The sequence below is a fragment of the Perna viridis genome, chromosome 2 (genome assembly GCF_037379345.1).
Source record: "Perna viridis isolate PV_CMFRI_1.1 ecotype Kerala chromosome 2, ASM3737934v1, whole genome shotgun sequence".
Lineage (NCBI taxonomy): Eukaryota > Metazoa > Mollusca > Bivalvia > Mytilida > Mytilidae > Perna > Perna viridis.
Genome location: NC_142446.1, coordinates 26303222 through 26425117, shown reverse-complemented (window position 1 = coordinate 26425117; position 121896 = coordinate 26303222). Strand labels below are relative to the sequence as shown.

General features: G+C 33.1%; 6 protein-coding genes and 1 pseudogene across 15 annotated transcripts; 3 read left to right on the top strand and 4 right to left on the bottom strand.

Annotated features, from left to right (window-relative positions):
• The first annotated feature begins 3443 nt into the window (after positions 1–3443).
• Positions 3444–43536, top strand: LOC148624260 (protein PALS1-like). 2 transcript variants are annotated; one of them, XM_088566881.1, is made up of 14 exons: positions 3444–3506; positions 16519–16582; positions 24154–25068; positions 26489–26775; positions 27166–27312; positions 28101–28176; positions 28736–28821; positions 29276–29353; positions 30824–31020; positions 34460–34587; positions 35338–35499; positions 36573–36775; positions 39302–39418; positions 39767–43536. In XM_088566881.1, exons 3-14 carry the CDS (start codon positions 24255–24257, stop codon positions 39959–39961), a joined length of 2490 nt encoding a protein of 829 aa, XP_088423007.1. In that variant the 5' UTR covers positions 3444–3506; positions 16519–16582; positions 24154–24254; the 3' UTR covers positions 39962–43536. The 2 variants fall into 2 exon arrangements, with proteins under 2 accessions (XP_088423007.1, XP_088423006.1); XM_088566880.1 differs by lacking the exon at positions 3444–3506 and adding an exon at positions 12577–12645.
• A 1584-nt stretch (positions 43537–45120) lies between these two features.
• LOC148624259 (uncharacterized) lies at positions 45121–60014 on the bottom strand. 4 transcript variants are annotated; one of them, XM_088566877.1, is made up of 5 exons: positions 59897–60014; positions 56625–56734; positions 55595–55690; positions 51900–51995; positions 45121–48785 (listed from the first exon to the last, which is right to left on the bottom strand). In XM_088566877.1, exons 2-5 carry the CDS (start codon positions 56644–56646, stop codon positions 45181–45183), a joined length of 3819 nt encoding a protein of 1272 aa, XP_088423003.1. In that variant the 5' UTR covers positions 56647–56734; positions 59897–60014; the 3' UTR covers positions 45121–45180. The 4 variants fall into 4 exon arrangements, with proteins under 4 accessions (XP_088423003.1, XP_088423001.1, XP_088423002.1 ...); XM_088566875.1 differs by lacking the exon at positions 59897–60014 and adding an exon at positions 59699–59883; XM_088566876.1 differs by lacking the exon at positions 59897–60014 and adding an exon at positions 59479–59692.
• A 6032-nt stretch (positions 60015–66046) lies between these two features.
• LOC148624258 (rho-related GTP-binding protein RhoJ-like) lies at positions 66047–69030 on the top strand. The gene is made up of 4 exons (XM_088566873.1): positions 66047–66255; positions 66684–66742; positions 67731–67928; positions 68121–69030. Exons 1-4 carry the CDS (start codon positions 66105–66107, stop codon positions 68319–68321), a joined length of 609 nt encoding a protein of 202 aa, XP_088422999.1. The 5' UTR covers positions 66047–66104; the 3' UTR covers positions 68322–69030.
• On the bottom strand, positions 69027–71363 carry LOC148624257 (uncharacterized). Its single transcript, XM_088566874.1, has 3 exons — positions 71229–71363; positions 70504–70653; positions 69027–69171 (listed from the first exon to the last, which is right to left on the bottom strand). The coding sequence occupies exons 1-3, from the start codon at positions 71269–71271 to the stop codon at positions 69047–69049; spliced, it is 318 nt and encodes a 105-aa protein (XP_088423000.1). The 5' UTR covers positions 71272–71363; the 3' UTR covers positions 69027–69046.
• Positions 71364–71391: 28 nt separating this feature from the next.
• LOC148624255 (DNA repair protein RAD51 homolog 1) lies at positions 71392–106901 on the top strand. 3 transcript variants are annotated; one of them, XM_088566868.1, is made up of 10 exons: positions 71392–71525; positions 92699–92814; positions 96864–97001; positions 97849–97966; positions 98514–98605; positions 99137–99231; positions 100027–100140; positions 102364–102493; positions 102949–103073; positions 105051–106901. In XM_088566868.1, the coding sequence occupies exons 2-10, from the start codon at positions 92722–92724 to the stop codon at positions 105172–105174; spliced, it is 1029 nt and encodes a 342-aa protein (XP_088422994.1). In that variant the 5' UTR covers positions 71392–71525; positions 92699–92721; the 3' UTR covers positions 105175–106901. The 3 variants fall into 3 exon arrangements, with proteins under 3 accessions (XP_088422994.1, XP_088422992.1, XP_088422993.1); XM_088566866.1 differs by lacking the exon at positions 71392–71525 and adding an exon at positions 80484–80662; XM_088566867.1 differs by lacking the exon at positions 71392–71525 and adding an exon at positions 83255–83407.
• LOC148624256 (uncharacterized) lies at positions 94720–95567 on the bottom strand (annotated as a pseudogene).
• LOC148624254 (uncharacterized) lies at positions 106866–112668 on the bottom strand. 4 transcript variants are annotated; one of them, XM_088566869.1, is made up of 6 exons: positions 112525–112668; positions 112035–112225; positions 111322–111386; positions 109186–109779; positions 108859–108926; positions 106866–106981 (listed from the first exon to the last, which is right to left on the bottom strand). In XM_088566869.1, exons 2-6 carry the CDS (start codon positions 112222–112224, stop codon positions 106912–106914), a joined length of 987 nt encoding a protein of 328 aa, XP_088422995.1. In that variant the 5' UTR covers position 112225; positions 112525–112668; the 3' UTR covers positions 106866–106911. The 4 variants fall into 4 exon arrangements, with proteins under 4 accessions (XP_088422995.1, XP_088422996.1, XP_088422998.1 ...); XM_088566870.1 differs by having other exon boundaries at positions 112035–112261; positions 112525–112657; XM_088566872.1 differs by having other exon boundaries at positions 112035–112240; positions 112525–112657.
• Positions 112669–121896: the final 9228 nt, after the last annotated feature.

Below are 121896 nucleotides of genomic sequence, written 5' to 3'. Positions count from 1 at the left end.
ATTTTGTGTACATCTTCAGTTTGATTGGTTGTACCATGCTGTTAAGCTTGGTTGTGCATCAACTTCCATATTGCCTCAGTACTTGCTGAAAATTCAAATTTTAAATCTGGAGTTGAGAAATGATTTAAACCACTCAATATTGAAGGATTATAAGTGGCTTAAGAAAATCAAAGTATATCATTGTTTTACCACATGCTGGCCATGTGGTCAATGTGAGCTATTGTCATCATTTGGATTTTAGTTTCCATCAACATAACTTTTTCAAAAACCTTTTCCTCAGAAACTACCTTGCAGATTAAATTCAAATTTGACCAGCATCTTCTTTAATATATTTGCTTAAATCAATGCAGGCAACAAACATGGCCACCAATCATGTCTATTTATAGTATAAAGGTGTCAAACCACTTAATTCAAGTTACATAAAAAAGTATGAGAGGAAAATAAGGGTGACCCACTCTTTTTGTTAAAAAATTTCTTCAAGTCTCTAGTGGGTAAAAATTGTAAATTAGAGTTATTCCCCCTGAAAGGCAAAGAAATATGTTTGTTGCAATTTTAATTAAGCTAATATCTTGGAAAACCATAATATATACAAAGAAACTTTCAAATGATAAAATGATCCATATGATAAAGGCTGCACAAAACTTTCCTGAGGTTGAAGTTGTAGGACATCATCTTACTAGAGCTCTAATGTTTTTAACTAATATCTTGAAAGCCATAAAAGATAGAAAGAAATTTAAAATGATTCTAATGTAAGGTCAAGAAAAATCACAATAGGTTGAAGTTGTTGAATAACTTCTTATTAAAGTTATTACTCATGAAATGCCAAAAATGATAATTTGTTGCAATTTTTATACAACCACAAAAATTGTGGTCGTATTGTTATGATGTTAATTTGTTCGTCTGTAAAATAACTTTATTTGTAGTGAACTGAATGTCATGAAATTTTGATATACTGTTACTTGCTACTAGAGGAACTTTGCTATTCTAAATGGGTTCATTGGCCCGTACTTTTCTGCAAAATTGGGGTCATAAGGACTAAAATTGGTGTTTTATTTAAAAATGATGTTGCAGAATCATTTCTCATTCAGTTTTGACAATGCTTTTAATTTGAAACTTATAATATTCTGTTTTATGAATATTTATCACATTTGAAATATCATTTAGCATTTTCATTCTATAGTGGGCCAAAGTGGGCCACACCCTAAAGATCAACTTTTTATTTATGATCAGATTTTGAAAACTTTTTTTTTTCATTTGATTCCTTGTAGAAATCGCTAATTGTTCTTTGGTCAGTATTGAAATATATCTCACCGTTTTTTAGTAAAAAGGAGTCAAAGGGGCCAAATACATGAAAACATAAATTTTTGCAAGACTGTATTAAAAAGAAATTTCATGCGATTATAATGATATTCCTTGTTTTTGGTGTTTTTTTGTTTTTTTTTAATTAATCCTCTAGTTTTTATCCACATTAGTTGTTTTGTCCATAATGAACTGAAATCCCTGGATGTTTGAGTGTATTGTATCATGCTATGCTCAGCAAAGCTTTTTATTTGCAGTTATTGAAAACAATAACAGATAGGAAGAAACTGCCAACAATGAAACGTTCCTCATGATAAGGCCTAAAAAAATACCCAGTGGTATTAGGATGGGCCTCCATTAATGATAAATGATGTAATAATTTTTGGTCTGCTTGGTCAAATTATATGACTTCTAGTTTTCTTTTTTTCAGGTGAGAATTTAAGACTCTTTAGAATCTCTTGTGTTATTTTACACCTTTTTTTGCACAGGGTGAAATAGTCAACATAATTGACCAGACTATTAAAACTATATCAGATAATACATGTATATTCATAACCATTTCCAAAGAAATCAAAGGAATGAAATACTAGGTCAATTTATATCAAATATGAATCTTAACTTAATGATATGCACGAATAATAGGTAAGATGTATACAGCTTTTTATCATCCTCACACTTATGTATATTATTCTCACAAATTCTAAAACTTTTGTCTCACTAGATGGACATATTTTCCTGAATTAATCAGTTCACATCTATAAAATATAACGCAATCTAATTAAAATTAGACCTATTGATTGTTCCATACAGTAACTGCAATGAATATAATAAATATAATGTGGACCAAGTTCTGCTTATCACTTTTTGTATGATAATTACTATTTAAAAAATCATGTACACTTTAGTGCGTATAATAATGGGTTATAACAATTATTAGTGATCATTTTTCCTGATTATTTGTCGATTTTAATATCTTAAGATTAGTTTCGCCTGAAGCTATAACTTTTGCAGAATTCATGTTTCAATTAATAGGTAAGTCTGATAAATTATGAAATGTTATTCCAGAAATTATTATTACAAACGATGAAGAATAACATTTTTACTTTATTCGCAGTAGTCGTTTTCACATAAGATGTTGTATACAGCTGTTCTGTATTTGTGTACTTGTACAATTTCGTTTGTATTTAGGCCAGGCCCATAACTGTGAAGCTAGGAATTACCCATGCATTCAGCTAGTACGACAGTATGGAATCTATTTTGCAGGGCACAATTGGGATGGATTATAAATAAGCAAATCTACCTATATTAAAAAAACACAATTTTGTTGCTTTTCCATTTCAGGATAAAAACAGTTTGGGTATTGTTGGTAAAAAAAAACCTGTATGTGTATGAGTCTTAGGGATGGGGCAAAATATGAGGCTTTGCCAAGATGAGTACCGGTACATATACAGGCTAAATTTTTACAAGGTTTTAGGGGCTTAGTTGAGCATGATCCATGTTCTTTGTGGATAACACATACAGACTGTATTTTTCTAAAATACCTTAATATTGTATATACATAGCATACAAGAAGCATTGATGTAGATTATCTACTTTAAGCATGTTATCCATCTGAAAACAGTTTTGATTTTGAAATGTTTTGTATGGAAATATATGATCGTCTACTTAATTTCTGTGTTGTTGCTTTCTGTCCATTGTTGTAGTTTTGTCTGTCCTCTTGGAAACAATTTTATTTTTCAAAATCCTGACCCTTATTTTTGAAAGGTCATAATTTTCCTATAATGCTGACTAATGAAATAGAAAAACAATCATTTACATACTGTTGTAGTTTGAAAGATAAACCCACATTTTAAGCACATGAATTTAATGCATTGACTTAATAACTTTTTTCCTAGAATTTTTTAGTATGATGAATATTTAATAACATTGAAATTAATTATGCATGCTTTGTACCTCTAGGTATATTGATTAAAGGTAGATTTTGGAACAGCTATATTACATTAATATTAATCTGTTGATTCAGTGTCAGAAATAGCAAATTACATGTCATTTAAAATAGATTACATGAATGTGTATTGGGTTTGCATTTTTCTCCAGGGTCTCCAGCTGATAGCTCAGAGTTGGAGATAGGGGATGAGATCAGCACCATTAATGGAAAGAACTTGGCTAATTGTTCACACCTAGAAATCATTAATCATATACACAAGGTAATGTAAAGACGAGTAAATCAAAAAATAATCTCATGAATTAATTCATCAGTTTTAAAATGCATTATAAAAAACTGAATTAGAATGATTTCTGTTTACCTGACAGACCTGAAGATGAGTATAAACCTATTAATTTCAATTTTTTCATTCTGTTTACTTAAGATATTTGCTATTCAAGCCAGGTATGTCATTGGCCAGGCATTGGAGATACTTATCTTGCGGTTGTTGCCAAAGGTGTATTATCAATATTATGTGTTTTCATCCAGCTGTTTATTTTTATACAACTGCACACAAATTGCAGTTGTATAATGGTATGGTGCCACTTCTGTGTAATCATCAACTATGTTGCCTTGAATATTAGTTGGTTGATCTTTATAAAATTTTATATCAAGATTCCAAAACCACAAAAGAAAGGTTGATATTGATATTTAGGGTTATGGCCCCAATCGTATTAGAATTAGGGCCCAAAAAGGGGACTAAAAAAAGCATTTCTTGGAATTTAACTATATAACGCCAGTAAAATGTTTATGATATTGTTCCACAATGGTCAAACTTGGATTTGATTTTTGGGGTAAAGACTTGAACTTTTAAGAACTTTTCAGAAATTAGGGGCAAGAAACATGCATTTTCCTGATGTTCAGAAAATACCTTGACTATTAGTGAATTAATCCTTTTGAAATTGTATTACAGGGTGCCATACCACAAAAGTAAGACTGGGATTGATTTTGGGGGTTCTGACTTGAGCCAAGTAAGAATAAGGGACCACAAAAGGGCCAAAAACAAGTTTTTTTTTTTCAGATTTCTTGACTATAGCTTGTTAATTTGTGGTCTGATATTGAAATTTGTTTTTATTAAATTCCTCTTGAAAGTCCTTGCCTGTGTTTTTCAATCCAACTTCAGAATCTTTTACAGTTTTCAAGTTATAAGGGGCCAAAGGGGACCATCCCCAAAAATCATCTTTTTTTATTTTTGATGTGATTTTGAAGATTTATTAAATAGAGTCCTCATGAAATTTCCTGCCTTAATTTTTCAATCAGATTTCAGAGATCTCTTATGGTTTTAGGGTTATAAGGGGCCAAAGGAGTCCATGGCCCAAAAATTGGACTTTTTTATTTTTGTTGCAGTTTTGAAATATTTTTTTATTGGATTCCATATGAAAATCCCAGCCTCAATACAAGAGCTGTTAGAAGTATGCTTACCAAATTAACCCTATCATTTACTATTTTTGAGATAATAAAGTACACAGTGATCCATGAATGCACCCTGAAGCAGACTTATACTTAAATTGAATTTCAAAATACTAATATTGTGTCCAAATGTATTGTTGTGCCCATGATGAACTTTAAGTGCCCATGTTGAGTGTGTCAAAAACTAATATTGTGTCCACACTTGCCTCAAGTGAACAGAGTTTTGTGATCATATCATGCCGTGTGTGGTGAAGCTTTTTATTACGTCATCACTTGGCGTTCAGAATTCTCTGTCAATGGCTGCCAGGGGCTATATAAGTTTCTGATTGGCCAACATTTAAAGAACAATTTCTCTGAAACTGCTGCTGCTGCTTATACTTTGAATTTTTTCATGGTTGTTGATCTGAACACCCTTTTTAAGCTACTGACTTTTTGTAAGCAACTGTGGCCTTTCAATGTTTATATGGTGACACAATTGGGAAACTCATTTTGGCCTATATCACTGCTATAACAAATGTACTGAGCAAATGGTATGGAACTTTGAAATATAAGGAATATTTTTACACATCCACTTTTCATTTGAAATGATCATTATGGTAAGACCCTCAATGGTCAACTTTATTTTAGATTAATTGACTTAACACATGGAAAATGACTTTTTTTTAGCAAATATCTTGAAAATCATAATAGAAAGAAAGAAGCACCAATAGATGACGTCTTATGATAAGGTAAACTAGGTCTCTATTGGTTCGATGTTGTAGGATTACTTCTCCGTTCATACCACGAACATTCATAACAAGTTTGGTTCCAATTGGTCAAGTAGAGTCAGAGGAGATTTTTTAATGAAATAACATTAAAAATAGCAAAAAAACGTCGAAAAAGGGCAATAACTCCAACGTGGCTGAACAGATTCAAATGAAAATTTGACCACAGATAGATCTCATCGCGCTGAACACTTTTACTCCTATCAGACTCTGGCTAAACCTAACCGTTTTGGAGATATATGCAAAAGACTACTGTCTGACCCCTATGTTCTATTTTTAGTAATGGCAGCCATGTTTTTCAAAGGATAAAAAATTTCCACATCAGTTCTATGTAGAACACTTTTAGGAACATTCACACAAATATTGGTTCTAATTGATCAAGTAGTGTCAGAGGAGAAGAGTTTGAAAAAAAATGTTAAAGACAAAGGACGATGACAGATGATGATGATATTGGTTGCCAAGTAATGGCAATAGCCTATGTCACCCTATAAGCCAGGTGAGCTTAAAAGTGGGTTTTTTTTCCCATTTTCACACTAACTGACAAACCCTTTCAGCAAATGCCACAAAATTCTGAGATATTCTTTGTATCCATTGTCACAGGCTCCATTTGGTTTTCTATAAAGTTTAGATTTCAGGTTTTCCATTTTTAGCACTTTTTCATAAAAAAGCAGGGTGGTTTTTTTTCATTTTCGTGCTCTAACTGAATAATGCTTTCAGCCAAGGCCACTAAACTTTGAGATATTCTTTGTATCCATGGTTACAGGCTCCCTTTTGTTTTCTGTAAAACTTTGATTTCATGTTTTCAATTTTTGACTGTTTACTTTATTTTTTCTTAAAAATAATACATTAATGAAAACTAAAGGTTATTAATACCATTGATACACATACAAGTAACATATTAAAACATGAAAATTGGCCAGTGTGAGATATATGCCATTACTATGTATCAATCATCTATAAATTATGAAAGTATTGAAAAGGTTTTGAAGCTCCAAGTATTAATGACTTTGTAGGTCTAGCAAATAGCGTCCCAAACTGAACAATATAGGGACTTAGAAACCCTTTATGTTTGGTATATCAGCTGACCAGGGTAATATGTGCTAATGGCACAGCTCTTTATTAACCAATATCATGAAACATAATAGATAGGAAGAAACTATCAGTTGATGAAATGTTCCAATATGATAAGGCCTGCAAATGGATCCATTGGGTTATAGTTGCAAGAGTAATCAAGGGAACCAAGGTTATAGCGATAATCAAAAGAATGTATTCCAGGGACAAAGACCAGACATGGAAAACAGACATATACAACAAAGAACATAAAGTAACTAAAATCATACATACAACGTAACAAAAGTAAATGAGCAACTCGGACTCCACTAAAAACTAGGAGCATGGACCAGGTGCACCGGTAGGGTAAGCATCCTCTGCTTTTCTAGAAACACCCGCCAAGTTGCTCATAAAAAGTCAAGTCCGGGGTAGACAAACGAGGAAGTCAGTTCTTTATTAGATTTATTGCTTTTGAAAAGTGAAAGATAATGTTGTGATTTTTTGTGCAGTTTTTAGCCAATATCTTGAAATAATTAGAGATTTGAAGAAACTTTTGATTGATGAAATGATCGTTATGGATTCTACTGAGTTGTTGTAAGAAAGAACTCCGGTTAGGGGTTGTAGCCATATGAAAGTAAGAAATAACGAGTTTTGCAATTTTTATACATCTATCAAAGATGGGGTGTAGTTTGGTATACAGGTTCATCTTGTCTGTCCTTCCATCCATCCACATGTGACTTGAGAACCCCTTATTAAATAACTTCAAACTTTAAACAATTGTTTGATATTAGGGTTTAACAGTCTGTATATTTTTTTCAGAAAATTCCTAGATTTAGTTTCTTAGTTTTGAGACTTTATTTGAAAAAAGATGATAGTCAAGATTTTACATGTCATCCCATACTTTGGAAATGACTTGTTGGATTTACCTCAAACTATACACAGCTTCAAATGAAATGTAACATAATATTAATTGTAAAACATTGCTTAATATTGCTTCTACTGGTTCCGTGGGGGGTATATTGCAATCAGGTTGTGTCCATTAATCCATGTTTTTCATAAAGATCCTCAACTCTATATGAAAATTAATTATTTCATAACCTACAACCAACACAAGTTTTGTACAAAACTATGAGATGCAGAATAAATCAAAATTATCATTGTTTAAGGAGGTACTCCAGATAAGAATATTCAAAATATGATTCATTGTCAGAAACCCTACATATTTTAATTTTTAATATTTTGTTTAAAATGTTAACATGTGGCTTTTCATATAACCCTTGTTCTAAGGAGATATAAATTATATAGAATGTATTGTAAATTTCAAAATTAAAGGAGATAACTCTGTAAATGACACTAAAATACAATGGATACAGTTGGATTTTCAATGTGGATTTTCTCGTAAGAGCAGATATATTAGAATGAACAATTACAAATTTCATCATATAGACCTATAAAGCAACTCGTGACAAAAATAATGAGAGGTTCCCAGGAGCCTGAATCGCTCGCCTAGCTGAATTTTGCCTTTCAAGGGAAATAAATTAAACAAGAAGTTGTCCAGCAATTTTGACTGAAGAAGACTATGGTAGGACTTATCATAAGGATCATTTCAGCAATTGAAAGTTTCTATCTATCACAGTTTTCAAGATATTGGCTAAAAAAAAAAAAAGTCATTTTCCCCTTTCACGGGCAATAACTCTTACAAGGAGTCCTCTGACAACTTTTATCCATAAAGCTTTTTTGTCCTAATAATCAGAATCATCTCAGGTATTGAAAGAATTTGGCTAAACCTAACGGTCTAAGAGATATATGCGAAAAACTACTGTCTGACCCCTATGTTCTATTTGTATTAACAGTGGCCATGTTTTTCGGCCGATCAAAAACCCCACTTCAATTCTATGCAGATACCCCAAGGAACACTTATACTGAGTTTTGTTTCAATTGGTAAAGTAGTGTCAGAGGAGAAGATTTTTGAAAGAAATAACATTAAAAATAGCAAAAAAACTTTGAAAAAGGGCAATAACTCCAACATGGCTTAATAGATTAAAATGAAAATTTGACCGCAGATAGATCTCATCATGCTGAACACTTTTAGCCAGTCAAGATGGGGCTTATCCTAACCGTTTTGGAGATATATGCGAAAAACTATTGTCTGACCCCTATTTTCTACTTTTAGTAACGGTGGCCATGTTTTTCGACATATTCAAAAATCCCAACATTAGTTCTATGCTGGATACCCCTAGGAACATTCATATTAAGTTTGGTTTCAATTGGTCAAGTAGTGTCAGAAGATTTTTGAAAGAAATAACATTAAAAATGGCAAAAACTCCAACATGGCTTAATGGATTAAAACGAATATTTGATCACAGATAGATCTCATCATACTCAACAGTTTCACCTTGTGTCAGAATTAGGCTAAACCTAACAGTTTTGGGGACATATGTGAAAAACTACTGTCTGACCTCTATGTTCTATTTTTAGTAACGGTGGCCATATTTTTCAATGGATCAAAAATCCCCACATTGGTTCTATGCAGGATACCTCAAGGAACATTCATACCAAGTTTGGTTCAAATTGGTCAAGTAGTGTCAAAGGAGAAGAGTTTTGAAAAATTGTTAATGACAACCACCACGGATGCCAAGTGATGGCAATAGCTGACCTGGCCTTCGGCCAGGCGAGCTAAAAATATGTAACATTTTTGGGGTGTTTCACAATACAAATACAAATATTTATTCATTCAAACACATTTACAATAAATGGTTATGACACAATACACAAATCCAAACATACAAGAAATGACAGTTCTAATAATAACCTTTTTGAAAAACTGATAAATATATTACAGAATTTGCACGATTCTTAAAAAAACTACAACTTAATTATATATGGACTTCCATAAATATTTCAGGAGCTCCTCAAATATTTGTGGACCTCCATAAATAATTGTTTTATTTCAGGACCTCCAGAAATATTAGAGGAGCTTCTGAAAATCAAATTGTTAACTGATCCTGAAATTGAATTGATGAGCTCCTTAAATATTTCTGGACCGCCAAAATTTGATTCAAGGATCTCCTGAATTATTTCTGGGCCTCTATAACACTCCTTAAAATGTTCATGTTTCCCATTTTTAGCATTCATGCATCGTTTATCGTACGTTTACACATGGTTTTGCTTCCGTTTAAACGCATGATAAAACCGTTCGTTTATTTTTGTACTTTGATTATTTCCTTGATTTAACTGTAATTTTTTATATTTTTGCTATTACATTGTATTAATATATACAATTTCATTAATTTTATTTTCTATTTTTTCTTCCTTCATTATTTGTCAATATTATTCGTCTATCATACGTTTAAAAACACACAATATGAGCTTTCATCTATCGGGTGTTTAAAAGCACACTAGGAACGTTCGTTTATCATGCATTTAAAAGCATGATAGGAGCATTTGTTTAAACGCACGATAGTCGCGTTCTTTTATAATGCATTTTGGTGAGCGTTTAGGCTAAAAACCACTAATTCCACTTTCCATAGGCTTCTATGCTAATTTTACAATATTCAATGGCTTCTCTGGACTTTACCTTAACTTTAACCTGCAGAGGACTATATATCAGCATGATTCTACATATGTCAGCTCACAATCCTCAGAATGGCATGTGGGGTTAGCAGACTTGCAGTGCAGTACTGGTCACCGGAAGTGAAGGGTCTATAAATAGCATGGGAAATCCCAGTGTTCTCACGTGACAGGGGTATATTTAAAAATCATTATGGAGATTAGGCTTCACATCACAAGAAGCAAAATGCACCTATAAAATGTACAGAAATGTTTTTCCTTTCAGAAACTGTTTAAATTTTTTAAATAAGATGAGAACTTTTTTCACAGCACTATGAGGAACAGGGGTAATTTCTGCGTAGGACTATTTTTGCGTACGTTCCAAATGCTCATTGGTTGAATTGGTGGTCTGTAACCTAAAGAGTCACTTTTTGTCTTAGAAAAAATAAATAACTATACAGGTATCTTCCTACACACATACTGAATGTATTTGCAAAGTTTCAGTGAAATGTGACAAGCACTTTTTTAAATATTTGATTTTTAAATATAGGGTAACCAAGTTGTGCGAGCAAAAAAGTGACAATATTCTACCACACTTAAATGCATTAAATATTTGCAAAGAACTTTTTCTGACTTTTCAAATAAAAAATATCAATCACAACTTCTTTTTTAACAATATTAATGAAGAAATAGTTTTAAAAGTAATCATTTTCTGAGAAATTGGTCTATTTTTAAAAATTTATTTCTGACATGCCTCCCCTTTTTCTTGATCACATGTCAAAAATCCTAAATCTTTAAATTTTCACAAAAGGTGATATATTTGGCTTTAAATTTGTAAATACAGTGTTTTCACATTAAAACATGACCAGTAAAGGGCACCTAAAGCAAAAAAAGTACTCAATAATGGATTTTCCATGTTGCCATAGGGGAATGCTGATATGGCCTTAACCGCAGTAATGAAAGTGAGTTTTTCCTCATTTCTAACCTAATTTTTGCTCAAATCTACACAAAACTTGATTTCAAGTGCTTATTACCACCATATTTAGGTAAATATAGCCCTCAAAGTTTAATATTTGATATTTTTACTAAATTTTCTACACTTTTTACAAGATAGGACATAAAAATCAGCCAAAAAGACCAATTTTCCATAATTTGGACCAATAACTTAAAAAAATGCATATTTTGAAGGATTTGTGTAGTGTATTCCTCTCATGGCAAAGTTAACAAGATCTTCAAGTAGTTTAAAGCTATTTCAAGAAACTTTTCATTTTGCCATGGCTTCAGCTTAAGGCTAAAAACCACTAATTCCACTTTCCATAGGCTTCTATGCTAATTTTACAATATTCAATGGCTTCTCTGGACTTTACCTTAACTTTAACCTGCAGAGGACTATATATCAGCATGATTCTACATATGTCAGCTCACAATCCTCAGAATGGCATGTGGGGTTAGCAGACTTGCAGTGCAGTACTGGTCACCGGAAGTGAAGGGTCTATAAATAGCATGGGAAATCCCAGTGTTCTCACGCGACAGGGGTATATTTAAAAATCATTATGGAGATTAGGCTTCACATCACAAGAAGCAAAATGCACCTATAAAATGTACAGAAATGTTTTTCCTTTCAGAAACTGTTTAAATTTTTTAAATAAGATGAGAACTTTTTTCACAGCACTATGAGGAACAGGGGTAATTTCTGCGTAGGACTATTTTTGCGTACGTTCCAAATGCTCATTGGTTGAATTGGTGGTCTGTAACCTTAAGCGTGCGTATGGGTATCGTGCGTGCGGGAAACCTAAACGTCGTAAGGAAATCCAGATATTTCAGGACCTCCACAATTGGATTTCAGGACCTCCAGAAATATCTGAGGAGTTTCTGAAATTGAATTGTGGAGGTCCAGAAATCATTGAGGATGTCTTAAATACAAAATTTGGAGGTCCAGAAATGAAAGTGGTTGGTAAGTGGTGGTCAGGAGGGTGAAAGGCAGTGGTCTAGGGTGGGCAAGTGAGGATGATATAACTCCTGTCAACTCCTTCAGAGTTAAATATCCATGATTTTTCAGCATGGATTAATAAATTTTGGTTATTCTTGATAAACAATTGATAATCCTATTTTTAAATATAGATTTTCTCAATAATTTTATTGCTATTTTCAAATAAATTTTAAACTGTGTGAATTGGTGATTCCAAAGAATCAGTGATGTTAGATTCAGTTAATCATGTCACAAGAGAAAATTAAGTGTTGTGACATTTTTACAGAAGAGATGCAGACAGTGAATTATTAAACTTATTTCACATGTGAATTCTTTGAATTTATTAAATAGGTGTTTGTGTTCAACACCCACCAACCTACAGTGTTCAAAGGGGGGTAATCGAAATAAAATATAGATGCCACATGCATGTGTTGAAAAGCAATTAATTTATAGCGTGTGACATATTTTAGTGAAAAAAAATGTGGGTATCATGCAATAAAGTTATGTTTAATTCTTACAATTTCAATTTACATTTTTTCGTTGATATAAGCGATCTGAATAATGACCCAGATGTGAGCGGCCATCTTAAATAATTGGCATAACTTTGGAAGGTTTATTAGGTATTTTCTGCTCTTGTCGCTTCGATTTTGTCCTGTAATTTTATTAGACTGTTTAATTTTACCCTCGTCCATTTTATTGGGTTTAGTATTTTCTCAGAAATTAATTGGTATTTGAACTTTCGAGTTGGAATTTCTCACCTGGTTCCACTTCCGTAACTTGTTGATGTTATTGTGAAACATTTCAGCTTACCTATTGTTATTTCATTCACTCTGATTTTAGTTAGGAAATTTCAGTATCAAGTAATAAAATCACTGTCATTGAATATTAGAACAATAATTCTTCTGTATATATAATCGAAGACCGAAGTCTTCAAAGTCGTTAATTGTCTAATATTCTCTGCCACTGTAACTAGCTTACTTTCAACATCCGAAATGGCATGACTGCAATATGCTTTAAAATCGGCTGACTTCTGCCAGAATCTTGGTTCCATATGATTACTCGTTCGTTACTGTGATGACGAGTGTTTTCAATTGTAACAATTGGTTACCAGGAACCAGATAAAAAAACTGGCAATGGCTGTATATAGATATCGGGGCCTTGATAATTTATATGACCTATATAGTCAATTGTAACAAGCTCCTGTGTTTGAAGCAGGAACTGATTAATCTTCCATTAATTCAATGCTAGTCGATCATTTCATTTTTAAATGTAAACTTCCTGTTCTTATACAAACAAAAAACACACAGACTTGTGTATGATATTTTTTAAAAGAGGTATATTTCAGTGATCTTAAGCATATGATATTGACCAGGGAACCAGATTAAACTACTGGCAATAAATATTTATAGCAATTGGGGTCCTGCTAATGTATATGACCTATATAACTTTGCAACGAGCCCCTGTGCCTTAATCGGTAACTGGGACATGTTCAAAGCTAATTGATCATTTCGTGTAAACTTCCATTTCTCATGCAAGCAAGAAACACGTGTATGATATTTGAAAGGTACATTTTTATCTTGTATTAAGCTAGAACTATGATGCTATGTCGGTAAACACTGTACAGATCTGCAGCATAATGTAGTTACATCTTCACTACTTTCTTGCTGGTTTTAGTAGAGTAACTTTTATATGATCTCTGCACTTTAGAGGTTAAAATCTTACTTTTTGTAAGACTCTTTCCTCAAGAGAAAGTTTCTTAATTTCCACAAAAAGGCACATTAGAGGTACATAACTCGACGGGGTGTCCTTGCAGTTAACTTTCCCGCTAAATACAATAGTGTTACAGTGAAAGGTTTTTATATTTGATACGTCGAAGGAATGTTAATATATGGTACTTTCATATGCTTAGTTCAATAAATCTATGAAACTGTTGATAGTTTGCTTTTTACACCCCACAAACTGTTTTGTATGGCGCTGTCATCGTCATCGTCCATAGGCACTTGGTTTTCATGCAGTAACTTAGGTTGGTATTAAGTTTGGGGATTATAGCCTTCACTGTTTTAGAATTAAGGGCCAAAAGGAACCTGAAACAATCATTTCAAAGAATTCAACTATAGAACTCCAGTAGAAGCATAGGAATGTTTATGATATTGTTTCACAATATTCTATACCACAATTTTCAGACTTTGATTGATTTTGGGGATAAAAACTTTAACTTTTAAGAAATTAGTACCAAAAAGGGTGCCATAAACATGCATTTTCCTGATGTCCAGACAATGACTTGTTTATTTTTGGTCTGATTTAAAAAAAATATATATATATGAATTGATTACTTCGAAAATTATGCCGATACCTTCAATAAGATTTCAGGTATCTCATCCAGTTTCTGAGTTTTTAGAGGTCAAAGGGGCCACACCCCAAAATATCTACTTTTTAATTTTTGGTCTGATTTGGATTTTCCTTTTATTGAACAGACCCCATTTCTGTTAAATACTCTATATATATTCAACTTAATTCTTCCAAAAAGTTCAGTAGTCCAGCTCAAAATCAGGTAGCCATGGGATACTGGGCAATTGCTTATTTTTACCCCTGCAATCTTACGGGTTTCACACTACAACTCTGTAGAGGTTACACCAATTTTCATGAAACTTTAGGAATTAGTTAATTACTATTGATGTAAGCTCCTTAAAAAATTCTTATTTTTTGTGTTTGAGTAATTATTAAGATATGCTTTTTAATTTTTGTATATATATATTTTGTGTCAAATAGATTATCATAGTCAAATAAGAGCTTTTTGAAGTTTGAATTTTTGTCCATATTTGCCCTATCTGTTCAGGGTTTGATCCATGTGGGTGCATCTAATTGCTTCAATTGCAACAAAAAATTATAGGATAATTAATTTGAGAGGGTGAATAACCAAAATATGAACATGAGTGCTGAAAAACGCCTAGTTTAAATGAGTGTGCGGAAGTTGTTCCGCATAAGAGTTAAATCCTCAAGCATTCTTGGCATGAGTGATCATATTTTGGTTATTCATGATAACCAATTGATTATCCTATTTATTATATAGATTTTGTTCATAATTTATTGATATTTTCAACACAAATTTTGAATTCTATGATTGGCGGATTGATATCAAAGTTGGGACGTTTTGGCGGGAGAAAGCATGAGAGTGAAATTACCAAATTAATTTCACAGTGTGAATTATCAAAATTTTTTACCCTGGGAACCTTTGATAAAACACTGCTATCTAAATAATAAAATAGATTATCTGCAGTGACTATACCATTGGTGATTAAAAAAGCAGTTGCATGCTATTGTCATAATCAGTAAACCAGAGATCAATGGGGATATGACCTGAATCGTTACAGAATTTAATAGGGGATGTAATGGGCCTTAAATAAGTGTTTTTGAATGCATGTATTATGTTTCACACCTCAAAAGGAAGTTTTCAATTGATACTGAGGGTAATACTGTTAAAGAAAAGGGTCTAAAAATGGCCAGAAATCATTTTTATAAAACTAAACTGTTATGAAAAGAAGAATGTCCCAGCAGTATGCTCTCAAAGGTAAACATATATATTAAAGGAATCCCTGAGAAAACTATGATTTAACTAACCGATAATAATTAATCACAATTGTATGAAAATGTAACAATACTTGAATAATGTAATTTACCGCTAAAGTCCATTAATGGTGCTGTCAAAAAAAGAGAATGGTGAATGTTTCAAGGCTAGGGTCTTTGGTACATATAAAGTCAGAATAATTACAAGCACAGACTGATGCTATGAATCACTGTAGCTCTACATTCCACAAAAAACTTCAGTACAGCTCAATATAATGCTCCATACTTCAAGGCCTACTGTGACTTTCAAAATTGGTTACTAATGTCAACCCTTAAAAACATCAGATTCTCAAGATGCCGGAAACCTTGTAACACAATTTGGAATCAAAGTTCACAACATAAACTACTTAGGTTAAGTATATGTGTAAGGATCTTTGATATTGTGTCACCAGGTTTCATTCCCAAGTCAGATTTGGATTTATTTTTAGTGTAATTACTATATCCATAAAGGAATGAATGGTCGAAAGGGACTAAAAACTTTTTTCTTGTTTTTGATCAGTAATTTGATTAAAAGTGGATAGATCTCAAAGCAGTAGTTGCACTAGATCCCATACCTTTACCACAAAAGGGAGGTTTGACAAATGCAAGGATTTTGTCATAAAGCCTTTACCTTTTAAAATTGTAATGGCTGTAAAGACTGCTAAAATTCTATGTATATTTCCATTCTGACCAAAACTTTTATCTCAATCTAAATTAAGAGCTGTATCAAAGTTGGAATAATAAAATCCATAGTTGTCCCAACAGATCAGAGTCTCTGCAGTCATATCAAGCTACACTCTGTAAAAGCATTGTATTTACATGTACAATCAGGATGTTCATTGTATGATGCTTTTCTTTACATGTATACATATTTGTACTTTATTTTTCAGTGCATAAGATCGAGATCAATTTCGCTAAGAGTAAAGAGAAGAAAAGATTACAATTCTGTTAATGGTAAGAACATCTGCGTACTTGATAAAAGTATAATAGTTCACAGAGCTCCTCCTGGAATTTTCAAAGGGGCCTTTAGGCCAGTGGTTTAGGGGCCACCCAGGCCTCTTGTTGAGGTCCAGGGGTGAATTTCTTGTAGAGAGTCTGTTTGACAGTGAAGAAGCATTTTCCTCAAATGACTTGTAGGGTTGTGACTTGAGAGGTTAAGAAATTACTGGTAACATTTTCCTGGTTTCTTGGCAAAAAAAAAAACACTTGAGTAAGAGTATGTAGATCACTATTAAAAGTTTTATACCACAAAGGAAGGTTTTTTTTATTGATTTAATAAAAGGTTTGGTCCTAATGTTTTAAGAATTAGAGACCAAAAAGGAGTATACTTGGTATAAATTTCTAATTTCTAGTCTACTAACCAAATGTGTCAAAAATATAACTACAATGCTAATTCAGAGCTGTAACAGGTTTGAATGTTTTGTCTGTACTTGTCCCAACTGTACTTGGATTGACCTCAGTGGTTGTATCTTGCTAGCCCATGCTTAGCCTATTATTTCATCATAGGAACAAATATACTTGGTCTTTTTACATGTAAATATTTTCTTAAAGGCTTCATGTGTAGTAGGCATATGACCTTTATAAATACATGCTATTGCCTAGCCTTCCTTGTATGCATAAGGGACATACATGTATAAGTTAGTTTTCCATCCTTCTGTCAAGTAATATTTTTTTACCTCATAACTTAAATTTGCCATAAATGAAAACAAGTTATAGGCAACACCAAGTTTTATCATTGTATAACTATGTTTTGATTAAAAAAAATAAAAATAGTTTATCTACATTGAAAAAAACTTGCCTTTCGTTGATGTTTAAAATGGGAATGGGTCTATTTAACGTATGGTTATAGCCCATCTGATTGTAAAAAGCTACAGGAATAATCCCACGTGGGATTTTTTTGACATCGTGAATCTTACTGTGTACAATGTACATGTATATCATTCTGGAATTTTGATTTTGATTTGTCATATTCAAGGTCTACCTTAAACTTTGATTATGTAAATAAGTTGAATTTCTGGGGGTTTTTGGTATACTGATTTTATTTAACAGTATATTTAGATTTTCAGTTCTGACTATGTTTTGATTGGTCCACAAAAATTTCTACAGGGTCACTGGAGTAAAGCTGGTGACAGTAATCACAAAGCTTTGTTTCTGTAAGTCACATAAATGTCTTGTGGCATGTTAGATCATCTAATGGATATTCTTATTGATCATACATTTTACACCTATGCTTTATGCTTTTAATACTATAGAAGAATCACCAACATTTCTCAAATTTCTTTTGTTCATACCTAGAAGTTGCAGTCATTGGCTTTACCCAAGTGAAGGATGCAAAATTAAACTTTACTTGATTTCAATTATAATTGAATTCTTTAAGCTCTTTGATATGCTGAATCTTGAGTCACCGAACATTGAACCATGAGATGATGATTCCAAATTTAAGGTCAATATTATAGAAGATTTGCCAACAGATTACTTTTGTCTGATGTGATATTACACATTTACTTTGTAACTTCTAAAGATAACATTATGAATAACAAGTTAGTCCACTAAAATGTTTAGAGTAAATCCACTGTTATAACTTTTAGGCATTTTACTTTTCATAAATCATGTTAGGTAAATGATAAACATAACCAGACCATATTTGTACCTTCCTTTCCTTCCTGCTGACAAAGCTTAGTGGGTTTATAGGAATTCCACTTCCATGCAAAACAAATTGTTGTAGAATATTTTTTTCCTAACAAGGGCTATTATAATTGATTATGCAAAGCTTTACAGTATAATCCATTAGAAAGAACATTAAGGGGATTTTTTTTTAACTTGTGATCTTGCTGAACCACTTCCAGATTAAATGGCCGCCCCTTTATGTAGTACTAAGATCTTTATATTGTAAGTGCATAATCTATGTGTATATTGATCAAAAGTGGTAATAATAAACCTGAGAATGTGTACCTTAAAATCACATATGTAATTTACTACGAAAGAGTATAAATATTGTTTACATGTGTGAGTACTTTGCCTCCATGCTGTCAGTTAGCTGAAAAGGTAAACATTTTTGGTATCATTTAGTGAAGTATATTTTTTGAAAAAAACTGCTACAACCATCATTCTGTCAGTATAATGATTTTGAAAGGCTTATTTTCCTAGCTTATGCAACTTTTTTACCTGTGTTTGTCATTATATAACAGTTTTTTCCAGAACAGATTTGTCAGCTTCTATTGGAGGGAATACTTACATGTAGATATTTGTAATATAGCCTTTGCATGATAATGGTACCATGTCTCCTGGATTATTTACTTCCTGCTTTCCAATTGACATAGTAGTTTTTTGGTGGTGCATAATGGAAATTTCTGTAACAGATTTTTCAGATTCTATTGGAAGGATTGCTTAGATATTTAATATATTGCTTTTGCGTAATGACTAGCACTGTTATTTCACTATCGGGTTTTTGCCTAGTTCCTTCCTGTTTACCAATCAACTTTGTAATTTTTTATATGATTGCAAAAAAAACTTGTGATCAGAATGGTACAGCCCTGTCTTCTGTGTAGTCTGTCATCCGTAGACACTTGGTTTTCATATGAAAATCTGAATATTAGTTGGTTGATCTTTGTAAAAATTTATATCAAGGTTCCAAACCATTATAAGAAATTTGGTATTGATTTTAGGGGTTATGGCCCAACCATATAAGAATTAGGGGCCAAAAACATTCATTTCAGAGAATTCAACTATACAACTCTGGTAAAAGGATATTGTTTGTTTATATTGTATACCAGAAAGATCAGAATGGTTTTGATTTGAGGGGTGACGAACATTTTAGAAATTCAGGGCCAAAGGGGGTGATGGCCAGAATAGACAAAAACTTGAATAGTAATGAATTGATCTCTGAGGTTGTATTACAAGGTGCCATTCCACCAAAGGAAAGCTAGGATTGATTTCAGGGGTTATGAATTTTTTAATCTTTTTGGAATTAGGGACAAAAAGGGGCCTGCAACAAGCATTTTCGTATGTCCAGACAATAACTTGAGTAAATGTGAATGGATCTCTTTGAAATTATATTACAAGGTGCTATATCACAAAAGGAACACTAGGATTGATTTTAGGGGATGTGACTTGACCCTAGTAAGGATAAGGGACTTCAAAGGAACCAGAAACAAGTATTTTTTCTGATTTCTGAATAATAACTTCAGCTAAAGAAAATGGATCACATTGAAAATGTACCACAAGGTGCCATACACCCAAAGGAAGATTGGAATTGATTTTGGGAGGTATTGACTTGAACCATTGAGAAATAAGGGACCAAGAAATGACCACTTGGATTCTGGTCAAATTCTTTTCCTGTGTATAATATCAAATCATAATCAAAATCCAAAGCTATATCAAGTTTGAATGGTGTGTACATACTTGCCCCAACTGTTCAGGGCTTTTACCTCAGCTGTTGTATCAAGCCCTACCCTGCAAAGCATTTTATTTTTACTAGATTTTCCAAAGGAACAAATTTGTTATTAGTTGGGGATATACGGTGGAGGGGCGGGAAGGCAGGCGGCTCCTAATTCAATAACTTGAAAAGTACTAAACCAATTGCTCTCAAACTTACATATGATGTTTGGGATGGTAAACAAGGGTCAAGTTTGATTTTCACAATTATCTTTTTATACCCCCGTAAAGGAATATAATTACTGTCGAAGGACTCCTAAGGGATATAATCCAAATTAAGGATTTTACAAATGTACATGTTAAAACCTCATAAGCACAGTTCCTCCTAATCCATTCAAGGGGTTTTGATAAAATTTTACAGGAAGGTAAGGTGTCATATGTAGATATGCATGAAGGAATATAATTACTGTCAGAGAACTCTTAAGGGTTTCCAAGTGATGGCCTTTTTTGTTTGGGAAGTGGAGACTTTGAACTTTAAAACAAACTTAAATTTACTTACAGGTTTTAGAAGAAATTGCATCTCAATAGAAAATACTTTATAATGTTACAAATAGTTTATCTACATGTAAGACAGTTTCTGTATCAAAAATCACCATTCGAGGCATGTTACACAGATGTTATCATTTAGTCAACATTTGTTTAGCCAAAATACAGGGGCAAACATTAGTGCAGGGAAATCCAGTTTGCTGTCTCTTTTAAAGATATTTTAAATATGAAGAGGCCATTTGTTAACAAACCATATAAATTTCTTTTATGTGAAGGGGCCATTTTCTGTTAGAAGGGGCAAATTGCCCATGGCCCCTTGCCTTCCCAACCCCTGCTCACTTAATTCTTTTATAACTGGTATCTGATGTTTAAAATGTTCCATGCTATCATTGTTAGAAATCATTCTGGTGAATTAAGATAGTAAATAAAAGTATCACAAAGAAATTTTCTCCTTTCTATGAATGTAGCTGTTAACTTGATACTGCTCTTTCATAACATAAATTTGTTCTGGGAAAATGAATTAACTGGGAGTTGTTTTTGTTCACTTATCATTAAAAAGTAGATAAAAATACCATTACTGTGTTGTAAGTCAAGTGATATTTGTCATTGTACAGTAAAAAAAAAAAAACTAGAAAGGTGAAAGTGTACACTTTACACATGTCTTACCTACACAGTGCATTATCTTAATTGGCATAAGATAATATTAATTATGTTTATAAGGGGAGGAAAACTTGTGTGGATGATAAGTTACAGGGCTTTTGAGATTTTTTAAATATACAAGATTGTATATACCAGTATTGGATTTGCTATGTATTTCACACTTGCCGGAAAGCTTGGTGAGTCATTCATTCTGTGTTTTATATCATGAATGTCTCTTTAAATTTTATGTTTCTTCTCCCAGGGTTCTTGTTTCACAGCACATTATGTGAATATGTTGATTTTATTGACTTCACTATGACTGTCTAGAGTTTGAACAGGGTATATGTTTAACTGATTGTATTTGAAAATGCTCATCCTTTATCTCATAGTGCCATATCAGTATGTAAAAAAATTTGGGTTGGTTTTCTTTTGGCATTAACTATCAGATTAAGAATTAGTCAAGTGAGCAGCTGTGTGCTTGATATTATCTTTATTGATAAACTATAATTTTAGCCCTGATATAAATACATAGAAAATGTTATGACATCACTTGTGAATTATGAAGGATTACAAGGCTTGAGACATGTTTTATGACAGGTAGTAGGTCACGAGAACAATGCTGTTTGTGTTTTATAAAAGGGATGAATAATATGATAGGGATGATGGCATACAATTGTATTGTATGTTGAGATAGGGGATGCATGGTTTACTGAGTTTTTAAGCTTCCATGTACATTTGTATTGGTAAAATCTTTGTGTCTGCTAGACAGTATTAAGAGATATATGTACATATATTTCCAATAAAACTGTGCTAATATTACACATTTAACTAGAACCAATGTATTTGCCGTATATGTTAATGCCAGGTCTCGGATCTATTCATATTATTTATTGTATCACCCCTTTGGTATCATCCAACATCCTGCATTGTGCAGGACTTAAAATCACTGCACAAAAATAATGTTATGGAAAACTAAGTCAAACCTTATCTCATATTGATATCCAGTTGTAAATGGCATGAAAAGAAAAGTGGTCCATGAAAGGAAAAGGTGGTCATCATTTGATTTTGGTCAGTGTATAAGATGTGGCCTCAGGCAAGGTAGATACATTTGCTGGATTAATTAGGTACATGTTTATTGTTGTTTTAAATTCTGGTTGGTTATGATTTTAGTACATAGGTTGACTGATTTACACCATTATGGTTTTACAATAATTGATCAATTCTTCCTGGTGTCAAAGTAGTAACAATACATCTGTTTTATTAGCTGGTTATTGAACTTAGGCAATAAAGATAACCCTCAGGACATATAAGATTGAACAGTGAGTAGACCCAGGCCTTTCTGTAGGAATGCTTCATATTCTTGCACAGGTTATTTCGTATAACCTGTTAAAAAAAATTATAATCTAATTTCTAGTGAATTCTAGGCTAAAGAATGAATTGGTTTTCAAAGTCTAAATGATATGCTGTCATCCTCATCATCTGTAGACACTTCATGAGTATAAGTGTACAGATCTATGAAATTATACCTGAAGGTGCCATACCACAAAAGGAAGCCTTGGATTGATTTTAGGGGTATTATTGAGGAATAAGGGGTCACTGTGATTCTGATGTCAAATTCTGTTCCTGTATCAAACATTTAGTAGCAATAAAAATTCGGAGTTGCTTCAATTTTGAATGGTTCATCTATGCTTGCCTCAACTGTTCAGGTTCCCGTGCAGGTCTGGGTGTTAAAAGAATAGGCCTGCAGCAGTGCTAAGCTTGTCGTAAAAGGCGACTAAATAGTGCTCAGAACCCTAGCTGGGGGCTAGGGCGCTCTGCCCACAGAGCAACTGGGATGTGTGCCCCAGGTGGTGGAATGAGGTACTCCTGGTGTGTTACATGCTGGGGTTGTCAGGCTATAATACGGAAAACCTGACCGCAAACCATAGTGGTGCACTGTGTTGGGAAAAATGCCACATTCCTCGCATGTTTAAGAACCCTACTGTGGTATTCTCAGGGAGTAGGAACCATAGGGCTCTGCCACAGGAGGCTAAATTGCCCGACCCTACCCATCTCTCCCTATTTCCAGTGGCTATTAAAATTTGTCCACCCCATCGTCCTTGTGTCCCATCCCTGTTTCATTTCATCATCATTTCATGTTCATTTTATCATCAATTTCATGTTCATCATCTGAATATAGCTGAAATATTGCTGCTCAGACGTTACACAAACGACTGTTCAGGATTCAACCTCTGGTGTTGTATTAAGCTGGGCCCTGCATTTTGTTAATTATTTGAATGATGGACTGCAGATCATTTGATGTTAATGATGTCTCTGTAATGATGTCTCCGTACCACTAAGAATCTGAAGGCTTCTTAATAAATCAAATTGAATTACTGATATTTATTTTTGGCTTTCAGTTCATTTCTGTATGTTCTTAAACTCTTTGTATCAATTAATTGTTGACAATAATTAGAACTAAAAAATGTTTGATTCACACCAAAATAGAGGACATACTGTACTGATAAATTTAACCAGTGTTGTATATGATTGATGTGAAGATATAATTTAAATATAGAATCTACAACAATAGCTTGTTGATTATGGTAATTTTATTGTCATTAAGCTTAAGTTTTAGATGCTGTTTCCCATAATTTTTCAGACCTAATAGTTTAGTTGTCATTTGGCATCTCTGTCATGGCGGAAATTCTAGCTATCATCTATGACATTAGTATTTGTTATGAGAACAACATTAGAGTCTTATAATGACAGTTTTCGACCAAAGAGATTTTATAGACAATATGATACAATCGCACAGTGACCAATGGCCCATTTCTATTTCTGCAAATCATGTCCGAGAACTCGAATCTCTCTAGAGATGAGAAATATTTTTCTGACACTAGTCTAGAAAAGTGAAAATTGATTAAAATTAGAGAAATTAACTTCTAACTGCATGCATATTGTATCTTTCATTTTTATATTTTCAGATCAATCAAAGATTAAGGAAGCTTATGTAATAGCAGTTGAAGATGAAGCCCAGAAAAGATTGGAGAAACTCTCCTCTCTTCATAAAGTTCAGCCAGTTGATATGACTAAACTTGCCTTTGAATCTAGCCCTAATTTATCTTTCGATTCTGGAAATAGTATTGAATTGACACCAATTAATCAAACAACTGTCACTGTACAAACACATACTACTAATATAGATAGTGAAAATGTGGAAATAGCCAAATCAAATAAAATGGAGGCCACAAGGAAACCTAAAGTTGAAAAGCGAAAAAAGAATGCAAGTAATCACAATTCTGACTCTGATTCACCTATGATAGGATCTGTAGTCAGTATGCAACAAAGTCAAGAAAACATAAGCAATACAAATGAAAGTTTTAGTGATTCAATGCAGGACTCCTTTGACCAAGATGATGGTACTATGCATAGGGAGATGGCAATTGACTGCCCAGAAAGTTTCATGGCCACTGTTAAAATTCCGCCCAAATATCCCCCATCATATCAGAATTCATCAGAATCATTATCAAAATCTCCACATTCTTCACCATCAAAAAGTGCACATCAAAATGAGGACAAAATGGTTGAGTCAGTGATTATTTCAAATGGAAGACAAAATCATCCACTTACTCCAGAACAGATGGATCGACTGCATAAACACCAAGAAGAATTACGCAAAAGAAGAGAGGAGGAAAGTAGATTAGCAAGAGAGGAAGAATTTCTACGCACATCATTACGAGGTTCGAAAAAACTTCAAGCTTTAAAGGAAAAGAGACAGTTAGAACCTCAAGGTGTGATAAACACTGCTTTTGACAATGAGGATTTTGATAATCTTGATGATGGGTTTAGTAGTGTTCATGGTCCATTGGAAAGAGAAAGATATATGAAGAAAAATATTGGTAAGATTTTAAGGTTTTATATTTAAATGCGCCTGTAATTTAAGAAATATATATACAATATAGGTACATTGTCGAAAATTAAAGATATGTGATGAGGCAACAGTACAGGTAGGAAATACGAGGCTCTGCTGAGCTATTACCCCTGTTCCAAGCGAAATACACATATCTTCAATAATTTTCAACAATGTACCTATATTGTTTTTATCCTGTTATATTAATAGTTTTGTGCATTTGTACATTTTTAAAATAAAATTTTAAAATGCATATCCCCTGAGGAGCCACGATCATTAAACCCGAAAAAAAAATTAATACGCATGGCGCATGACTCGGTAAACATTGAAATTCAATCCGTACCATATAATCCATCAAAGCTGTTTGAAGAAAATAAGTAATGTATCAAAATTTATTTAATTCCAAGAGACAAATAAGTAAAATGAACAATAAATACAAATATACAAATATTTTGAATGTTGTAAAGTCGATTTTAAGAACATTAAAGTTTTGAATTTCGTGAGGAAGGTGGAAGCTGACTTGTTTCTGTTTGGTATATGGCAGTAGAGTTCAGGGGTGAAATTTATGCACTAGTTTCTTTGGGATTTGAAATATTTGTTTGAGATTTTTGAAGAACAGGAGGCAGTTGTATGGGCAGATCTATAATGTAGTGTTCCTCTGATTCATTATCTTGGGGTTTATGCAGTAATAAATCCAAGACCATAACAAGTTCCTGGTCATTTGTCTCTTCAATCAAGAGTTTTATCATATTGTAATGCTTCAATTTCTTTAAGTGGGGACCAGGTTATGTGAAATTGTGACGGACACTCTGGCTCCGAGTCTGACATGACTGAAATGACAGGGGAAGTCGTCTGCAAACTGATAATGAATCAAATCTGAACGAGATTTGGGATTGGCCATATATATGATGGTGAAAAAAATACAAACAAAATCATTATTTCGTTTACATAAAATCTTTTATTTCATTCAGGTGAAAACGAAACAAAACAGCAAAAAAAAGATTAACCGGATACGCAATCGCAATTTGTTTATATCATATCTATGGTGGCGGCCATGATTAATTTACGCATACCAGAAAAAAGTAGTTCTGCCGATCACATAAGTGGGAGGAGCCAGAAAGTCGATAACCTGCCAATGGACGGATACAGCAAAAAAATAACCGTATACCTTTATTCGTTTAACAAATAACCTCATTGCAGGATAAATATTATGAACATGTTAGAATCAAGCATACATTCAACACAAAAGCTACCTTATTAAATTTTAAAATTGATTTGGACTGCTGCTGTTGATATTAGCAGGAAATAAACCTTTGAGTTTAGCGATCATATTTCGACCACAAGTAGATGTATGCAAACGTGACTCAACATGTTTATTTCATTATTTTTATGTTTCACTTTTTTAACAGGTTTAGAAGATCTTTTCTCCACTCTCCAACACATAAAAACCCAACTCAACACTTCTGAGGATAAAAGCCAAGTGTCTATCCTCCAACATTTGTTCAATAACCCTCAGTTTCGTAAGGCTGTACAAATCCACAACAAAATAATCCAGGTGACATCTAGATCCACAGTGTATTCATCAGAATGTAGTAATGCATTACAGACATCTAATGAAGTGATGACAGTGCTACAACATACACCATCTCCTTATGCCAGTGATCTAACTGAGATCCTTGCTACATCTGGGTTCAAAGTGAGATTTTATTTAGTGAAAAGTGATTGGTTATTAATTTTAGACCTTGTAAAGAACCAGCTTCATATGGTCTGATTTAAATTTTGATCTTAACTACAACATGAAGCTTCTGATCAGCATTTACTTTACAACTACTTTGGAAATCAATAGCTTGATCTTAAGAAAGTTTCAATAAATTAGAATACACTTACACAATTCATGTACAGATTAGCTTTTATAATTGTATCTAGATAGGTGGTATCATACCTACATCCTTTTACAAATGTATAACTTGAATTAAACAAATAGATAAGTTTTCTTTTTTACAAGGAAAAATGAGTCATATTAAAAGTATTAGGCAATGAATAAAGAATTCTCAGATTATATAATATACATTAATTTCTGTTATAGAATTTGATGCGAGCTCATGATGGTGTAGCTGACCATCAGTCAAAGCCTTCCAATCTTGGTGATGAAGATTTCATTGAAGATCCAATATCAAACTATGGAGAAGACACTATAAAAATTATTCACCTGGAGAAAACAAATGAACCACTGGTTAGTCAAACTATGAGTAGAGTACTTTGTTATATCTCGCTTCCCTCTGAATCATCCCCTCATCCCATACAGTTAAGTCTGCAATCTTACCGATCAAAATGATTTTTATATGACCCCCAAAAAAAATTTGGTCTTATAATGGTATCACTCAGTCGTCATAAATGGCACACATTAACTGTCATTTATTTACGATAACTTATCTGATCTTTTTGAATTTTTAACACATTGTGACATTTGTTCTAGGGACATGGCAGAGGGCTCTATTGTTATTGGAAGTTTTTGCCCCACCCCTTTAAAAACTTTGGGGCTAAAAGGGAGAAAATGGGTGTTATCAATAGATATGCTGCACTCCACAAAGCTCTTTATTCCATATTCTATTCACTGCAGCTTTATATTCATGCAAGTTATTTATTATTACTTCAAAATTTTATTGTGGTATTAAAGTATGTATAAAACAAAGCAGAAATGAATCTATGTTCCTTTTTGTATACCGTCAACCCGTATAGGCAGAATTTTAAAGGGTCTTATAAATTCATGTCTAACAGAAAAAACCTTTAAATGATCCCAGTGTCTATTTATCAATCTGTATCAAATGTATGAAAATAGGTTTGTCATTTTACATGCAAGAGCCAATTGCTGACAAGGAAAAAAATAAACTAGGAAGTATATCAAATAGAATCTAAATCTCTCTCATGTCTTACATTGCTGTAGCTAGTGTTTTATCATTTATGTTGGGAATTTACATGATCTAAAATATGAACTATTCTATTTATCGTTCTTTTATTTAGGGTGCAACTGTAAGAAATGAAGGTGATGCTGTTGTCATTGGTAGAATTGTTAAGGGAGGAACAGCAGAAAGAAGTGGTTTGTAACTTATATTACTGTAATATAGGCTATGCCTATAATGGACAGAGCTTATGTTTTTTTGTATGGTGCACCACCATGTTGCTATGGGTGAAGTCTCATTCGGTAAGGAGAATGTGTGAGACTTTCTTCCAAGAAAGCTTAATTTATTTCTACACAGCCAATAATTTCCAAATTATTATTAAATAAGCATAAAATTGTATCCATCAACATATTAAAAAACAAAACAGCACCTCATAGTTTGCTCTTACATTCTACATATATAGGACATTGCTGACACTCCATCCATATGGGATTTTTTATGTCTAAGTTCAATTTTATATTTTTTTTGCTCAAGGTAACTTAATATAAAATAAACCCTACAACATTTCAAAACTAGTATAACATAACTACATATGCAGATATGTATTTTGTTTGCCCTCATAGAACTCTGGAGCTAATTTCAAAATTATGAATATGAACACATACATGTACTTCATGATACAGAGAGGTTGGAATTTGATAGAATGGTAAATCTGGTGTTTAAGCCTTGGGTCAATTATGTACTTTTTTTTCTAAGGTTTACTACATGAAGGGGATGAGATTTTGGAGGTGAATGGTATTGACATGAAAGGCAAAAATATAAATGATGTATCAGAGATGTTGGTAAGTTCAAATATATGTATAGATAAAATATAAATGTGAATTTCTTAGATTTTCTTAAGTAAGTTTACATGCTAATACTACATCTATTTAAATACAATATATAGTGCTCCATAAGCCTATCTGTCTGGCTGATTTATTTCTTGTATCTAAATTGTATATAGTTTGTCAAAGTTGGGTTGCACTTTAATAACCTATTCATTTATTCATTCATATAGTGCACGAACATTTTTTGACAAACTATTTTTAATAACAAGGCCTGTAAAGCTCTTTATTAAAATATACAATGACTATCCAAAGGTTCTTTTGTCTTTCTTTGCAGTTAAAGGGCAAATTTGGTGATCATTATGATTTAGGCTTAATATGTCTCCTTTCAAATTGAAATGTATTATCTTAAATCAAGGTGCCATGTTGATGTTTATTATTTTCAGTAAAATTTGTACTATAAATATTACAGGCGGGTATGTCGGGTACCATCACCTTTATGATTATACCAAGTGTTGACTTCAAACCTAAAATCAGTACAGATGAAGTGGTAGGTAACATGTTTTAGAAATCTTTCTATATTTTTGTCTTATAATTATTGTCTTGATTTGTGAAACAAACACCACTTACATGTTTGGTCTAAGAAACAACTGTATATCCAAAGATCTTTACTCAAGAAATTAAAAGTAGCAATTCCTACTTGGGTAATTTTGTTTCACATGGTTCTAAAGTCATGTACCTTTAGAATTAAGTATAGTAATGGATGAATTAAAGGTTAATTATGTCTCCACCCACTTTGGTGGGATGAGATATTTTTTTTGTCCTTACTTTATGTCTGTCACACTTTTGTAACCACAACTCCTTGGGAACTACTGCACCAAATTTCATGTAACTTTGAAGGTAGTAAGGACATGATATGTAGTTCTGCATATTATCACCAGGAATTATAATCCACTGAATTTGGTGATGCTAACAAACTTTAATTTATAACATTTTTCAGTTATTTTCTAGTAAGGTAAGCATGCTGGAGAATACTGGAAATCATATAACAAACATGGTTTTATAATTTACAAGACAAGTTAGGTGTTATATGTGAAATGAATAACTGCTTTTGATTCTGTTCTAACATGTTGTAGGATTTTTTGTATTCTAATGCCAGGTAAAAACTTCATTTGAAATTGATTCTTGACTTCAATGTATTACTTCTTCAAGATTGTAGGATATAAACACTAATTTTAATTATCATGTGGCCAAATATTGACACCTGACAGTATCAACAAATTCACTAAACAAGCTATTTTCCATTGACAAGATATTTTTTTGTTAAAAAGTATTTTAATGAATTTGAGATCAAGTTAACATTATGAAAACATGATACTAACAGAAATCCCTACCACCATCTTAAGTTGTGTCTTTTATGAAAAATAAGGAGATGTATTATATTGAATGACCAAAGGAAAAAAAATCTACTGATTACTTATCAAGTATATTGCTGATAATTTATTCCCATTTTCAACAGTTAAAGACCTTTTTAGAAAAACTAAATAAAAAGAAACTCAAATTAAGACAAAACTAATACAAGATTTGTATGTAACCATCAGAAAGTTGAAAAATTTGATAACATTTAGTTTAATATGCTAATTAAAGGAGTTATTGACAATACATAAAAAATGTGCACAGAAGCCACCTTGTAGTGAATTTTAATGAATTCAGAGATAAATCTTAAGGGCAATATGTAATATAATGGATTACTATGGTTCTACGGTATTAGTCTGTTAACCCCTTTAAGGACAGTTCTAATTCTTTTTTAAAGAATTATTTTGTAGTACAAATAGCAGTTTATATGAATAGTGTATTCCTTTAAGAAGTTAACCTGATATGCTCTTCCCAAATGACTAATCAACACATTTGTGCTTCCATTCATCTATCACTGAATGATGATGTATTTTATTTATTTAAAGTGTAATTAAATATAACCATAACTATGTTGTGTGCTGTATGATGATGTGGTATATTATAGGTGAATGTAAAGGCCTTGTTTAACTATGATCCTGAGGAAGACATATATATTCCATGCAGAGAATTAGGTATATCGTTCATGAAGGGGGACATATTACGTGTAATGAATCGAGAAGATCTAAGCTGGTGGCAGGCTTACAGAGAAGGAGATGACCATGAACTGGCAGGATTAATTCCCAGTTGTAGTTTCCTGGAACAGTGAGTGTAATGAGTATTAAGACATAATTAGTGTCTACTGTTAAGTCCTGTATATTTAACAATTATGGCTTGATTGTGATAGAATATAGAATATTGATAACCAGAATAAAAAATGTGAAAAAATGGGATATCCTTAGTATTGCAAAATTTAAAAATGCAGTAATTAAAGTACCCAATTTTAACACAACAGTATATGGTATGTAGGCTAATTCTGTGCTTACCGGTGTTTGTTTTTTAAAAAGTCTATTTTGGAAGGTTGGTAGGCCTTTAGGTTTCTTAGGTTTTACTGCCTGTATAATTGTGAAGCTGTCCCTTAATTTTTTCAGCACCCCACTGCTTTGGTCTGAAAATAGGCAGATTCAGCATTAGTCATCGTACTTTGTGTGAGGTATTTTGCCTGTCAACCTCCTGTTTTCTGTTCCATATTTTTGTCTCTATTCACCACATTAAACTGAGCAATAGGAAGTATTTTGAAGTTATGTATGCAGCTTTTAATTGGGTTGTACAGTTTGTAACCTGTTTGGTTTGGTCACCCATTGACTTCCTTTCTAATGTTACCTTTTTTTTTGCTTTTTTGAAGTATTTGCTTTCAACTCTGCAACATCTAAAGGGAATAATTTTAAAGCTGATTGGTTGTACCATGTATACCCACCCTCCCCCCCCCCCAAAAAAAAAAAGAAAAAAACACCAAAAAAAACTTCTGTTAGATTTTTATTTTTTTCAAGGTTGTTATAAATTGGGTTTCATCCCATATTTCAATTTAGGAAGATTTATTATATTATGTGTAAGCACATGTTTCATGTCCTTTAAATAGTCACATTCCTTCTATTTGTATTATGTACGGTATCCTTTTACAATAAATCTTTCTTTTGTAACAGTTTATAGACTAGTGAGAGTTCTTTCAGTTATTCTGTTTTTTTTTTTCTAGTTTTATCATTGTGATTATTTTTCATTGGATTTCACATGTTTTTTCCTTTTTGTAACTCATAATCATTGACATTAGTAGTTTCACATAGTGTAATATATATTTTAATAAAAAGCACTCAAGTTACAATAGCACACAGATTTACATTATATGAACAACAGTTACAAATAACCACTTTCACTGAGCACATTTCCATTACATTGTCATTTAGAACATTTACACACTATTTGTGTTGTCACTGTAGAGTCTGTCAATAATGGCTGTTACTATCACTTGTTTCTGTTGTGCTGTCATAGGGTCAAAGTCAACGTCAGGATAACATGTGGCATAGTTTATAACAGACTGCATTGCAATGTCTTTGCTAAGGTACACTGTCTTAGTAGTATTGATAATGTCACCAGTAGCTGTATGGACTGCAGTTTTATCACCAGTCAGTTTGTTCTGTAGGAAGCGATACCACCCTAGCTCTGTGTTGAAGGCACGACAAGTCCAGTTGTCTGGGTTGTTGAGAAGCGGATAGTTGTAATGCCAGTTGTGTATTGCCGGTCTAGCCATTGTTGTCTGTCTGGGAAGACTGTAGGATGAATATGACCTCTGTTTTGTTGATTTCTTTGTCTTTTGTGTACGACTAATTGGTTGGATAGGACTGCCAGCTTTGTGTTTACTTGGTTGAGTCTTGAACTTATTGAAGAGGTCTGGTACTGTTTTGATGGATCTGAGTTTTGACTTCTTAGGTTGTGGTGTTTTTGGTTCAGACTTGACTGCAGTTGATAATACTTCTGAATTAGTCATTAACCCAAGCATTTTCTCCGCTGATCTTGGTTCTGTTTTTATGGTTGTTGTTGAGTCATGAGCATCTGGTGTGTAGAGTAGCATAATAGAATGACCTTTTGGTAAGTCTTTGATGTACAGTGTGAGTTTGAGCCCCTCAGGCAAGGAGTCCAAGTAGGCCTTGAAAGTAGCAGGTAAAGTGCTGAAGTATGCCATCTGTAAATGAATAATTGATGTTATAATGCTTTCAGTTTCTTTTATTGTGATAAAAGTCATTGTATTGAAATATTATTGGTTACTTAATTTTATTAATATCTTGTTTACTTAATAGTCATCTTTTAATTGGACAAAGTTCATATGAGTTTTCAAGATTCTTTTTTATTGGATAGTGAAAATTGTTTGTTTTAATTACATATAGCTTTTGTTGTTGTAAATGTTCAAAAGAAAAATACGGTTATGCTTTTTGATTTTTGTTAGTGAGAATTTTACTTATGAAAACAGAGTAATATAGTTCAGAAGGTGTAACAGAGTTTAACAAAACAATTAATCATATTGATAATTGAGTAGTATGGCCTCAATAATCAGTGTCCTTTAAGTTCTGTTTTAATAGCTTGTGTTTGTTAAGAATACAATGGATTAAAGAAGTTACAGCTTGGGTTTAATGTTTGTTTGTAAATAAATTACTGATTATCTTTTCCTGGACACAAATTTTACTTTAAAAAATAATAATAATAAACTTAATTTTTAAAATTTCACATAAAATACTACAAACAAATATATGGGGAAAATAAAGCAATATCCAACCATTTGTTTGACTTGTGAGACACTGGAAAAAAAACATTTTAAAATGCAGGTTGGTTTGTTTTGGTTTTTTTTTACGATAAGAAAAAATGATAAAGATTTGTATTATTTATATGTATGCAATAAATACATGTACTCAATTTTCAGTGAAAAAAAAAATTTTTTCCACACTATTTTCTTCAATACTAGTGATTTTATTATTTACAAATAAGAAAGATACAGATGATGCATTTTTTCATCATATTACAGGATATCAGTACATGATAAAATATTGAACTACCTTTATCTTTTCTGGATTTTAAATGAGTATTAGATGTATAAAGATGTTCCCTTTGATATCAAAATACCTATTTTGAAATCAATAAAGTTATTTAAATAATGTACTGTTAGAAAAGAAAGGATGAAACAGGGAAGAGTTGATATAAAATTTCACATAAACTGGGCCAATTAACACATTCATACTTTAATGAAAAAATGCATGGTAGAAATAATGCTGTAGTAATTGGGGTTTCTACATGTACTAGACCAAATGTCAATTAGGATTTAAAGATTTTGATAAATCATATAGAATGAGGTAACACTTAATAATACTGAAATTTGAAATATTCTGTATACCCTGACATGTTTATTGACAGTTAACACCTTAATTGTACTCTTTATACATTCTGGTAATATTTCAATTCCTACAGTAAACTTAAGTAGGTAAATTTAATTTACCCTTTGTAACCATGCCTTGCTTAGATGTTGGTATTGATTATTACCAAAAAAATGAAGACTTAAATTTTGTAAATTACTGAACAATTGATACCATGTTACCCTTAGTATCATAGAACACTTTCGGAAAAATATGTTTTATTAATCTTATATTTGTATACCACTGATTTTATACTTCATTTGCCATATTTGTACACAGAGATAGAATTTTTAAAATGATTTTTTAAGACGAGAGGCCTACAAGAGAACACTGAATAATGATGGTAAAGACAATACTAGGAAGGGAAGATCATGCTCATGTGGAAGAAAAGATAAGAGAAAAAAGAAGAAACAAATGTATAAAGATGGCATGGATGGTAAGAGTAGGACTCAAAATGTATAGAACAATTTTTATCCAAACTTTTATATACAAACATTTTATCCTACATTTTAGCATGTTGAACTCAGCAATTTTTTTTTTTTTTTTTTTTTGTCACTGTATGTCATGGTTAGAACATGTACATACTTTGTGCATAATTATTACTATTCCATTCTTGTGACATGTTATGTAAAATAGCTATCAAACATGAGTGACCTAGACGATGCATACCAGCAGTCACCAGGGAATATCACACATTTTTTTCTCAATTTGTTACCATAAAAATATGATAACTGTGACTTCTATAACAACCACTAAAAATTCAACATGGAAGATTTAACATCAAGAAGAGAAATGTCTAAAATGCCATATTAAATCTTACAGCAACAACTAAATTTTATATGCTAATCTTGTGCTTTGTGTTGTGGCTTAACCGTAAATTAGCACATCATAATTTTGGGTTTTCTGAACCAATATTGCTTGTACTTTGCACAAAGTTTACTTGTACATGTATATTAAAGCTGTGCATCTTTTATCATTGACTAAATGAGAAGTGTTAGACATGAAATTTTACTTACTGAAGCCATTTTTTTTTCAGCAGCATATGCTGTATAATATGTTTGTACTACATGTTTGCATTCTGATTTCTGAATTATTATGCTTTAGTGATGATTTCTGAGGAATTATCTACTAATGGAAATATTTGGAGAAAAAAAATTTATTTGTTTTTTAAAACTTGTTAATTCAGATTCTGATGAAGTCTTGACTTATGAAGAAGTATCATTGTACTACCCTCAAGCAAACCGTAAACGTCCTATTGTACTGATTGGTCCTGCTCATGTTGGTCGCCACGAATTACGGCAACGTTTAATGGAATCTGATTATGATAGATTTGCTGCAGCAATTCCACGTAAGTCCTTATTCAAGTTTTTGTTCGATTTAGGCATGTTTTTTAAACAGTTTTCTTTACCTAGAATTCTTATTTAATTTGATAAATATAACACAGATGTAGATATTAAGAATTTACTGTACAAGTGCATGATAGGAAAATCTCAGACACCCAAAGGTAAGAATTATAATCTTTTTTAATGAGGCTCTGCCGAGGTACAGAAATATTTTATCTACCCAAGGGTATCTTGAGATTTCCCTATTTGCATGAGAAAAGCTTTTGTTTGATTCTGTTTCTCACGTTTGAGTTCCATTTAAATGTATGAATTGAAATGACCTACATTTAACAGCTGATCATGACATATCAATGTGGCCAGTACTACGCTACCAGGTTTAAATGTAGGTCGCTTCAAAACAGTCACTGGATATAAACAAACTGCAAGAAATATTCAATGACCAGTTATTCTTGATAAAAAAAATGTTTAAAGAATATTCAAACACATATTGGTAACATATGATGGTTCACTAACTATTTAATGGTGCCAATTAATTTGTGGAAGAGCATATGCTCTGTCTGAACCAGTGGATAAAATAAGGAAATCTTGCACAACTAAAATAGGAATTTTCTTGCCCCTATAGTGAAAAACAGTTATATTTGTTGACCAATTATACAACAGCAAAACGTGTGTAGTTGTATAGTAGGATGTAGTAGTGGCAGCAACTGTTGGTATAGATTGATAGTTGGGGTTATTGCCCTCACTGTTAAGAAATTAAGGGTAAAAATATGTACATTATAAACCTTGTATAGATTTTGAGTTTCAGTTTTTAACTTGTTCAAAATAAGGCTCACATTTCAAACTTCTTTGAATAATTAATTTTCTTTGATGTTCTGAATCTTAGGGTTTATTTAAATTTTGATTATTTTTTTTTTTTTTCTTTTTGTGCTGGATTTTAAATCTGTCCATGGCCCAAAATTGTACTATGTTTGATTTCATAAAAAAAATGAGTTCTTAGTATTCTCTGATACATTGAACCTAACCTAAAATCATTATAACTAGAAAAATCAAGTAAAAAGTCTATGAATTGAATTTGCAGACACCAGTAGGGCAAGGAAAGAAACAGAAGTGCCAGACAGAGATTATCATTTTGTCACAGCACCAGAATTCAAACTGGACATTGAAAACAATAAGTTTATTGAACATGGAGAGTTTGAGAAAAATTTGTATGGAACCAGTCTGAATGCAGTAAGACAGGTCATTAACCAAGGCAAAATCTGTGTGTTAAATCTACATCCAGAGGTAAGTATTGTCTCTCAGAATGTAGGAAAAATAGATGAAGTTTGTGTTAAATAAACATGTCGTAAGTGTCCCACTTTTTTTTGGTGACATAAACTAAGGTAATGAATTAGTAAAAAGTAAAAAAAAAAAAAAGATTGCCATGATATAATAAGGAGTGCTTAAAAACTTGTTGAACTATTAACAGGTGCATGGAATTTATTTCTACAACTTAAACCGCCCTGTACAGGTCCTGGGTGTCAAAAGAATAGGCCTGCAGCAGCGCTAAGCTTGTCGTAAAAGGGGACTAAATAGTGCTCAGGAACATACCCAGGGGCTAGGCGCTCTGCCCACAGAGCAACTGGGATGTGTGCCCCAGGTGGTTGAAGGGGTACCCCTGGCATGTTGCATGCTGGGGTTGTCAGGCTATAATATGGCAAACCTGACCGCAAACCATAGTGATACACCGTGTTTGGAAAGTTGCCATGTTCCTCGCACGTTGAAGAACACTGCTGTGGTATTCGATAGGAGTAGGAACCTTTGCACTCTGCCACAGGAGCCTAAATTGCCCGACCCTACTCATCCCTCCCTTTTGTTTTGTGGCAATCAAAATTTGTTGACACTATCATCCTTGAGTCCCATCCCATTTTTCATTTCATGTTCATTTTATCATCCATTTCATGTTCATCTTCTGAATATAGCTGAAATATTGCTGCTTGGACGTTAAACCCCAACAAACAAACAAAGCAACTTAAACCTACAGGCTTTCTCTACATAAGTTACAAAGAATACCTTATAATGATGTCAAGCGGTCTCCATCGTCCATAGACACTGCATGTCTGGACAATGACTTGAGTATAACAAAGCTGATTTTCTTTCGCTTTTTTCAAATCTGGATTTTACCATTATTATTTTTTTTAATATATATTTACTTCGGATTTTGCCAATTTTCGCTTAGTTTATTGAATTCATAAAATCAGGTCTGGTATAAGTGTTCAGATCTTTATCCACAAAAAGGAATCTTAGAATTAAGGATAGTGGATATGACTTGGAAAGTTTAAGGAACTAGGGGCAAAAAGCAAGCATTTTCATGATTTGATAAATTGAGAATGGATCTCTCTGAAATTGAATCACAAGGTGTCATACCACAAAAGAAAGGTTGGGAATGATTTTGAGGGTTGTAACTCAAACCATTAATGATTTAGGGGGCAGAAACAAGCTTTTTCATGATGCATAGACAATAACTTGACCACAAGTGAATCTCTTTGAAATCATACCTTTGGTTGCCATACCACCAAAGGAAAGCTTGGATTGAATTTTGGGGGTATCACTTGACTGTTATTAGGGGCCAGAAGCAGGCATTTTCATTATGGAAGGGAAAATAACTTGACTGAAGGGAATGCATCTCTTTGAAATTGTAGCACAAGGTGCCATACCACAAAAGAATCGCTGGGATTGATTTTGGGGGGTATGACTGATAAGGAATGAATGACCAAAATGGGGAAAAAAAGCATTTTTTTCTGATGTACAGATAATAACTTAGTGAAAGTGAATAGCCCTTTTTGAAACAAAGATTCTATGCCCTTTAAGGAAGGTTGGAATCAATTTTTGGGGGTTTTGCTTATGGAGGATTGAGGGGCCTAATAGGGGCCATTGCAATTCTGATCAAAATCTTTTGCTGTGTCAAAAATTAAATTGCAATCAAAATTTTGAGCTATATCAAGCTTGAATGCTGTGTCCATACTTGTCCAAACTGTTCAGGGTTATCTTCTTCATTCATATCAAGCTGGGCCCTACAAAGCATTTTATTGTTTTTATTAATATTGATTGTGTGTATTACATAAACATACCTAGAAATCAAATTTAATTTGTAAATATGTTGATTTCTCAAATACTGGAAAGAAATCATTGCTGATGTCAGCTGAGAGAATAAAATTTAAAAAGTATTTCAAATTGATATGCAATTATAAAATGTGTTACTCTTAGACAATTTGACACCCAACTATATAACCATCAGTGTTATTGTCCATCTCTCAGTTTGCCAGCATGTCCTTTGCTTTTATCAAATCTTAATGAGCATAAGCTTAAGTCTTTTTTCCTAATCAGAATTTTCCCTTTTGAAGTTATGGGGGTATTTCAATATATATATATTTTTTTCTTTTCTTTGTATACTGGTTGTACATGTATTTTGGCTCCAATAGTTTAGGACCAAAAGATTGCCAGACATAAGTAGTTTTTGTTTTAATCCGGTTTGTTGCTAAGTGTTTATCAGCAGAGATCATTTTACAAGAATAACAAGAAAGCGGAAATTGGCAAAGTCAGAAGTAAATAAATTGTAAAAATAAAGAATAGTTACTGTAAAATCAGGATTATAAAACAGAAATCTGCAAAAAAAGCAGATTAAAATCATCCCAGTATTATACTGTTTGTTTAAGTACTTTTACCAGCAGTTGAATGCTAAGTACCTAAATGTGAACTACAATTATACACTTGTTTATCAATTCTGCATTTTTTTGCTTGAATTTCATTGATCTTTTTTTTTGATTTCAGTCTTTAAGAATGTTGAAAGAGTCAGATCTTAAGCCATATATTGTTTTTGTTTATCCACCAAATATGGAAAAGCTGCGTCAAATCCAACAACATCTGACCAATAGCATAAAAGTAAAGGTAAATACATTGATGAAAAATGATAGAAATAAAACTCTTGAATTATTACACTAAAATGAATTAGAGAATGATGGTGAAAATGTCATTAACAGATGTGGTAAAGCATTACATGCCTGTGACCTTTTTTTTTTTTTTTTGGTTTTTTAAGTCCCACTATCTCAAGAATGAAAATTTATGATAAAAAATCACATTGAACAGGAATATGTCTAGCCTTGGTATTGTGCCAATTTCTTTTTCATCACTTGACATTAAGCTCTGTTGAAGTTTGTCGAACTTCCTAATTATTAGTTTCTTATCACATTAGATTTGTTCTGTTCTGATGACAACATAATTTTTCAATTTCTTTAGGATGAAGAACTACAAGAGAGTATAGAGCGTGCTAGGGAAATGGAAGATAAATATGGTCATTTTTTTGACTATATATTAGTGAACTCGGACATGGAACAAGCCTATCAAGAACTTTTGAATGAGATTAATCGGTTGGAAGTTGAACCACAGTGGGTGCCATCACAGTGGCTTGGAGGACATCTTGTGTTACAGTAAAAGCACTACTAATGCCATCATATATTTACTTGTTTCATTTGCTTTCCTTTTTTTAAGCCAAAATTATGTAAATGTTTTATATAGTTATCATTGTGTTTAGAATGATAATCTTGAATTATGGTTCATTCGCTTTCAATGCTTTTCTTTCAACAAAAATAGGTAACAAACAGAATGAAAGCTACTGTTTTTTTTTTTTTAGAATTTTTGTTCCTGTTATGACTTAGTTTTAAGTTCTAAGATACTTTTTTGCCAGTATTCTCCTGTTGCCAAATTACTGATAATTGGTTAATATGTATGGAAAAAATTAACATGGCAGATTTGAGATATCTTGAAATTATTTGTTCACTTAGTTAAAGTTTATTTAAGATTCTAAGTATGTTATAAAAGTACTCCAACACTTAACACAGACCCAGAGTTAAGTACCATTCCATATAAAATTCAAACTTGGGTGACCCATGATAACACTGATTTTTTGCATTTTTCCTTTTTACCTAAAATACACTATGAGAAAGGGAGGCAACTCTTTTATGGATATTCTTTGGAAAAAAGTTTTTTGTGGAGTGATAGCCTTTGGAAAAACACACATTAATTATTGTGATTTTTTTTCTTAATTTGACTTATTATACTAGATGCTATCCTTGTCAGATTTATATCTTTCTGCTCTTTTAAAATATTTTTACAACAAAATTGCTAGTGAATAATGTTTCAAAGGGAGATAATTCATATATATGTGTTATTAAAGATTAACTGGTGGTATATCTGACCCATTTTAGCTATTATTTTAATCCATTTAATTACAATTTAGAAAAAAAATAACATGTCTCCTACTCTTACACACCAGTTTGATTGATATATGGAACTGCACTTAAAATACAATGTGTGACTAATTATTTGTATTGTAACTGCACCAGGTTTTTTTTTATCTTTGTACATCTTGAGTAATATAAGGTACAAGTTTCTCTAGTCAGACATTAACTTGTATTAAACAGCATTATTATGCATGTATATATATATCAATTCAAGGTAAAATTACATTATAATGCCATATTTATATTCTATGTACAAATGCTATAATGTTTAGTTCCTTGAAGATGACTGAACATGTATTGATGTAAAAAGGATGAAAAAAGACAAAAGAGCTAATAGGAACTATCATTTATATTTATCTGCTTTATTTTAATTTTTGACGTGTTTATGACAATTGGTTGTGATTGGTTTTTGTTTTTGTTATTTTTCATATTAAAAGGATTTTTCATTTCATTTCATCAATTTTAGAATATGTTAGTGTGACATACAACATGCTCAAAAAAGGGGTTATTATAAAATTTTACCTACTCATTTTGAGAAAACTAAGACTTACGAATGTGAGGTTGTATAATGTTTAATTTAACTGGTATGTATAATGTTTTGGCTGTATCACCATTCATATACACAGACTAAACTGAAATGTGAGGCTGTACTTGACATTTGGTACCAGTTCAAGCCAAACTTATGTATCTATTGCACTGTTCTTTTAATTGCTACAACAAATATCAGAAATACTATTTTAAGCCAGAAGAACAAAAATTTTGATATGAGAAAGGCCAAATCTTGGCAATTTATAGCAATGTAAAGTTTGTGATGTCACAAAAAACTTGATGTTCAGTCAGTAATAATATATTACTTGTAAATGTACATGAATTTTTTTTTCCAGTTTTCAGAGAGAACAGTTGCAGTATTAACTTATTTTCCTGACAATAGCTTAGTATATTGATCTTAACCACTAAAATTTAATGATAAATGAATGATAAAAAAAATAAGGTCAATCACATAGTACATTCTAAATAACCTGTAAACCATGGATGTACATCACAATGAAATAAGTGGGGAAATAATTAGTTTTTTTTTTTTAAATACATTGAATGATGTCACTGTCACATAGCAAAGTTGTGTCTATTTGATAAAATCCAAAAAATATCAAACCAGAAAGCATGTCACTTCTGAAAACAAATTTTTGTACTCCAGTTTACTTATTATAACTGCCCAAAGTTGAAATTTATTTTTTAATTCCTTATATTATGGGTAGGGGTTGTAAGTGAAGAACATTCCATTCACTGGTTGTGAATGTCTGGGTTTTTTTTTTTTTTTGGTTTTTTATTTTTATTTTCTTATTTGTACATTGACTTATTGGTTGTATGTAACTGTTTAATGATGGATCAAATTGAACTATTTTATTTAATATGTGTAGATAAATACTGTGATAATAAATGAATAGCTCATGAAATGATATTATAGTGTACGGTTGTTTTTTTAATATGTTTTTAAGAGCTAGAAATTACTGAAATGAAACAAATTTCACAATTTTTAATGTGCAATAGTTTTATGATAATTTTAATAACCTTCATTAGATAATATTTCTTGTTAAATAAGTGTTGTGCCTCTGACTGAGAAATTTTTCAAAAACTTTTTGGAAAGTTATTTGAAGTATTACAAATCTTCAAATTTTATTGTTATGAAAATTATATTTAATTGACTAAAATAAATTGATTTGTTTACTAGTGTACGTATGATTTTTTTTAGCATCAGTTAAAGATTTTTAAAAGTTTAATATTTGTTGTTCTTATGTGTCATTATTGTTCTGTGAAAATTGAACTCGCACATTAGTTCTTAAAACTATGGACTACTGTAACTTATACTTTATGGAATGTCAGTTGAGGGGAACTGTCTGATAAGTGTACACAGTCTGTGAAGTATCTGTCCACATAAGTATTATGCAGTGGGCAGTATATATTTTAATGTTTGACGTGATGATTGATGTTAAGAATATTTCAATGTATTGAAATTTAATGATGGTTTCTCTAAAGGTATAAGTTACCTCTTTCTTTGGAGATGGTTAAAGGGGATTGAAGTCAAAAGTAGCCATTGTACAGGGTTCCTTTGGGGTAATGGGAAAATGTTTTCAGAGAAGTAAGTGTAGATTTTGAAATAAACATGGTTTTTACCCCCAAAAAACTTTAATTTTATTATAGGAAATGCTAAAAGCAAAATTGTATTAAAAATAAAATGCAGTTAGTTAATTAATTTTTTTCAGATTCTGTCAAGTGTTTACAATTTCAGTTATTCATTTTCATGGTTTAAAACAGTGAAAAGCACATAGTGTTAAAGATCAGTAACAGGGGTACAATTTTTCACTTTTCAGTCCACCCCAAAAAAAGTGAAAAATGCCACAAAAATTTATATAGTACATGTCCCTTTCTCAAATGTATCACTTATTTATTCTTAATTTTGTATGCTTTTTATGCAGACAGCAATTTAATTTCAAGTGCAACTATCAGTAATGAGGTCGATGATTCTGGTTTAATATTTGCATGAATATTCAAGAAATATATACTACCATTTGCATACAGGTATCTATCAGCTTTCAAGAAGTTATATGTTCTCTGAGTCTATTTACATTTTTCTGTGTCTCCCTCTTAACTTTATGGGAAACTTTGTAAAATTGTAAGGTGCTAAATGATTATATTCTCTTTTGTATACATCATTATGTACATAAACCATAATAATATGAATAACTTATAATAAATATATTGAACAGATTAATAATCTTTTTGCAAAAAATGCGTTGGAAATTCTGTTGTTATACTTGGTTAATTGCCATTCCATTAAAAAAAGGCAGCCAAACTGTACGTACAAAAAGTTCAAGTGGCAACTTTTAGTTGGGAAATCAACTGATTTGAAGCTGATAATTATGAGCTTGAGATTGACTACAGGACACTATAGGCATCTTTTCCTTCATTTTGTGAAATGAAAACTTCACTCAGTTAGGGTTCCATTTTTCTGCCATCCTACATTTAAGTCATTTATAAGTTCATCTGGACCAAAAATCTCTGTCTTACACCATTGTTATTATATTTTTAATACTTCCAGTTTTTTAATGGGGTCAGATTTGCTCATATCATTTTAGTTCACCACCACAAAGCAATTGATAGGCTGAGTAATGGTCTGCATTCATACATCTCCTCTGAAAGAACTTGTCCAAGTCTTCCCCAGTATAGTAGAATTTATTGTTATGCAGTGTAGGTGTTTGCACTATACCACCATTGTTGATATACAACTTCTGGGATACATTTCTTGCTCATAGATGATTTGGTAGATGCCTAACCTTTGAAATGAATCCAGTTTTTTTTTTACTTTTGGTAGGTGTATTGTTATGAAGTGCATACTACAGATATGTTGATTCAGTTAGTTGGGTTTGAGTTATGGGACTATTTTCAAGAGTGGTGCCCTGTGTTGGGAAAGTGGCCATGTTCCTCGCACGTTAAAGAACCCTGCTGTGGTATTCGATAGTAGGAACCTTTGCGCTCTACCACAAGAGGCTAAATTGCCTGACCTACCCATCCCTCCCTTTAGTCTTTTATCATCCATTTCATGTTTATCGTCTGAATATAGCTGAAATATTACTGCTCGGACGTTAAACCCCATCAATCACATCAATCAATCTATTTTCAAGATTGTTTTTAAATTATTTTTATTGGACATTCTGGCCTCCGTCTTCTTGTTTCATTTTCACTTTTTCTTTTATGTTGCTGGAGTCTATAAGGGCAACTATTTTGCTGTACCAGTTCATAAATTGTTCTGGGGTCAGCTGCAACCAAAACCTTTTATCTAATTTACAACTAGAAAAACTGGGCATTGCTCTTTAACTTGATACACCACTCCCCCATTTTATAACATGCACTTTTGAACCATTTTGGATCAAAATTTTAAATAAGAGGTGCACAATGAGAATGTGTAATTACTATTGTTAAAATTTCATTCAATTCCATTCTGTGGAACAGGAGGAGCAACAAATAAGAGATGAGTCCTCTTTGTCCCCATATTAACAAAAGTCAATGTTCAAGTCCATGGTTTGCTATGCTCCCCCAAATATATTTGATCAAAATCTAAAATAGGAGGTTCACAATGGCAACATGTAATAAAGATTCTGTGCAAGTTTCATTAAATTCCAATTAATGGTTTAAGAGGATAAACAGATAGGAGACATCCCCCCTCCCCTGTGTAACAGGACGAAAGAACAGACCGACACCGCCATCACCATATACCCCTCATCTTGCATCTTAATCAGTTCAATCTTTAATACGATTTAGCCTATATCGGAATCTAAAATTAAACACAAAAAATTTCAAATGTTCAGTTTTTCAATTGACTCAAATAAGGTCAAATACATGCACTACAGAGTTTCAGTCACTATCAATGTCATTAAAATTATAAAATCTTGTGTTCACACATTTAAGCAAACTAGGTTCATCAGTCAAACTACAGTCAGACTCAAGGTCACTTTCTTTTTCTGATAATACATAATCAAATAAATGTTCTCCCTCAGTAACAGTGCTATTTAAGCTACCATTACTTGTTTCATGTTGGTGGATGACACACCTTTTTTTTAATGGTAGAAGGCATGGTAGGAGCCCACCAGATTTGCCATCATACATTGTACAACAATCTAGCTTTCTTTTCCTCTGTTTATCTATTGTTGAAATTTCTTTGCTATGGGAAGTATGTGTATTGACGTCATTTGGATCCTCCTCAAATGAAGGCGCATAAATAATTTGTCTAGACACATTTGATTTTACAATCTCATACTGATTTCCATCTTTCTTTCTTATGGACAATTTCAGAGGGGTTGTTTGCATCCTACTTCCATTATCATTAGTTAATATGTCCATGCCATCAGACTTTTTATCAACACTTGCAGTAGAGAAATCAAGGTAATTGTCACAACCATCAAAGAAATACTTCTTACTATTTTGTTGTCCTGGCTTACATGTGTCTTCCAAGGTTGAAATTTCAACCTCAGTCTTCTTACAGGGATATTTCTGTTTATTCTGTTTCAAACATCTAAAGTTTTCTAATCTTTTTGAATCATCTTGAATTTTCTTTAAAATCTGTGCAATTTTTCCTTTCCGTTGGAGGAATTTCTTCTGAAAACTTGGAAAAGCCTCTACTTTATTGACTTGAAAGGTACTATTTAAGAGAGATGCATCCTTAAAATCATTATTGATCACAAGTTCAGTGCCATCATGATTGGGATGAACATCCTGTTTGTGATATTGATAATCTTTCTGTAAGACAGATCCAGACTTGGTGTAGTTGTTGCCATCTAAAGATGTGTCTAATGGTTCTACCTTTATTTCAAGATGAGTCTTGCAATATTGGTTATTGCTCAGATCATTAATCGACTTTACATCTGTAATAGTAAAGTTACAGGAAGGTTGGTCAAGGTCTTTTTTAACAGTTTTTTCCCTCGTAACATTGTCCTCATCTGGTTCATAACATTCTGATGAAATAATTTTACTACACTTTTCCCTAATGCTTCCACTATTATCATGCTTGGCTTTGCCAATATTCTCCGAGATGTGTTTTCTGTAACTAGATTGTTCTTTTAAATGGTATTCCTTGTCTTTTGGTTGTACTAAACACTTTGGATCATTATTCTGTATTATTGGCTTCATACTCATTATCCAAGCTTTCCTATTCTCATCAAATACAACATCAGTTACTAACATAGAATCGTTTTGTGTTCTAGATTTTTTTAATGATGCTTGGTGGTCTTTTAATGAATTTCCTGGTTTACAATTACTGAATTCTTGAACAGTACTTGGTGGTGCAATGGCTATGACAGCATTGTTTACTTTCATTATGGACTGCTGCTTTTCTTGACAACCATTTTTTACTGTGTTGGAACCTGCCTGAAGATACTGTTCTATCAACTTTTCAGACCCAGAACTTGTTTGAGGTAAAAGTGTACAATAATTGTCTGAGGGTATTTTCATGTCATGTTTCAAATTATTTGAGCTTCCTTTTTTTGTAGTCGCTTCACTATTTTGACCAACAGGAACAAATTTCCTTGCATTTGACCCAATACTTGGAATATTTGATACCTTGATATCAAATAGATGAGACAAAGTCAGAGGTGTCACTTCATTTGAACTTTTGTCAATAGTTTCACCTGATACCCACTGATTGTGAGACATTTTATCTGAAGATAATGACTGATTCTCTATTGCACTAATAACCTCTTTCCCACTACAGGTTGGAACTGTTGAAATTTCAACTTCTTTACTTGCATGGGCATTTGTTCTTTTAAATTTCCAATTTTCATTCCTTTTAAGATTATGTATATCATACTCCTTTTCTGAAATTTGGACTTTTCTTGTGTGATTTTGGAAATGTTCATGTGCTGGATATTGCCACTGAACACCTGGCATGGTGATAAATTGAACAGGGTTCTTCACACTAGTAACTGCAGACTGAATAGGCATTGTCAAGTTCTGTTGAATTCCTTGCATGTTTTGTAATGGTACTTGTGCAAACTGGTGTATGTTTACAAATTTTTCATTTTGATTTGTGTCCAAAACCACCTTGGTTACTTCACAGCTTATTGAGTGGGCTTGTTCTGAAGGTTTTGGTAGGTGATAAACCATGTCTTGTTTTATCTCAATGTCAGAATTTTTTGCCTTTTGAATTTCTTTTAAGCATATACTAGAATTTGGAATAGTTTTATTTAAAATATTTTGTTCATCTTTTCTGGTTGTGTATTTAATCTTATTATGTTCACTCTCATCAAATGTTTGATTTTTATTTGAAAGAAGCTTATTTCCAGAATTTGGTTGCAACTTCAATTCTGAATCCCCTGTTTCTTTATTTGTGTCTTTTCTTTTTGGGGTGCAATCTGATTTGGGCAACTGCTGTTGCATATTCACAGCCTGTGTTCTTTGTGGGCAAACATTTTCTAAATCTAGAACAGATTTTTTTACAGGACACTGTTCAATACAGGAATCACCTTTTTCCTTAGAGTTTATATTTCCTTCATTCACAGTACTGAGAGGTCTACATTTAAACTGAATTAGACTACTCCTAACTGAAGTTGGTACTGGTGGCCCAGTTTCTTTGCTTGGCAAAAATGTACCACTATTTCCTATGCTGACTGCGGGTCCATGAATATATTTTTGAATAGCCATGAATATGTTTCCTTTCCTCTCTGCAATGTCATAATTGTTTTCCTTTGTCCACCTTTTTTTGTACTCTTCTTCATTCCAAAGATCTGCCTGTGTCAAGATTACAAGAGATGTATCACAAATGCTTATATTTGTGTATTCATTGCTTAAGTTGGCAGTCTTTGAAATAACTCTCATCATTTTTTTCATTGAAGATCTTGACAATGGTGTACTTGAATACCACAATTTTGCATCTTTTTTCAAATACCGTAATGGATGTTGAAAAAGGAACTCACTATCTGGATTAAGATGAGTTATGTAACACAACACACTTTTCAGTGGGCAGAGTAGATTTTCTGGAGTACTGTAAATTCTTGGTGCATCTTTCCATCTTGTATCATCCATTTCATTTAGACAAAATGTACAAAACAATCTCCCTTTTTCATCTGTTGCTATTTTCAATTCTTCTTTTCTAAGTCGGCTACAGTTTTTCTTTAAGAAGTGCCCAAAATGCAAATTAATTTCAAACCAAACCTTATACAGTAGAGACAAAGCTGTATAAGTTCCTCCATTTCCAAATATCCCACTTGAGTAAATTTTTTTTAAGTCTACCAGTTCTATTGGAGTTACTGAGGATGTTTTCTTAAAAGGCAGACCTAACCCTCTTTTGAATGGTTTGTGATTTAGGTAATCCACAACAGACAATCTAATAATGTCTATTATGTGGTGTGGAAATACAGGCTTGAAGTTTTTTGTCTTTTCCATTGCCATATTCCTAATGTGCTCTGCAATTTCCTCTGTGGGCATCCATTCAAAATTATAGTTGGTTCCTTTTTCTTTAAGCCATTCTACAATAGAAAAAAGATTACCAATTTTTAACCCTTGTCGTGCTGCACCTTGATTTATATGTGCTTCGCCCTGTTTCTGCTTATTAATTCTGGCAGTATTAATCATAGTTTAGGAAAGCACAATTTGTTCTCATCTGCAAGCAGTACGACTGTGCTTTAAAATGAGGCTATCTAACATACAGTTTCTTTAAAAAAATAATCATTTGAAAGCTGAAAAAAGAGGTCATGAGTTTTCACTGCCCAAAAAAATGAGATTGTTTTAGATTACTCTTCATTTCTTGGACCCTTGCCACAGCTGAATTAATCTATAATGCTTTACTTTGCCTGGAATCTAACTAATTATGAGGTCTCTCACCATTACTATGTCGACCCCATGTATTAACTTCTTCTAGTTTTATGCCTAACTGAGGCCAAAAATTGGGAAAAATCCTAATTTTTTTCACACAAGTGACCCTTCAAGGGACTCCTGATCTTCCACTTGTGACTGTAATGAACCTTATTTGGCTTCAGTGGCCTTCACAGGATAAAAGCTGTGAGATTAATTTGCTTTGGTTCCTGTCTTGCTCCTGTTGAATCCCACATCTAGCAAAAAAATGGAAAAAAAAATGACCATTTTCCAGGGACAGACACATTTTACCAAGTCAGGCCAGCTACCTCACCCCATGATCACCTATTTTTAACTTAAATATAACAATTAACATCAGTACCATTGTGCAAATAGTTTGCATATAATTTGAAAAAGTTTGCAAAATATCAAAATCTATACATTATTTCAGAACAAATCAGCAGGACAAGGGTTCAAGTTAACATATGACAGACAAAATGATAGCATACACTCACTTGAACCTATAACTAAAAGGGGGAATCAGATAGGGGACACAACATAAAGTTGCTTGCATGTTTCTGCTAGCTACTTTTGAGGCAGAAACTTTCTTTATCATTAAAATGCCTTTTGCTAAGGTCACATGCTATTATTTAACATGTTATATCATTTTATTTTTTACTGAATTATTCATTTTGAAATTAAAAAAACATGTTTCATACAGAGAGATCCCAGATAATATCAATTTTTAATATTCTAAGTAGTTCATACAAATTTCCTAAGGTCAATTCAATTTAAAAAGTTCAGAATCCCTTATAGCCATTTTTCAGTTAACCTGAATGTTTGTCAAAGTTCAACTCAACCTCTAAACAAACTAGATATCATTGAAATGGAATCCATCTCTGTGGGCATACTGTGGTTAAAATTCTGTACATCAGCCATGAACAACACATTTAATTAATCATGCAAAACTCATTAAGGTCAAAGTTCAAGATCATATAACACCTACCAGGGTACATATTTTCTGTGAGCTAGTTCATTTTCAAATTTGGTTGCCCAGTTGGCTGCCAGTTTATTATTTTGATCCTTGCTGAAAGTAATTGTTTTAAGGTTATACTAGATGATGCCCGTGAAATCGTGGTCGATTGAATAGTGTGGACACGGTACTAATTTGACGAATCAAAACAAAATGAGTAATCGTTGTAAATGATCTATGATCATCTACCTTACATTAATGGTGTACAGTTTTGTTCAAATTGCTTTAGTGGTTTGAGAGGGGGGCTTGGTTTTCTTTTGACTCAGTACTGTTCTAATGCATGTAAGTGAATTTTTTTTTTACTTTTTTATCCACATTACTTATTTTTTAAGTATTCCTACCCAATTATCTTTTCTCCAAAGTCAGGATCGAAATATTCCCCCCTCCCCCCTGGAAGTTAAATGGTGCATCCCTTAGCAGTTTCATATCCTCATGCCAATGCACTTTCCTGGAAAAATTGGTTAAATCTGGGACTTAGAAGCTGATTCATTGGAGCTGATGTTTGACGACGACAATGACTACACCGACAAACACAAACAGAAGACTTTAAAAGTTGATGAGGCCCGTTGAGGGAATTAAAATACAATAAAATAAACAATGTGACTGCTCCAGACATGCGATGCATCAATGACGTATTTTTGCAGTGATGGATGAATTCAAGATTCGCAGTCTCTACCTGTAACCCTGGTACTGTTAGCTGGTTATTCTGAGGCTTCACCCAAGTTATCACTCCATGGCCAGTGGGCAGATCTTTTTATCTAGCTCAAAATCGAACCTGCATGTATTTTTGTGCTTAACAACTGTACAGTTTTGTTTATCAAATGGAAATTGCTGGGAGATGAACAGACAGACGGACACTCAACTGAATTTGTATGCATAACAAAAAGTTCAGGCTTATCCGAACTGTGCATTCTGCTCGAACAGAACTTCTTATTACACAATGTAATAAAAGAAAGACAACTACATATACACTATAAGCTTTTCGGACTTGGTACTACATTTTTTAAGTCATTCTAAATGTGTGAAAATGTCATTTCCTGTTTGTTTGTGATTGATGATCCAGTCGGTTTTGTTTGTTTGTTTTTTTTTTAATTCAATATTTTACTAAAAACAATGGATAGGGGGTACACCAGTCATGCCAGTTACACATAAAAAGGTGGGGGGAGTCCTTACTTCAGGTGCAGATGTTTACAATTAGAAGGGGGAAGGTTTATTTTGACATGTTTTAGGCATTTCCATGTCTGGACAGTTTTGCACCTCAGAAAAATGGTGGATGTTGTTTAATTAAGCAAAATAATGAACGTACAATACAGGTGTAACACATGTAAACATGATCCAGAGAGTATGTCGATTGAACGTGTGCAAAAGCATATTATAACACACAAACCAATAGAAAAAAGATTGTTTCAAAGACAAATTTAGGAAGTACACAACACTACATTTATACCTCATATCACAAATATATATTCGATCTTGTATGGTATCAGAGGAGTTGCGGCCCAAAGAAATCTGTCTTTTCTTTCAGTAGTCTAGATGCCGACCAGAGCATTAGTTGCATTTCACTATATCAAATCTTTTCTGTGAAATTTGCCTTTTACCCTTAATAAAAACTAACCCTAATCTTTGACTGTCTTATGACCAACATTTATTACAGCTCTTCTTGCCCCCTTTTGTATGAAATAACTGAATGATAGAAGGGTGAATTTAAAATAAAAATTTATCTTGAAAGCCAATTATTTAACTGCAGCATACTAACTTTTAAACAACTGAATTGCCCATTTCATTGTTTTTGATCTGTCATCAGTCTTATTACTATCAGTTTTACTTTTCTTCTTTGATTTAGCTGTTGTATCTGAAAAAAAAGTTCAGTTGTTGTTATGAAGTAGCATGTTGAATTTTTAAACATATTGTGTGCATAAGACTTGAAACAAGTCTTTCAGTAAAATAATTAACAATCAAATATTTAATCTCAATCTATCTATGGTACAGACAATATAAAGCGAGTTATTATAGGCTTGTACAATGTTAAAACTAGACAATGTGATGCCCCTGCACTCCACAATTGTTTAGCCAAAACACTCAAAGTAGGACTATCCTAGAGACATAATTCTATCTGGGGAAACATATGATGCCCCTGAACATAAGATCTGTTAACTGACACTTTAGGCAGCACAATGAATAAGCAACTTTGCACTGAGCTGCAATGTAGATTTTCTACCAATTCATGAACATATTCATTTGCACAAAGGAGAAGATATTGATGAAAATATGTATAAAAGTCTAATAATGACAAAAAATAGGATTTGTTTTAACATGCTGATCTAATAAAATAACATCATAAAAATTTTGATCAAGTTGTTGCAAGTGTTTTCAAACAAAAAAACTAGAAAAACAGTGAGCAATGCCCACTAAATGTATACCCCTGCTCCCCCAAAAATGACCTTATACTCAGAAATATTAATTGTAGGCTAGGTACATAACCAAAAAAAATTTGGGGGGTAAAAGTGTCAATGATGTTTTTATCCTAGTTGGGTCATTGTTTCTTTAACATTCTCAAAGTCCATTCTGGTTTATTCAAAAGTGCTATGTACATGTAAGCTTTGAGGTGTTTAAGGGTTGAGTGAATGTCCTAAGTGGCTTCATGGTTTCTTGCTAAGAACAGAAATTGTATATAAATTGAATAATGTGTCATACATTAAAGCTGTAATTTGTACATAAATATATCTTACAAGCTCATCTAATCACTATATCACCAAACATCTTATCATTCCTTCCAATATGTGCTGAGAAATATGCAATGGAAAATTTTCCAATACCACAAATTTAAAAATTCTAAGTCACTCAGAAAACAGAAAGTAGATGACCTAAAAAGCCCGAAAGGGGAAACATTGTACAGGTCATCATGCCTAAGCCGTATATCAAAAAACTGATCATTCCTTTCAATGTGAGCTGAGAAATTTATTACAAAAAATTTCCCAATACCACACATGTAAAAAATTCAAAGTTGCTGGGAAACAGGAAGTAGATGACCTAGAAATCTGGAAAGGGGAGACACAGTTCAAGTCATTATGCTTAAGCCATATACCAAAAAGCTAATCATTCCTTCAAATGAGTGCTGAGAAATCTGCACTAAAATTTCCCAATACTGCAAATGTAAAAAATTCTAAGTCACCGGGAAACAAGAAGTAGATGACCTAGAAAGCTTGAAAGGGGAGACATGGTACTATATTTTTTTCAGACCACAAGTCGATACTTTTTTCAGCAAAGTATCAGCCTCAACTTAATGTCCACTTCAACGTAATATACAGATTTTTCAAGAAAGAATGTTCATCTACAAGGCATTTAATTAGATTTGTTTATTTAATTTTTTATTGCTTTTATTCAAAATTTTCGGTAAACAATCAACGAAGCCGTAACTCAAACAGTCAAACCGTCGATCGAATTTGAAGATTATTGATCAGTGCCGCTATTCTTTAAGAATGAATATGATGATGTTATTAAAAACTTTAAAACAGTTAAGATGAAGTCTAGAGGATATGTTAAACTCCTTTTTTACTGGTAAGACACTGGTCTCACAGCATGGAGGCAAATTACTCACACATGTCAACAATTGTAGTAAATTGCAAATATGATTTTAAAGTACACATTCTCAGTTTTATTTTGACTACTTTTGATCAGAATACACACAAATAATGCACTTACAATGCATATTTCTAGGTTCAGTGTGTTTTTGGTACTACATAGGGGTGGCCATTTGACCTGAAAGTCGTAAGTGAGACCATTATCGAGTGTTCAGGAGTTATTGGTCCTTTAATATGCAAATTTTAATACCCATTTACTGTATGACACATTTGAACATGGCTCAAATTATAATCAGTTCAAGTGTTATCTAAATGGCTAATTGCAAACCAACTTTAAATTTTTTTTTTATTGTATTTGGAAATACAAGGTAATTGTTTATTAATTACCGCTCGTAATTATGACCTATTCATCAAACTAATTTCACACCTGGGTACCCACGCTTGACATGTTTACGATTTCGTACACTACATGATCTAAGGTTTCAGAGCAATTGACATCCAATTCAATAAAAAAAGTTGAACTCGCGGACAAAGTACACTTTAACGAAAGTAAAAATATTAATTTAATTCAGAAATACCATACAAGGCAATATCACTGGAATAATATGCTGTGAAAAAACAAACTGCTCAACTCGGATCTCTGCTGACATCTATGATATAAATGCACATGTCTGACTCTTGACTTATCTGGCAAATTTGAATTATCTATGTTTTTTCGTCGATTTTGGTCAAAATTGGGCAATCCGACATATACTCCACATCCACTAATAGTCCAAAAAATATGGTACAAGTCATCATGCTTACCCTATATACAAAAAAACTAATCATTCATTCCAATGGGTGCTGAGAAATCTGCACCGGTAAATTTCCCAACACCGCACGTCAAAATTCAAAGTCGCTGGAAAAACAGGAAGTAGATGACCTAGAAAGCTGGAAAAGGGAGACATGGTACAAATCATCACGCTTTAGCCATATACCAAAAAAACTAATCATTCCCTCCAGTAGAAGCCAAGAAATTTGTGACAGAAATATTTGATACAAACTGAATGATGGACGGACAGAATGATGGACAAACAAATCCCATCACTTCATACCCCCACATTCAAAGCAGGGGTATAATTAAAGGGAGCTTACAGGGTTTGACTTAAGAAACTCAAATTAAGTGGCCAATTAGGGTTATGTAGGTGGTCCTTCTTTACGTAAAGTCAGTGGCCTCAGAATTTTTTGATTTTTTTTTTGACAAAACACTGAACTATGATCTTATAGACTTTTACCCAACCATAAACCAACAAAATCCAGTTATCAGACATGGTTTTATGGAGCCAATTAAAAAGCAGAAATCGCTAACATCAGAAGTGAACTTATAATTAAAAAAAAAAGGTAAATTCTGGATTTGAAAAAGTGGAAAAAATCATGTCTAAATTATCTGCAGAGTTTTTCATTTCTGTGTGTCAATGCTGTTTTGTACAGAACTTCCTTTTTATTTGAGCACTTTATACCTGCATTTCATTTTTTGCTTAGAATATAATCTCAGCCCAAGACAAATGCATTGTAAGAAATGGTGATAGATCAAAGAATGAAACAATTATGTCTAACAGTTACCCTGGCTTACGCTATGGATATACAGTTGTGACAGTGTACACTTCCCCAAAGTTTCATTTTATAGGTAGAAAGATGTTATGGTTGTATCACAAAACTTGCAGGACTGACGCCAGACAGATGGACTGAGGTGAAACAATATAACCAAACCTTGAGTTCGGAATGGGGCATAAAAAAAATTTTTTAGTAAAGATGCATCAAAAGTAGTTCATTTCACTTTCAATCAAATGCATGATAGACACACAATTGATTGGACTTAGAATTAACATACCTTCCTCAATCGGGTTCACTTTTTCTTCAATATCCTCTACTTTATTTGTAGTATTTTTTTCTGTAAGTGATTCTTCTCCTATTTCTTTACTCAGGTCTATGAAATTGAAAAAGTATAGTGTATCTTTGTTAATCATTTAAAACAACTCTATACAAGAATGAGGAAAAGGTTTGCACATTAATTTTCCAACCTACAGGTAATATGATGCAATAAATGTATATGGATTCACCACACCTGATAATCCTCACTGAGCATACACTTGAAGGTCTGTTGTCAGTCTCATGGAAATATATCAGACTAAACAATCACAGACAAATTTTGAGTTGGTTTACAGTATTTGGTTCAGTGTTTTTTTTTCCTGAACAATTGGATGACTTGACAGCTAACAAACTGAAGTTGATCCAAGGCAGCAGAACCATTTAATTAAAAGTATTAATAGGGAATGATATCTATCTATTTAATACAATAATAAGGTTAATTGGGACCGAGGTACACACACTATGCTGTGCGTAAAACTGCATACATAGTTCGAGAGTATTCTTTTGGGCTTTCCTTTTCTCTTTAACCTCTGGTGTTCCGAAACTGTAGAGAATGACTTTCAGTGTTAAAATAACACATCCAAACCATCTAAATTTCCTATATTTGGGGAATCTGAGGTCATGGGAAAAATCATCAAGTAGCATGCAAAATTTTACTGAGGCCGCATTTTTAATGTAGAAATTTATAACCTAGGAGGACCACTCAGGCACCACTCAGACACCGTATTGATATGTCTACTCTGTTTTCACACAATGTTGTGAGGGGAATGGAGTACATAAATAACGCTACTGTCTGTGTATTCATCAATTTGTGGCTCACAATATTAAACATGGTATAATTTAAGTCCTTCCCTACTGATTTCCAAGGGCACAGGTCAAAAGTCAAGTTTGGAGGGTCACATTTCCTAAATAGATATGCTTTGCTATCATTATTTTTGTAATGATACTTTCTTGAAATAAATGCAACAAAAAAAGAAAGTTCAAACACTCACGATTATTCCCAATTGTTTTCATTATTGAGGTCTCTGTAGTTTCGCCCCAACCTGCAATACTTTTACAGTCTTTCTTCAAATCTGAACTGACATTTGATTTTTTAATATTTCTGAAAAAAAAAGACAGTAATCTAGAATTATTGCAAGCACAAAAAAAATAGATTAGACCCTAAAACTGTATATTAAATTTACCAATCAAATATTAACTTACCTCAATGCGTACAATGACACAATTTGAAAGTTATCGCTATAAATAGATTAAAATACCAATCTGTGGATGTGTTCCATGAAGAAACTCCTTTATGGCATCATGAAATGGAAAAATAACCCCAAAAAAAGGCATCTCATTGGACTTTATATGATACCCAACCATGTGGTGTTGTATTAAATATCCATTACACAAGCTAAATTACAAATAACAGATTATACTCAAATTCAAATATTTATCCAGACCCCATAATCTCAAAAGAAATAATTTTCACCTTTTTCAGTATTTCAAGAAAGATTATTCCAATTTATCTAGAAAAAAATTAAAGAACCTTAGTGAGTGCGCTCACATACCCCACGTGTCCCCATGTTGGATACTCAAGTAAATTTGTTCATAAGAGAAATACTTTAGAAGGACCCTGATAAAAAGGATTTTCAGGCATTAGAAAATATTGCAACAAAATAAAATTTAAAAAAGATTTTTGAATGATTTTTTTCTTTATCTTCTAATTAAATCCTGTTACTCAGAATGTCAAACTGCAAACTGTGATTTCTTTGAGTTTTAATTAATCCAAAGTAAATATCATAGTATTAACAAAACATACACATGACCTGTATCTTATCATGGTGAACTTATATACCAAAAATCATGTCATAATCTGCAAGTGTCTTGAAAACAAGAGGCTCCCATGAGCCTGACTCTCTCATCTGGTTAAATTAAATGCATTTTAATGGCAATACATTTAACAAGAAGTTGTCCAACAATTTTGACTTTGGTAGGACTTATCATAAGGATCATTTCAGCAATTAAAAGTTTCTTTCTAACTATCATAGTTTTCAAGATATTGGCTGAATACTAAAAAAAAAGCCTGTCATTTTCCCCTTTCAAGGGCAATAACTCTTACAAGGAGTTGTCTGACAACTTTTATCCCTAAGGACTTTTGTAGTCCTAATAATAAGGATCATTTCAGCTAATGAAAGAATTTGGCTAAACCTAACGGTTTTGGAGATATGCAAAAAACTACTGTCTGACCTCTATGTTCTCTTTTTTAGTATGTTTTTTGACAAATAAAAAATACTCACATCAGTTCTATGCAGGATACCTCTAGAAACATTTGTACCAAGTTTGGTTTCAATTGGTCAAGTAGTCTTAGAGGAGAAGATTTTTGAAAGAAATATCACTAAAAATAGCAAAATATGTAGAAAAAGGAAAAATAACCACAACATGGCTTAACAGATTAAAATGAAAATTTGACTGCACATAGATCTCATCATGCTGAATATTTAACCCACATCAAAATATATGTCAAGGAGACAACAACCCTACCAGGATGAAAATGTCAGCCCATGACCACCCACTGGTCTTCAATGAACAAATCCTCATACCACATGACAGGCTGCAGCTGGCCCAAAACATCATTATACAGCGAAAGAGTTGCCCCTAAATACACAAGTAACATAAAAAATAAAACAAAGAATGGGATTAAAAGTTTGCAAATGCGTCTACGGCCCCCTTACCCTACATTTCAATGGGACATTTTAAATTTCAATAGGCCAAATGGGACATTTTAAATTTCAATAGGCCATTCTAAAAAAAAGCAGCCATGGCCAGCTAGGCTTAGATATTGAAGACCAAATGTATCATGAACAAACTTTAATTTACATGCAGATCATGTTCATTATTCAAGTTCATGATCACTGTTCATTAAGAGTTGACATGTTTGTTATACGGTTATACCATATTAATATTTTCCTTTGACTTTAAAAAAGATATCTTCTTTTGTTTTGGGTCTAGCTTAAAAAAAAATTAATTTCAAATGGGACTGCCTGACCACATTTCTGATATTATCGTTTAAAAATGCAAGTCTTTTCTGACAACAAGCCCAAGCAAAAAAATTTTGATGAACTGATATTGCAACCATTGGCATGTTAGCAAAATTCTGCAAGCCCACGAACAATTTTACCAGCTTTGCCTGTAGGGTTGGTGTCAATTTCGAAAACCAGGAATTGAATTCCAGAATTTTTTCCACTAGCTAAATTTAGCAAGTACTGAAAATTTACAGTCACTAAATTTAAGTTTTCTGGGTTATTTCTGGACTTTACCTATATGACATACAGAATTCCACCAGCAAATTTTAGCAAGTGGCAAAAATTTCTCCTAGCAAAAAAATTTCAACTTACATCACTGTCTTTGCCATATAAATTTCTACAAAGAACCCCAAGCTCAAAAATTTTAATGAACTTATATGTTAGCCTAATTCTCCAAGCCCCCCAGCATTTTTATGTACCATGGTTGTTGGGCTGTTGGGCTGTCATGGATTTATGGAACTATATAAACACATGAAAGCATCATATCTCATTTCAAATTTGGCATTTTTGATATATAGATGAAGATCTAGTTGCCATCCAGCTCTCTGTATCATTATATGCATGATCTGTGTGTATGCAAGTTTTCTTTATTCTTGCCCATGTGCTTATATAGCCTATTCTTAGTGTGCTAAATTAATCAAGTTTCTGTAAGAGGTTGCCCGCCATTTTAATCTACTCCAGAAGTGCTAAAGGTTGTCTGGCAAGCTATTTTCTGACTTGGGGTATGGAGAAACAGAATTCCAACCTCTTACGTTGTAGGACAACATTTTAATCGTACTTTTCCAAGTTTTCTCCAGACTTCAGGGGACTGGAAAACATTCTTCTTAAAACTATTTATCAACTCTCTATATGCTAAAGGCGGCAGCTTGAATTTTGAAATCTTAAATTCGAGTGGAGAAATATTTCAAAACACAGAAGGAAATTCTATATACACGCAGAGAATCCCCAACAACTATATACAGTATAGGCGATTATTATTCATGCTGCTTCAGTTTTACCCATCTTCGTTAGTTGAAATTTCTTGAGTTTCAGAATGTGCCTTAGTTTTTGTTTTACATTCTAAACAGAATTTATCATGCACTTCCACAACATGGATCAAGACAGCTTTATCAGCACAGGAAAGACTATCGACTAAATCTTGAAAAGACTTGTCACTTTCCGCCATTTTATCGTCTGCTTAAATCTTTTCGAATTACCTCTGGCGTTTTCTTATACCCTTATCTGGTTCTCTGTTTCTAAACCTCCAAGTAGAGACCTATAATTCCAGGGCTACGCAAAGTCAGTGGAGACAATCAGTTTGGGCCCTCAGATCTTAACTTGGTTTTGCTGTACATTTTTTTTTCGATTCCACATAGTGTGTCAAAAATAAACGGAATTAAGGTAGTGTTTTGAGATGTTCCCCACTTGTGTTTTAAAAAGGTGAACTCTATTCAAATTGATATCGGTAGAGGCCAACAGCAGACGGAGTTGCCTGCCTAAGTGGTTGTGAACTATTCATATGGACAATAATAGTGATAATTATGAACATTTCAATTGTGATATAGATTTTTAAGGTAACTGTTTTATAGTTTTGATGTTCATAAATGTTTGATTACTATATCATATTGTATTGATGACGACTTTGCAATTTAATATGGCATGATAATCATACCATTTAATATGTTTACACTGAATTTTTAGGTTATGCTAAATTCATCTGTTAAACATTGCCTTTTCTCATGAGCCATTTTAATCAGGTATCAGTCTGTTCAGACACAGATGCATTGTTTTTTTTTCATAAGATCCACCTCCACTTCAGTCGCCTATTTCACGTAACAAATGTCTCTTCGGACATACTAATTCTGTACATATCATTTACAGACATTTTTTAAATTGTTTTATTTTGCACTATTGTTTTCATAGCTACTTCTTAAATCTTAATAAATGTACAGTGCAACTTAACTTTGTCTCATTTAGCCCTGTGGAACAATTAGGGTACAAAGACTCAGGTCCCACTGATCGAATCTGAACAATCATGTTAACAGGGGGTTGCGAAGTAAACATTTCCCTGGAGTTGTGAGTTGCAAAGCACATCGTAGCCACTGGAGAATAAACTTTGTAGAGATTGAAACTACACAGATGAATTCGAAAGTATGTGGCATAGCATCTGGCTCTCCGGACGTTCAAAAGCTCTCCTGCTACATACCTTTATACTACAGGTGATTTAAACTGTTTATTACTTCATATCAAGTGAAAATCGGGTGTTTCTTTATTTTGTTCTCTTCTGCAAGTTTGAATAAATGCACAGCAAAAGTCAGATCAGTTTTTTATTTAATTTTACTTAGAATTAATCGTATCTAATTGGACTAGGACATGCTATGCCTTGTTTGTTTTCTAGATACACAGGTTTGTCTGTAGTAAGAGGAAAATGTGTGGTAAAATTAAGCCAATATTTGTTGAAAGGTACTGATGGATAGTACGAGGGAAATTGTGTTCATTAACCCAAGGAACTAAGCTAGGTCTATTTGCAATTTCGATCACCAGATTGGTTTGATATTGTGTACAATTTTAAGCCATTTTCAAATAACATAAATTCATTATTTCATCCTAACTTCGTCGCTTATTCGTTAATAATATGACTTATCATCACTGACCGGACAGGACAGTTCTCTATACAAGACGATAGATTCGCTCGTAAACTGCACGGACATTTCATGCATTATAAGCAAATGATAACCATTGTTTGATTAGTTTACAAACACATACGGTTGGCTTAAGTCGCCGTTTCAGATATGTTGAATTTGATAAATTATTTAAAAAGATCATTAATGTGAATATCTGAATAACTTAACATACATAAAACTTAGGAAAAAGTAAATTTATAATTTACTAAATACTTTTTATAAATTCTTAGTGCAGGCGGTGTTGCCATAGATGTCACAGCGGTACTAGTTCGAGTCCCGCAGAGGAAATGACAAAAAAATTTGCTTCGCAAATTTGACAGTTCTAACATCATTGGGAATTTTTCAGACCCTTCTATAAGTTTACTTTATATTCCCTGTATCAATTTGATCCGATGGAGCAGTGTAGCGAATAGAGTCGTCTTGTATATGTACATATATATATATATACTACACCCCAACTTCAGAATCGATGCAAGGTTGCAAATTTGCGATGCAAATTTGGTCGCTCCCTCAGCGGGATTCTAACCCCTTCTCTTTTCTGACATCTGTGGCAACACCGTCTGCGCTAAGTCCAACGCTCTATACCACTCGGCCAACTTGGCTATATAAAATTATAGCTTTCGTTAACCGAGTGATACTTCCTCGTAAGTAAATCTAGGGTGCGAACATTAGCACATGATGTAACTTAACAGGACAACCTCTGGTGGTATATATCGTTGGGAATTTTTCCAGACCCTTCTAAAAGTTTACATTATCTTCCCTGTATCAATTTGATCTGATGGAGAAAAATTTGTCGCCACATAGGACCGGTGCAAAAAAAAATAAGAGCCTAAATAAATGTTGCAACCCTACGGCTATCTGACTTGAAAAAAAATGATGTCCTATGTCAACTTGGTAAGAAAAAAAATGGTATCCTATCATGGTTTTTGAAAATATTATATTAACACATACAGTCTATTAAAGATCTTATAAATGAGGTATTGACATAAAGCTATTTCTATTTTAATACATATACAGGGGGCGAATCCAAGGAGGACCGAGGGGGCTGGGCCCCCTTGGAAAATTGCAATTTTTAAAAATTGTTGAAAAATTGTTCAAGATACCCTCTGAATGCATGTCCCCTTGCAAATCGGAACACTTCGTGATCATCACCGATGATCCTGTTAAAAAATATTTTGGGGCCCCCTTACCTAAAACTAGATCCGCCACTGATATAATTATTGCAATTACAATGAATCATGTTAAATAGTTGTATTTTCTACTGCGTTTATATGTTGTAGAATATTTTTGTTATAATAGTTTGGTTTTTTTAGTTAATAACAATTAGTATGTAGGTGTCCTAACAAAAGCATTACATCAAAAAGTCCTACTGCTATTTGCACTGGTCCTATGTGGCGATAAATCTTGACCGGTCTCTTCGGTAACTGGTCAATATCTAGCAAATAATCAAATAAACCAATGGGCGAAGGTTTATCGTATGTTTAACTCTGAATAACTAATGCAAGAAAACCTGTGGCATTTGGTAAAAAAAAAACTGCATATACTTTGGACACTTCTATTTAAAAGGACCCATCCTTCGTTCCGATTTTTTTGTTTATCTCTGAATAGCTTATTACTTCAGTTAATACTAGTTTCCGTATTAGACGATACTGCAAAGCGACGTAAAGGTTACCATAAATTAGCATATTGGCTTAGTTAGTGGTTCGAGGCTAGCCATATTGGACTAAGGCGTAGCCGAAGTCCAATATTTCTAGCCGAGGACCAATAACTCAGCCAATATGGAAAATTTACGCAATTATAACCTTTATTGACTATAATTAGTTCAATACACTAGACCAATATGGATTTTAACCAGTCCAATGTGACGTATTGGACGGCTATATCCCGTATTGGCGCACTTTTGTATTTTGTATCGTATTGGCAGTTTTGATCATATTTGGGCCAATGTTCGAACGTTAGTCAATAAATGTCTTTATTGTTTTAACCGTCATGGGCTCTCTATTTTCAGATTGTTTTGAATATCATCATTGGTGCAAAGCATCTTCTAAACCATGTCGGTGAAGACGCCCCCTTAGAAAATCGCAATTTTAAAAAAATGTTTAAAATTGTTCAAGATACCCTCAGAATGCAGGTTTGAGGTTAATATTTTAAAATTTTCTTGGTGGCATGCCCCAAAGCCCCCTAGCAGCTTTGGATCACCTCGTGATCCTCACCGATGATCCTGTCAAGAAATGTTTTGCCCCATCCCCTCCCTCTTACCTAAAACTCTGGATCCGCCACCTCGTGTTAACACATTATTCATGTTGTTATTGTGAAAAAGCAGACGAATGGCATATATTTTTATTTTTACTTTTTAAAGAGATTCTCACGCAGTGTTTAATAAACAAAAATTAAAAACAAAATTGGTGATTCGTAGATCAACGTCCGGAATTTGACCTCAGAATATTTTCTTTCTATGTACGTATAGTTTGTAGGTTATTTCTTTATTCTGTGTTTCCTTCCTCTTTATTGTTTCATCTAATATGAAGTGTTGGAAAGTGTCCCTCTTGTAAACTTTACCGGATAAACAGATGTTTCCTTTTTATCGCGTGTTAAGACAGATAGTAAATTATGTCTATACATATGTCCTATAACTACGCCTGGTGGTGATGCTGTTGATGCTACAAAAAGAAGGGTTTTGCGACTACAAATGGAACTCTTAGGTAGAATTCCAGTTTATAAATATTTTCTTAACAGGCACTTTCTTGAATTCCAAACAAGGTATCTAGATTAATGTAAGGTCGCCTTGAAAAAAGGTCTCCATACAGCAATTTAACAACAGTACTACAACAACATATAGTACATTTCTTTTGTGATGCAATGACCTATTTCGAGTTCATGAGTTAGATCCATTAAATGGGCAAAATTTGTTTACATTTTACTATCCATGGCCACACACTAAAAACAAGTATTATCTTTTTAAAAAAAGATAGCCGACGCAGTAAAATTAGTTCTTTTTACTTATAATTTTCTACATTTCATTTAGGAAATAAGACATGGCACGCAATGTCAATTTTCGATAGTTTTTTTTTTCGAACGCCCCTAAGTTTTGGACAATCGGGAAACAGAATCGTGATCAGCTGACTTGCGTTTCCATGGAAGAGTGTCTTTAAGGTCAAAGGGTAGAAAGCGAAACGATTCCGTCGTATTCATGCATCGTGCAAGGGACGGCTTCTTTGCTCAGATGAGCTGAATTATTTATATTTATTGGATAAAATATTTTCTATTAAATTATTTTAAAATACGTGTCGTTGTGTTACATATGAGAGTAAATTGACCTCTGTAACCGTACTGAAATATAGACCGATGATCTATGACCAGGAACTATAATAGTGCATTGAAATGTACTTAAACTAAGTGCAACAAAAGTGAAACTGAGTTCACGTCAACAAAAAATATTACCGAACTTTCTGTACGAGTCGTGTCTTCGATTTTGTCAGATTTTATATATTTAAATAATTAAGAATACATGTAGTTCCACTTTTACATTTCATACATTGATATTTTTTCAAAGGTCCAAAGGTACAGCAATACAGCATTGAGCACATGTCGATACTTGCGTGGAGTTGCTTGACAAATCGTGACAGGTTCTCGTGAAGGTTTCAAAATTACCATGAAGACATTTATAAGCACCAAGTATATCTCATATACATCTTAATCTTCTATATATCTACAAGTTGAATTTGCGAAATTTGTTTTTGACTTCTTGTCTATGTTTACACTATTTGAATTATTTTTCTTGAAAAAAATTCTTCCTGTATCATAAGTAGAACTAGTAATTTGTTATGTTCGGACAAACACTTAAATTATCATATCAAAGTATCAACCTTGAAAAAACGCAATACATGTATTTTAATAGATTTTTTTGTCTCTAATGACTATATTTCAGTCTCTATCCAGGAGTATAAAAGTTATAAGAAGTCCATTTTTTAGGCATTAATAATGTAACATTCGTCATGTCATTCGTTCGGGTGAATTACTTTTGAGTTGCTCACAGTTTGTTGGAATATTTAGTTACGGTTCAGATGCCTAAGTGGCTGTTCGCTGTGGTTATGGAAAATTCCTTGCGTTGAGAGATAAACATCCTCTACGTCAGTTTAATGCTTTTCTATTCTTACACATAATGGGGACTACGTGGCCCCTATCAATCTCTCATAATAGGATCCTCCAGTCCATTCATTTTGACATCTTTGGTGACGTGTTCGTAACATTGAAATGGCAAAAAAAGAACATCGACATGTTACAGAAACTGAAGCGGGCATAACCTTATGGCACTGTTGGTTGTAATTCTTTTCGGGTAAAGCCACATTGTGCTTTTTTAATACCCCTATTAATCCACTCAAGGTTGAGACTTCTTTACATCTAAAAGATAACATTTTATTTGGAGTACGTACAGGAATGTTTTACTTAAAACTTACAAGAAACTGGGCGTGTAGCCATGGTCGAATTTTAAACTTTATTATGCATTTATTATGCAAATTTGATTAAATCAAACTGAACATATTTCAATTACAAAAATCAGTTATTAATCTAAAGATCAATTATACTTGACCAAGAAGTCCTTTGTTTTAATCTTTCAGGATAGGTTGGCGAATCGTTGACCTTGTCTGTCGTCACTCATGTGTATAAAAGGAGTGTTACCATTTCCGTATTTATTCATAAATCATATGTTATGTTCGACAGTTAAGCTGTGATATTCAAAATGAAGAAGAAATACGAATTTATAGACAAACTAAGTTTAAAACTAGTTGTTGTTGGGGATACAGGAGTTGGAAAAAGTAGTTTGATATCACGACTATCATCAAGAGCATTTCAAAAGGACTATAAACCAACTATGTTCGACAATTTTGCTGGTAAGATTTAACAGTATAGTAAGAAGACAGTTTTCAGACCCTGTCCAAACTGTATTGACATTCTATAGATCGACATTGATGTATGATCATATATAACGATTTTTTTAAACTTCGACAATGTAATATAGTAGTCATTGTGTAACTTAAAGTAATATTTATCAGTTTATTTTTTTGGAATGTTGTTCATTACTCCCACAACGTAAGAGGTTGGAATTCCGTTCGATTATATGCACCAAGTCAGAAAATAGCTTGCCGGCAACCTATAGCATTGCCGGAGTAGGTTGTTCATATAAAGTTGATATATTAACTCAGTTAAATGTATAATGAAAATGTTATTGTCCCGTAATGCGAATTCTGTAGATGTAGAGTATCCACATGAACACGACCAGCATGAACCATTGTGTAACTCGTTATTTTTTTCTTTCCAGCAACAATATCAGTGGATGGAAATCCATACCACCTAAGTATGTTTGACACGGCTGGTAAGGTAGGTTTAGCCACATAATTTGGTTTTAGTCATGCTAAAATTTAGAAGAGATGTTTTCAGTTTATTATTTATTCAAAACTCAATGGCATCAATAAAATAGCACGCCTAGCATTTCATTGTATACTCGTTCAATCAATCTAATTCAAATTAAATTCTTGATTACGCTACTCTCTTTAAAAGCGCATGTCATCTCGCGTATTTTAATTAGATTGTCATTCAATTATATCCACATTTTGAACAAGTATCATTTCACTAATTTTATTAATCTAGTTGAACTTTAAACCGACCGCGAGGCCCCCTTTTATTATTACACAGGTTCTTATTTTTTATACATATGTGTTCAGCAAAAAAAAATACATCACAAAGACAATACTTTATATCAGTAACTAACAATAAAAAAATCTGATGTATTTTTATTAGATATTACTAAAATGTACACTTTTTGTAGTAATTTCATTGAACTGATGTTAATACGAATAAAACAAGTAACGAATCAAACGGAAAGGGGGGGGGAGGACCGGAACCAGCCATGCGCCAAGTACATATGTTACCTTCATGCTTGAAAATTCCACAGAACTGTGAAATATTTCATCAAGTTTGAATTCATAAATTCAAACTTTAATAACAAATGCACATCTAGTATTGCCTTGTTTAGGTTATTAGGGACTCGCATGATCGGATTTGGAATGCATTTCTACAGGCAATATCTTTTGGACATTTATGTAAACACGTTATTTGTATACTTATATGACGAATATTTATGATTACCGACACTAATATCCAGGAGGTATTAGTAAACATCTGTATAGAAAACGGAAAACATTAATAATCACTCCCACATGACCTTACGTACTATAAGCGAACGTCGTTCCGGTCATAAAAATAATGTATGCTATTATGTACAGCTATATTGTTATAATAGATAACTCCCTATTCATGGTCAATTCCCGGTTTAAAGCAATTAATTATCATAATAATACTATTTCAGGAAGATTTCAATAAACTGAGAGTGCTGTCCTACTTAAACAGTGATGTTTTCTTGGTTTGTTTTTCTGTGGCTAATCCGGACTCTTTCCGGAATGTCCAAGACTGTTGGGTACCAGAGTTACGTCACTATATACCCGATGTACCATTCGTATTAGTTGGTACACAAATTGATGTCCGCAAGGATAAAATGGACAGACAGGTACCTATTGATAATATTAATTGTTGCTTTTTTTTTCGGTCATTTTTTGATTATTTTATTTGACACACATATTGCTCGGGTAATACAATTTTACTTCTATTGTTGTTGTTTCTGCATTTTAAGTAACTTTCAATTTATATTGTTTTTTTAAACCTGTAATGTATTGATTAATTGTACGAGTTTCATTTACAGGTTGTACGATCATCATTTGTATCACCAAAACAAGGTATGGATCTTGCCAGTAAAATAGGTGCCTCCAGTTACGTCGAGTGCTCCGCTTTAACAGATGAAGGTTTGGAAGAACTGAAAAGTGATATCATTATGTCATCTCAGGTTGGGAATGAATCAAAATGTTCACAACAGACTGGTTGCTGCTCATGCAAAATTGTATGAACATTCGAATGGAAACTTTCTGAAAGCACCCCAGCTTTCGTGTGAATTCTATCAGCCTCATAACCGAGAGGTTAACTAGTAATGCGGGTTGAATGTTCTTTCAGCGCTGGTTGTGTGAATGAGAGCTACCGTGGCTCTCATTTTTTTTAATCATCGCTTCCACTTTCCAGAGGGGAAACGTTAACCTTGCCATTTTTTTTTAAGTTAATTGATACTTATAAAACATAACTTAGTCGTCATTATGATACACATTTAATTGGCGTTGTCTCAAATACTTGGTGCTCAATTTTATATTATTTAATTACTAATATTCGCAATACCAGCTTTAACCATCAGACCATTTGTCAGTCAGCTAGTATACATGTAGTCATTGTGTGTATCATTGTTTAATGTTCATTACTCATCAAAGTGTGTATGACACAAATATTTTCTTTAAAAAAATGTTATTCATTTTTATAAGAAATTAAATTTCTACAGTTATGGTGCGTGTCTTTTAAAGGCCTACCTAAACAGATTCTGAAGTGATACATACATTTGTATCTGAGATAATTAAATAACATATTTAATCTCATGCATACTTATAATGGATAGTGAGAGTTATGGCTAGTGTGTGTGTGTTTTTTTACATTTAGCGCATGGTGTGGTTTGTCTGTCTGTCTGTTTGTTTGTTTGTTTATTTTTGTTTAAATGATATTTAAAAGCAAGTTTGGATCTGCCTTATTTATTTAGCCCACATTTGAATTTGATTTAAAAGCAGAAAAATCACATTTGCACGTGTCGCATCCATTCGAGTCTGTTTCGTATCCTAGGGGGCAGTGACTTTGGCCTTCACACGATAGAAATGGACAACCTACAATAAAACAGTACTTTCACAAATATCAGAATTTTCCTTTATTAATGTTTTGTTCGTTTCTTTAGGAAAATTTCCTTCCTTACTAAATTAGACTGAATTTCTATTATTTTAATTTATATTGTAACTTTATATAGGGTTCAGGGCCTGGCAGTTTGATTTTTTTTTTATTTATTTATTTATTTATTTATTGTGGGAGTGGTTGGGAACGAGGTAATTCCTGGATCTATTAAAATGGCTCACAATGGATCTGCAATAAAACGTATTATTTAGTACTTAGGCGATACTACATATATGGCATGTCGTCACACTACCCAGGTGAGCAATACAATGAAAGCATGCTGGAAAGTTTGAGTTTTGGGTCGACATAATTTATGATAACTACAATTTAATTTCGTGTCGCTACAAAATTCAGCAAATAATCTTTTACTGGCATCCTTCCTGCTAAAATGCATCTTGATTCTAAATTCTAAACAAAGAATTCTCCGTTTATCAAATCCAAAAATTAAAGTGCTGACCTCCATTGTCTGATGTCAAACACCACTTGATATGCTTCACTTACGCATCCTTGTCTTCCGATCTAACACTTATTTACATGCTTACATAGGAACTGAGATAATACAAGGCGGAAAACATGCCTTCCTGTGTCGTAAGATGCACTGAGCGTCATAACCTTGCACTGTACACCCCAGTCTATTGTTACTTCGACACTTGTTTAAATAAAATAACATACTTTTTCCCCTTTTTTTATAATTGTTATCTCAAATATTTTTAATTGCAATCCGTTTAAATGTTGTGATACGAGAAAGAATTGTTACTTCAGAAAAACAGTTTATATGAACATATGTGCTTATAGCACATGATACACCGTCCTACCTTTATTATGCGTTCAAAATCTTATACCCCTCAAACGATGACTCGGAATACAAAGAAAAAAAGCAAACTTATTTCTAGAGATGAGAAATTCATGATTGTACAATGCAAAACTCATGAAAATCAACAACCGTATACAACTTGAAGACGGACGGGCGTATGGGTAGGGGTCTGAACATTGGCACATAAAGGTGGGGTAGTCTTTTCCTTCCAGAGTGTACTTTTGTGTATGGTTTCTGAGAACGCATATTCACTATTTCAACTCTGTCATACTCAGTTCTTAACCCACCCTATTTATGCAAATTACTTCAGTACTGGGGAAACTACTTCACGGGTTAGTAACAAGTAATGCTCACGCCTTGTGAATTTCTTCAAAGCCTTTAAGATAGCGAAGCGATACGTAGTGAAGCAGGAAGTGGTTATAGGTCTGCAGACAAGACTTGACACCCCTAAGCTTACCTTCAGGAAGTTGGAAATCAATTGGTCTATAACACTCGTGACCACAGCCATTACTGCGGCACTCATATCCAGCCGGACAAGAATGTTGTGAATTAGGTCCACAGAAAGTCAAGCATATTCCTCTTCTCTCTGGAAACCCTTTCGTTATTCCTGTATTAAACCCAATGCTTTACCCCGATGTTTAAAAAAAATAAAGAGAATGTCTCAGAATTGTTATTATTATCTGTTTAGTGTTATGGTGTAATGTCATGATTATTAAGATAAAGACTACACATGTATATGATTAAAATAGAGATTTACCGAAGTACTGTAGTAAGGACCAAAATCCTTAAAATAGTTAAAGGTATATAGAAACGGATCAAAACAAAATTGAGGCGATTTATCTACACAAAATTTGAAAATTCACAAAACGGATACGATGCACGCGCGTATTCTTGGACAAGCGTACCGGGCGTACGCCCCCTAAAAATGTTGAAAAAATGCACAAAATCTTTATTTTTTTCAAAAAATTCTGCCTAAAAATTTTCTTGCGTCGCTTCTCTCGGCCTTTACATCTATTTACGCCCTAACCCGAAAACCTGGGTCCTCCCTTGCACGAAATGTAACAGGATTCTAACTTTAAAAAAAAAACGGAGAATAAAATTAAAAATAAGATGAAAAGTACTCATTTTCGGACGAAAGTTTTTTTTTCGATTTTGTTGTAGAATTTAAAAAAAAAATCTTACCATAAATTCCTATGAAAAGCAGGACTGAAATTAAATATTTCATAGTATCTGCCAATTGACTGCGTTATCGGTCGTTTCTTATCAGTACACATACATGTCTTAAAGAGGCCACTCGTATACACTGTAAAAAGGGGGCAGTTAAATCATTTAGGACATTTTTTCCCGAAAATCTGTGTACTTTGTGTGTAGCTTCACATCAACTCAACATTTCGTACTTTTTGCTACTCATCTCGATTCAGTGTAACGCGTAAGATGCATGTACGACGAAAAAGAAGATTAAGTTGCTCACCGGTCAAGGTCAGTTAGTGTTACTTGAACCATGCACCGGTTCCCTGTCGGATATCTAATGCTCTTCACTGTATAAGAACCAGTTTTGATGAAATCGGCACCTGTACTTGTGGTTAATTTGGCACCTCGACACATGGTCGAAATCGAGATGTTGATTTTTTCAAATTCTTTTAGGATTGTATTTATTTATTTATTTCAAACACAAAAAAAAACGTGCTATGCTTTATCCATTAAAATAGTTATTCGTATTTGAACGGAACTTCAATGTGCAATTACTTATAATGTTTGAGGCAGACTTTAATAAAATACTATAGTGATAATGCTGTTTGTCAGTTCGTCCGTCCTCAATTTTCATACTAATAACTTACTTTTCATTCACTTTATTACCAAGCATTATAATTAATCAATTGAATTAAAAAGTTTTGTTTGGATTGAAATTGAAGCTTATCACGTATGATAGGACTGCTCGTATATGAAATAATTATCAGTTCTAAGCTTGGCGTTTGTTTAATTAATTCACTCAGTGGTATTTTGATAATCCTTTGATGGAAACACAAAATATGAGGTGCTCAACGGAATCATGTGATAAAGAATTTATGAAAATTTCATTACATTCTATTCAGAGTTTTAAGAAAAGTCGTGAATTACAATATATCCCCTCTTTGGTTGACCAAATTGACATGGACCATGCACCAAGAAATCTACAGTCATTCAAATGGTAAAACAAAACTAGAGGCAATGGCACTGTATCATAGAAGGTGTGGCAGCCATTCATTTAATATACACAAAAATAAAACGTTCATTACCGCAACTATGAGGTACAGTACTCAACTAATGATAAGTACTTTCGATAAACAAGTATAACTGTGCAACTTCCTTATCAAAAGACACACGGTTAAATATTGCCCAACAATATAAACTGTGTTTCACAAACTGTCTTAAGCTGTAAATATCCTAAAATTCTTTCATAGTCATGATGCGTTCACACAGTCATAAAATACACATTCGATTCACATTCAATGCGAATTCTATATAATCCAGTATCGTATTTACACATAAAACGAATTCAGTATCGTGTTCACACATAACACGAATTTCCAATGCGAATTAATGCGAATTGAAAAAAAAAATACACATTACTGAATTCGCCTCTGGACACGTCTTCGACATTTAAATATCGTGTGAACGGACGATTTTGGCAAAAGCAAATTCTTATAAGCGAATACAATGCGTGTGAACGCAAAGCAAATTCAAATGCACAATGTTGATATGAATTCAAAATATGTGTGGACGTAATCGACGTTTTCAACGCGCCTCGACTCAGTGAATGCGAATTACGTGTGCACTCAGCATTAAATATAAGATTTTGTAAATTAAATGACAAAACGCTCATAGGACCTAAAATACCAACATCAAGTCGATTTAAAAATCCAACAAAATGATAACGGTGAGCAACCCTTTTTTTTTAATGCTTATACCTGTTTTACAAATAAATTTACATCATGTATACCGTGGAAAACCACGTTTCACAGTTTCATATTATACTTCGTATTAGGTGCACCGTACATATGCTCTATTACACTAACTTTACACTTTCATGCAACTCGCTACTCGCTTTTGGTGCATATGGCAAAGTGAAATCCGACACTCAGATTAACTAAGTTCATTCATTATGCTACAAAAGTATATGTTAATCATTCATTTAATACTTTTCACATTAATATCTTTCTTGTGTCTGAGACTAACTTAAAGTCTTAAGTTTATAAATGGATGAAACGCACTCATTTACTTATTAGTAATCCATTTAATTATTAATTTGGTAGCACATATTTTAAAATATTTCATAGTACTAACTCATTAAATTCTAACATTATTAGAACATTACCTCTCAGAGGTACGCTCTGGCTAAAAGTGAAATTACATCTACAAGTTTTAATGTCTTTTTCTATGGTGCATGGTGATCCAGTTCAGACATCAGGTGAATTAAGGCTATGGCTTAGGTAATTATGTGGTTATACTTACTAAAGACTACATATGCTTTATATAAGACTACTGGTAAATTTTTACCTTTTCACACTCCTTCCCCCTTAAGTTGGACAACCAAACCTCTTTTTCTAAGGAACCTGAAATATAACAATATGACAAAGCATCTGCATTACAATTATTCTGATTTGCTGAACTTACACTGCTGAAAAACCAAACTCCATCTTTCCTGAACTCTTTCCAAAATATCATTCATTTGTGGTATTGGGTAGGCGTCATACTAACACACGGCGTTAAATTTCCTAAAATCTACACAAAATCGCTTTGTACAATCTTTTTTTTTTCGGCACAAGAACCATGGGCGAAGCCCAATCGCTATGACTCTCTTGAAAAATCCTCCCTTCAGCATTTTTGTCTAATTTAGGAATTCTATAAGGCTTTTGTCTAAAAGGCCTTGTTTTATCATCCTTTAATTCATCTTTATGTTGATGATACTTGTACGTCCTGGCTCATACGTGAAAATGTGTTGAAATTCACCAAGCATCTTTTCTAGTTCTACACTTTGTTCTTCTATTTAATGCGTCACTTATACTGAGGTCATCGGTGAACTTTCAAAAGAAAGTTCTTCAATGTCATCTTCTATTTTGGTGGAGCGCAATAATGCTTGTTCTTGTCGAACTTTGAATGGACGCATCATATTGTGGTGATATGTTTGAAGCCCGTTATTCCCACCAACCTGAACCTGACAGTCAACATCACTAATACGATTAACTAATCTGTATGTTTCTTTCCACAGTGCATGAAGTTTGTTGCTTGATAATGGGAGTAAAATCAATACTTTATCTCCTGAAGAAAACTCTTTTTCTCTTGCATTTCTGTCACAATATTGTTTCTGCTTCTTTTGTTCTACTTCTATATTCTAAATTACAATGTCAGACATTTCCTGCAATTTCCCTCTCATATCTAGTATGTCTTCTGTTTGGTTATTTTTTTTTTTTGTGGTTATGTCCATGTATCAAAAATAAAATCTACAGGTCTTTGAACCTTTCTATCATATAATAATTCAATTGGATAAAATCCTGTCGAAGCCTGAAGTACTTCACGATATGCAAAAAGCAAATATGGTAGAAAGCTATCCCAATTTTATCCATTTTTTGGCCACAAACTTCCTTAAAAAGACTTTAAGGTACCATTGAATCTCTCCATAATACCATCTACCGCCACAGGATGGCATGTGGAAGTCCTTAATTTGCAAATATTCTGTAGCCTACACACATCTTTCATAATTTCGGAAGAATTAGATCCCTGATCTGATAGCAACACATCCGGCAGTCCAACCGTGCTAAAAAAATTAAACCAATTCTTCAGCAATAGTTAAGGTATCTATAGAAAACAGAGTTATTGCTTCCGTGTACATTGTAGCATAATCAATCAATACAAGTATGTAACGATTTCATCTCGAATTCTTTGGTAAGGGACCGACCAAATCTATGGCTACCTTACTAAAAGGAATTCAAACTACAGGTAAAGAAACTAATGGGAATTTTTCATAACCTGTCTTCTTTGCTGCTCGTTGACAGACATCACATGTACTACAATATTCGGAAGTATCTTTGTGCATACCTGGCCAATAAAAGTTCCTACTCATTCTGGTAATTGTCTTGTCAGTTCCTAAGTGTCCAGATAATGGTATATTATGAGCCAGTGTACAAGTTATTCCTCTACATCTCTTTTGAACGACTAACAGTTCACGCCTCTCCGGTTTCTCCTTACATTGTAGCCAACTCCTGAATAATACCCCATGTCTTATAAAGAAATATGATTTATCTCTTCTTAAACTCTTTTTATCAACCTTTTCTAATAAACCTTTCAAAGTTTCATCATCATTTTGCATCTCTTGTAAGGTTGAAGGTATCATGTTTAAAACCATCTATTATTCAGTCAAAGGTTGGTATAACTCTCCTGTGAACAAACCTTCCAGTACTTCATCTTCATTTTCAATGCCAAGCAAAGGTTTTGACTTAACTTTGGTTTTCTCGAGCTCTTGTCGTAAACACTGCATTACTTTGAGTACCAGACTCTCGTGCAATATCGTTGCCTAGCGATACATCCTCTATCAAATTGCCAACTACACCTTCTATCCAGAGTGCAATCTTAGAACCTACTTCCAAGAAAGAGTTTGCCATTTGCAGTTTTCTTTGGCTACCATCTGTCAAATCACTGTAATAGTCATATCTGGAAAAAGAGCTCTTTTCGGAAGTAATGAAGAGTGACCCAATATCTGAGTACAACCTGTGTCCCTAAGCATCATTACAGCCTTTCCATTTACCTTACCTTTAATTCGATATGGTTTTAATTCTGGATCAAGTTGTCTCTGAAAAAGAAACGCAGCTTTCTTACTGAATATTTATCATTCTTTTTATTTAGCCTACAGTCATCAGCGAGATGTCCTCTTTTATCGCAAATATAACATTATAACATTTACGAGTTTCCCTTACATTCTATTTTCCATTCTGTTGCGCCCCTGCAGGTCGAAGGTTTAAGTAGTGGCGTAATAGGCACTACCCGTGATGTTAAATATTGATCTGCTTAAGTTGCCATTTCATCTACACTTTTGGGTTTTCTTTCCTTCAGCCAGGTTTTTAATTCCTCAGGGGAACTTTCCATCAGCTGTTCCCTCAATAGTAAATCTCTCAACTTCAGGAATATCGTCAGCTTCCCACCACTGGTAATTTTATCTTGATATCCTGACTAACCATTCTTGAAATGTCTCATTTGTCTTTCGCTTTGATGAATGAAACTTCCTTCGATAAGCTTCGCTTGTAAGCTCATACCGTCGAAGTACTGCATTTTCACTTTTTTGTATTCCAGAGATTTTTCTCTATCCATTCTTGCGTAAGCTTCCAATGCTTTTTCAGATATCAGTGCGGCAAGTCGAGTTGGCATGTATCACCCCTCCACTTGAATGCCTCGGCAACTTCTCAAATATATGCAAATAAGCATCAATGTCATCCCCCATTGAATCTCGGCATATCAGGACCTTAATGCTTAACCTCTTCCAGATTAGTATCTGCTGGACCCACGCTTCTATTTAACTCTAAATCTTTCATCTTCAAATCATTGTTAAACTTCATTTGCTCTAGCACCAGCTTATACACTTGCTGTCTTCCATTTACCTCCAACTGCATTCTTAATACTTAATTCTCCCCTGATACATCCCTTCTTTGTGTTACAAAAACAATTGCAATGTGTCTGGATCCATACCTTTTACTTCCTCAAGCGTTACGTCTTCTGTTATTGTATGACTTGCCTCACTTTCATATGTTACCGTTTCCTCAAGGTTCTTATCTGACCCCTCAACATCGGACCTACCTTTATTATGGTTAATCTGCACGTCGTCATCCGACATATTGATCCAAACATAAAATTTCTTAAATTTAAAAACAAATAGTTAGTCTCAGCCTTTATAAAACCTAAATTCTAAAACATCGGATAAAATAAACCTCAAAAGCTTAAATTATTACGATTGTAATAAAACGTACATTATATATCAAAAAGATAAATTGTCTATTCAAACCTTTAAAATTATGAAATTAACAAATAAAATAACTTAACTGAGAAATTTAATGTCTTAACACATATATATTTTTCCAAATTCCAGTAACATCCAATAGTCTTTAATTAGATTCCTACAGAAAACTTCTCTTCAACTACAGTTCATTCCAAATTCCATTCCACTGGTTCAGTCTATAGAATAAAATCGGCTATTCCATTCAAATGAGAATGCCAACTTCTAGTAACAACCAAATCCATTCCAGGAATTTGTCCTTACTTTACTAGTTGACTATTCCGTTCCAAATCAGTAACATATTTTAGTAGACGTTCTTTCACTGTTAGTTGCGACTGGCAGCTGCAAGTCATAAATTTGGTCTCTCTTATAACTGATGGTTTTGTTTGTCCAGTCTTGATTGTGTAGAAATAAAACTATCCACAGAATGCAAAAATAATTCAAATTTTGTAATCCAATTAAGTAGCTTACTTAATCAGCACATTCCAGAACAGCCTGAATGCCTTCATTTAGCCATGCTGAAAGCTTCAAAGTCAGTTCTCGCTTTGGGTGACACTTGTCTTAAATATCCCAACGCTAGTCACCAATTGTGGCAAAGTGAAATCCATCAGTTCTCGCTTTGGGTGACACTTGTCTTAAATATCCCAACGCTAGTCACCAATTGTGGCAAAGTGAAATCCGACTGTGTGCTGAACTTGATACTTTTCAGCCGAATGCTCATAACATCGACAGTTTATTGGATAAACTTGAAGGATTTTTCTTGGACTCTTAGTCTAGTCATTCCTATTTTACTTTACTCATCTGAGATATGGAGCCATGAGAATATGGAATGGAGAACTTCCAAAAAGTCCATTTAAAATTTTAAAGAGAATATTAAATGTTAGATCCTCGACACCAAATCTAAACTATTTGACATTTATATAAAATTATGTAAAAAATTCATCAAGCAAATATTATCCAATTTAAATAGTTATCTCATGTAAAAGAGATACTAGATATAGCTACCTATGGTCAAACCAATTAACACCAAATATTTTCTCTATAAAAATATACTAAAACAAAGACAGTAGACCAATTTCATCAGAGACTAGTTTCCGAAATGGAACAATCTTCTAGGGGGGGAGTTTTATCTTACTTTTAAGACATATTTCAAACTAGAAAAATACCAATCTGTATTAAAAAATGCAGATCGTATAATTAATGCAAATTCAGATGCTCAAATTTTAAATTGCCAATTGAAGTGGGTCGCTGGCATAATGTACTATACCAGGATAAGCAATGCCCTTTGTGTAATTCTCTAGAAGTTGGAAATGAATATTATTATCTTTTTACTTGTAGTAACAATGAGTTAGTGGAACTGAGGAATATATTCCAAGTTATCACACCCTAAACCCGTTCTTCCATCAGGATGCTGGGTTTATTGTCCATTCGTAATAAAAGAATTGTTGTAAGGTTGTGTATGTTTTCAAGGAAACTAGGAAAAATGTTTTCACATTTTTTGACATATGTGCTGATTTTCATTTAAGCTGTTGATATCCATGTTTTCTTTCTTTGCCACATTGTCAAAAACTTGTTTATAAATTGCTCTTGAAGCACTTGTAATTGTGTTAGCAAAATAAACTTGTCTTGTCTTGTCTTGACACACAGATCAAATAACAAAGTTTATTCATTATGCCACAAGAATATATGTTTATACATTCAGTTAAAACTTTTCACATTAATATCCTTCTTATGACCGAGACTAACTCAAAGTCTTAAGTTTATAAATTTTACTTATTAGTAATCCATTTAATTATCAATTTGGTAGCGTATATTTTAAAGTATTTCACAAGACCCAACTCATGAATTTCTAACATTCTAATATTATTAGAACATGACCTCTCAAAGACACACTAGCTCAGGCTAAAAGTGAAATTACCTTCACAAGTTTTAATGTCATTTCCTATCATGCATGATGATCGAGTTCAGACATCAGATGGATTAAGGCTATGGCTGAGCTAATTATGTGGTTATACTTACTAAAGACTACATATACTTTATACAAAACTACTGATAATTTATACCTTTTCACAGTGTAACCACCGAGGAAGAAGTATGAATTCAGAAAAAGTAGAAACGCTGCACCAAAGTTTACACCATATTTAAGAAAAATATTTCAGAAATTTCGGTATAAATCGTGTTATGAAATACTCTTGAAAGTGCCATTTTACTATTAAAAAATTAAAATCATTTGATATCTAAAGACAAAGTGAACATCGTGTAAGATTTTTGTCTTTCTTGTTATTTTTCGAGGAAGTTTAGTATGTATAGTAAAGGTTTGAATTTATTTGTCGTTTAAGAATAAAAACTGTATTTCATAAAACGAATATCTTCAATCTCCATAAAATGTTATTGGGTTGTTTATGGGAATAAGACGAGCAAGACGAATGAAAGATACTAAATTATCTATTTATTTTTGTCATTGTATTACAATTACTTTCTTCTTTCGACAAAATGAATAATATGTTGGCGTTTATTTTTTTAGTTTTACTTTCATAGTATATACAATGAAAGATAGAAAATGACTAGAGAACAAATGCATGACATGAAAAGCTACGGTTTAAACCGTTACTCTGTTTTATGAATGCATGCACATATTCAAAAACTACGTTAGATTGTCATCACTACTCCTACAACGTAAGAGGTTGGAATTCCCTACCCATCCCCCTTTTTCTAGTGGCAATCAAAATTTGTCGACCCTATTTTTCTTGTGTCCCATCCCTTGTTTCATTTCATCATCATTCATGTTCATTTTATCATCCTTTTCATGTTCATCGCCTGAATATAGCTGAAATATTGCTGCTCGGGCGTTAAACCCCAACAATCAATCATTCAAACAACCTGTTACTTCCGAGCGCCATATTGCATAACTCTCGTTCCGCCGTTCTTTGAAATCGGCAGAATTATAGTTAACTATTTGCCATTTGAAACCTTTTTTAAAATTTTTATCATAATACGGCAGAAGATGACTAACCTGAAGAAAAACAAATTACTTACCTGATGAGAATGTTTTCTTGGTATTTAACACATATTTAGGATTTTTATCGCTCGATTTCCGGTAGGTTCAACTTCTTTTATGTAAATAAAAGACTTAAAATATATTAAAATACATGTTTAGCTAATTCACATTAGCGGTGGCATTCTACATGTCAGATGCTAGAGGTTAGGATGGCACCAAGTCAGAAAATAGCTTGCCAGGCAACCTCTAGCATTGCAGGATTATGTCATCACCAGCCATTAGAAGAAAAAAAATGTCTATATACATCGTATTGATTTTTTAGAAGGAGATTAATACCATCTTCGATTGGAAGTCCACGTGCAGTGCACACTTTTGATCAATGCAGATATGCTTTTCTGTCACCGTGTACTGGTGTTTGAAATATGACAGGGTTTTACAGTGAGTGACTTCCAACAATTGTTAAAGTGCTGGATGGAGTTTGTGATACAAAACTGTTTGGAAGGATCGGTGCTAGCTGGAAGATGTGGTTTCTGCGCTTAAAAGCAACTCGACTTGGTGAAAACAGTGGTGGTCACCTGCTTGCCCGCGAACGATGTAGTAAGATGTGTAGATTCATTGACCAAAAATTGGCATTTTACGTATTAAGATTCAGAATAACAGGCTTTTAAAGTTTAACCAAGAAAGTTTACAAGTAGTTCATTAGGGATTTATCATGTTCAAATTATTATACTACTGGTATTCGAAAACTATGAAAGTAAGTAATAGTAATTACTTAGCAGAAGTTTTGCGTGAGGTCTACCATGAGTGTAGGAAAAGATCAGCAAGTAGTGGTGTCTACTATCTGAACATGGCTTGCCTTCACTATCAAATATGCATTTCATTTGTGAAAAAGGAAATGTTAAACAGTGGCGGATCAATGGAGTGCAAGGAGTTGGTAACCCCCTTGTATTGGAAAATTTCTGATTTTCATATGAAAAATTCTTCAAAAAATGGCAAATAATGTCCTAACACTCCCTTTTTCTGACGAACCCCAACCGGCACCCCTCCTTTTTTAAGTGTCTAGATAAGCCCCTGCGTTAAATCATTTTTTTTCCAGTCGGTACAGAGACGGAGACTTTCACAAACGTGCCAACATTTGCATCTTCATTATCACGCATTTTATTCTCTCGTTTTTTTTTCACGATGTTTAATACTAACGACACAGCTAAAACAATCAAGTAATATTATTTAAATGTTCTTTGACTATATCTATTCTTATATGAAGTCATAGAGTAGACCTGTCATTAAATTTAATTATTTACCGTGTTCCTTGTTTTAACTACAGATGAATGATGTGTAGCTAGGGACGCCACCGGCTCATCATCACGAAAATAGAATAGTTCGCCAATCTCATTAGTGATGTCATATTCACTAATTTACATATCATTAAGTGTCAAATTGGTTGGCAATTAAATAACGAAATAAACAATTGACAATTTCATGACTATAATCCCAATTTTCAAAACTTTATAACTTCGTTATTTTATATCCAATTTTGGTTCTGTAAAATGTTTCAGGTAGATAAAATAATTCATATCGTGTATGCGAATTTATAACTGTTTTACGTGAAAAAAATAAATTTGTAGTGATATTTATATGTAAACCTCTATTTTTGTATAAAATTATAATTAAAATCTTATGTACATATAGTCTAATTACTGAATATTTATTTAAAAAATTCAGTGATAAAAAGAATTTTATTTGCAATGTTGGGAGCCCAAAGAATTTTTCAATTATCTTTAAAAACGAAAAAGTTATGATGATTTAAAGATGATACCCTATGCCACTCAATGGATTTTTTCCCAACCAAAACCAAATCACAGGTTAGTGATGACATCACGAAGCACTCTCCAATATACAATGGTATTATCTGCAGTTATTATCTACGGAGCCCTGTTGGTCTCACAGAGATAAAAAATTGTAATTTAAAAAGTCCGGCGCTGTAGATTCAAACTCCAGCGCTAGTATATCGGAGAAAAAATTTCTCCGATATACTAGATGTAGCTATGTTTATTCACGATCAAGTAAATAAGTCCGGACAGTTGAATGAATACCGATGGATGCATCTGAAATGTTTGCACAATAGAATGATCGTAAGAAAAGAAACAGTAGGACATTTAATGCGTGTTTTAAATCCTGATGGTGTCCATAACAGATTGAAACGAAGGCTCAAACGACGGGATTTTAATGGACACGGTCCAAATTTCAAATTTTTTCTTCTGAATAATCTAAAACTAGCCTTTTAACAGTCTTTTAAGGTGACACAAAGATATGGAAATTCCATGTTTCTCGTGTAAGATTTCCACTATTTCCTTGTTGTTAAGACCAAGATAAAAATAAACAAAAAAATAAGCGGATTCCTTTCTTGCATTGCATCCATTTCTATACATGTAAAAGTGAAGAAGTTATATGAGGAGCGATACGTTTAATGCGTATCACGAATTCTAGCGTTAAATTTCCCCCAACGCTTGACTATGCATCAACAAGTGCTAGATTTTGAATCTACAGCGCTGGACTTTGAATCTACAGCGCTGGACTTTTAATCTGCAGCGCTGGAGTTTGAATCTCCAGCGCTGGACTTTGAATCTACAGCGCTAGACTTTAAACAAATCATCAGCGCTGGACTTTCAATCTACAGCGCTTGACTTTTAATCTACAACGCTGGAGTTTAAATCCCCAGCGCTGGACTTTGAATCTACAGCGCTGGACTTCAAATCTCCAGCGCTGGACTTTAAATATACAGCGTTGGACTTTAAATCTCCAGCGCTGGACTTAGAATCTACAGCGCCGGACTTTAAACAAATCATCAGCGCTGGACTTTGAATCTACAGCGCTGGACTTCAAATCTCCAGCGCTGCACTTTAAATATACAGCGCTGGACTTTGAATCTACAGCGCTGGACTTTAAACAAATCATCAGCGCTGGACTTTGAATCTACAGCGGTGGAGTTTTTAAATTACAATCTTTATCTCTGTGAGACAAACAGGGCTCCGTAATTATCAAAGCACATGATTTATCATGGATCATGAGGAAATGTTTCTGCAACGTGAGGAACATTTTTAAATGACTTTGCTTAAGTATTCGTTCAAGGAATATTTTAAAATTCTAATTGCAGTTCGTTGCAATTTTAAAATTTCCTAGATTAAAACTGGTTTTAAGATGTATCGAAAGCGGAAGTGGTAGGAAAATTGGCGGGACGTCTAAATATTTTGTAAATACAGTCAATATTGCTGACTATGAAAGAATGAAAAGTGACTTTGAGAAGATTATTTGAACGTATTCAATATTATTTGGAAAAATTCAGTAAGGGAAGTAATCAGTCTGTTTTATTGTTAAAGTTCTTAGAGACAGCCACTAAAGAAATGCCGGACGATATTTACATTTCTGTTTGGGGACCACTAGAATCTATCGCGGTATTTTTTTTATCTGAATGTGATCGATCTGGAAATGTAACTTTCCCTACACTTTTAACCGTTTGTACATGTAATTTGAGCCTGGTGTAACCTTTAAGAGGACGAAGTTTTAAGCTGGAGAGGCCTTATTGATTGCATCCTAATTGAGGACTTTAAGTTGGCTTAACATAAGATACAGAAGGTGTATACTCTGCGTCACATAAATAACATATTGGTAAAATTTGAAATAAAAAATTGGTGTACAGTTTTATTGACAACTACCAATATTTAAGATGTGTTAATAATAATAATACTTTATTTCATGAGGGCTACACAGTTAGTTTACAACTGCATGTCATACAATGTACATGTGATAAAGTCATTCCTTCAAAACTAGATATTTGTCAATTTTCAGCTGTATATTTGGTTTGAAAACTGGAGGTTTTTTGGCAGCGTTTTTTTGTTTGTTTTTGTTTTTGGCGTTTTTTTTCCCGGCGTAACAAGTGAAATATGTGTGAACTTAAGGGAAACCTTGCATTAAGTCTGTTTCTATGAGAATAAATGCTGAATACTCCATTTGAATAGTTTGTATGACCCTTTTGATGGAGTAACACTTGAACATTTTAATGATTTTACTTATTAATGACAATATTTACATAACAAGAACAGCATGAACTTAAATAACTTTCAATTTAAAAGTGTCATCATTACTCTATAGCTACTAATAATTAAATAATTTTCATTTAAAAATTGTCACTACAATAGCTGCTATTGCATAAATATGCATCAATATGATTTCATTTCAAATAGTCATTACTGGCTTGGCACCACTTTAACTTTGACTTCCATGCAGCATTGAATTTGGAATAGTACATACTACTTTGCTTTCTTGGCTGGAGGTGCAGAAGATGAAATATTACGTTTCAGCATTTTGACGGTTAATGAGAGTGCTCCAAATTGAAAAATTCACATAGTTCCTCCATTGACTTGGATAAAAAAAACAAGCCATACTTTGAATCGATTTTATTTTCAGTGGGTGCATGGTCAATGTGTCCATAGCCATCAAAAGATCAAATATCCCGCATCAATGTTTACACAATGAGTCCCAATCATCGGTAATAAAATTATTTCATCATTTAAGTGTGTGCCTCTAAAACTTGGGATAACTGTGAATCTTCTCCTGTTTTTATATAATCATCACACCTTTTGAATTACATCTCACCGATAACCACTAAAGCTCTTAATTACTGTTTATGACCCTAATTTACATGTTCACCTGTCTCCCCAATACCAAACGGAAATGTTGTTATTAGATCCTCTCAGTTTTTTTCCTTCAGTAAATTAAAAAAATTGCGTCCATAATTTGTTTATGGTATAATTTTCGGAAAGTGGTAGTTTTTCTGTTTCAACGGTAGGAAGGTTCCAGTTCCGGTAGAATTGAACTACCACCGGTAGGTTCACATGTATGACATGTAATCTTCCCTGAGGCCGTCACGCCAAAAACAAAAAAGTAAGGTTAATTCAAGGCTAAACCACCTGACTGTTCTTGCAAAACCTCTCCATGTTGTTACGGGAGAATTAACCATTATCGAAAACGAATCTCTGAGTAATATCCTTTCTAAAGGTCCCAAGTACCGTGAACCACGCTCCATAAATTGGAATTACAACTTTAAAGTTCTTATGGATGCCGTCGAGGGCTATGCAAGAAAACAGACAAAATGAGAACAAGAAGACATTGATTCTCTGTCAGAGTGTTTAAAGGCCATGAGGTCTTTAATTTTGAAACGAATCAAAGTTTTAAGTAGGTCAATGAGTGCCAAGGCTACATCAGTTTTCAAAGACCCCGATGTAGCAAAAACATTGTCTACTATACATGACAAATATGTTGTCGCACCAGCAGACAAAGCCCAAAACAACATTGTTTTTGTCTGCAAAACGTTTTACATCCAATGTTTATTATCAGAGGTAGACGTAGAAAATAATATGTACTGGATTCCTAAACTCCACAAGAATCCATACAAACAATGTTTCATAGCTGGATCTGCAAAATGTACCACCAAACCTCTTTCAAAACTTTTCACTTATATACTCACAACTGTCAAAGAGGGTCTGCAGTCCTACCACAACACTTGTTACTCCCGTAGTGGTATCAGTTCAATGTGGATCCTGAAAAATTTGAAAGATCTTTTGGAGACAATCAGTTCAAGACTATTATCTGAATATAATAGCATTAAAACCTATGATTTTTCAACTCTGTATACTTCTATTCCCCATACTCACTTAAAATCCTGACTTGAAAACATTATACATCGTTGTTTTTCCAAAAAAGATGGTACACCTAGATACAAATATATAGTTCTTGGTAGAGATTCCTCATATTTTGTAAGAAATAATTTCCAATCATCTTCCAAATATACAGAGGAAGATATTTACAAAATGCTGGAATTTTTTGTCCAGTGTGGTGGATGTGTTTTTCAACAAACGGTCGGCATTCCAATGGGAACAAATTGTGCTCCTTTACTTGCTGACCTATTCCTTCACTCTTTTGAGGCTGACTTTATAGCTGATCTGATCAGAAAGAAAGAATATCGTTTTGCTAGATCTTTCAATCTCAGTTTACACTATATAGATGACGTATTATCTTTAAACAATCCTAATTTCGGGAATTTGATACATTGCATCTACCCAAAAGAACTTGAGATAAAGTATACTACAGACACTGTGAAGTCAGCCTCATATCTTGACCTACACTTAGAAATAGATGGTAAAGGAAAACTATTGACAAGACTTTACGACAAACGTGATGACTTTTCATTCAGAATTGTCAACTTTCCTTTCATCTGTGGCAACATCCCTTCGGCACCTGCGTATGGAGTGTTCATATCACAACTCGTTTATTATGCCAGAGCTTGCCGAAACTACACAGACTTTTTGTATCGCACTAGAACTCTAACAAATAGGCTTCTGGAACAGGGTTATGTTGCTACAAGATTGAAGTCATCACTACAGAAGTTTTATGGTCGTCATCATGAACTCGTGGATCGTTATGGTGTATCCCTCTGCACCATGAAAACTGATTTATTCAACGGGTCATAGTTTTCCTTTCCTCATTTGTCTACTCCAGACTTGACTTTTTATGAGCCACTCGGCGGTTGTTTCTAGAAAAGCAGCGGATGCTTACCCTACCAGTGTACCTGGTCCATACTCCAGTTTTTAGTGGAGTCCGAGTTGCTCATTTGCTTTTGTTACTTTGTATGTATGATTTTAGTTACTTTATGTTCTTTGTTGTGTATGTCTGTTTTCCATGTCTGGTCTTTGTCCCTGGATTACATTCTTTTGATTACCGCTATAACCTTGGTTACCTTGATTACTCTTTCAATGCCGCAAAATGAGAACTAGTAAATAATACATAATGCATGCCAACAAAGTTATCATTTTACATTATAGTATTTGTAAATACAGTTGGATTATTCTTTTGCCTGTTGTTCCATTCGGAAGATTTTTAATTTCTCCTTAAAAAGACATATTCATTTGTAGTTCATGTGGGAGTGTATTCCAACGAGATGAGCCAGAGTAAACAAAGTATGTCTGAATAGTTCTATCTTAGGTTTAGGAATAAAAGGAGCATTATTTATGGCATTTCTTGAATGGTATGGATTTACATCAGAAACAAATTTTATTTTATTAGCTAAATAACAGGGTTCTCAATAAGGGGCGTATACGCGTCCTGGACGCAAGAAAAAAATTTGCTGGACACGCCAAGTTAAAACATTAGGTGTCCATGGGATGCATCCTCACAATATCAGCTGAATCTTAACATTCGTAATTTATTTAAAAATCATTAAAACTACATGTATCCTAAAAATCATGGAAAAAGTCAGTTTGTTCAACATTTTTTGATAACTGGACAACCAGAAGTTTACAAAATTATTTACATGTGATGTTCATCATACAATTTTTTTTTTCATAGAAAATTTGTTACAAAGCATTTGATTAAAAATTGTGACAAATAATTTCAAAATGAGTAAACAAATTCTATTAGGAAGAACCAGATTTATTTCAGTATGAAATTTATTTAGGACTGGATTTTTGTTACTTGTACATAGTTGCACTTTAGTGACATCTCGAGTGCATAATCAGATAAATAATGAGAAATACAGATCATTTCAAATAAATGTTGAAATTTTACTTCACATTTGGCAATTTTCTTTGAATCTTCATTTTATTAAGGCATTTGTTGTTTGTTTAACCTTTAAAATTGTGAATAATGCACAGGAACTTGATCTAGTTATGGCATAGGGTCAGCCTAGGTGAAACATGAGTCATCAACGATTGCAGTATTCTTCAAACGAAAGATTCAAGACCATTAGTATTACAAATGTAGTAACATGTAACTAAATACACATTATACACATTATATATGGAGTTATGTCAGAAAAAAGGGTGGGACCCACCTAGTTCATTGGGGACTCATCTTGTAAAATTCCTAGTGACAACCCTGTAAATAAGATGGAGCTAACCCATTTAAACATTTGAAGATAGATATGCACTTGTGTTATATAATTCTATTCTCAACAGTTAGCCAACCTAATGAATTAAAGAAGGTGTTAAATGGGGCACAGAATTCTTCATTAAGTATAAGCCTAGCTGCCTTTTTTGTAGTCTTAAGTAAACGTTGTAAACTTTCTTTTGTGCAATTGTCCCAAATAGAACTACAATAGTCAATTAAAATTTACATTTCAATGAAACATGTAGAAGTGGCCTCCTGTTTCCTGGTCTGTCTTAAGAGAAACATATCGTCAATTGAACTGCTTATTACAAATCGAGGCAGCGTAAAGAACCTGGATATCAAATTTCAACGAAATCAGGCAACTTTGAATTTTTTACCGCAGTGTCGGCCATATTGAAAATGGCAGTCGATACATAATTCAAGGTTATCGTTTGAGCTGCAGATTTATAATCAAGATGACTTAAAGAACCTAGATATTAATTTTCATCAAAATTGGACAAATTTGAATTTTTGACAGCGTTGGCAGCCATTTTGAAAATGGCGGCCGAGTTGCACTTGATTTTTTCTCTCTCGGAATTTTGTTTGGACTATTGAGCTTAATATATATACCAAGTTTGGTCAAATTCTGATCAGCAGTTTTGGAGATATAAGAGATTCAAATTTCCAGTGTAAAAAATGGGTTCCTTAGGCGGGTCGCCCTATAGTGATCAGTCCATCTGTCCGTCTGTTACAAATTTGTGTCCGCACTATATCTAGAGAACCGTTATGATTTCATACTTCATACTTAACATGTATATTTACCAACACCAGAAGGTGTGTCATAATGTATGTACAACTTCCTACGTCAAAGGTCAAGGTCAAAAACTTTGGTTTCAGTTGACAACCCCATGTCCTGTGGTAAAAATTGTGTCTGCTCTATATCTTGAGAACCGTTATGATTTCAAAGTTTATACTTGACAGGTATATTAACCAACACCAGAGGGTATGTCATAATGTATGTACAACTTCCTAGGTCAAAGGTCAAGGTCAAAAACTTCGGTTTCAGTTGACAACCCCATGTCCTGTGGTAAAGATCGTGTCCGCTCTATGTCTTGAGAACAGTTATGATTTCAAAGTTTATACTTCACATGTATATTAACCAACAGCAGAGGGTATGTCATAATAACTTCAAATAATGTTTCATATCAACTTATTTACCACATGTTATTGACAGCGGGGCCAACAGAGATGGCTCCCATCTCAATGATATCTAGTTTATTTCTGCAACACCAATTTTTTAATTCATTCAAGTCTTCCTAAACTTTTCGTTGTACATCATTAATACTTTTACCAGAACAATGAATAGTTGAGTCATCAGCATAAAATTCACAGTTACAGGTTTTAAGATATAGTGAAGGTCATTTAGATGAAGAATGAATAGTAATGGTCAAGAATGAATCCTCGAGGAACACCATCATATAAAGTACACCCAATTTGAACAATCTGAGTCCTGTTTTGTAAACATGAATGAAAAAATTTCAAAGCTATGTCATTGCAACCATAAATTTCCAATTTTTTGCACAGAATTTTATCATCTACTACATCAAATGCTTTTTTGAAGTCTAAAAATACTACAATTTTTAATTTCCCCTTATTCATTTCTTCTAAAAATTTATCAGTAATGTTTATAAGAGCTGTTTGACACAAATGACCTGGTCTAAAACCAGACTGTGCTGGGTGTAATAAGTTAGAGTATACTAAATATTAATATAATTGCCTTTGCACATGTCTTTCAATAAGTTTCTAAATAGTTGGTAAGACTGCAGTTGGACTGTAATTTGATTGGTTGGTGATATCCCCAGTTTTTGATATTGGGTAGACTAGCATTTTTTAGAATGTCAGGAAAAACTCCCTGGTCTATTATCTTGTTAAAAATAGAAGTTAGGGAAGTGACTATTATTTGGGCACTAATTTTCAATAATTTTGGTTCTATTTTGTCTGTCCCCATTGATTTACTTTCATCAAGATTTTTTAGATTTAAATACAAATCATTTACAGTAGTAGATGAAATTGAAAAGGTTTTATCAGAGCACTTAGATTGAACAGATTTCTTTAAATCTTTGAAATTTAGTTCTGGTGAGTTCAGTTCACACATATTTCTCATTTGATTTACACATTGGGTAAAAAATTTATTTAATTCATTGACAATATCCTGTGTGTCAGTAATATTCTCATTATTGATACACAATTTACATTGTCTAGTTTGTTTTGATGGATTAAGACTGTATGCAGTTCCACAATGTTTTAGAATCCTTTGAATCCCCAACCAGTTTACTATAATACTTTCTTGGAGATTTCAATAATATGTGAGGTTTTTTTCCTCCAGAACTTATATTCATCCCACATTGCAACACTATGAAATTCTTTGAGCATGAAGTATATTACAATTGTACCACTTGGGTTGTTTTTCTTTTTTAACTCGTTTTTTTTTATGATAGGAGCATGTTTGTTAAGTACACCATTAAAAGTATTGCACCACATAGCCATACATTTTGAGGGGTCACTTTGAAAGTCAATTAAATTGAAAGGTGCTTTGTCTAGGTCTGACAAGAACAAATTTTCATTAAATTTTCTAAAATTTTTATTCTCTATAACTGTTCATGTTTCCTTGGATAATTAAGATCTCTTCTATTTACATTTATAAGACTTAGATATTTTATCTAAATTGGTGACAATACATATGGTCAATAAGAGTTCTGGTATTTTCAGTAATCCTCATTTGTCCTTTTATTATTTGGTGAAAACTATAAGTTTCTAATAAACTTTTCCATTTTAAAGGTATTTTTTCATGCTTAAAAAAGTCAAAAGTTAAAGTCACCTGCAAGAGTTATATCTGAATTTTCATTAAAAGCAATCATTAGCTCTTTTTCAAACTTATCAATCCATTTAATAAGTGACTGAGGTGGACGATAAGTATAGCATAGAAAGAAGCATTTCTTGTGACTAGGTTTTACTTCAAACCATAGTGTTTCAAATTTTGATCCTTCAAATTCTTTTCTTCCATTATATTTAATTTTTCTGGAAAAGTAAAAGTAAACAACCCATCCACCTCCAGCACAAATATCCCTATCTTTTCAATTTAAAATATAACCTGGAATTTCTATTTCACTGTCAGGTATTTTGTCAGGTAAAAATGTTATTCTTTATTGTTGAATAACTTGCTCGTTCATATCACAAAACGGCTTCTCTGTAAAATGTGAATTGTTCAAATCTGATGACATTTTAAATCCAGATCACAATGTTTACATTGTCAAATCAACTGTAATTTTGTAACCAAGCTGATTTTCGGTTGTTGGTAGTTTGATGGAAACATATTTTCTGTCTTAATTCATGTAAAAAATTCTTCTCCTGCTAAATAATTGTTTATTTTCAAATTGGTGAAAAATTACATTTTTGTCAAAATAGAAATTAAAAAATACAATTCTCAGTATTTTGTCAGCAATGGCACATAGCAACAAAATGGTGGAATTTCTAGTAAGGCATTATAAAATTCTTTTTGATTGTATACATCAATCATGTTTGGTTTTTATGAACTGAGAAACACATTCCAAATAAAAAGAAAGACAACTCTGCCTTGATAAAAGAACTGCGGAAGAAAATTATAATAAAATCGAAAAGGGGCTTAAATTGATATCGAGTTTAATGACATGACTCTTCATATGTGCCTTTGGTTAACTAGCATAGAACCCCCAAAAGCTACATGTAATTCAAAATCTGTTGAAGCTACATGTATCTTCTTTATGAAAAAGTCTTTTAACCAATTTTTTACAATTATTTGAACAGACAATCCATGCCATTTTGAGTATTAATTTCTATATTCGAAGATAATAGAAAGAATAAGAGTTTGCAGTACATCAAACACATTACATATTAAATTGCCTTTCCTCCTGAAAATTGTTTTTTGGCAATTTCTTTCCGTCGCTCATCCAACAGAAATGTCAGGTTTTTTTTTAGGTTATTACCCTGTGCCTTTGAATATCCCCTGTATGTCTATTTTTTTATTTATTGGTCACTAAAGAAAATAACAGGGGTTTCATTATTTTTTGCAATGCAGGTACCCCTGGTTTTTTATGAGGTACTTTTAATCATTTTGTTTATTAAAAATGTTTGAAATTTTAAAATTTTGGTAGGTAAATTTCAGTAGTTTAGGAAGGTAAAAGTACCTGGTACCGCCTCTTAATGAAAGGCCTTTAACATGCATAGTGACAGACCATTGCCATATTAGCTGATTTCATTGGACAGTCTAACAATTCAAGCCAACAGAAATAGGTTTTACTTGGGGTAGTAAAAAAGATGGCAGCATATTTCAATTATTTAGTAAAGGGTATTCCAGCCCAGACAAAAGGAAACTCAGTGAAGCAGAGAAAAATGAAAACGTCCAGAAATAGGAGCACGAAGAGAGAACTCATACATTTCAACCAAAATGGCAATCTGAATTTACTTATAGTCATAACGTTGCCAAAGACACAAAAGGAGATTACAAAGTGTTTTGATTATAAAGTGTTTTATATTCCAAAAAATGGGCAAGTAAGCTCAGGATTTTACTTGTCCTGGTCTAAAAAAATGAGTTTAAAACATTGTGTTTTCAGATACTCACTACATGTAGAACACAATTACTGATACTGTACTTTCTATTGACCAAAATTTTTGTAGGTAAAGACCTGTTTTTAAGTATAATGGCAATGCAAGCATCACGCCAGCAAGCCGCTGCACAGCAAGTAGAAGAAGCTGAAGAATCATTTGGACCCCTTCCTTTAAAACAGTTAGAGGTAATAAAAAATGTTCTTTTGTAATTATATTGATTACAGTGTATAATGCACACATTTTTACATAAAAATCTTTTTCAGAGCAAGGGTATTATGCATCAGTACATAAGACTTGGTCAGGAAATGACAGATTTTCGTGCGATTTTGATCATCAGAAGAATGTTTTAGAATGAAATATCTTTAAATTTTAGTAATTGGCAAAACTAAAATTGTTCGATTTTTCTGACCTATGAATTTGTTTTATAAGATATTTCATACATCCAATGCCAATTTAATCATGTTCTGAAATTAGATTTATCCAATTTACATGGCTACCGGCCTTTACATGATGTTTTAGTGTTAATGAAATGTTTTTCATGCACGTACATGTATTTGTAGAATACAGGGGTTGAAAATTTCTAAAGCCCGACACCCGGGACTAAAAAAATTGGACCTCGGACTTACCATTTTTCAAAGTAAAATGTCCATCGGGCATGGGAAATCTAAAAAAAAAATAAAAACTCTTTTTTTGAAGATTTTGTTGAACTTGACCTTATTTAGATCATGTTTCTCATCTTTTTCCTGACCTATAAATACTTTAAACCTTATTTTTAGAATGAGAATACACATCCTGGACAAATGATCTATTGATTAGTTATTCTCAAGTCTGAATCACACCTGGGCTTCATCAGATGCAATTTGACATATTACAAATGTTATTAATCAAGCGCTGGAATGATAAAGATCAACTATGTTTGACAAACTTTTGGGGAAAATTTTGTTTTCAAATTTATTGTACATGTACAAGTACATGTATTATACATATTCATCAGTAGGACCACATAAAACCCTCAACTCTATACATTTAGGTAAATCTTTCTCTATGTCTTTCACAGTTTAATTAAATGAGAATTAACATCTTCCTACTTGTATATGTCGGATATCTTAAGTTAAGGATGAATGATACCTGACACATAAAAGTACATATGATACAGTAGACAAATGATTAGTTTTCTCCTTCACTTGGGACCAATTCTTGTGTTGGTATTCATACCCCTCAAAAGATGTTTGTGTGTGTGTGTGTGTGTTTGAACTATTTTCTAAGTTGCTAGCAGCATTGTTATGAAACTTTATGAGATGTAATGTAACTACATGGAGATGTGGATACTATTAGGATTTTATGTAGAAAGGACAGCTGATGGACACAGGGATTTACAGCAAAACTTGGTCTGATGCATTGTCTGCAACTCCTCAACGACTTGCAGATAGTTATGAAACTTGATGGAGTGTTAAATTGCCATGTTGGAATGTGCATATTGTCAGGAATTTATGTTAGGGCAAAAACTATAGAAATGACGCTGTTGTACTGTATAGGTAACTTGGTCTGATGCATTGTCTGCAACTCCCCCTCAACAACTTGCAGGATTGTAAGGAAACTCAATGGAGTGTTCGATTAGCATATGGAGATGTGCGTATTGTTAGGAATTGATGTTAGTCTTAGAATTCAGCCAGGGGCCTGGTGGCCCAGGCCCCTAAAATTATGTTCTTCGGAAGCCCGATGGACTTCCAAAAATTTTGGGGTGTTGTAGTGTTCTCTTTATTTTTGAGTTCTTAGACATATCTTAGTAGTCTGAATTGAATGAGCGTTTATTGTTATGTAATTTCATTATAACAGGATATTCTTATTACTAGACATTGATTAAGATGATTTAGTACTTTAAAAAAATGTTTTCATATAATTTCAAATTTTTTTGGGCCACTGAAAATTCATTCGGACTTCCAATTTTTGTAACTTTGGAAGTCCGAATGGCTTCTGTCTGAAAAAGTTAACCATGAAGATTTTTATGTGTGATGTAAATTTTCAGTCATATTCTGTTATTGTGTTGTCAAAAAAAAAATAGCACTGATCTTGGCTTGGAGTACAGTATTTTAGAAATGGCAGCAAAATTGTGTGTCAAAAGTGTTATCTTGTCTATCCCCATAAAAATTTTGTCCAATATGTATTGTGTGTCCATATTGGTCCCCTAATGTGCAGGATTCAACAGGCTTAATGGGTATTAGTCCCATTATGTGCAATGTAAGTTGGTTTTGACTTGTGGCACTAGCTGAATCCCTGGCTGCTATCCTTGTAACTTTACCCAGTTCTTTCAGTGCAATAAATGACACAGTATCTTCCAACTATCTGTCTGACTTTGGGTCACCAAGTAGATCAGACAAAAATTCGGCATCAGTGATTCTTCACACAAGATTGTCCTTGATGATTTCATCACTTTAATTGAATACCTGTTTGCAGCTGGGTGCTTTGCACAAAGCTTGGTACTGGCAAAGCAATGCCTTGCTTCTGAGACTGGCTAAGAATGTCCTGATGCTTGATTCAGGGATTGTCATCGGAATCAATTTAATATGTTGTATTGACATATTCTCATCTTTGACAGTCAATCATTTGATTGCATTCAGAACATCTGCCTCTTTCATGTTGGCAACATTAACCTGCTGGTCACTCATGATGTCTGCAAAGATCAGTGTCTCAGTAATGAAATAGGACTGTGGGTAGGACATTTTCTATGGTTGCCATTCCTACTATATATATGTCCCACAGTCCCACTGCTTGGGGAATGCAGACCATTGGTCTGAATTATATGCAGTTGCTATATTGGATGGGTCCAACTTCAATTTGTGTGTTAGGTTCTGTCATGGATATGAAGGGCCTTGGTTTCGCCTGCAGTGAATGCTACATCTAGGTCCAGAGATGTCTTTAGTAGTGTGAGATCAGTCATAAATTATAATCAACATTTTCTAATATTTTTTATATCTTAAATTATGGGTGACTAATACCTGAAACATAGAGGTACATATGATGTACAGTGGTCTCGTTAGCACTATTTAGAAGGGATAAGTACCCTTCTGCCATTTTAACTAGACCCAACACGCCCTTGTGCCTTTTCATGTTTCAGTATTATTTTGTTAATTCTGAGAGCCCTTAATTTGACAAAAGTTGTTAATTGCTGTCTAAACAGGTAAGGGAAAGTATTTATGACTGGTAAAATATCATTGAGAAGAAACCAGCTGATCAGGGTTATCCTATGATGATTGATAAATAGTCAATGGAATCCCGATTAGATCTATCACAATTTCAGCCAAAAATTTAACAATAATGAATTTTTACTGCACAATTAAACAAATACTGTTAATTTAACAGGTGTAAATTGTGTTGAACCGCATGTGTTAATAATTATAAAATACACATTTGTTTATCAATTTTTTCTGTATTTTCTAAAGTACATTGTATTTGCCAAAAGTTGTGATTGCAATAGTTCCAAAAAAAAACTTATTTTGAAAAGTGATGGTTTTGGTAGTAGCAATCTTGATCATTTACCACATTTCTTAAAACACTATACCTCATGGTATATATATGCAGTAATTTTTATGAAACACATGTCCAAATTCATCTGTCAGCCTGACAGGCTAGTCAAGGACATTAAAAACCCTTTCAGTCAGTTCATCTGTCAGCCTGACAGGGCAGTCAAGCACATTAAGAACCCTCTCAGTCAGTTCATCTGTCAGCCTGACAGGGTAGTCAAGGACATTAAAAACCCTTTCAGTCAGTTCATCTGTCAGCCTGACAGGGTAGTCAAGGACATTAAAAACCCTCTCAGTCAGATCATCTGTCATATTATCAAGTCTGGCTCTGTTAACATATCATATACGTGTTCAAGCTATAAGTAATCCATCAATTACAAAATGTTTAAGAGAAAATATGGGAAAAACCCTCAAATACAAAATGTGGAAGCAATGACAAACATTTGGAAAAAAAACTACATTGCAAAGAATGTGCCCTTTTCAATTTCTAGTTGGAGTCCTGATGCAATGGACAAGTGATTATTTATTTCAATTGTTTGAACATTACAATGCTACAGTGTATATTCTTTAATACTCCTCTGATTGTAATGGAAGTAAAATGTAGTAAGTCTCTTGTATGAAATATTTCTGCAATGAATTACTTAATTTTTATTGCAATTTAATTGAAGGCTTAACATTTGTTTAAATAACTAAACATAAATATTCCATTTTAGTCCCATGGTATTGGTGCAGCTGATATAAAGAAGTTAGAAGAAGCTGGATACTTTACTGTTGAAGCTGTTGCTTATGCACCAAAGAAGAATTTGTTGGCCATCAAGGGAATAAGTGAAGCTAAAGCTGATAAAATACTGGTAACTTATTTCATATACTGAATATTACATGCTAAAATCTGTATCACATGTCATATCAACCCAAGACTCCTTTATCAACCTAGGGTGATATAGGTTGAAGGTTGATATGGCATGTAATACAGATTTTAGTATGTATGATATATATGGATTTTAGAATCTTATCTTATCACTAAAATACAGAGATTATGTCATATTTATTGAGGGAACATATTGTTTTAACTCTTGTTTCTTCTTTCCTCTAACATCTGTCTTGTCTGCAGAACTCCTTAGAGATAACTGAATAGATTTAAACAAAACATGACTCAATAACAGACAACCATATGTACATGTGCATAAACATTTTGAAATTTCAAACATGGCCGCCATTCTAAGTTTTAAAAAAAATCATCTGAGAATAAGAAATAATCGTAGAAAGTTCATAATCAGTTTGAAAATAGGTCATTATACTATACGGGCCATCAACTGACCATATTGAAATTTAAAAATGGCTGTCATTCCAAGCCGGTTGTGGGTCAAAAAGTTGAAAAATTTATGGAAGCGTACAAAATGATTTAAAATCCTCCTGTGATAATGGGGAACATATGTTACGCTGTGCTTAACTATTATATCTAGTTTATATCTAAACTGCAATACAACTATACTATATTCTTAATAGATGCACATAATATAGTGATTGGACATACATTATATCATATGCATGCAGGAAGAGACTATTAATCTATTACCACAGCTGATAATGAGGTTACAACTGGAAATAAGTGAAATGCAGATTTTTCTTGTAGTGGTAATTTTATACTACTATATTTTGATTTCTAACTTTGTAATAATGTCTGAACATTGATTGTAGGCAGAATCAGCAAAATTAGTACCTATGGGTTTTACAACAGCTACAGAGTTCCATCAGAAAAGATCAGAAATTATTCAGATTACAACTGGATCAAAAGAATTGGACAAACTTCTTGCTGGTAACACAATATTATTTCATATATTTTATTCCAATGTCATATAGATGTAGGCATCTGTATCTGTTATGGAAAAATAAATCCATGAAATGCTTTGATACCTTTACAGATCTAAAGATATTCTTCTACTCATCATTTATTTAAGTTCTTCATTATGCTGATTGTTATTTTGATTGTATTAAAGGAATGTTATTTGAAGCAGAGTAAAATTTTGCACAATTTTTATTGCTTTATTGTTACTCTTAAATGAGTATTTATCCAAATGCATTTCAAATGCAGAAAGCTCAGTGTCTCATCACCAACTAAGTTGTAAAGGAAGATAATTTTGCTACTGTCTGTCAGTCTGTAACTCCTTTGTGGAGTCTACATCCTTAATTGGATTTTAATCAAAGAACATCCTATATCCCTTGAATAATAAAAAACCCTATTGATTTTCAAGGTAGTGTGTCAAAGGTCAAAGTTACAGGGTCAAGTTTTTACAAAGGTAGGAACTGCTGTTACTACTTTGCTGAAAAAAGAATAATGATTCATTCTGTTTCGCTTTTACCAGGTGGTATAGAGACTGGATCTATCACAGAAATATTTGGTGAATTTCGTACTGGTAAAACCCAGTTAACACACACATTGGCAGTGACTTGTCAGGTAGGAATGACTTGAAGAATAAGATAATGGTAATAGACCAATCTTCAAACTAAACCTATGATGAACTGTCAATAATAGGTGTAGGCAGCAGTTTTCATAACACACTTTTGCCACCTACTGATTAAATTTAATGACCACCTACTTAAACCAAAGATGATTTAGATTTTCTGAATGAAGATGTTCTATGCAATCATTAAGTACTTCGTGTTGACCATACAACATGACGTTTTTTGGTGATGCACAATGGTAACTTTCTTCGTAACCGTTTCCACAACTGCTATGGAGGAATGCTTAAATATTTGATGTATTTTATTTTGCATGATGACTTGTAAGGTGTCTTCCCTTTCCAGGTTTGACAGAAATGATTGAGTGGTTTTCATTATACGATGTAGTGTGCAACATATTGTTGTTCAGATCCATGCAAAATAAGTGTAAAAAGTTTTACAAAAAGCTTGGGTATCATTCTTGAGAGTTAACACACTACACTTTTTGTTTATTTGCCAATCAGTATATGTTTTGATGTTTTCCTAGCTTCCTATTGACATGGGTGGTGGAGAAGGAAAAGCTTTGTACATAGATTCAGAAGGTACCTTTAGACCAGAAAGGTTGTTAGCAGTAGCAGAGAGGTAAACCGTAGATTAAATATAAGTACACCCTAAGTCTTGAATTCATGCGAGGCAATTTTGGTCACTCCCTCCTCAGGATTCAAACCCCTTCCCTACTCTGAAATCTATGGCAACACCACCTGCCTTAAGTACAACATTAGTTCTGTTGGTTATATAAAAATACAGTTTTCTTGATACTTCCTCATAAGTAAATCCAGAGCTTGATCATTAGCACATTATAATATTAAATAGCTCCTCTCAATAACAGGGTAAGACAGTAGAGGATCTGCTGCAGTATACAATATATATAAGAAGTCTAATGTATATATAAATTATGTAAACTAAAAGTACATAATTTGATAGTGCATCATAAGCCTCAATAGGCTTCTCATTTAATATAATTTTTACAGCAACTGTTTTTCTTTCTGTAGACAAAATGCTTTGTCAGTATATTTACTAGTTATAAATTGTCATTGACCAAATATAACTTTTTTGTTATGAATTTGTGAAGTTTTATATATTTTGAAGTTGACAGGAAGTTCCCTGCTTCAAATTATGATCTTTGTTTTATTCTGGCTTAAAAAGCTTTCAAATTCTTTGATTCTGTATATTAGACAAGAACAGTGTGCTGGTGTAACAAAACTTTAATACATGAATTTGGCTTGAACCATGCTAAAATGAAAATGCTATGCATAGCTCTATACTTTCCACAGTTGTTTGCCTCATCTGTAAATCAGTTTTTTATGTGAAGTCAGTGCATTGTTATTGTCTATATACATGAATTTTGTTTTTTTTTTTTTACTGTAATTATTCTAGGTATGGATTGTCTGGAAGTGATGTATTGGATAATGTTGCATATGCAAGGGCATACAATAGTGACCACCAATCCCAGTTACTAATTCAGGCAGCTGCTATGATGTCAGAATCAAGGTAATTCTCATTTCTTCAATCTTTGATTTAAAGAACTATATTAATATCTAAATCTGCATTGATATATGTGCAAGAATAGTAGAGTGTAGCCAATTCAGTGATATAGTGATACTAAACTGAATTGTAAAAGATATTAAGCTTGATCCTTTGTTGTGTCTCGCCAAAAAATATGAACGTTCTTAGTTTCTGCGGTAATACATGTATATACATCAAAGCTATTAAAGTTTGACAGCTCATGTTGGTCTTTTAATAAACTATCAGCAGACGAATTGTTGTGGGGTCGTTTATGTCACTATATATACTTACCTGCATTGAAACTTTCTTGCAATGTGCCTGGGCCGTCTGTAGCATCTGCCCAAAATTTATAACTCCCGCCAATTACCTCCCTTGGATTACACAACTACATCCGTGTTATATCAGTTTTTGTTCAGGCAGCGATCATGGCATCTGTAGCTTTGCCAGTATGATTTGATTTGTGGATTTTTTCTAGTGTTCAAAGTGTTTTCTTGAAGTGAAATCACTTGAGTGTTATATTTTGTTGAATTTTATACGTTTCATACTTATCTTTATACGATGTCAGATTTCAAACAATGTGTAAAATGTGATAACAAGATGAACTCATTGGACGACCACGTGGAGTGCTACAGACATTGAGTCTGTAATTCTGACTTTCCTTGTCATATCTGTAAAGTTGTCAGAAAAGCATTCAAAGATTGAGGAAATGATTGAAAAAAACTTGAGGAAATTGGCGATTGTTACGTCGGATACGGAAGGAGTTTTGTCCGAGGATATTAAGAGCCATGACAGTGCTATAGCTCCTACTGACGTCAGTCAGTCCCCTTTTGGGGAATTCAGGTACTGGCTGAATGCCCGTTATAAGTTCCCTTTCGGGAAATACAGGGCTTAGTCAAGGGGTTTCAAGTTCCTTTTCGGGAAACATAGCGCCCAGTCAGACACCTATTTCTGACATGACCAACATGTTAAATGTTCAACCTTACACTCAGGGAAATCTTTTTATGTGGACGAACATGTTTAATCCATACCTAAGTATGAATGAATACCTAGAAAAACTTATTGATCAAAGGGTTTCAGCAATTTTGGATGCTGGCAAGGTTAGTAATACTACAGGTACTTCTGGTAATTCTTACACAGTTAGTGTACATACTACGATGACTACATCAGTTTCTCCTCTGAATGCTGATCCTAAATCATCCACAGTAAATAAAAGATGTAAACGGTTGGCACCATCAGCACAATATGTAAACATTACCTCTGATGAGGATTTGGGTGATAATTCTGGGGATGAAAGCAATGATCAGATGTCGTTAGATGCAGGACAGTCTGAAATTTCTGAACATTCCCAGGATGCTTTAGTTCTTGGGGAGCAGTTGTCTGTCCGAACAGGTCCTCCGGCACATAGTGTTGATTTAAATGACAATATTTCAGAATTCGATGAGAATAATAATTTACCATGGTATAGTTTCATGTCTAAAGAAGCATCAGTTTTACATATTGATGCATTAGACTCCGGTAGATCTGATAAAGAGCATTTTACAACATATGTGCCTGACCATGTCTCTAATAAAGCTAGGTCATCATCTTCTAGAATTGGACTCCCCTTAGATGGTTTAATTATTATTGATTCTATTCATAATGCTGATAGAGAATTTCAGCATAAGGGGTCACTTAGAGCCTATTGTGCTGAAGATAAGGAAAAATTCAAGTCCATGATGACCATTATGAAAAATACTGTTCAGTGCCAACTTTAGACGATAATGTTTAGGAAGATTTAGCAACTTCAAATTATCCTAAAGGCTCTAAGAAGTCAGTTGCTTCTAAGTACGGTTTCAAGATTTAAGAAACTTTTAAAGACACTCATATTTCAACAGAAAACATGAAATAAACTGTATTTTACAATTAACATTTCCCAAGTAATCAAAAATCCTAAAGTACAAAATGTACTACAGATTCTGTTTCATCATTTATTCTATCCATGGAAGACCCTTAGTCAATCAATCAATCAATGTTAGGATCCATATTGTGTCTGGGGCTTTATGTTTGCTGCATACATATTTAAAAATGTTGCTTTTCAGTTTTGAATGGAGGGTGGCAGCTGTGTCCTATTTGGACACATTTCTTCCAGTTGGTATAAGAAAATGTACCAAGAAATTAAACTTTAGTTAAGTGGCCTTGGGTAACTTTGGTTCTAATCTTCTTTTACAGATATGCTCTTTTAATAGTTGACAGTGCCACATCTCTGTACAGAACAGATTATTCTGGACGAGGAGAATTATCAGCCAGACAGATGCACTTAGCAAGGTTCTTACGAATGCTACTAAGATTAGCAGATGAAGTGAGTTGCTAAATTAATTTATTGTTTGTACAGATTTGTTTGCCCATGTTTACTGTGCTTCTAAATAATTAAGGAATGTGTTATATTTTTTCGGTCTATTGAGAAATAACCTCAATCATGTGCACAGTAAATAAACTGTGCAACAGGTTATTTTTAAGTGTACACTATTGGCATTGAGATTTAATCAAATAGACCGCAAAAATGTAATAGTCATTCCTCATAATTTACTTTCAGCATCAAAATTTAACGTGTAAATTATCAATTTAGGTTGATGGTGTCACAGTCACATTACAAAATTTGGTCTATGAGATGATGGACAACATTTTTTCTTCCAATTAGAAAGGGTGTCTATTTAAGATAATTCTTTGTTTGCTGCTTATACTGTACTAATTTTGTGTGGCATTGAAAAGACTTCTCATTTTCAAGCTAAATGTCAGGTTTAATATTGACTTCAGTTTGGAGTTGCTGTTGTCATAACCAACCAGGTTGTTGCCCAAGTAGATGGTGCTGCAGCAATGTTTTCAGCAGATCCTAAGAAACCTATTGGTGGAAATATAATAGCTCATGCATCAACTACAAGGTATATCTATAATTATTGAAGCTGCATTAGCTGCCAAATTTGATCAGTTTTGATTCTACTGAACTTTGCTGATACAATGAAATAAGTTTGTACTAATTCAATTGAAGCAATTAAAGTCGATAATACCTACAGAATATTGTGAAAATAATGTTTTTTTAGTCTGAGAATATCGATAGGTCTGATCTAATTATGTTTCGCCATTACTTCCAAAGATTGCCGACAGGACATAAACCTTGGTTCAAAATACTTTAACCTTGGCAAAAAAATAACAAAAACGGATACACAGGTAAGCACGTGTCTTGTTTTCATTTCATTTCATTTATTTCTTGTTTTCAAATAATGACCATATTTGAGCCACATTATATCACAATATGTAAATTTCAAAAGGATCCTTGCATTATATTCAAAGTTTTTTCTTTTACTGCTTGTGTCTGTCTGTCTTCCTTGCTGTTGAATAACTACTTTCGCTTTGCAATCAGATTTGTTATGAAAGAAGCAACCTTTATAGCACATGTGTGGATTAAGGTCACCAGAAGTCACATGTGTACGAACTTATCTAGGTCGATTTTGTGTCTTGCATGACAATAAATATATAGACACCTATTTCATGTATTTAATGCATTTTATTTGTGGATATCAAATGAAATTGTACAAGAAATGTATTATTTAGTAGAAATAATTCAAAGTTAAGGTATATTTCAAAAGGAACGAAAATTTACGAAAATGACAGCTAATGCAGCTTTAAAAGTTTTCATTTTGTCAGGTTCTGTTAAATACATATATTTTTTTTGCCTACTGATACAACAAAAGCAGTGCAAGATGTTATATTGGTTCTATAACCAATCGGATTGTTGGGTATCTGTGATTTTACCTAAAATCTATTTGGAGGTGGTGAAGTGAACTATTAGGAATGAGTAGCAAGAAACAAGCATTTTCCTTACATCCAGACAATAGCTTGAGTACTTGTAAATTAATCTTTATTAAATTGTACCACAAGCTGCCCTACCATTGAAGCACATTGTAAGGCTGGGATTGATTTTTGAGCATTTAAGAAATGATATTTCAATTTCTGAGAAATTCTGAATAGTTCAGCATTATCCAGCACCATTGTCCATTTTGTATAACCTTGTTTTTTTTTAGCCACACCCACTAATGATGGAAGTACTTCAGTGGTATCCTACCCAATATACTAAAGCATACATACATAAATTACAAATGGCGCTATCAATTGACGACAATGACAGAATCAATCTGTGAAAAAAAGAATGTTGATTTTTTATTATAAAAACAATTTTTTTTATTTCATTTTTGTTTCCTAATGGGTTTGAATTAAAATATATCTAAATGAAATACTGAAATAAGTTTGTGACCCTCCAGCCTGATTAGCTCTTACAGAGTCTCTAGAGTTAAGAGTGGTATGATTATTCCTCAGAGGTTTTGCCCTTCAAAGGCAAGAAATTACTTTTTGCAGTTTCTTTATGTCCTTCTTTTCTTTTAACATGGGATGTATGATGGTATACCAGTGTTCATCCATCATTCACACTTGGCATAACAACTCTGAAAGCTATCGCCAATTTTTTTGAAACTTTGTTGAATTGTTTTGTTTGATGGATGTGAGCTCCCTTTAGAATTTTATAAATTTCTGATTATGAAATAAAACTCATATTAGGGTTGTTTCATTGTATGATTATTGATTTAATGAAATAAAGGCAAACTGAAATATGAATAAACTGTAATCACAGAGACATGTCTTGCCTGTCGCTGTTATAAAATATTTAATAATGACTTTGTGGGCATTTTAGTACTTTCATTGGAAGATGATTCTATCAAACAAAAGATTTATGTTACGCAACTGCTATGAGTGGTTTATGATAACCCTGTACTTTACAGTATCAGTGTTTTATTCAGACATCTAATTACTTCTAACCATTATTTCTACATATTTAATCTACATGTAATTCATTATTTCTTTTTCAGGTTATACTTAAGAAAAGGTAGAGGTGAAACCAGAATATGTAAGATTTATGATTCACCATGTTTGCCAGAAGGAGAGGCCATGTTTGCAATCAATGCTGATGGTATTGGAGATTCTAAGGACTGAAAATGTTGTCATGGTTACATTGGTTTTAATTTGATGTGCCAAATGATCCAGTGCTGTACCGGATGCTACGATCATTGTCGACAAATCCAAGTTTAATGATGTTTTGGAGTCCTATGCAAACTGTATAGTGAAAATTTGCTCAGAAAATGATCTATTTTAATATGTAATATATTTATTCACCTGAAGATGTGAAGATGTGTCTACATCATTTATATTGGTATCCACACCTTTTACTAAAAAATGAATGGATTGTTTTTAAATTTTGGTAATAAAGACAGGGATATAATCCATGTCCATCTGTCCATCCCTAAGGTTTTGTGAATGCAACTCCCCTGTAATTGTTTTTTTATTTCTTCCATAATTTGTAGGATGATAGGATTATCAATTGGAAAGAGTTAATAACCATTATATGATCATGAATGCCAAAGAATGTCCAGATTTAAGGAGTTAAAATCTTCAAAGCATTTTTGGTACAAGAAATTATGTTTTTGTTTATTCACAATTACTAATTGATTATCCTTTTTATTATATAGGTTTTCTTTGTAATTTATTGCTATTTTCAACATGAAATTTTAATATTTTGATTGGCTGATTGATATACGTGTTGTGACATTTTGGCAGGAGATAGTACTAGAGTGACATTACTGAATTATCACATCATTAACTATCAATATGAATTACACATGTAATATGCAATAAATAATTGCTACCTGTATAATAATTGTTGTTAGAAAGTGTAGATGTGCATACTATGTCAACATTCTAATATTCAACAAATTTTGAGGATTTTTAAACTTTGACTTGCATCAAAATTTTAAATGTAGAAGGCATCGGTTGGTGCAATTCCTGTGAAACTTCTTAGTGATCTTTATTATACCCTCACTTGCAAAGTGGTGGGTATATAGTGACCTGGTGTCTGTCTCTCCATCCTTCCTTCCATTACACATGGGGGGATACCATCTCTTATCCATTACCCCTCCTATACCATTGAATGGCTTGGAATGAAACTTTCAGATAATCTTTATTACATGTTCCCATTGTGCACCTATTTAAGATTTTGATTTGAATCAATTTTCAGTTTCCATAGTGAAATATAGACTTAGTCATTTGTGAATATGGAGGCCCCATCTCTTATCCATTACTCCTACTCCTATACCACTGAATGGAATTGAGTGAATAACTCCCAGACATTTTTACTACATGTCCCCATTGTGTAGCTCATATTTTAGAATTTGATCCAAATCAAAATGAGGTTAAAATGTACGTTATCAAATGGGGATGTGGGGGTATCAAGTTAGTGAGCATTGCTCACAGTTTTGTAGAATGTTATAAGGAAGAGTAAATGTGCATACCACACCCCCATGAAACCTATTTTGTTAGGTTTTGGGACAAGAATGACATCATATCACTAGCATGGACATTTTGCTAGTGTAACAATCTTGTTAGAATATGTTTTTCTATTTTAATATGACAAATATTGGCTGTGGTGTAAAGAAATACAGCTGATGGCAGCTGTGTAGAGAAACACTTGGCTTTCATGTGGTAACTGAGTGTTTATAATAGTAGAGTGATCTTGATAAATTTTATTGTTCAAGTTCCATATTTTAAAGAAATGTTGGAATATATTTTATTTAATTGTTGTCTTTCCTTCATGAAAGTTTTTGAAAATGACTGCCCACAATAAAGAGATGTAGAATACAAATAAAGTTTTATTCCTGTCAAGATAAGACGTGTTGACTACTGTTTTTGGTTGTAGTAGGTCTGGATATCTTGCAGTAAGTCATTAACTGGTCTTGTTTGGAACTGCCTGAGAAAAAAGATGCGAATGGTTCAATCTACTGCTGTAAGTTTGGTTATCAGTACTCCATATGTTTAGTATTGATATAAAATTTGTATGGTACAGCTGGAAGTGTCATATTTGTCTGGTTAATAACTTGGTCATCTTATCAACTTTCTACGTAGTTTGAACTCTGCTTTTTGAAGGACGTGATATGAAGATCAACCCTCTTGTGTAAGTACATGAAAAAATGTAATATTCCAGAAATTTTCAAATCACTTTACATTCACATTAGTGGGTTACCGTTTGTTATAGAGTAGTAATCGGGTTGATGATTAACTGAACTGATATTTATCAATATTACTGAAGTGATAACAAATGAAGTTTACGTTTTGGCAATAGTTGAAGCGAGGGATTGTGCCTTCATACTGCAGACTTTTTGCTCCCCGTCATTTTCTGTGCAACACAAAAATTAATACCGGTATATGCCTTAATCAGTAACTGGAAGAAATGATGCCCTTATATTAGTCTCACTTTCACATCCGATTGCTCCCTACAACCATGTAACAAATCTTGAAAAAAGAACTTGAAGTATTAGAATATTCTAAACTCTGTAGTAATGCCAATCATAGTCTTTGGATTTAACTTGGTTACAAACCAGATTTTTTTTCAAAATTTGCGATACTTGTGTATGGATGTGCTAATAAGCATATACTATTTGTGTAAGGGGGATTTTAAGTCTATGCCTATTCATTGTATTGTATATTGTGTAAGGGGGATTTTAAGTCTATGCCTATTCATTGTATTGTATATTTGTTAAAACCTAGGTTTTTAGGTTCTGGTCCTCCTGAAATTAAAATGATACTATGCCTGTTGCTCGTAAGACTCTTTCCTACTATTTTAGCTCGCTATAAAAAAAAACATGGTCCACACGTAATTCCTTAAATATCATTTATTACATCTAATTAAGTAACAGTGTTTGAGGCCAGATTTACATATTTAATATTTTGATTTTGTTTTTGCAATTTGTTAAAAAAAAAATAGATCTCGTTTTGTTTGTAAGATTTGGGGGACTACATTTGTCAGTGTTTAAGATTTAGTTATTATTTTCTGTGCGTAGGAAAAATTCTACGGTGCTAAATATGTCCTACATTGCGAACTTCCAATTCAGGCCTGGAAAATCATTCGTTTAAAATCACGCAGTCCTTAATGGTCAGCGTAAAAAATAACTGGTAAGGAAGCGTTTAGTCCAAATTATCCTTTCATTAAAACTTTCATGAAGTTTAAACTAATTAGCGGGAATATTCAGATTGATAGATATGGCCATTTTTACTGATATGAAAGCCTGAATTGGTTTATCCAATACAGTATTTGGAGTTGAATGCAGTTTAAATTTCAATCTACTCAGAAGTACTCAATTAGCACTGGTCGAAAGTCCGGAATCTTAATTTGTGATGCAAGAACTTTGAAATATCATTTTCCTGGTTCCTGGACCTACCTTATTTACGTTTACTCTTATTGAGAAGCTTAGGATGCCAAAAATCGATGACAATTTGAACCCTTGCTTCTACGATTTATCAGTATTATATATATATCTGAAAACACTTGTTAACGCTGACTTTCAGATTGAACCCTGCTGAAATAATTTCGGAAATGCAAAATTATTAGTTACATGTGATATCTGGAATTCTGTTCTTGTTACAATTTAACGAGTATCCGATACCCAAGTGCAAACTGTACTTAGATTCAATCAGTTAGTGATTGTGAGCTATTTTTTTAACACTTGGCTTTTACGCTTACCATTTGTTTCAAACATTGTCACTTTATTGTGCAATGATCATAAGACAGCATTAAGCCGTATTGATTTCGCGTAAATTTGTTTTCGTTCACGAAAAAATAGTACTTACTTCCTGTAGTGTCTGTTTCTGAAATAGGGTTGGGCTGCTTTTCTGTAATGGAGGGACCACTCTGCAATCTAATCAAAAAGTTGCACAAGGGTAAGGTCTAAATTGCCTCATTATATAAAATGCACTTGAATATCAAAGAGGACGTTTGCATAGAAGAGCGTCCTTACGGTCAAAAAGTAATAAAGCGAAACCACCGACTGCGTAGGGAAAATATTAATGGCATGTCAATGTGAAAAAGAAACGTTGAACCATTTAACTAACCAGATACATGTTTCCCCTTCTTTTTCATTTTACTGGCTTTAATTCTCTATATGTATATAGATGTACCTTATTTTCTAAGCACATGTCGTAAATGCGGCACATGATTTCCAACATTTCATCACTGGCCAGGTGTCTGTATCCTGCGATTAGTTTTGTAATTTTCTCTGGAGACACATCAAAAGGTACAATATCATGTTCTAACAACTGCATTAGTTTGTTGAATGACAACGTATCTTCGGTGTAATGCAAGTTATTTTTAATTTTGTGGTCCTCCAGTACGGCAATCATGGTTTCAGTGTATTTTTCTACAGCGTCTATATTTTTGACGAATGGGGGTAAGTATGGGTGGTCACGGTAATATTTGTCAAAATATGACCTCGACATATCACAGCGATTGTCATCTATTATGTCTGACTCCACTTTTGACGAGGCTTGTAAATAAGATGCTTGTAGCATTGGGTCAATACTACCACAATCCAAGTCCGATTCCATGAATTCGACAGGTTCCAAGAATATACTTAAACTCTCCCGCCAAGAATAAAAACTAGCTAGTTCCTTTTCGTCGTCGAAATTTCTTAGATCTTGGCGTTTAAGATTCATAATATGCTTCTTGTTATTTGGAATTCTTTCATTAATGTAGTCTTTGTCTGGAACCTTTTCCTTAGAACGAACAGAATATGATTACGCCTACTATTTCGCTAGTAATAGAATAATTTATGAAAATGCCATACGCCCTATACATCGGTACTCATAAGAAACTACTCCCAAGGTGGAAAAAGAAGTACCATGAAATGCGTTTATTTACAGTTCTTATATATAGCGCTCTATCAGAAGATATTTTAATATGTAAGATGAAGACCACGATTGAGAGCAGGTTGTGAATGCAAAAAATAAAATCAAAGACTGAAGTCTTCAAAGTCGCTAATCGTCAAATATTCGCTGTCACTGATTTTGGCTTACTTTCAACATCCGAAATGGCACGAATGCGATATGCTCTAAAATCGGGTCACTTCCAATAAAATTTTGATTTCCTTGATATGATTGCGTACTCCTTTGTAACTGTGATGACCCGAATGTTTCCAATTACCCGGAACCAGATTAAACAACTGGCAATGAAAATTAAGAGGGACCTGCTTATGGATATGTATATGACCTATGTAGTCTTGTAATAAGCCCCAGTGCCTGAATCGGAAACTGGGTAATGTTCAATTCATGTAAACTTTCCGTACTCACACAAGCAAGAAACACACGTAGAACACGTGTATGATATTTATAAGACGTATATTTTTATCTCGAATGAAGCTAGAACATGACGCTATGGCGGTAAACACGGCCCAGATCTACAGCATTACGTGGAGTATAAATATATAATTATGCAAATCATATGCGAAAATTACGAGTGCAAGAAGTCTCTGACAATATTAACGACTTGAAAACAGGCAGTGGGTGTCACGTGACAAATAGTTTTTTTAGATCATCCATTTAATATTAAAAAAGTCATCCTTTCTCAAGTTGTATGTTGGTTTTTGATCAATTGTTCTGATTAAAGAGAAATAAAAATTCACTGAAAAAAGGGAGTTTACCTTTTTTAACAATTGTTTGACACATGTGGATTTTTTATATTCTACAATTAGAAAAATCCTTGGAGATACCTTTTGTATGTTAACATTGCATTGGACCCCAAAATTTTGTTGTGCCACCCATATCATAGCATTTGCCTGATCTTTACATGGATAGCCTCTTAGTGAACCCTTTCATGTTAGCTGTGGGATGCTCGGAATACACTCGGAACTGCATGGAAAATTATTTTGTTCCACGCGGAAGTATATGTCACGCATGCAAATCGACTTAATACGAAAGGGTCTATTACTTGACAGTTTTTATGCGCTAGCTAAATTCTACGGCATGCACTTCTTAATGCTGCTTTAAAAAACATCAAGTTGTAATAAAGGTTCATGTACGTATGGACCGACAAAAATTCATGTATGTTACCAAGCGTAGTTTTGAAATGAAAAATGAAATGTTGGGTTCTTCTTACTCCTATATTACTTTAATATCAAATTTCGGCCTCGTAAAAGTAACTAAATGTCTTGGAAGACCTCTCGTTGCCGATCCTAACCACGCACCCTGTCATTAACTTGAACGACGAAAATCCACGATATCTTGCTATAATAATGACTAACAAAGCCTTCACATATTTACCTCTGCCTTAACTAATAATTCGGCACCTGGATCGCCACTCATTGGTATCGTTTTTGGTGGTTCTTCTGTAAATTGAATGATTATTGGACACATTAAAGCAGTATTTATTAAGTGTCAGTCTCTATAAAAATCAGGCAGTCAGTGACACGTGGTATGAAAAAGAAACACCATTTTGAAAGTACATGTATAATTTGACTAATTCCACCATCAGCATAATGGAAAAAAAAAACAAAATTGTCCATATCATTTTAGTAAACTAAGTTGTAATTTCAATGAAATGCATTTAAAACGATCATTTAAAGGGCAGATAACTCAGTCAGAAACCTAATTTTTCTATTTGAAAAATTTCCATTAATACAGACATAAAACATTAGTAGGGGTCTTTTCAAATACAGAAATCATCTTTGAGTGAAACGGTGTTTTTTAGTGGCATCATGTATGTTTCTGATTTTTCCCATTTTGCCTGATTCTTACAAACACTTACACTTAAATTCAAAGAGAAAATTCTGTCATATTTCTATACGAACCCTTGTGTAAATTTATTCGATGATGTGTTTCTGGTACTTCATGACAGTGAATTTCCCTGTTGAGATTCGGAAGTACATGTATATTTACATGTTATTATAAGGCCTTTGCTTTATGTTTCTGAATTTATCGTATACCGCGAGGAATGCAACAGTGGATCACAACTACAACTATTTAAAGTTACTAACCCTGATATTTCTTGCTTGCTTTTGGGGAAATGCACCTTAGGCAACATAATGCTAAAAATGCTGCCGTAGAAATACCAAGTGCTGCTGCTCCATAATGTATGAACTCTTCTATCGGTTCGTCATAGAGATTTGTTTGCTGTATGCCTGCTTGGTGCAAGAAGTCTTTCAGCTGGTACGTCAGGAATTCCATGCTGTTGATCGAATTACTAAGGATTACAGTTTTCAAACTAGAATTACGGAAACAGTTTGATTAGTCCCTTTCGTTCCATATTTAATATAAACCCATTTAGCAGAGTGGTTTGTTGACCAGAGTTGTTTTTACAGGATTTTACAGTACTGATTTTTTACAACAGTTTTTACAAAATTAAAAAAGAAAGGCTCATTAAATATATTTACCTTTCCCCAAATCATCATATGAGTTGCAAACGATAATCGTATCTAGGCGTGCAATGGCTGATTTGTGTTTTAAATGTTAAATTAAAAGACTTACAGTTTGGTTTTGGTCCCAGATTGTGTTGTACCGCGACGATTTCAAAGCAAGAGGTTTGACGTCATAAACTTGATGAACCAACAATACATCAGATGTCGCGGCACGCTGCACACATTTACATTTTGCCACCGAAGGCTCCGGCTTCTGACGAGAGGAAATGAATTAGAAATTGTGTTAATTCCTTAGGATATATTCCCTTCTTTATTATTTCTATTTACTGTTACCGGATGGCCAATTTCTTAGGCAAAAAAAAAAGATAATTTTGCTAGAAATCCAAGTACAAAGATAAGACAAACATGAAATATATGATAGATATTAATATTCCTGATTTTATATCTTTGTCTAATCTTTGTACACGTACTTAAATAGTAGCAAAATTATCTTTTTTTCCTTACTTTAATCTACTTAGGGTTTCTAATCAAAACTTGAGTATTAGTTCATTGTAATTTTATCAATTTAGTAAGTAATTTAGAACATAATATTTCTGCTAAGAGGGAGATTTTTCGGATCTGCAAATGAATTCTCTCATCACGATTTTGTAAGAAGATCTCTCATTGGATGTAGTCACCGCGGGTCTCGCAGGTTTCCGATTTCTTCGAGCAAGGGCATATCATATGGCTGGTGTGCTATTCTGCAAAAGTAAGCAATACTTTATTAGGTATTACTTACTTTTGCTGAATAGCTCATCACCCATATAAAAAGTCCTTGCTCGAAGTATTCGAAACCTGCGTCTGCGAGACCCGTGGTTACTATATCCAATGAGAGACCTTCTTACAAAGTGGTGATGCGAGAATTCATTTGCATATTCAAAGAATTCTGTAAACCAAGCGGTTAGATATAGATATATTTAACTCCTTGCGTAAACTAATTTGCATACAAAATTGACTTTTGTCTCACACAATTTATTTTTGTGACACATAAGGGAATTTTGTGTTAAGTTGAATGCAAAAGTGATTTTGTTACGACAGAATTCAATTTTGTAAACATAAAATTGAATTTTGTGTCAAAATTAAATTTTGTTGTAATATTTCTCAGTTTTGTATATGCGAATTTGTTCACAGAATCCAAACTTAACTAATTTGCATATAAAATGGACTTAGGTTACCCAATATTAAAATTAGGTAACAAAAGTAAAGTCTGTGATATAAAAATGAATTTTGTCATGACAAAAGAAACTTTTGTCCACTGAAAGATTACTTTGTTTAACAAAATTTAAATTTGTATTATGTTATAACTTTCGTTAATCTGAACTCATGTTTGTTGAACAAAACTCACCTTTGTCTGTACAAAATTGAACTTTGAATACAAAACCACAAGAGTCCCAATCGGTGCCCCGTACGTGTAACCTCAAATCAGACCGTAAAAGGCAAACGTCACAATTCGATTATAAATGTGCTGGACGAAATAAATTTGGGTAGTCTATCCACAAGGACTTGAGATCGTGAGTTAGATTCATTAAATGAGCAAAAATTGTACTAAAATGCTGTTTTATTTATTTATTTACATTTTCTTATCCATAGCCATACACTAAAAACAGTACTTTAACCTTTTAGTAGTGAAAAGTGAAAAAAACGTCAAATTATTGCGAACAAGTGGTCCTGTTTTACACGGGTTTTGAAAGGGATTACATAGAATTACGAAGTATCAACGTGCAGAAAAATTCCAACAGCCAAAACTACAAAGAAAAGTGAGTCATGATCAACACACTCAAACATCATAGCCATCCATACAACCCAATGTCTCAGCTTTACAATGGTACCGATTTATTTGTGGTAAAAGCTAGGGTTTGGGAGTAAAATGAAAACAATGTAACCATGCCTTATAGAAAAATCGCTAAAATTGACATATTTTTCAATGTCAAAACCCTAGAGTATTTATTCTTTGTAAAAATGGTTTATTTTGTAAATTACACTCAGTATTATCACAATTAATACTTCTGGGATTCTGTTGATGACTTGTGGCATTTTCGTAGTAAGAATTTATTTTTAAAAAATGCCCCCAAAAATGGCTCTTTCGATTTTCCTTAAAAAGTTGCATAAATTCGACTCTACAAGTTATTGCTCGACTAAAACGTCTCAAATTTGGTATCAATCGATAGATGATTTAATATTTTTTTTCATAAATAAACCACGAGAAATTAATTTTCAAGAAATAATTTTCAAAAAAATGTTAAAAGTATTACCCCCTACCCCTAGAAAACTGGTCTCACTATCAAACAGAATTCTCATTCACAGCATATCGACACTGTAGAACTCACATTTTAGGCATTCATAATTGAAATAATGATGTATCCAACATATCCGATCAATTCAGGCGTTTAGATTTTCCCTTTTGGAGTCACAATTACTATAAAATCGTAAAAAAGGGGATTTTTCATAATTTTAGAATATCTTCTATAATACCCGTTATTTCCTTTTTCAGAATACCGTAGATTAAACAAGCTTTTGTGTGATACGGTACATTAATATATTGTCGTAGATTCCAAATGAGTCCAACTAATAAACATTTGAACTTTTCAAAGTCAAGTTAGGTGAAAAATCGCCACCCCTACCCATTTTCCCTTTTTGGGGCCACGATTACTATAAAATCGTAAAAAGGTGAATTTACAGGTGCTTGCAAGTTCGATTTCATAAGACGACGCCATCTTGGAAATGACTCAATTTTAACCAACGTACAGCTTACACCATAGTGTACATGTACATAAAGAAAAATAATACTCTTCAAAGGCTGGTATTAATTAAGACTTGCGAATCTGGGTCACTCATTTGCTTCTAACGAATTGTACACATGTGGCACCAATATGTTAATGTAGAGAATTTTTGGCAATTTTTTTAATACTTGTTCAAAACAATATGTGCTTGACAGGAGGATATCACCCCCTTTTTGGATTAGGATTTTGGTCATATTTAGAGTGTACTGTAGACTTAGGCACACAAGTCCATGGACGTAACATTTCAAAACAGCCATACTTTATACTTCAAATTTCCTGGAATTCGGACTTTACAAAAAAGTAAAATTGTACTTGGGACTTCATCCTAAACATGGCGTGCACTTAGGACTTTGAAGGGGATGATACCCCCACTGATAGTGCATGTGTACATTAGATAGAATTAAACCCCTGTAATGACATTCCTAACCCCTTGCCTTGTGGAACCATATACATTGTAAGACCTAAAACTTTTATTTCTATTTAAACTAAACACATTCTGAATAATAAAGGAACTCGCATAATTTTTCGTTACATCTTCGTCACAGGCAATGGCGACACCAATTTCCCGCGCAATATTGGGTTAATCTAACATATAGGTGACCGATTATTAACAATCTTAACTGCGTTGACACTGATCGTTGAACACTTTATTGTTAATCTAATCTTTAAAGTTTTTTTTCCGACACAGTCGGTATAATTTCGCTTTTTACCCCTTGACCTTAAAGACTCTCTTCCATGGACACGCAAATCACCTGATCCAATTCTGTTCCCCAAAACATGGATGCTATAAAAATATAGTGCATTTTCTTTTTGCTTCTCTACAAACTAATGTTTTGTCAAAAGATATGAACAATAACTTATAAAATAGAGCTAACACCACACTATAAGATGACAAACTTTCTTAAAAGAAAATCTAACATAATAACATAAAAATGTTCCACTGAAAAGGTTGGTTTGATGAGTCCAAAACGGAAGTGAAAGTAGAGAAAATGGCTATTTATAGTTCAACACTACTTTTCTGTCCGATCTTCGTGGACTCACCCTATTTTCTTTGCGGTAAATTATTTTTTTTCACATGTTCCTAGAAATGCTACATATGTGAAAGTTTTATTGAATCAATTTATGTATATATATTTTTTTAAATACTAAAAATATGCACTTCACTATATAAGTCTATGGGAAAATTAATACGATACTGAGACCCTTAGTGGCGTTCGAAAAACTGTATGGAAAATTGAAATTGCGTGCCATGTGTTATTTCCTGGATGAAATATAGAAAATTGTAACTATAAAGAACAAAATTTTAGTGCGTCGGCTATCTTTTTTGAAAGATAGTACTTGTTTAATTTTATGAAATAAAAAGAAATGAAACGTACATAACCGTCGATGTAATTGATAAACAAATCTAGTATTTCTCTTTGAATCGTACATCATATGAAATATTAGATAATATAATACTAAAAATTTGTATAATATATATAAATATAAGCACTTAACTTTCTTAAAAGATATTTACACAGAATGTAAACTTAAATAACCCCTCCTCAGAATTGTTTAACCACTTCCAATGGAGATGGATAGGGGTACCACAGGGGCCCAACTTTTCATTTAATAGAAAAAAAATGTTGACTAATAAAAAATAATAATAAACACAATACACAAGTCTATAAGCAAACATATGATTATTATTCTGAAGTATATATGAATGAGATATTATGCAATACAATTTGTTGCTATGTTGATTTAGTGGGTAGGCATTACATTTTTTCTTAAAATTTTCAATACTTTTTTGACTGTTTTAGTTCTAATGGAAGAGAGTTCCACAAGATTGCTCTAGTGTATTGACATGTTTTTTTTCCCAAAATTTGGATTTGGTCTATTCATATGAAGAATACCTGATGTCGCTGATCTTTATGTGTATGTATTCATGGAGAGCATTTTGAAAAAAAAATCAGACAAATATTCAGGTGCTAAATCATTCATACATCTATACATCATAATTGCATTGAAGTATTTAATTCTGTTATATATAGTCAACCATTCTAATTTTTTGAACATTAATCTTGATGGGGTATCGATATTTACATTTAAAATTATTCTTGCTGCTCTATTTTGTAATTTGTATAATTTATCTAACTGAGGTTTGGAGGCAGTAACCCATATACTAATTACAAAAGTAATCCATCATCATTAGTATATAAATGTTATAATAAATTTTTAAATATTCCATGGGTAAGTATAACTTGAGACGATTCATTAAGCATAGTCTGCCAACAATGATAGTGCTAAGTTTATCGATTTCAACTTCCCATTTTAGAGACCTATCAATTTCGATACCTTGCAACTTCTGCATTTCAACAGAACTTATAAAACTCTCCTCATCAACTTGAATTTTTATGTCGATTTCATTTGTCGTTAATCTTCTACTAGAATCAATTAACATGGCTTTAGTTTTATCCGTTTTTAATACCATATCATTTTCTTTACACCACTGAATAACAGTTTGAAAATCTTTATCTCGTCATTCAAGGTATTAATGGATGGTGCAGACTTATGAAGAGTTGTATTATCTGCATGTAGATCAGAGAAAGCACTTTCTAACACAAGAGGTAGATCAATGATAAATAAAATATACAATATGGAACCTTGCGGAACTCCTGATCTGACTGATTTAAATTTTGATTCTTCGGTTCCAATTTTTACTTTTTGTTGCAGTCAGTACAAATGTGACCGGAACCATTTAAGACAGTGATCACATTTGTAAAGTTTAAGTTTTGATAATAAAATCTCACGATTAACAATATCGAAGGCTATTCTAAAATCTAAAAATAAAGCACGTGTAAAATTTCCTTTATCCATTTCTTTAAGCCAGTCATCAATCAATTTCAGTAATGCTGTAGTACAAGAATGACCTTACCTGAAACCAGATTGTTGCCTTAAAAGAAGCTTGTAGTTTATTAGATATGCATAGAACTGTTTATAAGCAATTTTTTCAAAGATCTTTGAGACAGTAGGAAGTACAAATATTATAATTATTAACATCAGTGTCATCTCCACCTTTATGGAGTGCTGTAAGTATAGCATATTTCAATACATCAGGAAAAAATCCCAGTACACAAACTTTAAGTTAGTAATGTGAGTTAAAGATTCGGCTATTACTGATCCAGATACTTTTAAAATGCGTGGACTAATATCATCAAGCCCTGTAGATTTTGTGATATCCAGACTACTTAATTCTTTATATACATCGTCTACTGTAACAATACAATGAGAAAAATACATCATCACTTACTTTATCTTGAACTTAGGAAGATATTTTCTCTGAAGCAAAAGATTGTCTAGGATTGGGAATAATGTTAGATAAGTATCATTTTTTTTATGCTTTCTATCTTGTGTTTACTATATTTATATCTTTCAAATGATTCCATAATACTTTATTTGAACAATGTGATTTTTAGCAGTTCGAATATCTGATGATGTTTTATTCCGAAAACATTTACATTTTTCATGATCATTACTCTTTTTAAAGTGATCACGTTTTATCCTGGAATAGATTCGTTGTACCAACGAGGTTGGTATTTTCTCTTAATACGTTTTTGAACAAGTGGTGCATGTTTGTCTAATACGTTTTTTTATTTAGGTATACCAAAAATCCAGAGCATCATTTAGGTTTTCAATTTCATAAATAATATCAAATGGTTGAGAGCGTAAATCTTTAATGAAGTCCTTTTCATTAAACTTCTTGAAATTTCTATAAAAACTTCAGTATGTTCATTAAATTTTATTTTTTTTCCTGCTACCTTGGTATATTGTGCATTATAATGGTCACCTGGGCAGTATATTGGTATTTGAGTATATATTACCTCATCTGGGAAGGTTGTATATATATGATCAATTAAAGTTGCACTTGATTGAGTCACTCTTGAAGGGTCATTAACAATTTGATATAAACCATATGCACTAAGAAAGTCTGATCACTTAGATGGCAGTGATTGTAAGAAATCAATATTGAAATTACCTAATATAATAATATTATGAGTAATTGCCGTGGCATTAGCAACTTCATTCTCAAAATCATTGTACCATGAGACTGAACTATTTGGGGGTCTACATATGAAACAAATTAAAAATGATTTTTCATGTAAAGAATGTAATTTGAACCACACTGATTCAATCTGTTCACCGTCTAAAATTCTCTGTCTTTCATACGTAATATGATTAGCGAAATAAGTAATCCAGCCACCACCTTTGTTGCTTTCCCTATCTTTATGTGCGTCTTTATGCGTATATCCTTTATTTAAAAAAAGATAGCCGACGCAGTAAAATTTTACTTCTAAGTTTCTACATTTCTTTCAAGAAAATAATCAACACTTGCAAAGTTGCTACCGTGATAATTATATAAAAATGTTTCGTTCACTTAAGAACACACATGGTTTTCATGAACAAATAATAATCAAGGACGTTAAGAGTTTAGGTTACAGACCACCAATTCAACCAATGAGCATTTGGAACGTACGCAAAAATAGTCCTGCGCAGAAATTACCCCTGTTCCTCATAGTGCTGTGAAAAAAGTTCTCATCTTATTTAAAAAATTGAAACAGTTTCTCAAAGGAAAAACATTTCTGTACATTTTGTAGGTGCATTTTGCTTCTTATGATCTGAAGCCTAATCTCCATAATGATTTTTAAATATACCCCTATCTTGTGAAAACACTGGGATTTCCCATGCTATTTATAGACCCTTCACTTCCGGTGACCAGTACTGCACTGCAAGTCTGCTAACCCCACATGCCATTCTGAGGATTGTGAGCTGACATATGTAGAATCATGCTGATATATAGTCCTCTGCAGGTTAAAGTTAAGGTAAAGTCCAGAGAAGCCATTGAATATTGTGAAATTAGCATAGAAGCCTATGGAAAGTGGAATTAGTGGTTTTTAGCCTTAAGATGAAGCCATGGCAAAATGAAAAGTTTCTTGAAATAGCTTTAAACTACTTGAAGATCTTGTTAACTTTGCCATGAGAGGAATACACTACAAAAATCCTTCAAAATATGCATTTTTTTAAGTTATAGGTCCAAATTATGGAAAATTGGTCTTTTTGGCTGATTTTTATGTCCTATCTTGTAAAAAGTGTAGAAAATTTAGTAAAAATATCAAATATTAAACTTTGAGGGCTATATTTACCTAAATATGGTGGTAATAAGCACTTGAAATCAAGTTTTGTGTAGATTTGAGCAAAAATTAGGTTAGAAATGAGGAAAAACTCACTTTCATTACTGCGGTTAAGGCCATATCAGCATTCCCCTATGGCAACATGGAAAATCCATTATTGAGTACTTTTTTTGCTTTAGGTGCCCTTTACTGGTCATGTTTTAATGTGAAAACACTGTATTTACAAATTTAAAGCCAAATATATCACCTTTTGTGAAAATTTAAAGATTTAGGATTTTTGACATGTGATCAAGAAAAAGGGGGAGGCATGTCAGAAATAAATTTTTAAAAATAGACCAATTTCTCAGAAAATGATTACTTTTAAAACTATTTCTTCATTAATATTGTTAAAAAACAAGTTGTGATTGATATTTTTTATTTGAAAAGTCAGAAAAAGTTCTTTGCAAATATTTAATGCATTTAAGTATGGTAGAATATTGTCACTTTTTTGCTCGCACAACTTGGTTACCCTATATTTAAAAATCAAATATTTAAAAAAGTGCTTGTCACATTTCACTGAAACTTTGCAAATGCATTCAGTATGTGTATAAGAAGATACCTGTATAGTTATTTATTTTTTCTAAGACAAAAAGTGACTCTTTAGGTTACAGACCACCAATTCAACCAATGAGCATTTGGAACGTACGCAAAAATAGTCCTACGCAGAAATTACCCCTGTTCCTCATAGTGCTGTGAAAAAAGTTCTCATCTTATTTAAAAAATTGAAACAGTTTCTCAAAGGAAAAACATTTCTGTACATTTTATAGGTGCATTTTGCTTCTTGTGATGTGAAGCCTAATCTCCATAATGATTTTTAAATATACCCCTATCTTGTGAAAACACTGGGATTTCCCATGCTATTTATAGACCCTTCACTTCCGGTGACCAGTACTGCACTGCAAGTCTGCTAACCCCACATGCCATTCTGAGGATTGTGAGCTGACATATGTAGAATCATGCTGATATATAGTCCTATGCAGGTTAAAGTTAAGGTAAAGTCCAGAGAAGCCATTGAATATTGTGAAATTAGCATAGAAGCCTATGGAAAGTGGAATTAGTGGTTTTTAGCCTTATAGACCCTTCACTTCCGGTGACCAGTACTGCACTGCAAGTCTGCTAACCCCACATGCCATTCTGAGGATTGTGAGCTGACATATGTAGAATCATGCTGATATATAGTCCTATGCAGGTTAAAGTTAAGGTAAAGTCCAGAGAAGCCATTGAATATTGTGAAATTAGCATAGAAGCCTATGGAAAGTGGAATTAGTGGTTTTTAGCCTTATAGACCCTTCACTTCCGGTGACCAGTACTGCACTGCAAGTCTGCTAACCCCACATGCCATTCTGAGGATTGTGAGCTGACATATGTAGAATCATGCTGATATATAGTCCTATGCAGGTTAAAGTTAAGGTAAAGTCCAGAGAAGCCATTGAATATTGTGAAATTAGCATA

Excerpts from the sequence above, each read along its gene's own strand:
- LOC148624260 (XM_088566881.1), top strand. The coding sequence starts at position 24,255 with ATGACTAAACTTGCCTTTGAATCTAGCCCTAATTTATCTTTCGATTCT. Across the intron at positions 27,313-28,100 it reads AGAAAACAAATGAACCACTG|GGTGCAACTGTAAGAAATGA; the intron begins GTTAGTCAAACT and ends TCTTTTATTTAG. Across the intron at positions 29,354-30,823 it reads AAATCAGTACAGATGAAGTG|GTGAATGTAAAGGCCTTGTT; the intron begins GTAGGTAACATG and ends GGTATATTATAG.
- LOC148624258 (XM_088566873.1), top strand. The coding sequence starts at position 66,105 with ATGAAGAAGAAATACGAATTTATAGACAAACTAAGTTTAAAACTAGTT. Across the intron at positions 66,256-66,683 it reads TATGTTCGACAATTTTGCTG|CAACAATATCAGTGGATGGA; the intron begins GTAAGATTTAAC and ends TTTTCTTTCCAG. Across the intron at positions 67,929-68,120 it reads AGGATAAAATGGACAGACAG|GTTGTACGATCATCATTTGT; the intron begins GTACCTATTGAT and ends TTTCATTTACAG.
- LOC148624257 (XM_088566874.1), bottom strand. The coding sequence starts at position 71,271 with ATGAAATATTTAATTTCAGTCCTGCTTTTCATAGGAATTTATG. Across the intron at positions 70,654-71,228 it reads GCTTTTCATAGGAATTTATG|GAATAACGAAAGGGTTTCCA; the intron begins GTAAGATTTTTT and ends GGTTTAATACAG. Across the intron at positions 69,172-70,503 it reads TGATTTCCAACTTCCTGAAG|GTTGTCCATTTCTATCGTGT; the intron begins GTAAGCTTAGGG and ends GTTTTATTGTAG.
- LOC148624259 (XM_088566875.1), bottom strand. The coding sequence starts at position 59,865 with ATGGCGGAAAGTGACAAGTCTTTTCAAGATTTAGTCGATAGTCTTTCC. Across the intron at positions 55,691-56,624 it reads GAAAACAATTGGGAATAATC|ACCTGAGTAAAGAAATAGGA; the intron begins GTGAGTGTTTGA and ends TCAATTTCATAG. Across the intron at positions 48,786-51,899 it reads GGCAATTCAGTTGTTTAAAA|AATGGCTTAAAGAAAAAGGA; the intron begins GTTAGTATGCTG and ends TTTCTATTGTAG.
- LOC148624255 (XM_088566866.1), top strand. The coding sequence starts at position 80,587 with ATGTGGTTTCTGCGCTTAAAAGCAACTCGACTTGGTGAAAACAGTGGT. Across the intron at positions 80,663-92,698 it reads GCTTGCCCGCGAACGATGTA|GTAAAGACCTGTTTTTAAGT; the intron begins GTAAGATGTGTA and ends AAATTTTTGTAG. Across the intron at positions 98,606-99,136 it reads CATTGGCAGTGACTTGTCAG|CTTCCTATTGACATGGGTGG; the intron begins GTAGGAATGACT and ends ATGTTTTCCTAG.
- LOC148624254 (XM_088566869.1), bottom strand. The coding sequence starts at position 112,224 with ATGGAATTCCTGACGTACCAGCTGAAAGACTTCTTGCACCAAGCAGGC. Across the intron at positions 111,387-112,034 it reads AGCAAGCAAGAAATATCAGG|AAGAACCACCAAAAACGATA; the intron begins GTTAGTAACTTT and ends TTCAATTTACAG. Across the intron at positions 106,982-108,858 it reads AGAAACAGACACTACAGGAA|GCAGTTCCAAACAAGACCAG; the intron begins GTAAGTACTATT and ends CTTTTTTCTCAG.